This window comes from Molothrus aeneus, chromosome 1, assembly GCF_037042795.1.
Source record: "Molothrus aeneus isolate 106 chromosome 1, BPBGC_Maene_1.0, whole genome shotgun sequence".
Classification (NCBI taxonomy): Eukaryota; Metazoa; Chordata; class Aves; order Passeriformes; family Icteridae; genus Molothrus; species Molothrus aeneus.
The window spans coordinates 24,815,288-24,937,183 of NC_089646.1; the positions used below are offsets into that span (position 1 = coordinate 24,815,288).

The 121,896-nt window shown below is 39.0% G+C and overlaps 3 protein-coding genes and 1 non-coding gene across 4 annotated transcripts; 2 read left to right on the forward strand and 2 right to left on the reverse strand.

The window, feature by feature from the left end:
* The first annotated feature begins 8,422 nt into the window (after positions 1 to 8,422).
* COL1A2 (collagen type I alpha 2 chain) lies at positions 8,423 to 45,709 on the forward strand. The gene is made up of 52 exons (XM_066553441.1): positions 8,423 to 8,642; positions 10,922 to 10,932; positions 11,561 to 11,578; positions 12,248 to 12,283; positions 13,908 to 13,991; positions 15,255 to 15,311; positions 17,403 to 17,447; positions 17,544 to 17,597; positions 17,891 to 17,944; positions 18,319 to 18,372; positions 18,905 to 18,958; positions 19,235 to 19,288; positions 21,151 to 21,195; positions 21,395 to 21,448; positions 21,554 to 21,598; positions 23,639 to 23,692; positions 24,094 to 24,192; positions 24,275 to 24,319; positions 24,427 to 24,525; positions 25,075 to 25,128; positions 25,228 to 25,335; positions 26,151 to 26,204; positions 26,308 to 26,406; positions 27,256 to 27,309; positions 27,686 to 27,784; positions 28,534 to 28,587; positions 29,228 to 29,281; positions 29,401 to 29,454; positions 29,554 to 29,607; positions 30,354 to 30,398; positions 32,113 to 32,211; positions 32,862 to 32,969; positions 33,421 to 33,474; positions 34,043 to 34,096; positions 34,654 to 34,707; positions 34,816 to 34,869; positions 34,971 to 35,078; positions 36,047 to 36,100; positions 36,194 to 36,247; positions 37,163 to 37,324; positions 38,020 to 38,127; positions 38,596 to 38,703; positions 39,631 to 39,684; positions 39,792 to 39,899; positions 40,102 to 40,155; positions 40,490 to 40,597; positions 41,261 to 41,314; positions 41,446 to 41,553; positions 41,950 to 42,196; positions 42,613 to 42,806; positions 44,464 to 44,706; positions 45,293 to 45,709. The coding sequence occupies exons 1-52, from the start codon at positions 8,573 to 8,575 to the stop codon at positions 45,437 to 45,439; spliced, it is 4,095 nt and encodes a 1,364-aa protein (XP_066409538.1). The 5' UTR covers positions 8,423 to 8,572; the 3' UTR covers positions 45,440 to 45,709.
* An 8,002-nt stretch (positions 45,710 to 53,711) lies between these two features.
* TRNAN-GUU (transfer RNA asparagine (anticodon GUU)) lies at positions 53,712 to 53,785 on the reverse strand. The gene has a single exon. It is a non-coding gene; the product is annotated as a tRNA-Asn (tRNA).
* A 5,380-nt stretch (positions 53,786 to 59,165) lies between these two features.
* CASD1 (CAS1 domain containing 1) lies at positions 59,166 to 87,643 on the forward strand. The gene is made up of 18 exons (XM_066553455.1): positions 59,166 to 59,401; positions 64,403 to 64,499; positions 65,169 to 65,289; positions 66,857 to 66,901; positions 69,025 to 69,087; positions 70,277 to 70,321; positions 72,891 to 73,014; positions 74,695 to 74,909; positions 75,876 to 76,301; positions 76,810 to 76,899; positions 77,445 to 77,564; positions 78,475 to 78,631; positions 80,146 to 80,225; positions 81,088 to 81,189; positions 82,452 to 82,592; positions 83,123 to 83,200; positions 84,199 to 84,291; positions 85,304 to 87,643. The coding sequence occupies exons 1-18, from the start codon at positions 59,269 to 59,271 to the stop codon at positions 85,568 to 85,570; spliced, it is 2,397 nt and encodes a 798-aa protein (XP_066409552.1). The 5' UTR covers positions 59,166 to 59,268; the 3' UTR covers positions 85,571 to 87,643.
* Positions 87,644 to 88,597: 954 nt separating this feature from the next.
* SGCE (sarcoglycan epsilon) lies at positions 88,598 to 121,553 on the reverse strand. The gene is given in 14 exon segments (XM_066553468.1): positions 88,598 to 91,446; positions 93,114 to 93,148; positions 93,978 to 94,021; positions 95,612 to 95,800; positions 96,510 to 96,536; positions 97,289 to 97,500; positions 100,664 to 100,826; positions 102,472 to 102,670; positions 103,494 to 103,566; positions 106,340 to 106,497; positions 109,104 to 109,226; positions 113,105 to 113,209; positions 121,375 to 121,486; positions 121,488 to 121,553. Coding segments are annotated over 14 exon segments (1,557 nt in total). The 3' UTR covers positions 88,598 to 91,395.
* Positions 121,554 to 121,896: the final 343 nt, after the last annotated feature.

Sequence of the window (121,896 nt, forward strand, 5' to 3'; positions counted from 1 at the left end):
AAGATTCTGCAATTTTCATGAACTGGCAGGTTAGCTAGAGTGAAAAGACTAAAATCAGCAACTCCAAGAAGAAAGGGCTTCAGTGTGACTTCAAAACTGTCTGGTTTGGTTTACCAGCTGGCTAATCAGTACAAATACACTGGCCTGCTCAGGGTCAGCACTGGCATGGGCTGCTTTTTGCCCAGCTGATAGCTGCAGAACAGGAAGCTGATCCTAGTGAGAGGAGCAGGTATAGATGTGAGAGGGTAATCTAGGCGAAGGGAGAATTTGAGGTTTTTAGGATGTTTGCCGCATCTATTCTTCTGAAGGTGTGTGAGACAGTACCACACAGAATATTCTGAGCTGGAAGGGACCACAAGGACCATTGATTCCAGCTCTTAAGTGAACAACCCATGACCTTGGCTTGGTTATGAGCACCATGCTCTGACCAATCTGTTGCAAGGTCTGTGGGTTCCACCCCTCATGCAATCACCCTGGGCTTTTTTACAAAACCACATGCTGTTACAACAAACAACAGCCCATTCAACTGCACTAAATGCTTTTAACAAAGTACAATCAACTTTAAAAATGTTTGTAGGGAGAAACAACACTGTGCTGCATGTCATTCATTGATTCTACCACTTAAAAATGGGAAAGTTGTGGTGTACAATTCTGAGGAACAGCAACATGATACACTCAGCTAAGCCTTATATGTGATCTCAGCTGCGGGGATTTCACATTTTCTTCTGTGTGACATAAAAATTTACCTTCAGTCCTTGTATTCAGATGCTATACCATTTTTTCCTAGTCTGTAGGAGATTTATTTATTTTTTCAGTGAATAGGAAACAGAAAGTTGTGAGAAGGACATTCAAAACTAATCAACACATAAGATTTCCTGTGCATTGTCCTTCTAGAATGAGGGGTTCTAACTCCACATGAAGAGTAGAGATCTGTCCACAGTTGCTGTAGGAGATGAAAGCATTTCAGGATGACAATTGGTGAAAAGTTTTAGTCATGGAAAAGCCTGGACTGACTGGGCAATGTTGTTGCTGAATACAACGTAAATCTGTATGCTGCCTCATTTTTCAAAGTAGGATTTAAATGCACTTGAAAATTACCCCCACTGCCTGTGGGAATTTAGTTTCTTCAAAAGCTAATTTCAGTGATCAGCACTGTCTGAAACAAGCCTTTGCTTGCACTGCTGCTTATTTCTGACTGTCAGTGTGCATACCAAGTGGTATCCATATAATGAAGAATCAGGTTAAAGGTGCTTCCTTTACTGATACAGATTTCTTTCCATTAAATTATAGGTTATATGTTCTTTGTTGCAGCTGAAAATTACCACTTGATATGGAAAACCACAATTTATTATTGTGCTAATTGAAACTCAGGACATGCAGATAATGAAAAGACTGATTCTTTTCCTACCTGCTGTAAACTGTTACAGTTGAGGGTTCTTTTGATGGTTTTGGTTTGTTTTTTTTAATTCTAATTGTGCAGCAAACTTTTTCAGTGGTTAATTTCAAGGCAAGGTACCAATAATTTGGCAGTTTCCTCTAATATTGTCTGTCTGATTTTGATTGCAATAGTAATTATATCAAGCAATAATTGGAGCTTTATATGATGCTGCCCACAACATTCTGTACAAAGAAATCTTCACACAGACTGAATGCAACCCATGATCATGTTTGCTTGCTTTCAATTACTCCACTTCTCTACCTTTTACATTTTGAAGTACATTCTTGATTCATGCACTTCTGAGTTCTTATCATTCCCAATCCTGTTGAGAATACAAAGGAATGGATCTGTAGTGATTCTCTACAAGTGATATTCATTGCATTTTTGTTTTATCTCCTACAGAAAATTCTGGAATTTCCCAGGAGCTGAGGCTCTGTAGATGTCAGTTCCATAAAGATGCAATGCAACCTTTTAATACTGTGATTTGATCCCCATTTCAGCAATACTCTGAATAACAGTGGTACATGCATGGTATAACAGTCCTTATGCTCACATCACAAACTTATTTACAGTCTGTCTACAAACATCCATTAATGTGTGTTCATACAGAGAAATTATTCTCACCAGTGCTACGTTAATTTGCTTTACTAGTATTTGCTCAGATTGATGAGCATCTCAAAGGACTACCTGCCTTTATTTCACCTTGCCTCCTGTTTTTATTGAGAATTTTGATTTCCTTGAGCCAAATTGTGAGGCTGGGAAATAAAACAGGGAAAAAACCCCAAAAACTAGATGTTTAAATTTTGTGATATGGGTTAAATGCTTGTGAGATATACAACTGTAGTGAATATTGGCCTGGCTCTGCTATTACTGAAGTCAGTGTGAGTTTCTGTTGTATTATCAGAGTGAGAACAGAGTCAGAGGCAGTGTGGAAGGATGTTTATAACAGACATGCAGGCTTATGGCTTTATTAAATGAATTAGAGGCGAAGTCCAAATGATCTTAAAAAATTAAGTTTTCAAATTAGCTTATAGATGTAAAGTATGTTAGAATATCAATAATTTCATTATTTTTTGGAGGACTTTCAGTGTCACAGAGCAATAGATTGAGTTGATAATGACATGAAAAGAGGTCAACATGTCCTGAATTTATTTAAACATGATAAATTGGTTTGGCTTCAGTAACAACCAACTGAGCCTTCTATCAATAGGTGAACTAGGCCTTTGTTTTGACCTCCTCAATCCCTAATTGTGTAACCTTTGAGAAAAGAAAAGAAAAAAAGAGAAAAGAAGAAAAGAAAAGAAAAGAAAAGAAAAGAAAAGAAAAGAAAAGAAAAGAAAAGAAAAGAAAAGAAAAGAAAAGAAAAGAAAAGAAAAGAAAAGAAAAGATAAAAAAGAAAAAAATTATTTATACTTTGAATAACTTAAACGCCACCCAGAAAGCTCACTGACTGCTGCTGTGGAGGATTTTGAGAAGAATAAATAGACATCTCAGTTTTAATAAAGCAGCCTTGAGTCATTCTCCTGTTTGCTTCTACTGAAGTATAATTGAGGAAAATTTCATTAAATTTGTCTACCAATCCCTCTAACAGCACCCCCGCAAGGGCTGCCTATCTGTTGCTCCTTTTTGAAAATCCATGACCATTAATCCTGCTGAGGATAATGGATGATGATTTATTTCAGACGCAAGACAGCCACTGGGGAACAGGTACTGAATGAAGCAGCAGCCACAGCTTTTCACATAGAACCTGTTTATTTCCCATTAAAAGTCAGTTTGCTGGACTACTTCTCAAAAACCACTTTGAATTATTCTAAAAGAACTGTCTTAAAATATCAAAGTATTAGAGGTCAATGGCTATGAGCTGTTTGGACAATGTTCCTGCTTCCTTAATATTTACTGGCACCCCATGGTCTCCCTCTAAATTATGATCCCCGGAGCAGCCAAGTCATGACTCTGTGTACCTGTGCCATGCTCTTACACCTTTGTGTACCTTTAGTGCTATATAGGAACAGGAGCACAGGCCATAGGAGCCTTAGCACACCCAGCCCTTCAACACTGGGTACAGAGGACTGCAGAAAGTTCCTTGTAGAATCTTGTCTCTCTGTAGGATTTTTTTGTAAGAGCATAGCACAACATTTTTTATCTTTTCTATTTTTTTTTTCTTCTTTTTTACTTATTCTGTTTGTTTTTTCTTTTTTTTTTTTTTTTTTGTGGTAGTTTTTTTTTTTTTAAATTAAGCAGTCAAGAAAAAAAAGCAAGCATGACACAATGACTTGCAGTGAGGAAGATACATGGTATCACTTCCATATTTTCTCCACTGACAATGTACTAGTCTCCTTATTCATGCAAAATACTGACTAACTAAGCTAAGGTGTGAAGTCCAGAATCACAAACAATTCCATTAAAGATAGCTCTAGGGAAGATGATATGGCTACACAACAGACATCAGGCAAAAACTACCCAAGGTTCAGCTTAGTGCTGCATGAAATCATGGAGACCCTCATATATCCATACAAAGGATATATAATCTACAAAAGAAAGGTTGAAGCTACACCATGTCACTGAACCAGCCCTGTACTCATCCCACTGGGAAACTGCTTCCCTCAGGCACCTTTGTTGCTCACCCACTGCTGCTGTGTGCTGGGGAACGCACCCATCATCTCAACAAATGTGTGAAAGTTTGTGTTGGAACAGATGAAAAGAAATGAATAACTTATTTGTGCCAACCACAAACACTGCTGCTCTCCCATTCACATCAACTGGAGGAGAACTTGGATCTGGGAGCACACCAAATGCAGTTATCCACCCCAGGGTATGAGGTTTGGGGACAGTCTAAAAGGACACAGATCTTTCTCCAAATTCTCGCATTATTCTGTGTTTTCTTGTTGTACAGTGCTGGCCAGACAGTATTAAATAGTTTGGTTGGGTAATTGTTTGGTGCTTCTACTCCACTCTGGTGAGATCCTACCCTGACTACTGTATCCAGCTGTGGGGTGCCCAGCACAGGAAGGACATCAACCTGCTGGAGTGAGTCCAGAGCAGGGATGCCAAGTTTATTAGAGGAATGGAGCACCTTTCCTACAGGGAAGATGAAGCAATTTGGGTTTGCTCAGCCTGTGAAAGAGAGGACTTTGGGGTGACCTAATTGTTGCCATCCACTATCTGAAGGGAGCCTACAAGAAACATGGTGAGTATTTACAAGGGCATGTAGTGACAGAACATGGGGAAATAGTTTCAAACTGAAAGAGAGTAGGTTTATATTACATGCTCAGAAAAGATTCTTCACCATGAGATTGGTGGGGCACTGGAACAGGTCCAGAGAAGTTGTGGATGCCCCATCTTTGGAAGTGTCCAAGACCAGGTTGGCCATGGTCTAATGAAAGATATTCCACAGCAAGTGGATTGGAACAAGATGGTCTTTAAGGTCCCTTCCAACCCAAACCATTCTATGATTCTATGACAAGGGCCCAGTGGTTGGCTAGTAAGTTTTGAAATAGCATGCAGGGAAAATGTTTCCCAGTGTACATACTAAAAAGTTACCATTTTCATAATTTTTTATCTGTATTTTAACGATTTTTTAAAATAATGAGAAATAAATCCAGGTTGACATCACCTGGAAACTCCTCTCTTTTAAAGTCTGCCCTAACAGCAAATCTTGCAGAGGATATTTTTTTGTTATCGTGAGAGTTTCAATTTTAATCGTGCCATAGGCATTACTGGCTTTAATGTGAAATAGTTCCTTTAAACACGTATGATCCAAAGGGAAAAAGAATTCTTAGATCCTTACTTGTTGAAGCTGGTTGATCAAATCAATTCTGGTATGCTAATGGCTCCAAAAGCTTTCATGTTACTTCTGTTACTTCAGAAATAGTTGTACTAGTAATGATATTGCACACAAGCAACCATTTGCCATAATTGTATTTTATGGAAAAAGTATTACTGAATTCACACAATAGAATCAAAGTTACTAGGCACTACTTGTTTAAAGAAATACTTTTTTTCTTTCCCCCAAGTTTCTAAGATTATTTTTGCATGCTTAGGTAGAGGAGATAAGCACTGTAGTCTGTCATCACAACAGAAACTGACAGTGCCTGTATGACACAGGTACCTTGCAGGAAGATCAGCCTAATAGGCTTTTGTCACTTACCCTAAAATCATTTGGTGTGGCTTGAATAACTGCTGATGCGAGAGGGAGAAAAGATTCCCTCTTTCCTTCCTCATCTTTCCTTGAAATATGAAGACAATGGATGGCTGAAAGTGAAAAAAAATGGCGAAGGACTCCATCGGTTCCAAAGGTCAGGTATGAATCTGAGACTGTTGTGGCAAATCTGTCGGTCCTTGAGAACTTCAGCCATCTTTTCAGCCATCCACCATGCTGAAAAATCCATAACTGTATGGCTGAATGGATGGCTGAAAAGAGACTGACATGGGAAAAGAGTCATATCAATGAATTATTCTTCTGCATCTCTTCTTTTCTATCCATATGCAGCAATCCTGAAATGGCTGGAGCATACCAAGAATTCATCTCTTTGGAAGCCTGAGGAGTTTCATACCATCTCAACTGATTTTTTCTGTTGCTGAGCTTCTGGCTCCACATCTCCCTCAGCCACTTGTGTTATGGAAGACATGGTGATTGAAAATCCACATCTTTGCAGGGTTTTCTCTTCTTTGGGTGGGAGCTTGTCCTCCCTGTGTGAAACTTCATGGGTAGGATACATGGGAATAGTGGCTTATTTTGATTTGGTCAGGATACACGTGCCTGCATCCTTGCACCTTCCACGTATTTCTTTAATAGAAAAGGGCTATTATTTATTGAAAATGTGCATAAAATAGGTTTCTACATATGCAATTAGAACAGGTGTGTCTCAGAAGCCTCTAATTACTATTATAATCAATCAATAACTATTCTGCTGATGCATCAGAGTCAAAACAAAGAAAACTGGCTACAGAGTAACAGTTCACTGAAAGTGATATCAGCAAATACTTGGACTTGAGCCACAGTGCTTTGGGTCTATAATAATATTGATAATGTATTTATTATTTTAACTTGTTTGAAGCTCACAGAGCTACTTTAGGTTTATGCTGGTATAAACTTTCAAGTAGTTACCTCCACTAAAATCCTTCTTGGTCTGAATTGATACCACTCACGTGAAAGATAACCTGAAAGAATACTCATGTACCTTTTACACCATATACTTTCATTACAATGTGTCAATCACATCATTCGTTGTGCGACCATTTTGTGGTCAGACATACTTCGTTGGATCACCTTTTCCGAATGCTGTGGATTTTCCTTTCCAAACTGCAGGCTTTTCCATTTCGTCGGCACTCTTGATAGCGAGGAACTGTCCTGTCCGGGGAGGCAGCTCCAGGCAGGCTGTCCAGCCTGGCTCAGGAATGCCGCTTTCGGTGCTGGCAGTGCCCCTGAGACACAGCGCCTGTGGGGTCCCCGTTCAGGTGCACATCCATGACCCATCCTTCCCATTCTTTCTGTACCCGTGCCCCCGACGGCAGCTGATAAACAGGGGCTGGATACGCCCCGGCACCTCCCCCAAGACAGGCTGAGGGCGAGGGTACCCTCTCGGCGGCGGGGCGGTCAGGAGGCGGTGCCGAGCCGCTGCTGGAGCCCTCCCGGAGGCTGTCGCGGCTCGTCCCGGCGGCTGTGGCCGCTCGCCGCTGTGCCTGGGCAGGATCCGCCTGTTCCGCGACCCGCGGCTGGGGGAGGGAAGGGGGCCGAGGACGGGCGCCCGCCTCGCCTTTTCCGCCCCGGAGAGGAGCCCCCCCAGCCTGAGGCGGGGCTCCTGTTTGCCTTCGCCGTCCCCTCTGCCCGGGACTCCCTTCGGCGAGCGGAGGGGGCCTGGGGCCTGGGAGGGGGCGGCTGCCCGCCCTGGAGGAGCCCTGGGCGGGGAGGGGCTGGCCGCGGCTGCCGCTTGGCCTGGCCGGGGGCACCACGTCAGCTGCCGGCAGCCGCGGGGGCCGCGATGCGCGACCCCAAATGACTGCAGGCCCCAGTGCGGTGCCGGGGCAGAGGAACGATGGGGCGGCCGGCCCTCGGGGGCGCAGCGCGGGCAGCTCCTCTCACGCCCACCTCGGCCCCCTCCCCCGCGAAAGGAGAAGCGGTCTGCCGAGCAGACGTGGCAAACAAGCCCGCCAGCTTTCCCTCAGCTGGGTGGGCGGGTGGCCGTCGCGAAGGAGAGCTGTCGGGAGTGCCCATCCTCCTCCCTGCGCCCGGAGAGTCCCTCTCAGCCGGCCGGGAGGGTGCGGGCTCCCCTCGCACACACACACTGCCCGAGCGGCCGCGCAGCCGGGAGGGGAGACGGGTAGGGCTCTGCCCGCGCCCGGGACGGAGATGCTTCCCCGGGGGGAACAAAAAGCCGGGACGCGAACGGGCTCCCCCGCGGCTGCGGGCGGGCTGAGGGGCTGCTGGTGTCCCCGGCACCCGCTGTCCGCGGGGAAACGCCAGGGGCGCGGGACCGGAGTGACCGTGCTAGAGGGGTCGTGCTAGAGGGTCTGGTGATGGGGACAGCGTCGCCTTTTGCCTTTGGTTGAAGTGGGACTGCGGAGAGGGGTTGGTTGAGCTGGGATCCAGCCTCCTCCCGGCTCCCCGGCCGCTTCCCTGCGGGGCGGGAGGCGCCGCAGGCCCTGGACAGCTCCCGCTTTGAACGCCGTCGGGGCGCTGCCAGCCGGCTGCCCGGCGAGGCTCCGGCCGCACTCCCAGAAAAGCGGGGCGAGAGGGGCGTGGGACGGCTGAGGGGAATTAAAAAAAAAAAAAAAAAAAAAAAAAAAGAAAGAAAAGGGGGAAAAAAAAAAGAGACGACGAGTCAGATTTTCCTTCCGAAAGCCTCAGTGTCCACGTCCTCAAAGCATGGAACCAATTTAGCGTCGCCGCCCCCCCGGCGCTGCCAAGGCTGCTGTGGAGGGCTGGAGACACGGGGCACGTGATGGCCTGGGCGGCGCCGGGACCCTCCTGCGGTATAAGTAGGGCGGACCGGGGCTGGGTTAATTTAGCGTCCCTGGCAGCAGGTTTCTGCTAAGGTTGGAGTTACTCCTCGAGACTGTATGCCTGCGTCCCACAGGCGATAGCTAACCAACCGACTCGGCACCACAAGGAGTCTGCATGTCTTGCAACTAGACATGCTCAGCTTTGTGGATACACGGATTTGGTTGCTGCTCGCAGTAACTTCATACCTAGCAACAGGCCAACGTAAGTGCTTTCCGCTTGTTTGTGGCAGGGGTGGTGGCAGGGGTGGCTGTCCGGCTCTGCGCTCTGTGCTTTGTCCCGACGCCCACCCCACGCACGGCAGTCTGCGGGGAGTTGCTGCTTCCCAAACGATAGAGACCATCTCAAAACTGCCACCTCCGTCCCAGATCAGACTCTAGATTCTTTCTTTCCCCCAGAAAAAGATGGCAAATGGCCAACGAGATCCCCCTCTACGGGGGAAAAAAAGGGAAAAAAAAAAAAGACAATAAAAGGGACCACCTCCTCCCCAGACGGGCTTGTACCTAGAGGAGGACACAAAGCCTCACCTCCGGCGCAGATGCTGTGAGGAGATACAGATGCAGGCTGGGAGGAGAGTGCTTGCGGCGAGCGGAAGCACCCAGGCTGCACTTTAGTGAGACTTGAGGCGCGCTTTCCGAAGCGGGGAGCGGGGGAGCGGCTGCTCATACCTCCGTCCCTCCGTCCCTCCATCCATCCGTCGCTCCCCTCCCTCCGCGCGCGGGGCGCCCCCTGCGGGCCGCTCGGGGCAGCTGCCGCGGCCCCGGGGGCTCCGGGGAGGGAGCGCCGTGAGGGGCAGCGGGAGGGCGGCAGGGAAGGAACAGGGCTCCGCTCCAGAAGGGAGCGCGGCTCCCCGGGGGCGCAGGGCAGCTCTCCACCTCTGGGTGGAGGAGGATGTGGTGCCCCCTCACACACACACACACACACACACACAAACGCGCACGCACACATTCCCCGCACACTGAGATGGGAGGGAAACGCACGCACCCCACCACTCACGCGGGAGCGAAGCGGAGCCTTCCGGCAGGGCAGCGCCCTGTGAAGGGCCCCCCGAGCCCCTGGCCCCCTGGCTTTGACCCGGGGTTTGGCCGCATTCCAGGGCGGAGGAGGGAGAGAGCAGCCGTGCGCTGCCCGCTCCTGGCGCTGGGAGCCCCCGGGATGGTGCCCCCCGGGATGGTGTTCCCCGGGATGATGCCTCCCCGGGATGATGTGTCCCCCCGGGATGATGTGTCCCCCGGGATGATGCCTCCCCGGGATGATGCCTCCCCGGGATGGTGTCCCCCGGAATGGTGTGTCCCCCGGATGATGTCCCCGGGATGATGCCCCCCGGCTCGCCCTCGCCGGGGCAAGGGGCAGCGGCGGGGCCGTTCTGGACGGGCATTCTGAGGACATTCCCCCAACCCCGGTGACGGGAGGCAGCTGCGCCTTCGCAAAGGAGACGGAGCGCTTCTTGTGGGGGGTTCTTGTGGGGGTCCCCGAACCGATCACCCCCCGCTTCTCGCAGGGAGTTTGGGCAGGCACCGTTGTCGCCGTCACCTGCGGGCAGTACTGGCTTTAGTTCTGTGTTGAGTTAGCACAGGCTGGCTGTGTGTACTGCCGCGGAATTCCAGTGCTTTCAGCATTTCAGCACTGTTACCTTTTTCTGGAGTGCACGAATCATCTGAATTTGGTGTGGTCACGCACTGCCAAAGTGACACGTTGTGGAAAAACATCCAACAACCTGTTAGTTAGTGGTGATGTTAAATTGCAGGCATTCAAGTGTGATGTGAGACTCTTTTAGTATGGTGAGTTTAGGTCAAAATAGATTTTTAATTCCTTGAAATTAAGAAACTCAGAAAATTTGTTTCTCCAACTAATGAAAAAAGTGCATATTCACACTTAGCAGTGCATAACATACAGAGATAGTTATTTGCAATTTGGAGTTTAATAGCTTCAAACTGTTCCCTGTTACACAGTTTTACAGGAAAATGTGGAAATGGATGTTTGGCTAGAACCTTTCCCCATAAAAAGTGGGATTGAGCCATTTATCTGAAAATTTCAGATTACTCCTACAATTTAGTATCTTCACATGTTCCAGTCTGCCTGGGTTTATTAATCTCTTGCATGAACACATATGTGGAAATACACAGGTGTGGGGGGCTTCCAATGGAGGTATGTTGAAACATATTTAGAGCAGGTTTATTGTTGATAAATGCCTTTTTTCTGTATCAGCCATATTAGTTGTTTTGATTTAATTAGCAAGTCCATTTTGAATTTGAAATACATGGCAATTTCACCCTTGAGTTATTCCAGTATAAGATAATCATCTTAATAGGAAGAAATTACATTAGGAAAATGTTTATTGCATTAAGGAAATCAATAAAATTGCATTTCAAAATAAAAGCAGCAAATTTAATTTTGAATTGAAAGCAAGTTTAAAATTTAAAACTTGTAAAATATTTGAATCCCTGCTCTAATTATTTTTTTTCTTTCCCTTCTCTTTGCAGATGTGAATCAGGTCAGTATAATTTTTTTATCTAATATATAACACTCCAATTAACAGGCTAGGCGGCTAGGCTTCTCTTCTTGTGGCAGTATTATTTTCTTACATTCATTCCCAAGATGGTAATGGAAAAGTGGTGATTAAATCCTGAAGGCGCTGCCTGGAAAGGTACCCACCCCAATTTCACAAGTGGGACGGGCTTTTTAAGAGACTGCCTTCATAGGTGTGGAGACCATGAGGAGAAAGTAACGGAGCAGTGCTCTTTGGACACTGTACCTGGCAGTTTGGATTGGAGATTACTCTACTTTAAAGCCAGTTTTACAGTCTAAATTTCATTGCACAGTAGGATTATGAAAGAACTCAGGTGTGACTCTTTTTTTTAAATTCTAATAATTTAGGCTGTAATAGCTATAAGATTGTCAGTCTTCAACACAACAATTTAATATAGTTACATGCATCTTTGCTGTACATAACCTCCTAGCCTTCAAAGTAATTTTAAATTACAGGGCATAGTTAAATATACTGGATTGAGAAAAAGTATAATTATGTAAGAAAATGAGTCTAAGTTTATGCATTATTTTTGTTCAAATACTGGCAGAAATTGTAACTTCTTTTTTTAATTCTCTTCCTTATTTTTTTCCAGGCACCTGCAGGGCGCAAGGTAAGCATTTTTCTTTTTCTTGTGTGGAAATAAAGATGATATCAGGTAGTCTTCAGCAATATTTTGTTGAATATTGGATGAAAGGAAAATTGGCTACTCTGCTTATTTGCAGTGTTCTCTGAAAATAGCAGTAGTGCTGAGATGAATAGGTAGGAAAAAAGGGGGAAATTATCAATGCAGCATTTTAACACCAGGGTAAATTCAAGTATTGAATCAAAGGTGCTTCACTTGTGAGCAGAACTAAGCCTACCATGACCTAAATGACATCAAAGTGTCATTAGAGTTCCTTTGTAAAGATTTACGTGGATTGAATGGTATAGCAATATCCATATTGGTATAAAAAGCTAAATTGATTTGATATTATTTCTAAAAGTCACTACTGTTCAATTAGAACTAGTTATTCAGTAGAAACAAACCCCAATTTTGCAAGCACTTCTGCGGTCTGTGCAGTGACACTTCTAATTCACACAGCAGTGGCAGTGGCTAATCTATTTCCAGTAGATTATTGTGGACAAAAATACACTGTCTGTGGAAAATAGCTGTTGGACCTGAATTTACAGCCCTCTTTTCCTTTTTAATGTACAATAATTTTTCTTAATGTATCTGTTTCCCTGTATTGTCCTGGAAAATTTCCACAGTAACTCATTGAGTGTTATTTTCTTCCGGCAGGGCCCTAGAGGAGACAAAGGGCCACAGGGAGAAAGGGTAAGGAATTAGATTGACATTTACTTGTGATCTTTGAATGCTAGTTGTTGGAAGACCAGTAGAAAAAAGCTAAATTTAAGCATTCTGTGAGATCAAATCATTGTACCTGTAGAAGCTTGCACGTGCAATTTAATTTAAAAAAGAAACCAAGTTACATATGTACCAAATCCAGCCTAATTATGGTCATTGTGCCTGAGCAGATATGGTTGAGATCATAGGGCAGCCTAGCTCTTCAAGTGATGATTTGAAAAATGTTTTTCCAGCTGTTCACAGTGGAAATAGCACATAGAAATGCAGAGGGAAAAGTTGACATGTAATCTTTGAATAATATGGCATATGGGTAAGCTCTCTACATAAAACCTGAATAGATTAAGCCAGTTTTGAAGATAATCCATTATCTGTGCCTCCAATGATGTTTTGGAAAAGCTCTTTTCTTGGCAGCTAGGCATTTGTTATCTACCTTCTGCTAGTAAAAGAGGACGTTAGACCGTAAAAGTAGCCATTAATAAGGACACTTGAATAATTAAATTGTAATGTTCATTCATACTGCTCATATCTGCTTTTCTGGTTTGCTTCTGCATCATTGCTGCTTTTTGTAAAGTGGTGTTCTGAACTTCACATACTTATCTGGTTTGTGTGTAGTTATATGTATTTTTTTTCTATCATCTGAAAATGAAAATGCCATAGTACTGATGAGGGAGCTCTTGAAGATTTCTGAGATCATAGTGTGTTGACAAATGTAATGGAAACTATTAGGAAGACTATATCAGTGTGATCAGCTGGATATTTGCTTTAGGCTGCCACTAACTAAATTTGTTTAATGAAAGGAGATGTTTTCTTTGTTCTGAAGGCAACAAGCCTTATTCTGCTCCTTTAGAAATCTATTTATTATTGATTTTATTAAGTACTGAACTGGGTTCAAAAAACTCAGCAAATTAAATACCTCACATCAATTGCCATGATGCCAAAACTTCACCAGCTTTATGTACTGAGGATGAAAGAATGTAAGGACAAATGTTACTGGACTGAACACTGGTAATTTTAACCTGTTGTAAAAGAAGTTCTGACAATGGTAGCAGATGGATGGTATAAAAAATCTGTAGAAGAGTACTGCTAAACTTTAATTTGATTTGCAATCATACCAGTAAATTGTCTATACTGATTAAAAAAATGGCTTCGGACGTACTCTGGATCCGTGTTAACTCATATCAGTAGAGCTGACCTTTCTAATCCTCAGCTGGTCAAACTTTAGGCTCTCACTGACAGTGTCTGCCAGGCTGTGTGGGTCCACATGGGTCACTTGGGGTTCTAGGTCCAAAGTTTGTCACCTAAGATGAAACTTCCCAATTTGGATGTTATGCTTTGGTAGTGTAAATCCAATATTGCCACTGTAAATCTTTCAAATACAAAGCTCTGGTACGTATCTGATACAAGGTGTAGCAAGGTAACACAAAATCAGACTATATATATTTTCTCAAGTTAAGCATTTATTTAAACTATTTATTGAAATGTATAGCACTGTTGTAGGTGTGTTGTGAGTGCCTGGTTGTTAGGGAAGTTACCACATCAGAGATTTCTTCAGCCACTTCCAATTTTCACCGTATAATTCTCTTTTTAACTCTAGGGTCCACCAGGTCCACCAGGCAGGGATGGTGAAGATGGTCTGCCAGGTCCTCCAGGGCCCCCTGGTCCTCCAGGTCTTGGCGGAGTAAGGCATCCAGACTTTCTATTACCAGAACTCCTAAGCTGTGCTTTGTAACCAAGATGGAATTTATATCTGCTGGAAAGCACTGTTGTTGAATTAAAGAGTGGAAGAAACATTCTCTTGTGAGCCATAAGAAATTGATGGCCCAGTTCCAATGAAACCCTCCTTGGAGTGTATATATTCTATGGAAAATTTGGATTCTGTATTCAACAGGGACTTAGGAAGAAGAGCAAATCAACCCTGTTATTTAGCATTAAACTTACACAGCAATAATGTCTATAGGTTAAGCATCAACTAAATGACACCAGTGCTGTTAAGTAGAGGGGGAAAAGAAGCCTTTGGGGTTGGATTCAAGAGACAGCAAAGACGACTCCTTAAGCTAAAAATCAATTAAAAGTGCTATAGAATTTTAGAGTATTTCCCTTTAGAAAGTTTTCTTTTTATCTGTATTCATACTGCAGACCTGTAAATGGGCTGTGCATACACACTTTGTGCCCTGGTGTCCATCATGTACTCTCTGCAGAATGCTGAATTTGACTCTTTGCTTGACATTAGCTACATAGGGAGCATGAAGACATAGGCAGTGTTGTACTGATCAAGTTTAGTAAGTCCTTTTGCATGGAAGAATACTCTTTTTTATTTCAATACTTTATTTTGCTAGTTGCAAATATCAAACTGCTTTCATTGTTTTTTGGTTTTTTTTTTTTTAAATTTAATATGTTTAAGAAACAAGCAAGAAAAGGAGATTTGATTGTGTTGTGGAGAATCTTTTTCTATTTTGATAAAATACCAGAAATCCATTGCAGTGTTTCTGAGGCTTCATGCTCCTCAGATATTTCTGAAACTCAAGGGCCCACCTCATGCAATAGCTACTCAGGGGTGGTACATTAATTTTACTTATGCATATTTTTTCACTGCTTTGCTTAACTTCCCTCATTGGAAATTAGGCAAAATAATTTGAGAGTTTCAAGAAAGTTTTCAATTTTAAATGAACACTGAATTTATATTCCTAATTTGCAGTTCACACTGTTGAATGCCTCTCTATCACTGCTGCAGAGATAATTAGTTTTGAAAGGGCCTTCCCAGTAAAATTGAGTCTTTTTGGAAACAAGTGAATGGAAATGTATTTATAATAAGGCTATATTTACTGAGTTATATGTATGCTGCTTTAACAAACCTCATCACAAATACAACAAATCAGATCATATTTAGATAGAGAATGTTGATTATAAATAGTTTTTAAAGTAAAATTTTTATTATCTACAGAACTTCGCTGCCCAGTATGATCCATCTAAAGCAGCAGATTTTGGCCCAGGACCTATGGTAGGTATATGACATAGCACTTGATAACTCACATGAATAATGTGTTTGGGACTTCCCTTTAATTCAGCTGCATTAATGAAAAACATAGTGTTAAAATTAGTGGTTTTATCATAGATTGACTCAGACTGGAAACTGATCCTTTAATATAGGATGATGATAAGTGTTTTAAATACTCTGAGGACTTGAAATATGGTCTTATATCTGTATATTTAGCTTGAATATAGAACTTCTGGGTCTTGTGCTTTAACTCTGTTGACTACACTTTTATGAGTCAATGAATCTCATAATCTGATGTTAGATAACACATGTCCTTTGAGGTAGTACTACTTTACCCATACTGAGACAGAAGATTGTGTTTTAACTGTAAAGCTGCTCTCTAAAGCAGGCACAGGCCTAAAAAGTAACTCAGCATCTTGGCTCCAGTTGGTGATGATTTTTCCTCCATGGCTGTAAACTCTTTTGATACCCTTGGATTGCACAGGTTTTTTAGGAAATTGGTCACCATATTTGGTTCTCAACATCTGAATGTTAGTACTTTGTACTGTAAGGCTGCTCTGAGGAGGATTCTTTATAGCTCACTGTATACTATATACAAATGGAATTTAAGGGGTCTATTGCCACTCCATATGAATTTCTAACCCTTCCTTCTGTTAGCAAATATTTTCAGTATACATAGGTAGCAGAATATGGGTTAAATTCACCACACACTCAGATGTCACAGACAGTGTATCTGATGGATGAGCAGCAGGATGAAGGATGACCAGGATTATTCTGGGTCAAGTGCTTGCTTCTACTTCCAAAAACACTCTAATAATAAATGGACTTTGGAAAATATTTTGACATCCATTTAGTTAAGAAATAAAGAAAATAGGAGTACCTTTAATCAAGTTCTGCCCTCAGTGTCTCACGATTAATCAGAAAACATAGATGAGGATTTATCTGAGGTGTCACCATTTCTATATTCCAATTTTTGAGTCAGTTAAGTTCATTTGATAGAAATAGCAGTAGAGTCTACCTATTGTGAGGAAGTTCTAAGTTTCACATATTTATTTCATAAACAATATGTAAAATTCAGGAAGGAAAAGTAGTTACAGAATCTAATTTGAGAAGAAATTCACAGGGTTTATGCAGTACATATGATTCAGACTGTCTAAGAACCATTATTTTTCCTAGAATTACTGCATATTTTTGTATCCACAACATTGCTTTAACTTCCATGAGTAAATGCCTGTAATTAATGTGCATTTATTCCTCTTAATAAAAGGTTTTCAGTCTTATGGAAAAACTATATAAACCACTGAAAAGTTGGCATATAATTTTAATGTTGTAATGAGAAAATCTAAAATATTTTCCGAGAAAGATTTAAAACCAATTTAAAACATAATTATTTCTGTTGCAATGTCTCCAAAATAATTTGTTTGGACTATAGAAGTCCAAGTTAAAATTTCAATTTGCAAATTGTTTTCTTGCTTAATAAATCTTAAGATAACTGTTAAGAGAGTGCACCAATCTATGGAAATTTCCTTTTTAGAAGTGATTTGTCTCACCCTGTGTTTTCAAGATGTATGTAGATTGTAAATAATGTCAAGGAGAGTGTATTAGTGACTTCTTTTGCAAGTGATATGAAAAGAATTTAATCAACACCAGAAAACAATGAAATACTTAAATAGATAATTATTGGAAATAAATGTATACACAATATGTATAAAGGCCTTTCATGATGTGTTATGACTCTCATCTTTAAACGTTTCTGCATAGGAAGGGTAGAGGGAAGAATTCAAAAAAGAACGAACCAGTTCACTTTCTAACAAGTCAGAATAGATTAAAAAGAAGAATCATGACATTCACAGCCATAATGGTACATTTCTAATCATCCCACTGGATTCTGTGCTGGTTTGTTGCCATTAGATGTTTGCACTTGGACTGCCTGTGCGAATTCATGCAGACCTCTTAACTTCCTCTAATTTCATCTGAACATTGCACAATGGAAACTATGATGCTAACCACGTTTTAGGAATGCTGGGAATTTGTATTACAGATGAGTTTATATAATTGATGTTTTTAAGAAGATCTTGTGTTTTTCCTCCCTAGGGTTTAATGGGACCCAGAGGCCCACCTGGAGCATCTGGACCCCCTGTGAGTACAGTCTTCTCTCTCCTACTGACATTGACATACCTGTAAAATTAAAAATTATCTTGTTTGGAAACCAATAATATCTCCCTCATTTTCTAGGGCCCTCCTGGTTTCCAAGGTCTTCCTGGTGAGCCTGGTGAACCTGGTCAAACAGTAAGTACAGATCACACACAGACACTCCTAGCATTAGGAATTGCACCCCAAAGTAGGCTTGTAATCCTTAGGCCCATTTCCCCTACCCATATGCACTTCTCTGGATGTTTGGATACTCCTACTTGATCCTGTTATAGAAACAGAGCTGAACTCAGATTCAGGTTCTCTCCACTTTAAGTCATAAAGTGCAAAGTCAATTAGGCTCCAACTATGGCCCAAAAGAAGTCAGAAAACAATGGGAAGATGTATATGAAGACTTATGCTTCAAGTAATTCTCAATCTGTTTTTGACAGGGTCCCCAGGGTCCTCGTGGTCCCCCTGGTCCTCCAGGAAAGGCTGGTGAAGACGTAAGTGGTTATTAAATGTTTCTCATCTCTTTTGTGGTGGTGATTCAACCCTAACAACCAGATAATTGTTAAGCTAAGCATTCTATTGGCCATATTTTTTACATTGTTACATAAATAAACCCCTGAAATAATTATTTTATGGTACAAGAGATGCAGTATGCTGGAAATGTACAGAAAATTGGATAACTTCCAAACCACTCCAAATACATTATTTAACTTCCTGAATACAGGGAGAAGAAAACTTAAAAGTTAATAATCTCATTGTATTTATGGAAAAAGAGAAGCCTTGCCAATGTACTTTCTTTTTCCTTAGTGGTTTGTGTTGCTGTTTTATAAGAGCTTTCCTTCTTAGTGCATCTTTATTGCATTTTTAGGGTCACCCTGGCAAACCTGGAAGACCTGGTGAGAGGGGTGTTGCTGGCCCTCAGGTGTGTAATGATCCACTGGATAAAATACAAACCAGTTTACTAATCCCTGAAACCTAACAACCTCTCTGAATTTAACCACATTAACAGTCTAGTAATATTCCTTCTATGGATTAATCCAATTTCAGCTCTTACCTGCAGGGGTATCATACAGTTATGTTTTCATTTTGTTCCCCTACCCCATTCCCACTAAAGCTAGTAATGAGTAACAGAAGTGGCATAACAGTAACAGAAGTGTGAGGAATTACACAGGAACAGGTAAACAGGCACCTTGGCATAGAAAGTTAAAAAAGCTGTGTTGCCACATGGTAATGCATGAAATTTCTGAGATTGAGAATGGGAAAAATCAGGTTGATTATTGTTAGTCTTGAAACAAGTCTGGTCCTGAGAGGTTAGGATCTGGATTCTATTCCTTACCTGAATGATAATGACCAAATCTACTTGTTAATTTTATTGGAAGACTTAGTCATCATCTTTCCTTTTAACTGCACTGTATAATATGAGAGACAATCATTCATGCACTGTGTGTTTTTAGGGTGCTCGTGGATTCCCTGGAACTCCTGGTCTGCCTGGCTTTAAGGGAATTAGGGTAAGTACATATATAATTTTCCTGAATATTTAGGACTAACATCACTGCAGCATACTGAAAACCCCTGGAAATCCTCTGAAAGTGAAGAGTACATGAACCTCTTCAAAGCTGTTATTATCACCTGATATAAAAGACTAATTATTTCTGAAAAATCAGAAGATCATATTAGGAAATAATTTTGTGTGGGAGGAAGGTTTTGTGTTATAAGACTAAGAATTTGCATAAAGCCATTTGAGAGAAAACATGTATCAATATTTATTTTTCTATTCAATATAGGGACACAATGGTCTGGATGGTCAAAAGGGACAACCTGGTACTCCTGGCACTAAGGTAAAGACAAAATCTAAAAATATAGGATGCATTTGTAGCTCTTCCTAGCATCCATCCAGTCAGTCTTCCATGTTGCTATTAAACATTGCCCAGCTAAAGTAATCTAGTAGTCAGTGGATCCATGTAGAACAAATACATGCACCTTGTCATGAGAAAACATTCCTGGGGCCTTAGCCTTGAACCCTCAATCAAGTTCTAAGCAAGTTAGTGCTTTCAGTGAATAAAGGCTGTAGAATTGGGCTCTTAATGATTGGCTATTCAGCAGCACTTCAGACTGATTTTGCTATCTCTGCCCTTCTCTGGATTGTATTCTACATTTGGGTAGGTTTTTTTAAAGCATGCTAAAATGAACATCTAATTTTTCAAAAAAACTCTACTCTGTGAGACACGTGATCAGTGTAAGCCTTCCTGCTAAAAATTTGGATATATGCAATGCTTTTCTGAATTAAGGCTATTTGATCCTCAGTCTTTTTTCTTTTTATCATCCTCATATTAGAGCACATTTGAACACTAGCCTTAAAAAAACTTAATAATATATTCTGAAATAAAGTCTAGAAACATCTATGGTAAACTTTTTGTCTTTGAGTTTTTTCTTCTCCCATTCCACTTCAGTGCCTAATATCAGTGTTCTTGAAAAATTCTCTGTTGCATCATTGTGTTATAGGAAATTCTGACTGATTCACAGGGAATTTGTATTCACAGACTTCTAATATAACAGTGAAAAACTCAAATACTAATTCTCCATCTTGCTTGTTTCTAAGAGCTTAGCACTACTTGGTTAAAGGGTTTTTAGTTGTAACATAACAATCTTCAATATCACTGCAAGTTGTTAACCTTCAGAAAAAGTTTAGGTGACAAAGTCTGTCCAGTCATTGGAGATTTAAAGCAGATAAAGCACATAAGTAAAGGATAGAGCAGTTACTAGTAAGAGTGCTAGAAAACACCAGCATGTTAAATCAAGGTTGTTCATTATATAACCATGCTGAAAGCAGCAATGAAGGTAAAAACTTGCTCTCTTGGCAGCATTTAAGACTACGTGCATTAAGGTATATTCAGGATACAAGCACATGTATCCTGAATATACCTTAATGCACATAATCTTAAATGCTGAATTAAGGCTATTTGATCCTCAGTCTTTTTTCTTTTTATCATCTTCATATTAGATGATATAGCAGGATAGCTATATATATAGCTATATATATATATATATATAAACATATAGCAGGATACAAGCACATGTATCCTGAATATACCTCAGTGACAAATCTTGTCACTGTAGACCAGCCTGGACCTGTTGAGAAGGCTGTTGAGAATACAGTACTGAAGGGAGAGAAGCCAGGTATTAATGTCTATTACTCAAATACTCAGTATTATTGGTCTTCAGTTAAAAATACCTGAGAAAGATCCTTATTTTAAGCCATTTGCGAGGATTTTGTCAACTTACACTAAGGCAAGAGAAAGTATAATTCTGCTTCTGCTCTAGCTAAAAAACAGCTGCTGATTTATCTGGATTTGTAGTTGACTATCCAGATCCAATCTCTTAAATGTGTACTACAGAGTAAATGTCAGCATAAAAAAAGGGGCTGAAGAAAGCTGAGCAAGTGGCACAGTTTTCTCTGGCCCTTCTCTTCTAAAAGGATTCCATCTGGCTGTGTTCCAGTATATGCAGGGACAATTGCAGTCTCTGCACCCTCAGGACTTGATGTGCTATTATTGTATAGTGTGATGCAGAATGTGTTATAAAATGCTATAGAAGACACAGAAAGTGGGATCCAGTAGATGGAAGTCTCTCTGATATTGTTAGACTCTCTGTCCAAAGCATCCTTTAAGTAACTCATGTCTCCAAACTTTCTTTTTCATAGGGAGAGCCTGGTGCCCCTGGTGAAAATGGTACCCCAGGACAACCTGTAAGTATTCACTGCTTCTGTGGGAAAGTATAATCTGATATATTCAGTTCAACCAGCATTTTCTTCAATATTTGTCATTACTGACACTCCAGATACCCAGATACTCTAATGTAATAGTAATATGACTTAGCAGAGGGAAAAATCTCTATATATCTATGTTCAGTGAAAAGATATGAGTTAATTTAATTTTTCTTTCAAGGGTGCTCGTGGTCTCCCTGGTGAGAGAGGAAGAGTAGGTGCCCCTGGACCAGCTGTAAGTGGCTTCCCATCTGTCTGTCATCATGAACGAGCCACTTACTGTGGCTTCTTCTGATATTCAATTCTCTTTTTAAACTGTTTATCATGTTCTTCCTCACAGGGTGCTCGTGGAAGTGATGGCAGTGCTGGCCCCACTGGACCTGCTGTAAGTTTCAGTCTTGCTTTTTGACAGCCTGGTTCCATCAGGCTTTGTGCTTCTTTTCCTGTTTCTAGAGCATTTCTTGGGCTTTTGAGAATTTGATTGTGTTGATGTTTTTAAGATAGTTCTTTGTTGCTTATCAGAACATCACAAAGAGAATTAGTGATAAACCCTTTGCAGACAAAATCATGAGAGCCTCAGGATTTATATTAAACACATCCTTACCAAAGGAACCAAATATTCTCTTGTTTGCACTGGTGATTTTATGAGAAGGTTTTCCAGCACATCTCACTGGGAAATACTCAGTGCACAGAATTGTCATTTCCAAGAGTCTAACAGAATAATTCTCATCCAAAAGCTAAAGAGACTTTCTACTTTTTAAGAGATACATACCATGCATGTGTTACAGATGGCTATAATTATATACATCTGTAACATATAAATGCACAACAGGACATAGCTTTACACCTGCAAGCGCTAACCTTTTTCGTTCACCACTAATACCTGAGTTGTGAGCTATTGTGAAAGGCCAGCAAGATCCAACTCTCCTAATCTGACTGTAACTATTCTAGTAAGAGCTAATCCAATGCAGGTTTGTCTATTTAAAAGGAGCTAGTGTTTCCATAATTTACCCCTGACTTCAGTAAACCTCATTTATCTCAGCCACATAAATATGAGTACAAGGATATAGTTTTGAAACTGTAAAATAAATCTGGAATACATCAGAACAATAGTAATAACAGTTGATAATTTTTTTCTTCCTACCTTCAAAAATTGAGTCTATGATGAAGCTGTTCTTGGTTCTGTTTTGCCAAAGTTTATTTTAATACCCTTTGTCACTTCAAACACCTGCTGTGCTTTAACAGAGTGGAATGTGAGCATGGCTGTGAATATCTCTTATGTTCTCCCATGTGGAGTATTTAAAAAATATGTTATTGGGCAGTTAAATTGCAGGCAAATAAAAATATTACAGATGAGATCTGATGTAGTAGTACCAAAACATTTCAGCTGAAGACATTTTGAATTAAGGCAGTTGAGTTGCTATAGGAAAAGTGTTCTGAAGCTGTCGATTGCATAGATTGTTATTCACAATGGGCACAGCGTTGCATTATGTCCCAGTGTCTGTCCCAGGCTGAAGTTATTTGTCACATACTTAGGTTATGATACCTTAAATATTCTGCACAGCAGTTGCTAACACTCATTTTTTAAAACTAAAACAGAAATAATGTTCTATCCTTCTGTCCACTTGAAATTTAAAAGGCAAAGAAGTCATTGCAATGTAAATTCTGGAAGTTTATGCTTTCAAACATATCCTAAAGAGAATTTGGTCTTTTTTTTTTTTGCTTATGCAAAACTAGTGACAATTCCAGGTACCCCCTTTATAACAGAGTAGATTATAGAATGTCTGAAGCCAATTCCTCTTTGTCATAGCAGCTGACATGTTTTATTACCTTAGATTTGTGAGGCAGTGTTATTATAAATATTTCTAATTGAAAGATATTAACTCGCAAAAGATAGATATCAATTCTCAATATGAGTTGGATATTTTAATTAATAATTGAAGAGAAACTATCCCTTTTTATTTGTATGAATTTAGAAATTAAGGCTATGAATCCATCAGTGTATCTTCTCTTGTAATGTCTGGTATGTTGGAAATTTGTCCCAATGAAATTATAAATTATAAATTATTATATTATAAATCTCACAGCAGTAGGTAAACATGGTAGAATCAGTCATCTTGCCTTGCAGATGCCTGCCTCTGCTCATCTTCTGTTTGTTCTTTCTCAGGTGTTTGGCCTCAAGGCAAGGTTTTACCAATTCTTGCTTAATTTGCATTTTGAATGTTGTTTAAGCATTCACCTGGCTCTTAACTGTTTAGTGAACCAAATCTGTCAGTTTGGAACTGCAAAAGGCAACCAGTGTGCTGAGGGGGTAATGTGTGGAAAAAGTAAATGTGCATTTTTTTTAATGTGGTTACTTCAACAAGCAAGGTGTTTCTGTTGTCACTGAATACCTTTACACAACTGCTTCCCTTTCACTTCCCAGGGCCCTATTGGTGCTGCTGGTCCTCCAGGCTTCCCAGGTGCTCCTGGTGCTAAGGTATGAACATCTGCTTCTACTGGTACTTTTGATAGTGAAGATGAAATGTGCTAACCAGAGTTCCTAGGCAGCAGAAAAACCCCATCCTCTATGAACTAAGAGTTCTTTCTCATTAGTTACTCTAGGGATTCATTCTCATCCTGATCTGTCTTTGGAGAACATCAGATATGAATGCTAATTTAAAGTCAGCACTTACTTCGCATCTGAAGATTGAAGCTGGACAGGTTCAGGAAAACAGAACCCTTTTACTGCATCCTAATTGGTGCACTTATATACACTTTCCAAGGGAGACATGAATCATAATAAATAAGTGAGGCAGCAGTTAAATCACTTTACAGAAATAGCAGAGGACTCATAAGACTGTGTACACTCATAGAGGGTTCTGTCCTTCTCTCCAACAGGGTGAAATCGGACCTGCTGGTAATGTTGGTCCTACTGGTCCTGCTGGCCCAAGAGGAGAGATTGGACTTCCTGGTTCTAGTGGTCCTGTTGGCCCTCCAGTGAGTAACTTGCCAGGCTCTATCTGTTAGATGTGTGCACTTTTGATTCTGAGTTAACCAGTATTGTTACCTTTCTTAACAGGGCAACCCCGGTGCTAATGGTCTTCCAGGGGCTAAGGGTGCAGCTGTAAGTACAACTACACTCATGCATGTTTTCTCTAAAAAACCCCAATTCAGTTAATGCAGCAGAATAGACAATGGGTTCACAATACTTTTTTCCCCTCTGTTGGACAGGGTCTTCCTGGTGTTGCTGGTGCTCCTGGTCTGCCTGGTCCCCGTGGTATTCTTGGTCCTCCTGGCCCTGCTGGTCCTAGTGGTGCTAGAGGACTTGTTGTAAGTGACCTCCTCCATGTATTTGAAAACCAGACACAGTGTCCACAGTTGTAAAAGATCTCTGGATACATTTTTGTTATAGTGCAGACATCTTTTCTTGATGCACTATAATTAACATTGTAGTTAATTTCTGTGTCTCATTACTTGCTTTAGATGCTGAGACTGAAAAGGTTCACTTTGCACTCCCTATGAGTGCAAGGAGTAGTTGGACTCAGTGATCCTTATGGGTCCCTTCCAATGCAGAATATTGTGTGAGAGAGATGTGGCAGCAATCTGCCAACTAGGCCCTCAGTGGGTATCCTCAGTAGAGGAACCAGCCCTAAATGTGTCATTGTTCAATAATGTCATTTCTAAGCACCTTTAATATGTTTGGTTTTGTGCCTTTTAAGTCAAAAATACAGTCGTGCTCATTGGCCATTTTCACAATAGAAGGAGGCATGCCATTAGGTGATAAAAGAATTTTTTGATTCATGAGTAAGCTCTCCAGGTAGAAGAGAGATTTTTGGAATGATGCTTAATTCTGTCATCTCTTTTTGTTTTGGACTCTAGGGTGAACCAGGCCCTGCTGGTGCCAAGGGAGAAAGTGGTATGAAGGGTGAGCCTGTAAGTATGGCAAAATGTGAAGGCTTTTTCAATCAAAAGCCTAATAATATCTGCAACATGGTGTCTGATATCTTCTTTTTCCCTGTTTGTTCAAAATAGGGTGCTGCTGGACCTGCTGGCCCTCCTGGCCCCAGTGGTGAGGAAGGCAAGAGAGGTAGCCCTGGTGAACCTGGCTCTGCTGGTCCCCCAGGCCCTGCTGGTCTGAGAGTAGGTTTTCTTTTCATGTTCCAGACTTAGAAGCAAAAAGGAAAGTGGAAATCAATCTAGAGTCCCACAGGCAAATTAAATAATGAGTAATTAAATTGACATTAATGTTGCTAAGCAGCAATAATTTTCAATTCTGAACCTTTTGATTAGTTGGAACCAAACCCATTTTTGCTTTGCATTAATGCTTGTTTACTCTCTTATCCCTGAAGTATTTAGAGATGGCTTTGATTTATCCACTGTGTAATATTTAGTGAATTATCTTTTGATTATTCTTAAAAGTTTGTGATAGGATTTAACTGCTTAAAACTGGTAATGGGCTCACACGTACTGGGGGGCAAAAGCTTTCAATTCAGTGTCTTCAAGGATGCCTAGTAAACTTTTCACGGGGTGAGGAAGCCACTCCACCTCAGGAAGCATGTAGCTTTGTGAAGGAAGAGAATTCACAGGAAAATAATAAGAAAAATGGCAGCTCTTCCCCCTCTTTTTTTTTTTCAGAGATAAATAATTCGGAGTCAGTAACTCTCTACAGGGAATGTGGAACTTTGTGGGGCAGGTTGTGGGATCCTAGCTGCTGGCTAGAGCCACTATAAGTTACAACAAACACTGAAAATTATACAGATTAGAATTTAAAGAAATCTACAGAAGCGAGAGGGATTTCTTTCACCATACCTATTTACACTGAGGTGTGTGTGCTTAAAGCTGCACTTACCTCAAATTCAGCAGACCTGCTTGGAAGGCTGAAATCTAGTAATCTGAAATCACAGGAACAGATTTATTTCTTTCCCTTTCTTGATTTATTTTGTGCTGACTTGCAGGGTGTACCTGGATCTCGTGGGCTCCCTGGAGCTGATGGCAGAGCTGGTGTCATGGTAAGACTTTTGTCTGGGTCACTATTTTTGAACCACCTTTTATATACAGATCTGCAATGCTTTTTTGCTACCTCTGCCTAATTTTATTTCTTTCTTTTGGTAGGGACCTGCTGGTAACCGTGGTGCTAGTGGTCCTGTTGGTGCTAAAGGTCCTAATGGTGATGCTGGCCGTCCTGGTGAGCCTGGTCTTATGGGTCCAAGAGTAAGTTTGAACTCTGTGGATTAAGTTTGAACTACATAGGAAGAAAATTGCTTACAATTAATGGACAAAACTATTCAGAAATCCTACTGCAAAAATTCAGCATGTGTTAACCACAGTTAGGGCACTTCCACCACTCAAAAAACCCTATTAGGAATGATTAAGAAGCATCAAAATATTTATTGAAATTAGTTAGTTTTGCTAACATAGCATTTGATGACCTTGGGATGGAGCAGTTTTCTTGTACTGCATTGACTTGTGTAAGGGGCTTCCACTTGTGATTATTTACAGAATGTGATCATTATGATCACAATTAAGATGTGTGTTCTCTTTAATGAACTCAAAGGAAGGCAGACCTTACTAAAATAATGTGAAATGGCTGATCTCAATTATCTCTTTTTTATTTTTTAAATTATTTCACTGAAAACAGCTATTTAATTTTGGTGGTGTGGGCTACAGCCAGATTATGATCATCTCATTACATTTATACTCCTTATTCTTTCTCTTCCTACCCTACCCTGTGAAGGGAAAGTTTGCAATGTGCATATGAGTATTAGGCGTCTGCAAACATTGAAACACACTATCCTCCAAAGCAGAGCCTAAATCAGTTCCTCTGAGTAAAACAGGTACTTCCCTGTACTGATATTCAACTGGCATGGGAGCACACACCACCAAGTTAACAGTCAGTGTGCTTCAGGTGAAAATGTGATAGCACCTACAGTCCTGTTTAAACGGTGTACATTGATATCTTGGCACCTCTGTGTGTGTGCATGCATGTGTGTAGAAAAGATGGTGGCTATGTGTTGAGTGAGTAGGTTTCCTTCTAAAATCATGAAACTTTTCCTTTCTCAGGGTCTCCCAGGTCAGCCTGGAAGCCCAGGCCCTGCTGGCAAGGAAGGTCCTGTTGTAAGTACCTTGCTTTTTATTCTGTTACACCGTTGCATGGGAAAGAATGAAGTACAATAGTATAAAGCAGACATCTCAGCGCTGAGCTCTAACACAATTGTGTAAAACCAGCAAGATTTTCTATTGTATTACTCAGAAGATCAGTGTGAGGATTTCCATTCATTTCTGTGGGTCTCAGATTAGGCCTGTGTCCTGGAAGGGCAAGAAGAAATACAGAGTTCTGCAAAAAGGAGGAAAAGGGAGGGATGCATGAGCATGCGATGTAACAATGGTGAAAAGTTAAATGACATTTGCTTCCTGTCAGTACATATTTCTCCTAAAGCTGAACTCTAATTAAATTACCTCAGCTATTTAATAGTATGATTTCTTTTTCTAGGGTTTCCCTGGAGCAGATGGTAGAGTTGGGCCAATTGGTCCGGCTGGTAATAGAGGTGAGCCTGGCAACATTGGATTCCCTGGACCAAAAGGTCCCACTGTAAGTACAGGACAGAAACTTTCTATTACTATGAAAGTATTTCCAGACTAATTTGTAGGGTCCCAACTCTATCATTAACACATCTCCCTGTATCCTCCTCATCAGATGGCATCCTCTTACACTCAAGAGTTCTGTTTCAAATTATTTTTAATTTATCTAAAATATTGTTAAAGAAATGAAAAATCAGTTTAATTAGCTTAGGGATATTTTGAAATTGAAGTGATTAGAATAATATATGTCTATTTTATTATTTCATCATGTCCATTTTATAATTTCTGTATATTCACTTCTATAAAAGTTCTGTCAAGTTTGGCCATTAAACCAGTTCCAGAGTACTGTTATTTATGGAACACTATCCAAAGCTCACTGAATTTAGAAGACCAGCTACCAGTGACTTCAGTGGAGTTCTTTACATGTCCCACAGAGGCCACAGATAACAATCATGTCCTGGACTGGGTGTTGCTGTACATACACACAGAGGCAAATATATAGTGTATTGCATAGGATACTACATGGACTGCCATGAATTACAATCTCAAAACACAAAGGCATCAAGTTTTGAAAAGACATATATTTTTGAGCTAATCTAAGTGATCCAAAAAAACAGATGGAGCTTGTGTGTCTTTTAATTGGGGTTAAAGAAATATTACAGTAAATCTCTGGCAGTGAGAGTGTGTCTGCTTAGTAGTTTAAACTGAATCTAATATGAAGTGTTGGTTAACTTTTCTATCTTTTTCTTTCAACTTCAGGGTGAACCTGGCAAACCTGGTGAAAAAGGCAATGTTGGTCTTGCTGGCCCACGGGTACGTGGTTATATTTTCTTTATCACCTTCCAGAGAGAAAAAAAGTAGATTTTCCAAACCTCTGTAATAAGATAGCATTGGCTTATGCAAGTATGACTAGATGGTAAAATTAGAAAAGCCCTTAGGAATGCATTATTTTTTGCCTCATGTCAGTGGGGGCTATTACTTAATGGATAAATGAAAACTCCCCTTCTTGGGTATTAGTGGGGTAATTATTATGGGGTATTATCCTATGAAGAAGAAAAAATAGCACTCCCTGTCCTTAAATCTTATAGCACAGTGTATGGTTTCTAATTCATCCTGTAAATTTCCAACTTTTTACTCATAGTTGAAACTTAGTAATTCTTCATTTAAGGGACCCAAAACAGTCTTGTCTGGGAAAAATGCTATCAGCAAGATTTCTATATGCCATAATTCCAAAAGAAGTTTTCTTAAGTATGAATGTGCTGCAATAACTAAAATGATGAGAATTTAAAATTTTAAGTGTCTTTAGTACCTCTGGCTGTAAAGTTCTTGCAAGTAAATGGTTAAGTTCAAAATACACAGTCAGAGATGTTTGTTTTCAGCACATAATAATTTAGAGATATTACTCATATCAAATTCAAACTTTGATGATAGCTTTCTACCTGAACATATACAGGGTGCTCCTGGTCCAGAGGGAAACAATGGTGCTCAAGGTCCTCCTGGAGTCACTGTAAGTAACAGCCTCCACACAAATCCAATTTGTGATTTACTTTTCATTAATGGGACTTCCCATTTTAAAATCCATTTCCCTGTTTTTCAAGTTAATCACTCATTTTTCATTCCACCTAGGGCAACCAAGGTGGAAAGGGTGAAACAGGTCCTGCTGGCCCTCCTGGCTTCCAGGCAAGTAACTATGTGCTCTGTCCAATCTTATCCATGGTTCTCAAAGCATGAAGAGCTTCTGCCTTAACTGTATTTGTATTCTTCTTTCTTTACACTCAGGGTCTGCCAGGTCCCTCGGGTCCTGCTGGAGAGGCTGGTAAACCAGGCGAGAGGGTGAGTGACAGACACAGCATTCCATGCATGGGGCAGGCATTGCATGAGGGCTGGGTTTGCAATGGCACACGTGCTGGAGCAAGAGCCTGTTGGATCTGTTTGCCAAAACAAAGCAATCAGGGTAACTTTAGTAGTCCCTTTTAGTTCCCTCATTGGAACTTGCATCATAGTTTTTAAAGGTTTTGTGTGCAACAGAGCAAAGATAGCCCTTTGCTTTTGGGGCCTTAAGTAGCAATAAACTATTTTTCTTCCCGCAGAAGAGACAGTACATGAAAAATATTTTACTCCACATTTCTTTCAAAATCTTCAAGGTTCAGTCTAACCTGCACTACTCCATTTATGTTTTTGCACTTCAGCTGATTTCAGGGAATGTACAATGGCATCCAGCTGAGATGGTTCAGTTCTAATTCATGCTCTAGCTGCTGCAGTTATGTACCCTGCAAATTCTGCATCCTTTGTGTCATAATCACCTTTAACATTTATAGTTATATATGTGTCCCTGTAAAATAGTTTACATTGCATATACCTAAAGAAGAGCTTGGAATTTAATAACTAACTCTTCAGATGAAAAAATGTTATCTTGAGGTACTGTGCAGCTGGAGGAAAAGGGCTTATTTCCATGTATGTAATAGATTGAAACTTTCCAATATGCTGCTGCAATTTGAGAATTTCCATTTGTTGCTAAGAAACAAAGTACAATGTAAGCAAGTAAAATAAACTTTACCTCTATATCTACTCTCTTCTAGGGTCTTCATGGTGAATTTGGTGTCCCTGGTCCTGCTGGCCCAAGAGTGAGTAACTCATTTGAAATCTGGTACAGACTGTCTTATTAATGTGATCAGTAATAATAGTAACTATGTACATTTCTGAATTCAGAAACCAGAATAGTCATTAGAAGGTATTGCCTCCCACTTCCCTTTAATTCTGAACTGTCAATTAACATCCTCAAAGAGCTTTGTGTGGATGCCTTCCTGCATGGCAGAAGGATCCCATTTATATAGAGCAAGGAGTAGTTTATAAAGGGCTCAATTAAGTATTTGCTTTCCAAATCTGCCTCTAAAGAGATTGATATTTAACCTACTTCTGTTGCTTCTTCTTTTCTTCTGACTTGTAGATTAAATGTATCCAGTGACAAATATTCCCATTCACTCTTAAAAGTTACTCCAATCAGTTTAAACAGCACTTTTGCTCCCTATGTTTTAGTGCCCTGAGTCTGTATCAAAAACCACATGTGCTCTAAACTCTAATTTTTCCATTTCATCCAAGCCAGGTTCCCTTTGTCATAGCAGTAGTAGTTACTTTCCTCTGCTCTAGCTTGCCCTAAGCATCTCATATCGAGCCCTCAGTGTATTTCATCCAGTATTCCAAATTAGGCCTTACTGATGCTTTATACATGAAACTAACACTTCCTAAAAGTACCCCACTGCTTGTTCCATATCACATTTTCCTTTTACATGTGTGTGTCATATTGCTGGCTATTACCTTTCCCTTTCAGTCATTTTCACCAATGAAACCTCCACTTACAGCAGAATTTGCAGTTTTGGTGCCTAAATAAATGGCCTGATACTTGCACTCTTGAATTTCATCTCTTTTCTGTGACAGCCATCTAGCAGGTTATTCACTTCTTCCAGTGTAGTCTGCCAATCCTTCTTCCTGTTGACAGATGCTTTTACCTATGTGTTATCTGCATATTTCTTCTTTTTCTACTTCTCTGTAATTAACAAAATGTATGAAAAAAATTAATTTAGGAACATCTCTACAATATAAATTAATCTGTTGCATCATTGGTGCTTTCTACTGGTGAGCTAACTCCCCTTAAGTCAGTTCTTTGACAACCTTATAGTTCTTATACAAATTCCAAATTCTCCAGCATAACTAAAAACTCCATAATACCTTATCAGATTATTCACTGATGTCCAGCTTGATCACACTGAAATAATTGGAGATATCTTTAGTAAAACTAGTGTTTCTATCTGTGATAGATCTATTGTACACTTAAATTGAGTTTCTGGCTACTTCTGTGTCTCCAGATCTATGATTCAAATTTATCCTTATACCTGTTATAATGTACAGGTCACATTAGTAGGCTTTAGGTGTTACCTTTATTATTCTCCTGTCACCAGACACTTGCCACTGTAAAAATAATTGTTTGCCAATTACTATTCCTTTAATTTCACTAGAATCCATTATTTCTCCTAAAACAGAATCTCCATTTGCTAGTAGGATGTCTGTTAACACAACAAGCACAGTAGCCAAAATCCATGTTCAAGAAGTATTGATACTTTTGTTGTCAGCTGTTGTCATGATGCAAGAATTCATTGCTTCATTTTAATACTTCTGTGTCAAAAGCTAGAGCCAGTTCTTATGACCAATTTATTTAATAGCTGCACAATTCTAATTAAAGGTTTGTTCAGATAAAAATGTGCAATGCTGTCATTGCTCCCAGCCAGTGCTTTCAGCTAGAGAACAATTCAAGGAAGCCCTCAGATCAGACTGTCTCCTTAGGGTGAGCGTGGTCCTCCTGGCGAGAGCGGTGCTGTTGGTCCTGCTGGTCCCATTGGCAGCCGTGGTCCCTCTGGCCCACCAGGCCCTGACGGTAACAAGGTATGACTTTTCCAGCTACTATTGCCTTACTGTTGAATTCCTGATGAATGCAGTCCAAAACCTCTCTCCAAGTGGTGAAGTTCCATCCCAGCTAGTCCACACTAATATTAAATGGGTTTACGTTTAGTAATATGGATGATGGAGGGGGAAGTCAGTTTGAGTACAGGTTGTCAGCTGGGGATGCTATTATTATGTTATTCTGAGATTCTGACCAAAATTCATGCTGACTTCTGTTTATACCCACACCTACTTGTACACAGGAAGCTCTTGTCTCTAGTTAAAAATATTGTCCCCCCAAATATTAGGGCAATAATACGTGATCATCTAGCAAATGATGATGTTGGCTTGATGCTAAGTGAATCTGGGTCTTAGTTTTCCAGATTTCTGTGGTTAGTCTTTCTACAGAAATTAAGTTTGGAAAATGGACCTAAAACCTCAGGAGCCCACAGAATCAGAAAGTGTTCACTGCTAGCATCTTCACTAGCTGGAAAAGTAAAACATAAAACGTAAAACAATAGCTCAAGACAAAAATGTTACTACTCACACTGTTTACAGCCAAGTAGCATGGTGGGCAGAATAGTAATGATGATTTTGTTCCACATTGTGTGAGTGACTTGACCCTCACTTACATGATATGCTGTTGCTGCTAGGGTGAGCCTGGCAATGTTGGTGCTGCTGGTGCTCCTGGTCCTGCTGGCCCTGGTGGAATCCCAGGAGAGAGAGGTGTTGCTGGTGTTCCAGGAGGCAAGGGTGAAAAGGTAAGATGGACAACTGGCTTGTTATTGCATGGTTTGAGATGCCTAAATTTCATTAACTTGGAAAAACCTGAAGGTTACTCCAATGTGACTTTTTATTTGCTCTGAAACTGTATTACTCAACAGTCAGCAAGTAGAGGTTTTGTTGGTCTAACGGACTGACTGTCTTTTCCAAGGTGCTATCCTAAAACTTTTTAAAAAACACTATGTATTGACATGCAGATTAATGGAGAACACTAGGCTGTATTAAGAAAAAAAAGAGAGAGAACAGACTGCTGATCTGGTTTCAGCAATAAGAACAAAATAATCATTGCTCATTTCTCCAGAAAACCTAGCATGAGGTTTTTGTATGATGTTTAAGTAATGCACAGATACTCAGCAAACAGCTCAAGACTTCTTTCATACAAACTGTTGTGTTCACTACCAATACAATTTTTGCCACTGTGTGTTCCAGGGTGCCCCAGGTCTGAGAGGTGATACGGGTGCAACAGGAAGAGATGGTGCTCGTGTAAGTGTCTTCTAGTTCTACTTGACTTTACCTTGCTACACCTCAGAAATTAAATAACAGAAGAATGCTCTGAATTTGCATTTCCCACTGTATTGCATTACTGCTTCTATCTGCTCATTTTTGATACAAACAAATGTAATTTTGTTGCCTCTTGTCCAAGTGTGATTGAATTTAGGAGCAGAGAGAGAGAAAAGTGATCACTTCTTATGCATACAAGCAGAGAAATTACACGAGCAGAGTATTTCACAGACATTGCACAGCTGTTCAAGTAACAGTGAACTTTAATTTCGTGGGCTCAGCCCAGGCAGCTAATTTTAAAGGCAGCCTGCAAAGTTACACAAAACGATCCTTAATCTGAGATTTCAGGTGTCTTTCTGAGGATTCATACTTTGGGAAGGAAAATAACAGAAGAGGTTTTGTTTTATAAAATCATGTATCCTTTATATTGAGAACATCTGAAAGAAAGTTAGTTACACGCCTTTCTCCAGGGGGAAGGAGAAAGTGTATTTAAAGTAGTTGGTCCTACTTACATTTTGCTTGAATCAATATCCTGTCTCTTGGCTTTTAGGGCCTGCCTGGTGCTATTGGTGCTCCTGGCCCTGCTGGTGGTGCTGGTGATCGGGTAAGTCTACTCTTTGAATGAAAACATGCCTTGTTGCTACAGTTTACTCACATATTAATATTAAAGATGAGTTCCACAAAAACCAATTCCATCTTTCTAGTTTGCACCAGTTTAAGTTTTTCAGATTCAGGAAGCAAGGGCTTTTGGGACTATTCAATAAAGCTTGCAATAGGACCCCAAACATTTTTCTAAAAGGGCAGGGAAGGGGATGCACATCTACATGGCAGTGAGTTATATCTGGAGAGGATTCTGATTCAGCCTTGGGCTGAATTTTTCCCAGCTGACATTAAACTCCACAATCCTACTCGCACTGTGAGAGGAGATTTTGATACAATGATAAATAACCACACATTAGCTCAGAATGGTACTTCATGCTCTCTGAGAATCATTAGATATTATTAATATAGGGTGGATCAAAACCAGAAGCATTTTCAGTAACATCCTCTGTACTGGAGATCCAAGGAAACTCACTATATGTATCCATACCACAGGAGTATTCCTGTTCTGGCTGCAGTTAGGCCATTTCCCAGTGTCAAAGTGTTTTGTCTATCTTTTAGGGAGAAGGAGGTCCTGCTGGTCCTGCTGGTCCTGCTGGTGCCCGTGGTATCCCTGTAAGTTGTAATTTCTATAATTATTCCTGTGTCAAAGACATGATGTTCAGAAAACTGCTCTTTTAAAGATCATTCTAACCAGTTGTCTCTTCTTTGTCCTCTCCCTAGGGTGAACGTGGTGAGCCTGGTCCTGTAGGTCCCAGTGGATTTGCTGGACCTCCTGTAAGTTTTGGTTGCACTTTCCTCATATTTATACCATAACCTTCCTCTATTTCCTCTGCAAGGTTTTCAGTTCCTCATTTTGTCTGTTTTTCTGCCCACAGGGTGCAGCTGGTCAGCCTGGTGCTAAAGGCGAGCGTGGGCCCAAAGGACCTAAGGGTGAAACTGGACCAACTGGTGCCATTGGCCCAATCGGTGCTTCTGGACCACCAGTAAGTGAATTGTGTCTTTGTGAAATGCATCGTTCTCAACTGTGCCATGCAAGCAATACATTAGCCTGAAAGCCTTGAATTCTGAAAAGGTAATGAAAGAAAGAAACAAAACTTCAAGCTAGGCTGTGAGAAAAGTTATCCTGCTGATTTTCACACGTTATGTAAATTTTATCAATCTATTTATGTGGGCTCAGATCGTGAGTCTGGAACTGAAATGAAGAGAAAGTAATAACTAATTTTCAACTTGCTCTGAAGATCAGCAAAATCACTCTATCTTGGACCATTCAGGGGGTGATTGTGGGTAAGTTCTGAGCTGAGGACGTTGACACTTTTCTCTCAAAGATGGGATGAGCTGTCACAGTCTGATTTTCAGACTCAGTCATCCAGAAGCATGTGTGCAAATTTGTCTGTGCACCCATTTGCACACAGGCTTTTTATGTGCTGGCACCTTTATAGCCCAAAGTTGTATACTGCCTCACATGCATTTTACTGGGGAGCTGGTTGAAATGATGCAGAAAGTCAGACCCACATACTTCAAATACCACAAAGTATTGCAGGATAGTGTGGCTTGGGTTACTTATTGTATGATTTTAATACCAATACCAGGGTCTTGCACTAAGTGACTGTATCACTCACACAGTGCAAACAGAGGATTTTGATGGATTTGCCCTGCTGTCACATTTTGACTTCCAGATTTGTTTAGATGCATGTAACATTTGAAAGGAAATTAATCTAAATCATAAATGCCTTATGCAACTTTTCTCAGGCCTTATGATACCAATTTAAAATGTGTGTGAGAATTTAATACCCTGTTGTCAGGATAGGCAGCATGGTTTTGGGCCCAGTCCTCCTGCTGGTGTAAAAATCACCCTTAGCTTTCACAATAGTGAGACTGAGCCCTTATTCTAAACAGGGAGCATTAATTGTCTTTGCTTGATCCATCTCTCTTTTTAATCCTTCCTACTTAGGGTCCCGCTGGTGCTGCTGGTCCTGCCGGCCCTCGTGGTGATGCTGGTCCTCCTGTAAGTCTTCAGGCTTTTAGAACTGACATTGTTGCTTTTCATGAAGTTATTGTTTCCTTTAAACCAAATCTTCATTTTCAAATTTGTTTTTAGGGCATGACTGGTTTCCCTGGTGCTGCTGGAAGAGTTGGTCCTCCTGGCCCTGCTGTAAGTAACTAATGAAGAAATGTAATGGGAGATAAGTCAGAAGCTGCTTTGCTTAGGGATAATCCTATCTTTTGTTACATTGATGTGAATCATAATTGCACTGGAATGACCTCAGATCCATATAGAACTGGATGAGAAAAAAATCTAATTGTTCAAACTCCCAGAGTACATTGCATGTACTATGCATTTAATTTGTGAGTTTTTATAAGACATCAAGCATCCCTATGCCTCTTGAAGTACCCAACCATTTCCAAGAAGCAGTGTTTATTTTCTTTTGTTCAAATCAATGGCTATGCAATTAGTCATGATGGAGTGGAATAAGAAGGTCATGTTCAATCTACAGAAGAATGTTAAGCTTATTGTATGTCAACATTTTCTAAAGTACCTACAGTTGTAGTCTCATTCTTGAGCAGAGCAAACTTACTCTGTTTTGGAATGTGAATCTTTTTTATTTTTCAGCAAGAAATTCTCATTCCAGATTGAAATTTGTAGTCTTTTCTTTTTAAAGGTGTTTCCAACCTTTACCAAAAGGCACTTCTTTTCTTAGATACTCTAGATTTAAATAAATTTTAAATCCCGTTATCCAAAGGAAATCATCCTCTTGAATTGGGAGATACTGTTTTGTTTTTTTTTTTCTCATTGCAATTAATGTAAAAAGAGACAGATCTATATTTTCCCACCAAATTTTTGCCACTTTCACCTGCCCAGAGTTTTAAAAAAAAAACAAAACAAAAAAACAGTCAAATAATTCTACTGCTTCCAGCTCTCCACTGTTAACCAAGCAATAGAAGTTTCTGCTTTGGAGCAGCTGATGACCTGTTTATTGCAAGAGACTATTTTTTTCACCTGGGCTTAAAATGAAATTTTATCCCCAGGTCTATATTGTAATGGTATCATATTCATACTCAATCCTAGGGCATCACTGGTCCCCCTGGTCCTCCTGGCCCAGCTGGCAAAGATGGTCCTCGAGGTCTGCGTGGTGATGTTGGACCAGTTGGCCGCACTGGTGAACAAGGTATTGCTGGCCCACCCGGTTTTGCTGGTGAGAAAGGTCCATCTGGAGAGGCTGGTGCTGCTGTAAGTTACTGAGTATCACATCTCATTAAAAATGTTTCTCTTCATGTGAATGTTATGGATTCTGAGATACTTTTGGTGCTTGTGAAGGGCTTTTCTACTTTGTCCACAAATTTAGCAAAGCCTTTAGGTAGAAGTTCCATTGAGACACAAGAAATTGTTCATAGGCATGCTTGACAAATATGCCATAAAAAGTGAGCCTGATCCCTGGGTCAGGGTTTTCTTTCTCTTTTTCTCTTGTGCTCTTCTTCTCTTCTGCTAACTACAGAAGAAATAGATATTTAGTCTGAGAAAAGGAAGTACATCTTCTGCTCTGAAATTGATCCTCATGGATAGAAAAAAAGAACCTGTGAACATCCATTTAGAATAATCTCAATTCATAGCTGCACCATAAACTCTGATTTGTGAGGATCAAAGGTTAAAGTTGTCTGCCCATGCAAATAAATTAATTACTTTTGAGTATCTTTAAGATTTCACATCCAGAATTACTGTCTTTTTTAAAAAGTCATACATTTCTGTCTTATTGAATTAATCACTTGTGTGAAATACCACAATTTACTCCACAAAACATTATAGAAATTTCTTCTGTGATCTGCAAAAATTTTAACCAAGAATGCAATTTTCAGTATCATTTTCTGATCTGTATGTTACATTTATTTTTGTCTATTAATATAAATATTATTCTCTTCTTGTCATAGGGTCCTCCTGGTACCCCAGGTCCTCAGGGTATTCTTGGTGCTCCTGGTATCCTTGGTCTGCCTGGCTCTCGGGGAGAACGTGGTCTTCCAGGCATCTCTGGAGCAACAGTGAGTATATGATTAATTAACTGCTTTAAACAGATAACATGTAAAAAAAATTAAAAATCCACACACACTTGAGGTCCTGTCTCATGGGAAGTCAGGGAAATGCAGATTATGCTGTTTCCTTTGCTGTTGGAAACAGAGGATATGGACCTACCAGACCTAGATCAGTGGAAGAAATTATGGCTTGTTGCCATAATTTCTTCCACTGATCTAGGTCTGGTAGGTCAAAACAGAATTATCTGCAATGTGCAAATTTCTGAATGTTAGAAATGTTAAGAGGTTTCTAGTAATAACATTTAGAATGAAGATAAAATTTTACATAGATAGGTATGTTTCTTGTGTCCTGATTCTTTTTTCCTTCCCAAACTCATTGCAGAAAAATGTTGCTCTTAGACAAAGTCTAAAAGTTCTGTAAGACTGGTTTGTGTTGTATTATAATGTCACATTTTGTTACAACTGTTCCTGTATTAGGGTGAACCTGGTCCCCTGGGTGTTTCTGGTCCTCCTGGTGCCCGTGGTCCCTCTGGTCCTGTGGGTTCTCCTGGTCCAAATGGTGCTCCTGGTGAAGCTGGACGTGATGTAAGCTGTCTTTTATCCTCTTCAGGTTTATTTTTCTTTATTCTGTTCCAAATACAAATACTCAGAAAAAGTGGATGGAACTGGAGGCTGTTCTGCTAGCAAACTTGTACAATGTCTTTAGAGAAAATTATATCAGGATCTTTATAGACATGGATTCCTATGCCCAACTAGGTGACAGAATTTTTAAAGCAAAAGTTGTGTCTGAAGTACGTCCTGAAGTCACTCAGAATATTTTCACTTTTTACTTCAATACCAAGAAAGATGGAATGGGGAACATATGTATCTTTCATGAAAGTATGAAAACTGCAGCCTTATCAGGGAAGCTTATTTGATAACCTGAAACATAGTTAATACATTATAAATAAAAATCTTGCAGAGACTTTGCAGAATTTCACAGAGAACAGAGAATAGTAATTTAAAAATCCCAAACTTTGTTTCGTTAGAATTTTCTGAATGAAAATGGGTTTTTTTGGACACAGCCTAAGTGCTGAAGTGAAATTAATATTCACAAAGGAAACCATTTAACCTTGTGAAATACCACAGCAAAGTGATTTAGTTGTGGCTATTGTTTAGGTCCTTTTCCCTCCACTGGCATTTTTCATCTAAAAAGAAAGTCTCAGTTTTAAAAGAATGCAAGCTAGTGAAGACCACTATTGTCTTAGCCTTTTCATTTAGAGAAATGTCGCAAAGCCCAGTAATTTTTTCCTTTACTGAACCTAAAATATTTGAAGATCATTTTAGTTTTCTGAGAACATTTAAGGCATTTGAGAATGACATGTAAAAGGAAGAGGTTTTTTCTCTTTAAGATTTATAGAATCCTATCTCAGTATCTTCTTAGTCTCACTGTAAGCAATTAGACTGAGAGAGAGCTCTGTGTGAGATGAAAGGTGATGGAATTTAGTAATTTTTTTCATGGTATTTTAATAGGGTAATCCTGGTAATGATGGTCCTCCAGGCCGTGATGGTGCTCCTGGCTTCAAGGTAACTTGTTTCTTCTTCTTTTATTTCATTGTCATGGAAGAAATATTCCAATATATGTAAGTCAGTAATAACACAGTGTGTGTCCTGTTGCATTCCTTTGTTCCCAGGGTGAGCGTGGTGCTCCTGGTAATCCTGGTCCCAGTGGTGCTCTGGGTGCCCCTGGTCCTCATGGCCAAGTTGGTCCTTCTGGAAAGCCTGGAAACCGTGGTGAACCTGTAAGTCAATGAGATTATGCTATATTTTAACCTTCTATATTAAGGTCTAAGAGGACTAAGACTTGTCTATCATATATACAAAGTACAACCCACCTCTACTATGCATAGATAAATACTTCACTTTCTCCAGAGATGTGTTGACCATGGAATCTTCATTAGAACAATATACAGCAGTGACATTTATTCTCTATTCTTGTTTCAGGGTCCTGCTGGTGCTGTCGGTCCTGCTGGTGCTTTTGGTCCAAGAGGTCTTGCTGTAAGTCTGATTTTTAAATACATTACTACATTGATGCAAGAAGAGAAACATGCTTTATCAATAAGGATTCATAATTTTGATCAAGGGGCCCAAACATAATGCTTAAGGACCTGAAAATATTTAGGAACTTAGAATCTTAGTTAGCATTCTCTTTTGTGGGATCAATCCTGAAGCTTTTAGGATTTGCACTCTTCCTGGGTGTGTTAAGGGGATGTCCATTATATACCCTAGGATATGACTCAATGTAAAATATTTACACTTAATTCTGGCTTTGACAGAGGATGTTGTTTGAAGCCTTCTAATTTTTTTCTTTGACACTTATATCCCTTCCTAGGGCCCACAAGGTCCACGTGGTGAGAAAGGTCTACCTGGTGATAAGGGGCCTAGAGGTCTGCCTGGCTTGAAAGGACACAATGGATTGCAGGGTCTTCCTGGTCTTGCTGTAAGTAAATGATTTTCAGGGTTTTGAATATAATGAACAAAAAAAACCAAAAAAAGGTCACACTAGCAAGGAATTACATACGCACAATACAGTATATTAATACCACTTACTCTACTCTGCAGCAACTTTCAAATGAAGAGTCATAAATAGTCTCTTTAACATTCAATGGTTTTTGTACAAAATTGAAGATTCTGGTATTGGCATAAGACTGTGACTACCATTAGTTCCTTTGAAGCTCAGTTGAATTTGGCTAACGAAGAATTAAAAAATCTTCTGCCTTCATTTTAGTATTATTTCTTATTTTGGCCAGAAATTGTAAAACTTTTCTCTCAGAAAAGCTGAGGTAATTTGTGGATTTTCTTCCCTCTAAATTAGGCTATCAACTTTAGGAATTCTGACTTTTCTTTTAAAACCCTCTCTGAATATCAGAAGAAACACTATAAAGAATTTTGTAGGTTATCCTCTTAAATATATCTTGACTGCCTCTCTCCTCTCTTCCCAAAACAAGCATTTTATACCCTAACTCCACTAATAAATGTCATAAGCCCTAGATTCCCATTCTCTGAGCCCAAATACACATTACATACATTTCCCTCTTGAATCAAGCAAACACAAACATGTTCCACTGCTCATTTTTTCATGACTGTGTATCTTTCCCAATAGGGCCAACATGGTGATCAAGGTCCTCCTGGTAACATTGGCCCTGCTGGCCCAAGGGTAAGTGAATTACAGAATATATTCAAATAGTTTTCATTCTCTTTGTGCAATATATATCTATGCTCCCATCCATATGAATCCCTATTTGTAGCATTTTTACTGTCATTTAAAGTGTTCAAATTTCCTTTTAGGGTCCACCTGGTCCTTCTGGTCCTCCTGGTAAAGATGGTCGCAATGGTCTCCCTGGACCTATTGGCCCTGCTGGTGTGCGTGGCTCTCATGGTAGCCAAGGTCCTGCTGTGAGTATAAACTTTTTGTTGTTGTTGATTGAAGGCATTTATGTTACACTATAAGCCTAGTAATTACATCACTTCAGAAGCCTAGCAGTTTAATAATGCACATGGTTTTATTTCTTAAAAAAGATATTTAAAATTAGGAAAATGTTTAATAGACCTGAACTAAAAGGTTTTCTTTGCTCCTTATGGCCAGAGTGCAAATGCACAAAGGAGATGTGGTAGTCCTGCACTGTGCATCTTCCACTGCTTCAACCCATAGCAACCACCATGTGTGCTGCCTCCAGTTAGAGCTGAGAGTGCCAGGAGTTAACTAGGAGTATGCATGTGTGGAAGCATTTCATTAAAAGCACCATATCTCTAACAGAATGCTTTTTGTCTTCTGCTTTTGAAAAACTTCAGGGTCCTCCTGGCCCTCCTGGTCCCCCTGGCCCCCCTGGTCCCAATGGTGGTGGATATGAAGTTGGCTTTGATGCAGAATACTACCGGGCTGATCAGCCTTCTCTCAGACCCAAGGATTATGAAGTTGATGCCACTCTGAAAACACTGAACAACCAAATTGAGACCCTGCTGACCCCAGAAGGCTCCAAGAAGAACCCCGCTCGCACCTGCCGTGACCTCAGACTTAGCCACCCAGAATGGAGCAGCGGTATGTTAGTGCCAGATGTTTGCCCTTTCTGGCTCAGGGAGCACTTCCAGGGCATTAGCCTTCTTCAGTGAAAGGTATCCTTGGCCACATGGCAAAAATACTAAATGATCAGTGAAGAAGTTCTTTTCTGCCTCCAGTGAAAATAGATACAGTTACATCCTGAAAAGCTCTTTGTAGATATTGTTGCACATTATTGCAATAATTTTCCAAAATAATACAAAAATATTTAACTCTTGCTTTTAAATAGTTTCTTATACATTAACAATCCAAAATACCTGTATCCCACTTATCACCTTAATATTTCCCCTAGCTGTGATATTTATTGCCTGAATTCCTATATCAGACAAGTGAATATGAACTGCATGTAGAGTTTATGCTGAGTGAACCATGATTTACATTTCTTCCCTCAACGGCAGGCTTCTACTGGATTGACCCCAACCAAGGCTGCACCGCAGATGCCATTAGAGCATACTGTGATTTTTCCACTGGTGAGACTTGCATCTATGCCAATCCCGACAATATTCCTGCTAAGAACTGGTATATCAACAAGAATCCCAAGGACAAGAAGCAGCACATATGGTTTGGTGAAACTATCAATGGTGGCAGCCAGGTAAGTGATGTATGGCAGGGTGATTGTTTCCTAGAGCACTATCTGAAGAGTTCTCAATTCACTGACTCCCAGAAGCAAGCAGATAAATTAAGTTCTTAGGGGAGAAATATGAAAAAGCCAGCTACCTTTTATCTGAAGGGCATAGAGCTCTGATTCTGATTTAGATCAGTTTTTTAAAAGTACTTCTCAGTATTGTTCTAACTTTTCTTGATGTCTGCAAATGATCAATTCAGCTTGACTAATGGTTATTGTTAAGGGAAGCCTGGACTGTAATATGGTGCATATAAAGACAGTCCAGAAAATGTCTGAACAATTAAGAAAAACATCAATCTTTTTAATCTATATTTTTTGTACAACACTATTCCTGGAAAGATATCTATATTACACATCACAGATTCAGAGTGCATGCCATCATAGCATTCAGAATTTTTGGTGTAAGTGAAAACAAGAGCTACTACTTGCATGTTAGACACTTTCCCAGCAAATTGCAAATACATCACTTTTGTACAGCTAAGGAGATTTAATTACCTAATTCTTAAATGAAATGGAGTTATATTGTGGTGAAGTGTCTAAGATGAGATTTAATCACATTGGATGAGAACAGTCTAGGGTCCTGTTTCTTAGAGTGGGTAAAAGTAGATGCTGTAGAAATAATAGAAGAGTGAAAAAAACATTGGTACTATCCACACACAATAGTGTATTAAAAAAAGTTTCAAAACTCTATCAAAAAGGTTTCACGCTTTTATTGAGACAGACATTGTTTGTGGGTAGCTTTGGGAACAGTAGATTTTCTTCCTTGAACTTACCTGATCTTGTCTCTGAATCCATATAAACTGTTAACACCATACCTTGGAACAGAACTCTACAGTTCAACTACATCCACTCGTGTCTGGTTGTCAGTCTAGCTCCTACTACTTTTATTTTGTGCTCTTTAGCTCTGGAGAGGCAACAGAAAAGTGAATCCAGACTTGTGATTAGTTTGTTTTTTTTTTTAAAGCTCCTAGCTGTCATGTTTTAAGCTCAGATAGAAATTAGGTACCATTGCCACTTGCTCAACTCCCTCTCTCTTCCCCCCAATACACCCTAGTAGAAGGGGGAGGAGAATCAAAGTAAAACTGGCATCTTTAGATAAAAACAGTTTAATATTTGGAAATAAAATATAGTAACAATGGTAAATAATAATGATAATAAAAAGGAAAACAATAGGTGATGCAAAATGTCATTGCTAACCACCTGCTGACTGGTGCCAGACTGCCCTGCTTCCTGAACCGAGACTGGCTGCCTTTTTGGGTTTCTTCATCCCAGTTTATATACTGAGCATTATTTTTTATGGTGTTGAATATCCCTTTGGTCAGCCCAGGTCACTTGTCCCAGCTATGCTCCCTGCGAGTTTCTTTTGCACACTTCCTTGCTGGCAGAGCATGAGACACAAAAAAAAAGATAAGTATCCTTGACTTAGCAAAAATCTGAAACATCAGTGAGTTTTCAATACCATTCTCATTCCAAATCCAGAACACAGCACTGTATCAGCAACTGAGAAGAAATTAACTCTACCCTAGCTAAAATCAGGACACTAGAGCAGCTATCACACATTTTCATTACGAGCATCCTCCTTTCCCCCACAGTACAACTGACTGGGTTCCTCTCTGTTTTTCAGTTTGAATACAATAGTGAAGGAGTGACCTCCAAGGATATGGCCACCCAACTCGCCTTCATGCGCCTGCTGGCCAACCATGCCTCCCAGAACATCACCTACCACTGCAAGAACAGCATTGCCTACATGGATGCAGAAACTGGCAACCTTAAGAAGGCTGTTGTGCTGCAGGGATCCAACGACGTTGAGCTACGAGCTGAAGGCAACAGCAGATTCACTTTCAGTGTTCTTGAGGATGGCTGCTCTGTAAGTAACACAGAAACCATGGGCGTGGTGTCTGCCCAGGCCTAAGCATGTGATTAGGCATAGTTGTGCTTTAATTCAGAATTAGATTATTGGTCAAACCAGCAAAATTTAGCCTGGTGAAGATATATAGTCTACAAACGCAACCATGGCAGATCCATAACAAGTGGGAAGGAAGAGGTAGCAAAAAAAATCCTACCTTGTACTGTACATGTGGCCAAAAAAAGAGTTTTCAGAGGGACCAGATCCAAATTCTGTGTAAACAGAAGATTGATAAGAAAACAATGTACATGCTATAGAAGGGGGAGGATCTTTAAGTCCTGAAACAATCAGGCAGAGTTCTCTTAGGATCTAACACCATTTTGAATAATATGTTAGCTTGCATACAGCATCACATCGGACTACAGAAGATTCAAGTAAATATTTTCTCTGTATTGGAGATCTAAAAATAGCTGGCTGTGGGTATCTAATTTGCAAACAATACAAGCAAAATTAATATTAAATTACTTCGGGAATTATCCATTCAGGTGAAACAATTCTTAATACTGTGAACAGTGCAATAACAACTGCAATGAATCTTCTCTTACAGAGAAAGAACAACGAATGGGGCAAAACAATCATTGAATACAGAACAAATAAGCCATCCCGCTTGCCCATCCTTGACATTGCACCTTTGGATATTGGCGGCGCTGACCAAGAATTCGGTTTGGACATTGGCCCAGTCTGTTTTAAATGAATGAACTAAAATTAACTTAAAGCCTCTCCCAAATTATTCTCTTGTCATTTCTTTTATAATGAAAGCTGACTCCTTCCATTTCTTCTGTTCATCTACTTGCTTAAACTCTGGGCGAAAGAGAAGGAGAAGAATTGATTGGAGCATTGTGCAATGAAATTTAATACAGCCCCAAATGGACTTGGAAGTCTTTCAAGATTTAACACCTTGTTTTGGGAAATGTCAACCTTTGTAAAGAAAAAAAAACAAAATAAAAAGTCATGAAAGTTTGCACCATTTGTGGCCTTTGAATATCTTCCACAGAGGAAGTTTAAATCCATGACTTCCAAAGGTTTAAACTACCTCATACACTAAATCAAGAGTGATCCACATCTTTTGTAGGAACTTCTCCATATGATCTGAGGTACTTTCAATTCCACTCAAAATACAGTGGTGCTAATTGCATAATTACAGAGTATCTTTCCAATACTTGAACTTTGATGGTGCTAGTAGCATTTAAAGTATTGCTTCTCTGTTTCTTTGAAGTCTGTCTTAAAACCTAGAAGGTCCTGTCTCACCCACAGCTTAAGCATGTGGATAGTTTTTCTTCCTCTTTGTCTTCTTCCTCCAAAATCAGGTGTTCCCGCTTTCAAATTTCATTTCAATCTTCTACTATGGGTAAAAAAAAAGTCATCATTTCTCAAAAAAAGAAAGAAAATGTATTTTGTATATGTGAGATGTTTAAATAAATTGTGAAAAAAATTAAATAAAGCATGTCCAGTGTTCCAAAAGAAACTATTTAATGAATTACTTGCTTAGATGCATTGGAGGTTCTCAGACCAAGATTTTAGCACATTGCTATAAAATATTTTGTTAAATCCTCAAAAGGTTGCCTACAGCTCTCTTAAGGGTGTGATTTTCTACTTGACTCTTCATTTCAACACTAACTTTTGAGAAGTTCTCAAGAAACTCAGTAACTCTGTGCCTTATAGTATGAGAAGTTCAGGAGCAGAAATAATTCCATCCTTTTTTCCAACTACTAAGTAGGATTAATGGGTGCAGAAGGATCACCATCTCACTTAAAGGTAGAAGGAAAATGAAGCTTCTCTCTTTCACTTGAGGACAGAAAGCTCCTGGCTGTTGATAGAGCTGCGCTGGCTGATGCTGGGCTGTAACAGCAGAATGATGTTGGTTACAGCAGAACCGTGCCTGTGCACATTAGAAAGGATGTGCAGACATCTTGCCAAGAATTTCAAATTGAGTTGTTTTGTCAGGACGGTCAGTGTTAGGCCCTTACAGTTTGTTCAGTTGTGTATGGGACGTAGAACCATATGCTTTTGCTAACCTTAATAATTTACTGTCACAAAAACCACCACGAGAAGCAAAGACTTCTTCTCTCAGACCATTTAGAAGACTGCTGAAATCCTTAAATGAACTGCAATTCCAACAGCCATGTTTTTGCATTTGGGAAGGTGCTTGAGAGAACCCACAGAGAACCATGAAGACAACAGCAAAACCATGTAAGGCAAGAGGTGAGATGGCCAGACAGAACCCCCAAAGAGTGGCATGAAGAAAATATCCAGAATAAAGTCCCTGTAACCTGCAGAAAGCAACACTCCAAAGATTAGCAGCTGAGACTCTGAAGGCAGCTCCAAATGGTGCAAGGGGGAATAAGCACTAAAACCTGTTTCTAAAGATTCTTTTTTTGTTCCTGCTTGCAATGAACTGATTAAGGAAAATAGGGCAAATAGCAAAACATGATCTTGGGTGCAGCTGCTATGTGCCTGCAGCTATGTGCTGAATTAGTAAAAATGGGAATTTCCATTATGAAATATAACCTATTTTTTCTTCACTGAGTAAAACATACTGTAGGTAAATACCTGCATTTACTCACTGGACCATGATGATTCTTAAAATATTATTATTATAAGCAATTTTTTTTACCATTTCAAAATAAGTTTGTTGTTGTAAAACCAGTAATTCAATATTTGAAAACAGTAAGGACTTTCTTTCTTTGTATAGATTAACTACAAGACAGGAAGTTCCTACAAGGACTGAAAAGCTAAAATTTCATCCCTCAGGTTATGCAATTCACTAGAAGGTATGAAAAGGTTATTGCTAGGATAGGGAGACAGGCAACAAAGGATTCTCTCCTTTGTTGCCTGGAGAGAAAAATAACCGCAAAGCACAGCTAAAGGAACACTTGAGCTTAGAAAGGAAACTACACCTAGCAAACACTGTCTCCTTTTGTTGTCTTCTGATTCTTCCTTTGCTCTCTGTGATCTATTCCATGGCATGTCCTTCTAGGAAGAGCACACCTTCTTTCTATCAGCTCACTGATTACATCCAAATTACTTGTTTTCAGATCTTTGCTCCCAAAACAGCCTCATTTGGAAATTAAACCTGAAAAAATACATAGTGTTTACCTCACAAATTCCAGCCTCATTAGCACCGGACAGATACTCAGTCTGCTTTGCAGGTTTTCAGCTTATCAGAACTTATTGCATGATCAACTATTTTGCTTATGCTACGTACAATATTAAAGAAACTATCTTTCAAAGATCATAGCTGTAAATAAGAGATAAAGGTCAGACAGGGCAGAGAGCCTTATTATTGTCTAGTTTTGGGAATATAAGATGTTGAATAAACTTCTGGTAAAGTGATCTTAATTATTTTTCTGAATAATCTGCCTTCCTATAAGCATTATCTTTTGAGAATTTAATTATCAGCAGCAATACTTCTAGAGCATTAGCATAAATTAGCTGAAATAATAGATTAATGTTTACATTTGTAACAAGAAAGAATCTTGGAAGGAAAGGAAAACAGCTGAAGTAAGTGAAAGGCAAAGTTTGCAGCAAGCCCTGGCTGTACTGTGCCACAACAGAATTGCTGGGGAAGCTCTGTAAAGCGTGGTGGAGAAACCGCTGATCTGTGGTGCTCAGTTGTGACCCAACTGTGCAAACCAAAGTACTGCAGCATTCAGACCATTTTCCTCCCTGGAATCTGCAGGACTGATGACCCTCACCTGTGTCATCAATAAATATGTTCTGTCTATCAGCTTCTCTTACACCATCCCCCCAGGAGATGGACAGAGATTAAAAGGCTCCTGTTAGTATGTGTTTCAAATTGTATCTAAGCTGACTTCTGATGTCTCCAGTGCAAATATTCCTTTTTGTATCCATGCAGTTTCCTGTTACAGCAGGCTCAGCTGGAAGCACATTGGGGTCTCTGTAGCGTGTCCTTTGCATTAATATGGCCTAAGTAAAAACTAGAGGAAAGGGGAACACCATCAAAGGGACCAACACTGAGCAAAAAGAAACTCAAAGCCTGTAGCATGGTTCTAGAAGGGGCAGTTGTAACAGCACAGCCCCGTAGGGAGAAAGACAAGCCACTGCGAATTATCTTCAGTATCTGAGTTTATGTGAGATGCTCTAAGCAACTGAGCTAATCTCAGGGCTGTTGCTGTCAAAATCTTCTGTGCCAAGACTATCCTACAGGCTATTTCTTCAAAACATCAGCATCAGAACTCACCCTAAATATGCACTAACATATGAGAAGAACACTCATCCAAACAGTCTAAAATATGAATACTGTGCTACAGACAAATATCCTTTAATACAGGTGAGTGACAAAACAACATTAACAGACAACTTATCTACACTTCCACCACTCAGGTTTAAGTTGAAGCTTTTGATGTGACTTTTGATTCATTTTCTTGTAGTGGTTTCAGAGAGGATCTCCTAGAATCTGCCTTCCTACCACCCTCTTGATGCAATGCTTTACAGTAATCATGTATCCAATTCCAATGAGATATTAGCAAGCTTAAATAAACCTCAGGTTATGCAATTCACTAGAAGGCATGCAAAGGTTATTGCATAAAAATAGCAAAGCAAGCTTAAATAAAGCTATTAGACGTGTAAACAGAAGTAACCCCTACTTCATAGCTTTACTCGTGCCTCATTCTGAGCTCATTGGAAATCCACCATTTTACTATAGGGCTCCCCCATGAATCTCAGATGTGCAATGAATGCCATCTACAATGCATAAACAAAGAAATTACTGCATGTCTATATTCTAAGGCTGGAATACATTTGTCCTTTCCTGGAAAACGTGGTTGGATATTACATGAGCAAAATTTCCTACACACGAATCCATGCTTATGTATACACTCCAACTACTCAGGAAATGATGATTCTCATTAAGGCAAATATAACTATCAAAACAAACAGATCATTTGAATATTATTTTGAACACAAGCCTTTGAAATATGTAAAATAAATTCCAATAATTATTATCAATATCTTACTACGTTCAAGCTACAGAAATTGGACCTTCAGGTGAAATTAAACTTTTCGCAAATGCCAATTCTGAAGACACAGTCAAACAGCACAGCAGTTCTCCAGTATTTTCCCCGGCGTTGTGCACCACCTACTGCCTCACATACTAATTACCAGCCCCTGAAGACTGTTTCTCTAGGGCTTTTATTCCCAAATTCACTTTCATTCACAGGATCACAAAATATTCTGAGTCAGAAGGGATCTACAAAGATCACCTAGTCCAACTCTTACATAAATGGCCCATAGAGGTATCAAACCCACAACCATGGTGTTGTTGGTGCCATGCTCTAAGTAACTGAGCTAATCTCAGGGCTGTTGCTGTCAAAATCTTCTGTGCCAAGACTATCCTACAGGCTATTTCTTCAAAACATCAGCATCAGAACTCACCCTAAATATGTACTAATATATGAGAAGAACATTCATCCAAACAGGAAAGTTCTTGGAGCAAACTGCAGGCTCACTCAGGGCACAAAAAAAGACAATAATTAAATATACTCTTTTAGTTGTTAGTTTCTGTCAATCTGAAATTATCTTCTCTATATAGCAGTATGAAGGACAAGGTTTTTTCTTCATGAAATCTTTCCTCCATAATGACTGTCAGTTTTTCTGTTTTTCAATTTTATCCAAAGGGATTTACCACTACTTTTTGGTTAAGGTATTTAACATCTCAAGGTGTAAGTCTCTGCTCCCAATATATCCCACTCTACAACAGTGTGACAAGAGGAGTTACCCAAACATAGTCTGAGTTAATTTGGAGAAAATGCTTTTCATTACTCTTTCTAGTTAATAATGAGCGACCATCTCATTTATTTTCATTTTCCAGCATTTAACAGGGAATAATATTAATTCCTCAATTTGAAAGAACATCCATTGCTATTATGGCTTTCTGTACCTGCCTCTATACCACATTTGCTTTACCACAGTCACCTAAAATCTCAATTCCTACAGAAGCTGCCCATAGCCAAAATTATTTGTTTGCCAGATTCTGTAATGAGATCCAAAGGACCTCTGCTTATTCTTCTCAGGAACAGCAGAGAGCAAACCACACCCATGAAGAGCACCTGCCTCACAGTAGACAAGAAGTAGAATTACAGTTTTACTGCATTTCTCTAATCTACTTTAATTCTCAAATGGATACAAGAGATGCATTAGGTACAATAGATACAAACAGATACAAGAGGTCCTCTGAACTTTTTTCAGTTCCATATGTGATTCTGGAGTACAGTTTCAAATACTTTATTTCACATAGTTCCTGTAACTCCAAGACTTAGTAGTCTCCAATTTTCTGGAGAGATTAAGAGCTAAGGTTAAGAATTAACCCTGTGCAGGACGAGCTGGTGGTTTGTGCCTACAGATGACAGTGTCCTTGTCTGGGTCCAGGTGAGAGGAACAAGCATTTCATCCCCTCCTCCAGTGCTGGGATGCCCTCAGCTGCTTTGGAGGTATGAGCACTTTGATTCTCCTGGAGATTCAGGAACTACATTCCTACCCCCGACTCACCTCCCTCATACAAGTTAACTATTAATATATATTTTGACAAGCACATCCAAGAGTAAACAATACTGATTCTAACACCTTGCTCATGTTTAAGGCAGTGTTTCTCTGGCCCTATATACAATGATATTACCATCTGCATAGCTTTTACTGTTGTCTGTACATCAGGATCTTATAGATCTCTTTGTTGTAATAAGACTTGGGTATCCATTCCAGGTGTGATACCCTGCTAATAAAATTACGGGCCAAGGACTGACCTATGGATTAACTGAGTTTCTCTCACACCTTCTTTCTTGGTCCATAGCAATGTTCTTACATTCTACTTATTCTCTGCTGCAGAAGCTTAGTCTAAAAATCCATTCTCTATGTTAACTCTACATAAATACTGTGGAAATTTCATATGCAGCAACTCAGTAGCTGTTTTCTGTGGGCTTTGTGTGAAAACTCCTTTACCTCTTTTTCTATCACATGAAGATGCACTGCCCAGACACACTATGGAGACTACTTGAATTGATTTCTACTGACTCCTTCATCTGTTTCTTAGCATGCTTACAAAGTTTAATAGATTTTTTTTTTGTTAAACTCACAGCCTTTTACAACCTGAAACTCTGAAATATAGGACAGCATGGCTCCTAAAAAAATATAAATTTTAAATTCAGTATTTGATATGATCTGGATCTAGTGTGTTAAAAGCCAACTGGGATTTGTATTCCATTTCCAAATTGCTTTGCATGTACCAGGAAAACAGGTCTGTGGAAAGAGAGCTCTGTGAGAGAAGGGTAGGCTCATAAAATAGAATAATAGAATTTTAAAGGGTGGGAGTGGACCTGAAAGTTCCTCTAGTGTGGAGACCCAGGGCACCAGGAATATTTCTCTGTCTGCTCTGGGGTGCCCTGACTCCCAGGGGAGCACTGACTTTGACCCTCATTCATGGAGAAAGTTTCCTAAACTTCAAGATAGACTAGAATCCACTAAAGTGTGAAACAGATTATAGAGAGTAGTGTAGGTGTATCACTGAGGTGAGAAATTTAGGTTTTGGGATTTTTAGTATGTTGTGAATGGAAGAAAGATGGAGGGCACAGGGTGTCATCCTGGGTATCTTCTTCATTCTTCTTCTTCCTTCTTCTTCATGGGTTTGGTGGCATTTTGTATTTGGGCATAAAAATCTGCATTGCAGGCTCTGTGGGATCAGTTATTGGGTTAAAAGGGAAATAGTCTAGGTGTCAGTTCTTAATTGGATAGTTTAGCTTTAAAAGACCTTGTAACAAGAGATTGTTGGCCATTTTTGCAGTGCTTTTCCAGTGCACTGAGCCTTGTGTGGACAGCATGCAAAACTCTAGAGAAGATAATAATAAACAAGAACCTGAAGACCGAAAAAATCCAGAATGTCTCTCTTTCCTGACACAAGACTGCTCCAGGAGGGTCTCCCCTGACAGGGGAGCCCCCCAGGGAGGGCCCAGCCAGAGTCCCAGAAGTCAGGGAATCCGCAACAGGTACCCCGGCAATCTAGTCATGACCACACCTGGCAGGGGCACCTCCCACTACACCAGATTGCTCAAGGCCTTATCCAACTTGGCTTTGAACATGGCCAGAGATGGGATACCCACAATCTTCCTAAGCAATGTGTTCCAGTGTCTAACTACACTCACAGTAGAAAATTTCTTCCTAATTTGTAAACTAAATTATCCCTCTTTCAATTTATACCCATTATTCCTTGTCCTATCACTACAGCTCCTGAAAAAGAGTCCACAAGAAAGCTGCTGAAGGAAAATGGGCTCCAGTGCAGTCACTGCATATGGATTTGTTCTGGTTTTGGGCTTTAGAGAAAACCATACACTGTTAGTTAAACCTTTCAGTTCAAATATTTTTAAAGCATAAGAAAAAACAACACAACAAAGAATTAGATCTACCCGCCAGTCATCTAGCAATTATTAAAGTGTGCTATGTACAGGAGGTTTACAGCTAGGGGAAAAAAACAATAGCTCTCCTGTAGATTCCAACTCACCAGTTACACAAAATTGCTGGAAATAGCACAACTATTCAGTTACCTGTTAATTCCTAAATGACAAATCTTTGCTAAGCCTGAGGTGCACAGTAGTCCATGTTGATATTTTGTATATGTGTGTTTATATTTCAACATCATAAAATAACACAGATCCTTTACAGCTCACAGACAACAAAAGAGAGCTCCATATAGACAAACAAATTTGACAGAATAGGCAACGTTGCAATGTTCGACTAAAATGAAACTATTTCTATGCAATTTCATTTTTAAATAATGATGCATGGAAATATTTTAGTCTGTTAATCCATTGCCTCATACTCAACAAACAAGGGTTTCAGTGAACCTGAGGCTTAAGAGAGAATTCCAAATTTCCAGAGTTTCACTGAATGGCTAGGGTTGGAAGGGACCTTGAGGTCATCTGGTTCCAACCCCCTGCCATGGCAGAAGAAAAGCAGAAACACGTCCCTGGGTGGGCTCGAACCACCAGCCTTTCGGTTAACAGCCGAACGCGCTTACCGATTGCGCCACAGAGACTCCCTGGGTGCTCAAATCTTCATAAGAAAAAATAATTTTCCTACCAAAAATAAATTTATGTTCCTAAAAACATCAATTTCAAGTAGCAGGGATTTAGTGCAGAGATGCTAAAAGAGAACATGGTCATCACATGGCATCTATATTGCTGGCAGCCTGAAGGAAAGGCTTATAATGCTGCACAAACACAGCAGAGCTTGCACTGTGCCTGTGTAGGCTTCCAAAGGCTGCCCTATAAATATAAAGAATTCTGAATTTTAAGAAGGCACAGCTGGGAGTACAAGGGAGAACCATGAAAAAGGAAACAATATGAAACAAAGCCTTCATGAAAAGAGAATAACTCAATTTGAAAGCAACTAACAGTGACTGCCATTTTTCCTCAACCAGGAGTCAAGAAAAGAGAGGGGAGGAATAGAAAAAACTTACACCTGCATACCAAAAAACTCATCAAAACCAAACATTCTTAACACATTGTTTTGATGGATACAAAGCTTTAAAGATAAAAATGCAAGCAGCTGAAAGAAAATTAATTTGTATTAGTGAGCTGAGCTGGGTCCCAGCCCTTTTCTCAGGACTGTGTAGCTGCACAGCAATGACACACCCCATGAGGCAGAAAGGTGTGGCCCCCTGACTGTCCTTAATTAAAGGGGACAGATGACTAAAATATTTGCTTTCTGCCTATTTCCCTTCCCTGTCTTCATCTGATCCATCGTTGTTTCAGACCCACAGAAGCCTGAAAGGAAAACACTATTAAGCCTCATGTTATAGAACAGCAGATGCATTTATCTCTTAGTGATAAAGCTAAATATGGCCTTTGTACATGTGATTTCATAATTATTTCACTTAATATCAGTCTGATTTTTGTACAGACTATTGAGAAACCATTTTTATAACTGTTACAAAATTAGAAATCTGTAAAAGCAGTAATTGCTGATAGAATTTCCAGGAACCACAGGTTTGAAGGCACACTTGTTTCAGTGTTTGGCTACAAATTCCGTACTCAGACTACACTCATTGATTGAACAAGTTCACTGAGAAAAAGACTTCTTACACTTTGTACTCCCTCTTCATTCATGCAATCAAATATTTGCAATAGGTGGCTACCATGCATACACATGACACATGGAAACTTGATTCTTAGGGAAAAATTGATTATCATAATGAGGCTGAAAACCCAGAAATTAAAATGTCTGATGCCATCATCTGGCAGGTACCCAAAAGCTGTCCTAGCAAAAGCTGTATAACTGAAAACACTACACCGCCCAGGAATCCATTGGAAACACAGCTTTGTTTCTGGAATTACAATTTGACCAGATCAATCTGGCAATGCTGCACCATTTAAATTCAGAAGTTATATGGTTTGGGGTATGGCAGATCCTATTAATTAATTAGTCAAGACTTAACATGTAAGTTAATGTAGGGAATATTCTACTTATTAAATAACAAACAGAATGTTCCATATGAAGATGTGATCATTTCCCTTATGAAACTTGAAGATTAGAAGTAAGTGATAATTTTTTTTCTAGCTCTGGTGCTTATATTCCTTGCTACATAGACTTGTGAAAAAATTATTATGCTCCTATACACAAACTCAGAGGGAAAAATGTCACATGAAAATGGCCTACTATTCCTCTGAGAATGCTTAAATGTCAGCTCTCTGTTACATCTGACTTTATACTACCATAGCCACTTCATCATCTTACATGCTCCCAGTCCTTGTGATTACATTGTGCCTTTGCCTGAGGACAGTAGCTGCAACTCAAGAAGCTACACATGGCTGTAATACTGAAAACAGGAAAAAAGGACATCTCCTGCGAGCTCAGTTTATCAGCAAACACATATGTGCATGCCAGGTTTGACCCATGACACAAGTTCTCCTTCCATTTATGCTGAGCCTGCCAAGAAGGGTCAGGAAGCATTAAAAGAAGAATTACCTCATCTAAATTATATCTGTGTAAATGACATCTGTCCAATTTAAATTTTTTTTCTAAATTGAACAGAAAGTCACCATTCTTCATGGTAAGTCATTCACCTTATTCTAACTTACAAGTAAATTACCACCTTACTTGCTCTCTCAATTCTGCAGAGGGAGGGGATTAGTTTAAAATAGATTGGTTCTCTGTGAGTGAGTGGAATTAGGTGGGATGAACCCCTTCATTCCTGACTGTTATTAGATCGATTCATAGAGGAAATAGAGCAGCCAAAAACCTCAGTAATGACAGCATCAGTCATTACTGACCATAGGAAACACCACAGCCTCTTATGGAAATAATTAAAACAGTTAACCCAAGGCTATCCCTGTAGAAAAAACATATTTGAAATTCTTCCAGAGGCATTTCACTTTTAATATTTATACACATTATCCCACGTGCACAGCAGTGTCATATCTCCTCTGCCTCTCAAAGGAAACACTTTTCTCTTCTCTGGGTCCTCTCTCTGTGGCTGCTCTAAGTGTTCCCCTCCCACTGATGGCCGTTGATGCTTCCAGCAGAGCAAGCAGAAAGCCAATAGGAAGCTGTAGCATTTGCAAATCAAAAGCTGAGGTTTGACTGATCAGAAGGGCTAGCAGCTTTCTGGGTTACTTTCAGCCCACTAAGTTGATCAGCAGACAGGAAAATAAAGAAGGTACACAATTTACAAAGCTGTTTCTAACTAATAATAGTTCATGTCTGGAGTTGGGTTTATAGGGTACTTTACAATCCCTAATTAGCCTTTTCTATCAGGCCTTTTATATATAGTGGTTTTGGTGTGAATTACTTAGGTATATGTCATGAGGCCAAATTCAATTGGCTTATGAAAAACAAGGAGGAACGTGTTAGAAGAGACCACATGCATGCAAACCACTTCCTAACTCACAGCACTTCAGCCAAAAGCTTCTGAATGAATGAAGGGGATCTCAATTATCAAACTCCTAAGCAATGTCTCCAAAGAAGTAAAAGCAGATGTCTTGCTCACACCTATATAAATATTTAATATACATAGGGGGATTATCGTAATTAAGATACTCAACCTGCAACAGTATCAGCATGTATTGGTACAGTCCTAAAATAATACAGTTGAAATCCACACATGGAGTTTTCAGGAATTGCTAAAGATCAGTGTTAGGTCTTCATGGCAAGTGAGGAATGCCCAGGGACTCCCAGCAGCAGGCAGCAGATCTGAAAGAGCCCTCCAAAGGCTGCAGGACAGAATTACTATTTCTAAGGGCTGTAATTTCCTGAGATGTATATAAACAGAACTATGGTTGTTTTGATAGCATTTTAGTTCCTGCTGCTCTTTTAGAGAAAGATGATTTAGTTGAAAACCCAGAAATTCTCTGGAGACAACCTTGTTGTGGAGACTTGAATTAATTTTTTGCTTCTGAGAATAAAATAATAAATTCAATTTCCCTGCTTAAGAATTGTACCCATTCTAACTGAGAAGCTGAGTCAACATCCCAGGAGCTGTGGCAGAACCCCAGATGCTTTCTGCATCTACACTGCTTATAGTAACAGCAGCAATTTGGGTAAGTTTTGAGGAGCTGCACTCATGGTCATAAATGGACCTTGTCCCATAGCCCTCAAACTTAACATATTGACATTGCAGAATGAGACAGGCTGAAGTAAATATGTTTTGGTTGGATGAAGTCTCATTTGTTTGTGAACAAATATTATAAAAACAGATGAAGAAGAAGAGTATCTGTGGTCCTCAATGACTGCAGGAAAGATATATTTCATAAGACTGTAAAGAATCATTAATGAGCAACAATGCAAAAAGCTACAAAATGTTCTAGCTAGAGAATACGTTTAAAAGTGTTTAAGTTGTTTTCTAAAGTGTAAAATGCATATGAAATTAAGACAAAGAAACTGAAGCACTAACAGGAATATTTTAACAATTTAAACAAACAATAAAGTTTGTTCACAGTAAGAAGGCTTTGAAAATTCCTGGCTTTTTGAATGAGGTATGAGAAAAAAATAATGCATCAATGAGATTTTTTCATTTATGGAGTAAAAGAATCCCTATGACAACCAGAACTGGGGAGTTGGTTTGTCTGGATTTTTGTTGTTGTCATTGTTTTAGTTTGGTTTTGTTGGGGTTTTTCTGGAAAAACATAACCAAGTAACTACCCATCTGTATGCTTGGCACCATTTTTCTCTCTCTTTCCCTAAAAGAATAAACCTGAGAGATTTAAAAGAGTGAAGTGCTTTTATTATTTAAAAAAGGTACTGAAAAGGTGAATGACTCAACAGACGGACTTGAATAGGAAAGAAGTATAGACTATATGTTGGCAGATAGTAAAGACATTGGTTGGATAGAAATGGGACATATATTGAATATATAGTAACAGCACACATCAGAATAATACTTAGAACTCAAATTTTGTACGTACACAACATTATGTGACTAGATACTGCACACATTTTCTAAGTTTTAAATTTGTTTATATGGTTTATATATGGTTACTTTGTTTTGTGGAAATATCTTTCCTGTGACAGCCTGCCCTGCTCTGGGCCTGCAGGGTTTGGTGGCAGCTCCATCACTGATGAGGGACTGGATTTGGAGCCCAGATTTCCTGCCCAACTCAGGTAGCTGCTTGTGGAGGAGCAGAATTTCCCTTTTGTAAATCTTAGCAAGGTTTGATTTCAGCAGTCATTTCATGCGTCCCCCAAACCCAGGTAAATGTGTGGGGGTCGGCCTCTTCTCCCAAGCAAATAGCCATAGGATGAGAGGACACAGTCTTAAGATCCACCACAGTAGATTTATGTTGAACATTGGGAAGAATTTCTTCAGAGAAAAGGTGATTATGGGCTGCCCGGGAGGTGGTGGAGTCACCATCCCTGGAGGTGTTTAAGGAAAAACTGCGTGTCTTTCCTTAAACTCAGTGACATGGTCCAGTTTGCAAGGTGGTGTTCGGTCACAGATTGGACTCGATGATCCCAGAGGTCTTTTCCAACTTAACTGATTCTGGGATTCTGTGTGTCAGCTTGCTTGTACAGTTACCCGCGTTCAGAGGGAGTGAGCGTCTCCCAGCCTGGAACGGCCATTTCGTTGTCAACAGAAGAGTGACAAGTGTTTAAAAAGCGCATTATTTGGAACGAAGCCCTCACTGTCCAGGAACCGTGTGGGGCACAAACCCTCGCCCAGCTCCTCGTTCACGGAGCACAGTCGCCAGGGGGTCTCCGCCTCGCCGCCGCCCCCTCAGCTGCGGGGCTCGGGCCGAGCGCGGTGCGATCCCGTGGAATCCACCGGGAGGCACCGCATCCTCACGGCGCCGCGGGGCGGGGAGGCGAACGCTGGGGCCGCCCGCTGGCGGCCGAGGGGAAGCGGCGGCGCCTCGAGCGGGGCGCCGGCTCCGCCCCGTGGGCCGGGGGGCGTGGGGCTGCTCTCGGCCGCGGCGGCGGGGACGGCGGCAGCGGCAGGGTCCGCGTTGGCCGCCGGCGGGGACCCAGTGCTGCCCCGCCGCGCCCGCCCGCCCCATCGCACGCTGTTGTCATGGAGGAGCCAAGATGGCGGCGCTGGCCTACACCGGGGGCAAGCGGGAGATCAACTACTACTTCAGCGTGAGGAGCGCCAAGGCGCTGGCGCTGGGCGCCGTCCTGCTCCTCACCGCCTGCCACGCCGCCTCCCGCCGCTACCGAGGTGAGGGGGCGGCCGCGGGCGCTCCGCGGGGGGCCGCGGCTGCCGGGCAGGGGAGGCGGAGCCCCGGCGGAGCTCGGGAACCGCGGCCGTGTAGGGAGGGCGGAGGGTCCCTCCGCCCGGGGCAGCCGCGGCGGGCTGGGGCGGTCGGGCAGCGTGGCGCGGCGGGTCGCTGGCTGCCGAGGGACGCGACCCTGGGGGACAGCGGGGACCAGGCCCACGGGGCCCTGCGGGCCCGGCCCGGGGGTCGCCGCAGGCCCCGCGGAGTGAGGCGGGCGAGCGGGGCTGTGGCTATGCGGTGTTTGCACTGAGAGCTCGCCGCAGCTCCGGGGGCCCGGCCTGCGGCAGGTGAAGCTGCAGGGGTAGAGAGTGACTTCTTCCCTGTCACTTGTTTCCGTACGGCATGATTAAAGAGCCAATTACTTGGCAATTAGTGGTTAAAGTCTTAATTGGTACGAGATCTGGTATATATTGTTTCACTCTTTGAAGCATCGCCTCAAACATAACGAAAGCGGCCGCTTTGGTGGATGGAGCGCAGTAAAGAGCTGTTGGCTTCACGTGTTGTCGGTGGCCGTGGCCAAGCCCTGGGCACGGAGCGAGCTTGTGTCACTGCGGCCGTGACCGGCCGCGCACCTCGGGTACGGGGCGCCGGGAGCTCGGCGCGCTCCTCCTCGCTAGGGTTGTTTCGGCCCTGAAGCAGAGAAACTTGGCATGATCCATAAATGCAAATGCAGCCGCTGAAGGATATATTTACTTGTTTCTGTGTCACGCTGAAAAATGCGGTGTGTTTTTGTGGGTAAATGAAAAAGTTGATCTGTAAGGAGATGACCGCGGCTCTGTTGTAGCACAGCTGGTGTCGTGTTAACACTTGGCTGCCAGCATTCATGGGAGACAAGGCTGAGCAAGGCAGTTCATTGTGGAAATGGAAAAAGGGGTAGGGATCTCTGTGTTTACAATTCCCTAGATTCACCCTCTAGCTGGCATGTCGGTAAGCCTGATAAACTGACTAGTATTAAATTGGAAGCATTTACTGAATTCTAGAGTAGATCAAGCATGAGGTAATTGAACTTGCCTGTCGTGCAGTGTTCCTTAAGGCACAAAAGAGTCACAAAACTGGACAGAAGGAGGGTGGCAAATTTTTAAAAAGGGATTGCAAGACTAAGCAAATGGGGGGTGACATATCAAGCAGGTTACAAGGAAAATGAAATATGCATAATTTCAGTATATTCTGTGAGAGTTAACGAGGGGGGTGAGTCTTAGATTGCAAAATGGTGATACTTTTCTGGCCTTTATGTAAATTGATAGAGTCAGTATGAATTGTTACAAACCTTTCAAGTTTTTTCACCTAAGGCTTTCAGTTTCTTGAAGCAATTAAAGGGAAAGGGAAAGGTTTTCCCATAAGTGTTTAAAAGGTCGGAGGACATGGAGTCCTAATAGTGAAAACAGATTTACCAATTTGGGCTTCTATGAACATAAAATGTTCAAAAGAGAAGTTTAGAAAAGGAAGGTGGAAAAATTACAGCAGATGAATTTCTAGGATAGATAAAATCAGAGGTGCTTTAATCGAAGAGATCATTCTGCAAACCTGCAGTGATATCAAACAGTTGAAATTCAGCAAATGCCACAATACTTTTGACAAGTAATGAAAAAAGCAGAGGTTTTCACTGATAGTGCACAGCTAAAGCTCACTGGCACCTCACTCATTCTCAGCTGGTCACCCACTCTTAGTAGTGGTATGATAGAACTTGGAAAGTGTGTACAAAAGAGCAACATAAATGTCAGAAGAATAAAACAGCTTCTCTATGACAAATAATAAACTAAAATTCTGTAGCTTGGGCAGAAACCAAGTAACTTCTGAATGTTCTCCAATGTCAGGAATTATTGGGGGAAGGTAAATTGATTTTTATTGTGCCATAACTTACAAAGTATCAACTGACAAATGAAATTGGGTAATACATTTTAAATGATTGCAAGAAGGCACTTTCTTTTACACATAAGACATTTTACATCAAGATTTTCATATCAAAATATCCCAAAAAGGGTCATTTATGATTTCCAGAGGGTGTTTGAGGTAGGGCTGCAAAGAGGTTCAAAGTAGCAAGGCTGTGAAAGCCAGGCCGTGTCACATAAATGATTGCTGTGTTTGTTGTGCTTTTATACTTCCCCTTTTGTCTGATTGTCATTACAAGGAAAGGTTTTAGCTAATTTTGACCACAGCCAGGCAAGTACATATTATAGATAGGAGCCCAGTGTACTTCCAGTCAAAGTTGCCTGTATAAAATTTACTTGTATGGACAAATGCTGACCCGGGGTTGTGGAAGGTCAGATTTATCTTCAGGAAGACTCTTGTATTTAGGAGTCACCTACATTTTTTTACAAAAGAATGTGAATAAAGAGAAGGTACAGGCTGTCTTAATTTGTGGAGAGTTAAGTGGGTTCAATGTTTACATACTACCCAGTGAAGGTAATGCTTTGTGGTTTTCAGTTGCTATATTTCAAAGGTACAGTCCTAAACTGTTTTGGAAATAAGAATTTATTTAAAATTTCACATTCTTGGAATCAACAGTAGTACACTCTGTTTAAAACTACATTTTTTACTTTGAATAATAGAAAACAATTGAATTTCCAGGTCTTTGAGAGTATGTATTTTAGAGAAAGCTTTGTGAAACAGTCTGCTCTGGTGCTGAATGAAGACTTTGAGATTTCACAATTTCAATTGAATTCCATGATTTTGAGGAATGATAAATTAAAATAATGAACATTGAAAAAATTCAGAAAAATTATAAACTTTATATAAATATAATGTTGTGTATCTAAGTGAGCATAAAACTTTATGTGTTGGAAGGATAATTTACACAAAGAGTTTAAAAAGAATGGTCTGTGTTTTGTGTATACAATGGCACTTGAAATTCTTTTTCTTGAGTTTTGGGTTGGTTTTTTCGTTGGGTTTTTTGTTGTTTGTTTGGTTTTTTCTTTTAAGATCTCATTGATGGTTAAGAGGAAGTTGTGGTGTATTAAAATGAGCATAGTTCTTTGGCTGCTATTTCACCTGCTAAATCCAGAGCTGAGCTTTTCTGGAGGCACTGTCTGGTTGGTAACCTCCTCTGTACTTTCTTAGCTGCTGTTTCAGTTTTGTTTTATTCCTCTGCCTCATCTTCTCCCTTTATTTTCTACTATTACGTTTAAAGGAAGATACCAAACTTCAGTAATAGCCTGAATGAGTTTCAGGAGCTTTCTAATATTGCTCAGGGCAATAGTAAGATAATCAATACCTGGAGTTGGGAAAGAATGCATAACCCCTTGACATGCAATATTGTCTCTATGTTTGAAATGTATACCAGTGTTTGGAATGTTACTTCAGTGAATGTACTGTAGGATGAAGGATTGATCTCTGTTGGACAATTATTGTGGTGGAAGACATGGAGGACAGAGGTACTGAGCTTGGGTCATGACCTCTATGTAGGGACATCTTCCAGTCTTGAAAACTTGATTGAGAAAGAAGTGACAGTGATCTACAAATCATGGCATCCAGACTGCCTTGTTCCATTGAACAACCAGGGAGTGCCCCAAGGAAATATAGTAAAAACCATATTTCAGATAAAGGCAGATGATTCTGTGGGTGCTAAGAACTTGAAGACTGCATATCCATTTCACTAAATCCTTGGAATGAACATAGTTGGGAGAATATTAGGCAAGAATGTATTGTTTATTTGCCCTCTTCTTACTCATCTCTGAGCTTTTTGCCCCTATTGAAGATGGAACACTAGGCTAGACTGACCACTGGTCTGACAGAATAACTGTCCTGATTTTCTTACATATCTTTCTCAGCAAGTTAATGGATGTCAGAGCGAGTCTGATTAGTGGTAGATATTCTTTTACAAAGTTCACTCTTACATCACTTCCATACATATCCTAGCTGTCATCATCTGCAAAGTGGAGGGCTTCCTATCAGTAATAGCTGTAAACCACCTCATTATCAAACTCATGTTCCTTTTGATTAGATAGTTTTTTTATTATTCCTGACAGTTTCATTTTTTATGCAACTTACTTGAAATTATAGTTTTCAAGTTTGAGAATTAGGGAAATTGTGTTGCTTGAAAACCAAAGTATGAGTTGAGCTTAATGAAGTGAAGGTTTCAGAGAAAGTGTTAGGTATGGGCAGTGGTGGATTGTTCTTGCCCAAGCTAGAACAAGTCCCTACCACTTCATTCACAACCATTTCCCTGTTTGTCAGTGCTTGGAAATGCCAACTATGACAAAAATGTTGGAGAGCAACTTCTCTTGCAGTGAATGGGTTCAGTTGTGTTCAGTTATAAAGCAGCAAAATCTGACATGGAGCTGGGAAGATAACAGTCACTGATTTCATAACTGAGATATTTGAAATTTAACATGACCTAAAACATCAGCACCTGTAAAATGATTAATCTTAATTAGCATAAAGTTTATTGACTGGAAGAGGTAAGTGCAGTTCAGAATCATCAGCAAATTGATGTGTAAATGTTTTGGGGTTTTTTTTGCGTATTAACCCATATCACCTCTTATAAGATGACCACATGACCATATGTCTTGCAAACCTTGTAATGAGTTTTATGTTCTATACAAGATGCTGTGCATGATGATTCTGTGTAGAAGGTTACTTTATTCAACAGTTGTATTCTTTAATTTCATATTAGTGTATTTGGGATAGTAGATAGCGAAGGGGATTGGTGTCTCTTAAAGGAAATGCCATTCTAAGTCACAACATCTTTCTGACAGCAGAAGTGGGATCACTAACATGTTGTGGCTAGGGGTGGGATTTACAGAACAAGTGTTGCATGATGAGTGAGAAGGCAACTTGCAGAAGCTTGTGCAAGATGTATTTACAATGAATTGAATTTGTTTACTGCTGTTGATTATGTCAATTTCTGTTTTTCAGATGTTGCCAAATTATTTTTTATAATGGCAACAGGGCTGTGTTTTATATTTAATGTGTCTGAATTCTAATCTTAATATAACATTTCAAAGGTGGTGATACATGTGAGTATCTTCTGTCCAGTGGGAGATTTCTTGGAGAAAAAGTATGGCAACCTCACAGTTGTATGATGCATAAGTATAAAAATAGGTAAGGAAACTCATGTCTTCTGTTCATCTGTAAATAAGCATCATTGTTGTTTGATTGCAGCTATAGTAATTGCTGTCATTGTAGCAATAGTGTAATCTATTGTTCTCTTTATATCTGATTCTCTAGGCTTTCAAAAATGTACATTTATGAGAAAGAAGTCTTTTCCAAGTACTTTATCTGTGTCTACAGTTTTTACCATAGTTGTATTTCTGTATAAAAATACAAATAAATGTTGGTGATGGAGGTACTGGCACAAATTATGGAGAGCCACATGAGGCTGCATATGTCACTTTCAGATTGCTGACCTTATGTTTCAAATTGCAAGTAAAAATAAATATCCCAAATAAAATCACCTGTGACTTTTTTCACTTCCTAGTAAGAGAGCTTTTTTTTTTTTTAGAGTTATGCTGTATATTACCATTTTGAAACAACTGTATTTGTAGCATACATAATAGGAAGATCTGCTTAGTTTTTTGCCTAATCACATTAGCAGGAGAGTTCATTTTCAATTCAATGCAAATTGCAATAAATTGTTTATTAATTCAGCATGTTAAAAAAATTTATCCTGCCTTAGAGCTGGATATAATGTTTAGAATTATCTATATAGCTCTGTAGATTTTGAGAATACTTCTTTCTAAGTATGTTGTAATGTTGTGTTTTGTTTTACAGTGAAGCAAAAAATTGCCTCATAGACAAACATGTTGTATTTATAGGAGATTCTAGAATTCGACAACTGTTCTATTCATTCATAAAACTGATAAATCCTCAAGTCAAAGAAGAGGGAATTAAGGTGAGATAGTTTGTTTTGGTGATTGATTTTTTTGTTTCTTTCTTCCCAATTTACCTCATAACACTTGTCTGAACTTCAAAAAATCAAATGATACTCTTTGCTGGCCTTGCCATATGAAAGGAGAAGCACAGAAAGGTCTTTTGAAGAAGAACAAGATTAGACCAAAATAACTGTTTAGGTACACATGAGATAATTGCAAATCTGAGAAGAGAACTGGAAGCTCAAGAGAAAGCTTGCAGCAGCCTGGGAATAAATTAATGAAGCTGACTTGTCCCATAGCAATTTATGCTTCGTATTTGGTTTCTTGATGAGAAAATGATTGCTCCTTTGTGTGTGTTTAAATAGTAGTAATTCATGCCTTCTAATTTGTCATTTAAAATGTCAGTTAAATTGCTGATCTAATCTGTTCATAAAGATCCTTGGGGCAATGACAGATTTCCAGGTCTAACTTGAAGCTGAAACTAAAAATAGCTTCAGATCTTACCTTCTTTTTGATCACTGATGAAGAGCTGTCTGAATTTTATAACATTAAGTATGTCAACTGCAGCCAGGTGGAAGGAGGAAGAAAGGATTTAGGTGTATCACTTGTTGAACAAAAAGCTGATTTCTTTTGCTCTGTGATACTTTTTGGGCACATGTCTTCATAGATGTATGTACATACATGAAAAGACACCTTTCAACAGTACATCAGATTTGTCAATTATTTAGTAATTCTGTCATTTAGAAGTGCAAGGTGGCAGCTTGTCCAGTATGCAGCATGCAATCACTTCCACCTGTCAAAACAAGATATTTGATTGATCCAAGAACTCTGTTTTTCCTAGTCAATTGGTTAGGATGCTCATGCTGCCCAAAAGTAATGGTGAGATGATAGAGTGCTGTAATGGATCTTGAGTTGAGAGTATTTTTTGTCAAGTGTTACTGAAATCAAGATCTCAGTTTGAAGAAGAGAAATGCACTTGTTCTTATGGATCAGTACCAAAATGAATTTATATTTTATAAATATTTTTATAATTTAAAGGAGTATTTTATATTTTTAAAGGAGTATTGTGAATGCATATCTGACTCCTTCCTTTCTGATTTATAGTTTTCACTCTGAAAATTTAATAATGCATTATAGATTTTATTTCTGCCTCAGACTATTTTCTTTTATTCTTTAATTAAAACTGTGTTGGTTGTTTTGTGTAAAGGAGATGGTCAGATGAAAAAGAAGGCTGGAAAAAGGCAGTGTAAGAAAAAAAAGAGGAAAAGTCATAAGTTTTTCTTATGTTGGGAGGCTAAATTTAAGAAAACATTTGATACCTTTGTAACAGAGTGAGCAGGAAGCATTTCAGATTTTGTTGGCTAGTTTGCTTCCAGGAAAAATAACTGTTTATTTTAGTAGCTTGTTTTATCAAGAAAGCAACATAAATATTTTGTGTGAATACACTGACAAGTTTATACAAGAAAAATCCTCTCCACTGAAGATAAATACTGGGTGAGAGCAAGTTAACATAGGTATGTAAATATTTTGTTTTCATTCTGAAAGTTTCTCTTACTTTGTTTTTATTGTTTTGGGGTTTTTTGACAGCATGGAAATATCCCGTTTGAAGATAAATCTGCTTCAATTAAAGTGGTAAGTTTTTATCTAGTGTTAAATTGCAAACCATAATCATGTTATTATTTCATACAGTATAATTGAAAATGCCATCAGAGCTGTAAAGTTAAAAGAAGGTTAAGACCATCAACATTCTTTATAAATATTTCACAGATGTCTCACAGTGCATCTTAACATAGTATGTTTTAAGAGAATTTGGCATGGAGTGCTTGCATTGTGGCTTAGTTTTGGGCATAAGCTCTGGGACTGTGTGTAATTTTTGTCAGATCTTACAGTTTGGCCTTTCCAAGCATACCTGTTGCCAGGAAGTTTACTCTTTTCATGCTGTAAAAATATATATCTGAGTTTCCCTGGACTGGTAATTGTAATTGCCACTGAGTTTTCTATGCTATCCCAACAAGTATTCCTTCCACTGTTTTTACATGGAGAAATAAGCACAATGTTGATTACCATGTGGATATTTAAAAAAAGTAAACAAAGTACTTGAGGCTAGTTTTTCTGAAGGGCTCTGTTCTCCTCTGCCCTGGCACTGGAGATGCTGTCGTCAATAGCTTTCTTTGCTTCCCATGACAGCTGTCAGCAGTGCTGGCATTGTGCTAGTCATGTATTTATTTATGCCCTGAAGAAAGCTCATTCTCTATTCACCAAAACCAAAGAAGCAGTGTGTTTGCTGAGTTCTCTGAATATGGGTTTTCAGTACTTGTTTGTGTACATGGTTAAGATTTAGGGTACAGAAAAACATTTTAGGGTAGTAAGCCCATGGCAATTGAAGCATGTGCTGACCTACTCTGTTGGCCTTCACAGTATGTTCCTGTGTTTGTGCTGTAGCTAGCACTGGTAAGCTGTGGAGTGGGTTGTTTCAGGAGTTAATTCAGCCAAAAAGTTACTTTGTAGGATTCCGTTTCAGTCAGGTCTGATGTGGTTCATCATGTGGTTTTCTGAATGCTGGAAAAGATGGGACAGAGCACAAGGCAGGAGGAAGAGGCTGATGCAACATGATTTACATTGGGCTAGCCTGACAGGGTCTCATCTTCAAAACTCCTTAACCACAAAGATTTGAGATGGCAGGTCTGGGCTTTTGGGAGATGTCTCATAGTTAATATATTCCCAGTCTGCTGCTCCCTTGTTTTGATGCAGTGTTGCCCTTCAACATTATTGGCATGGTAGCTGAATTTCCATATTCGGACTGGCTGTGACCCAAATGTAGAAAATTCTTGACCATCAAAAGAGAAAATTGCTGGGAACAAGTAGAGAGTTTAATTTTGCCCTTTCTAGTCATCTCAGTAACTCTTCTGTCCTTCAGCCACTGTAGAGGACTGCATGATTGTTCACAGGTTCCACAGCCAAATAATGAATTGACAGTACTCAAGCGAACTACCAATATGTAACAATCCAGAGGAGTGGATGATAGAGCTTTCCTCTCTGCTGATAGTGTTTCAGCATTCTATGACAAAGTTTCCTCACAATAGTTTCTGCATGTGCTGTCCCTGCTATTTCCCTTCAATGTGTATTTTTAGACTATTCAATAGTGCTGTCCTGAGGAGTAACTAAATGCTAGAAGTCATGGCTTTCCCTGGGAGACATAAAAGCACTAGTCTACACTGTCCTTCGAGGTGAAAGCTGAGCACTGCTTCTGGTATCTAAAAGAATTGTTAGGTTTTGATTTTGTTTGAAAATCATGATTTCATGCTATCAATTATTTTAAGCTTTGAAACAAAGAAAATCTGCTGGTAAAGATGTGGAAAACTGAGCAAAAAGCAAGTTCTAATAAATTATAGATGTGACCTTTTGTGGTCCCTGATTGCAGTAGAAACCCAAGGACATCTCATTTGGCAGACATAAAAAATAAACCCTCTTGGTGAAATTCTGACTCCTGAACTACAAATAAAAATTTGTTTTTTATGACGGAAAAGTTTTGTGGATTTGTTGGCTTCTTCTCTTTTTTTATTCTTTGCTTTATGTTTTCCATGCTGAAGTAAGATACCGGGATTTTCATGCTAATTATAAGGAAATCACACTCTGAGACAAATGTTTTTCCTTTAGAATTGAACTGATGGCAATTAGTTTGATTTTTTGCATTTTTTGGTTTTAGTCTACTGATTGTCTTTTAAGCCTGCAGAGTAACTGCCTTTTTTTTACAGGATTTTCTGTGGTATCCAGAAGTTAATGGCTCTATGAGGCAACGTATCAAATCTTGGGCTGAGGTTTGTTTTAAGAGATCTATAATTTGACTTCAGAGTGGTAAAAGGGGGATGTTTACTGGTGTATATGTTTCGGGGTATCTCCTGGTTTTCCAAGGATGGTATTGCTTGGACCTTAAAAACCCCTAAGCAAACTAGAAAAACCCTAGGAACAGGTTCATAGGAGCAGGTTAATTAGTCCTTTTAAGAGCTAAAAGAATTTCAGTCTGGTTTGGCATTTTACTTCCTCTCTGGCGGCAGTGACTCCAATTTAATGTGACCAAATATTTTGAGCCTTATGAGTCCATTTCAACTTGAGATATTCTGTGATTCTATGATTTTGTATATATGTTAATTTGAACATTTCAGAGTGAAGGGCAAAGGTAATTTGCAAAGTCAAGAATTCTTTGATTTGATTTGTTTTCAGTATCTCCCTCAATTAGCATGCTAATTATTTTATGTGTTTCAGTTATGATGCAGGCTGTCATGTTATTCTGTATGTAACTCTGATGACAAGTAATACATTTACAGATTGGCAGCTAATTTTTTCTTGTTTCTTCCTTTGTTGACCTTTCAATGGCCTGGAGTTATTTAGTAGTAGCTCACAGTGATTATTTTGCTATCCTGTTGATCGTTCTTGCACAACACTTTCCATCAGGATAGCTGAAGTTATCATTTGGTTTTCTTTTTCTGTGTTTCTACAAAAACTGAGAGCTGCTGGTTTTCATTGTGGTGCTGGGATAAAACTGCTTCTGAGGTGGTTAGGGCTGTTTGTTTCCTTGTGCTCTTTTGTTTGAGTACACTGGCCCTTGTCCTTGTCTTACACAGAACTGTCACATGCCTCTGGGATGACAATGGTCAATGCAGCAGCTCTAACAGATGTTTGACAATGCTGAGACTGAGATAAAAAGTTCAGTAGTGTGATCTACAATTTACTTGACCTTAGGAGAAGATATTTTAAAGAGAGCTTATGCTGCTCAGTTGATCAGGATTATAGGTGCTTATTGATACTTCATGCTTTTGTAGATTTTATTATGTGAATTCTGTTATGTATCTTGCAAATATCAAGTGTATGTTCTCTGCAATATATCTGCAATCTACTCTTTTGTAGCCATTAGCTGATGGGCAAGTGAGTCATAGTTAATGTAGATATGAGTCTTAAAATAATTTAAGAATATTTTAAAACTCATTGCTTTTTTTGTTTGTTTCTTAGGGTTCTGTGGCAAAACCCCATATAATTGTAGTAGGAGCTGCCACGGTAAGTTATACATATATAGGGGATTTTAGTGAAGAAGGAAGTTCTTGTAGGATAACTTTTAATGTTCTCAAGTTGGTTACATGAGCAAGTGGTTAAACACAGTTTGGAGTAAAATATCTATTCTCAGTGAATTTGTTGTTACTAAAAGTAGTTTTAAAATACCAGGTATGCTTTATTATACCTGTGTGATGTACAGTACTTGGTTTTTGTCAGCAATACTGGTTAATAAGCATTAATTTGCTTTAACCTAGCTAATAAAGTGGATTTAGTTAAAAGCAGATTATTAATTTTAAAAGTTAAAGTATTTGCATACTAACTGAAGTGTATTTTTAATACACCTTTTTCAGTCACAAAATTCTACTTTTGAGTATGGCCCAATCTGGGGTTGGAGTTCTGGAATCTTGTTGCACTGGAAGATTCCACCACTGATATGCATTGCAGCATTACAGGAAACAGGGCTGACAAGTACCAGAAGAGGTGTCCTGACCCATCAGTTTGCCACCAGGCAGGATATTTCTACCTATGTTGCACTTGGCAAGAGTCCACCAGTTCTTTAAAACTTCCAGAGATGGAATTCAGCAGGCCCCCTTAATTAGTCTGTTCTAGTAACAAAGTCAAATCAAACAAACACTCATCCCATTATTTCCACATTTAATGTCCCTTGCTTCCAAATATTTGGGAATTGGAATTTGGAAAGAATTAGCTAATTTATTTTCATAGGAGGTGAAATGTAAAGGGGGGGAAATGTGTTGCATTTAGAACAAAATCCTTCAAAAGCAGTTTGTTTTAGAGACAATTGAGGCACTCTACCAATCTGGAAACTTGTGGGCATGCCCATCTAAGGACGAACTCCCTCACTTTTAAGAGGAGGTCATGTGTGTATGTAGCCCTCCACACACTTCCTGACGCATCAAAAATTCTCCTTTTCCTTTAGGTGAACCCCTAAGTTCCCTTCCTCTGTCGGATCTACATAAATATTTGAGCTTTAGGAATTGTAGTAAGCCTAGAATATAATTTCTCAGTCTGAGACTGTAGCATTTATTACTAGGATGAGTCATTGTCTTCCATATAGAAAATGCCATTATATATGGATAATGGCATGGAGAAGGTCAGGTTGCAAAGCTGCAGGACCCTTAGCTAAATAATTCCCTTTACTTGTATGTATCTATTAGCCCTAGCTTGTTGCCTTTTGTGGACAGCAGAAGATAGAAACTAACAATATGCAGGGGAGGCTCTGCTCTTTTTAACACTACTATATTTATACAAAACATTTAATATGATATCTAGAGTTGAACAAAAATAAACATCCTCTATTTTAAGGGGCTTCCAAAAAAATAAAAGCTTCAAAAATCAGACATATCAGCAACCTCACCATAGCTGACAGTGGTGTGGTAACCTGCCACTAGATTAAACTGGTGTGTGCTCTTGGACTTTGTTGCATTTTGAAATTTACCTATATCTTTAACTTAGTTCTTGGGTTGGTCATGCTAGTTCAGCCTGGACATGTCTGTCTTAAGATGGCAACTGCATAACAGTTTATAAATAGAAGTCCCATAAGCTGGAGGAGCTCCAGCTCATGCAAAAGTCAGTTGCCCTCTTATTTTGGGAAAAGGAGCTTCTCTGAGAATGTCATTACCATGCTCTGCTTCTTAATTCCTCACTTCCTGTTGCATGGAACATGCTGCTTTAACTGTCTGTTAAATACTGTTGGTGTTTGAAATTAAGTATTTAGCTGCTGGGAGAAACCGCTTCTTTTTTTCCAGTGGGAGTTCTCAGAGCAGCTGTATGTTATTTGGCTTCACAAAGTATTAATTTATATTGAATAATATTTTCAGGAAGTGCATTAATCAGTGTACTTGTCTTCTGATGAAATTTTTATGTGGCTATTTAGAGATAAATAGGTTTTGCTACATTTAGGTTAATTGTTATGGTTTTGCTTTTTTTAGTTTTTACTAGGTCAGTAGAGATACAGTAACACTTTAAAAAAAAGCTGCCTCCATTTTTCATACAATTTTCAAAAGTTAGGAGGAATTAATGGGTGGGTATAGCATTCTCCCAGGGATTTCCTAGAGAAGATTAAACCAGAAATTAAAATGGCTCTTGTTTGGTTTTTGAGGTTTTTTTCCCCTTTGTGGATATCTGCAAAGCAGATGGAAATATTGGAACTTGATAACACCATCAAGTTTTGCTTGCATGCATCTCTTGCTCTAGTCAGTCTAGAGGGGAATTGATTGAACTGGCCAAGATTTTTCAACAACAAGAGTGGCTTTGCTACTTCATTGTTGGATAAAACCAGGAGACTTTGAATTAAAATTAAATTTATGAAAAGTCAAATATACACATAAGTTGAATGTTAAATACTCTGTATTTGGATGATGTGATTGAATGTAATTACCTGTCTGGATACCTGCTTGGTCTAAAAGATTTTTTTTAGCACTTTTGAATAGAAAACTGAAGAAATTTAGCTGTATTGAAATAATGAAAAATAGCTACAAATGGAGCAAGGGAATCAATTAATTAGGGGTCCTCAGACATACATGTTCTGAATTTATTTCTTTTTTTTCTCCAGTGGTCTATCAAGATTCACAATGGCAGCAACGAAGCTCTTGCACAATATAAAATCAATATCACTTCAATTGCACCTCTTTTGGAAAAATTAGCAATAAGTAGTGATGTTTACTGGGTCTTACAAGGTAATGAACAGTAGCTAACAATTTTTAACTTCACTGTCTGTTGAATTATTATGTTGTAGGCTATGGAAAACTTAATCCATACTGCTTACTTGCAGATTGAAAAAGGTGTTAGTTGAGCTTCAGTCTCTCCTTTCTTGCAATCATAACTAAGCTGATACCTAAATAGCTGCTACTACTGATAGAGATTTCAAAGCTCTAGCAGGAAAAGCTTTTGCCTTATGAACTCTTAATTCTTTGTTAGCTTACTCTCAGACTCAACATACCAGGTCTGTTCTCCCTGTGCTGTGCTCCATACATACCTGCTGGGAGTCAAGAGTACAGGTGCATGCAACAGCAGTATTCCTGTGGTTTTTGTTCAATTGAATTTTCAGGTTATATTAATAATAGAAGTTTAACAAGTGCATCCTCTGTGTGTGTCTAGAATGACTAGACACACTCTTGAGAATATAGAGAATTTAAGTCCCTAGAATGAAATTCATTTCTCTGCACTGGGATGAGAAATCATGGCTTGCAATAAGTTAGTGAGATTTTTATTATGGCACCAAGCTTACATTGTTTTGCTTTTCTTCAATAAAACTAAAATATTTCCCTGAAAGTGAGCAATGCACTCATAGGTAGAATGTTCTCCTGGTTTCTCTACCACAGGACACACCATTTTAGATTGTCATCACCTTAGTTACAAACACAGGCAGATTTTGAGCCCTGTTAGCAGTATACCCAGCTGTACCCTTACAGTCACATCCAAGTTCCTATCAAAGATGGTTCTAGAGGTAAATCTGAATCAACAAATCAGTCTCCCATTCCTTTCAAAGCCATGGTTATTTATAGCAGAAGCAGTTAGCTGTCAGACTTGTCCCACCATGGTACTGCTAAGGACCTTGTCCATTTACATAATCTCTGAGCTCTTTAGTAGCCCAAGTGGGAGGAGAAGCAATCTGTACAGAGTTGTCAAGACATCGGTTATCCGAATACAGGCACGAGGTACCTAAAGTAAATCAATCTGCATCTCACAGAGTGTGTCACAGCAGGAACTTTGCACAGGAGCTTAAAGACCTCTGGCTGACCTTTTGATCTAGAACCCCATATCACTTTCTTTTAAGCTTTACATAATTTCTGAAGCCTGTAGGCAATTAGGTCAACCTTTTTCTCTGTAAAACTGAGATTCTGCCATAAGTTAAACTGGAATCAAGAGGAGCAAGTGGAATATGTTTATGACTTATGAGAAGTGAGGAGCTGGGGTTTTTTCCACAGAAGAAAAGAGGGTTTGAGAAGGTTTGGTTTACTTTTTTTTCATAAGTCTGTTCCACTGCCTGTCTTCTGCCCTTTTTCCTTTTGGAGTCTTCTCTTGGGTGATTCCATTTCTGAGAGAAAGCATAAGCAGCTCTGCACTTTAGCATTATCTGCTTTTCCTGGATTCAGAGAAATTAAACAAGCATTCATGTCTGGCCAGAGCTTTCTAACCTACAGCTACATATGCATTAATAGGGAATGGTGATAAGAACATTCAGTGATAAACAGCTCTGGTAACTGTAGCAGTCATTTATTCCTTGCTGTACATTTTTTCTGTACAATTAAACAATTGTGACCTCTTAAATGAAAGCAACCTGTGCAACTTGAGTTAAGGAAACTCGTTGATAAGTCTAAGATTAATGTCTTCATTCTTTGTCCTTTGAAATTCAGATCCTGTTTACGAAGATATGCTGAGTGAAAGTCGGAAAATGATCACTAATGAGAAAATAGATGCTTATAATGAAGCAGCTGTTCGTATTCTGAACAGCAGCTCCCGAAATTCCAAAGCTAAAGTGAAAGTGTTCAGTGTATCAAAATTGATAGCACAAGAAACTATCATGAAGTCTGCAGATGGCCTGCATCTCCCTGAATCAAGCAGAGATACAGTAAGTGTTTTTATCACTGGTCAACATTGAAAGTATTAATAGTAAAACAAGATATGAAGTGAATGTTCTGAAAACACAAACAGTATGGATGTAATGAGGACTGCATTCGTCAGGGAATTTTGTTCAGAAAATTCCAGTGGGTGGGAGTGCAGTCGGTTTTATAGGCATTTTAAAAAACATAATAGCAAAAACATTAGTACATAACTATTTTAAAAGAGCTGTTAATCCACTAGATCTTTAAGATCATGAGTGCAAACTTCATGCTTTCATGTGTATGAGTGAGTTAAGGTGGTAATGACATGTAAAGCAGTGCTAAGGAGTAAGTCTTAAATTTCCCCCTATGTGTCCAGAAAATTTGGTTTGGTAAGGAGCATGAAGAAGCTAACAAACACACAGTGTAGATCTCTCTGGTTGCATGGAGTGCCTCTGACTTTATTTCTTCTCTTTTACTAATCAGTATGTATATGCATGCAATGAGCCCCTCTGAGCTTTTCAGCCTGCCCTTTTTGTGAAGGAGCTCTCCCATTATGTCACTTTTGGTTCCATTCCTTTGCAGGTTTAAGTTGCTTTAAAGTAGCGGATGAGCTAAATGTCATCTTACCACACGTTTCAGTCTCACTCTCGTGTTATAGAGACTTGCATTACTGTGCCTCTTTAGAACACAAGTTTGTGAGCTGTTTTCATTTACAGAAATAATGCACCCAGTAGAGAGAACCCTCCTGTTCTAAGATTAGCCATTTTTGCTTACCTCTAGAAGTTAAAGTATTTTTTGTTTGGAAGAAGTGTTTTGACTGGACTGTTAGATGCAACTGGGTATATGGTGGGACTGGAAGATTTTATTTTTGTAATGATAAGGGAGAATTGCATGTCTGATGTCAGTGCATGATGCAGAAGAAAATTTCTTTTGATGAAAATGTTAACTTTCTTATTAAAAATCAATTAACAAAACTGCTTATTTTTTTACAGAATGCAATGATTCTTATGAATGTCTACTGCAATAAAATAATGAAGCCCATTGATGGCTCCTGCTGCCAGCCTCAGCCTCCTCTCACTCTGATACAGAAGATAGCTTTCTGTTTCTTTACTTTGTCCATTTTTGGATATTTAATTATCAGCTTAATTCATCGGAATAATTATCGGAAGAACAAATCATGCACTGATTTGGAAAGCGGAGAGGAGAAGAAACCTGCCATCAGCACACCTAACGTTTCTACTTTAGAGATGCTCTTACACTGCTTTTGCAAACTTGGTCTAATCATGACCTATTTTTATCTCTGTGACAGAGCAAATCTTTTCATGAAGGAAAATAAATTTTACACACATTCATCTTTCTTCATACCAATCGTCTATATCTTGGTTTTGGGGGTATTTTATACTGAAAATACCAAAGAGGTAATGATCACTTTGGCATCCTGCTTAAAATGTTGTTTCCCAATCTGTGTGTAAAATAATCCATTTCTAAGTATTCAAGGTTTAATTTTTCAAAGTCAGTATAACTCACCTGCAAAAAATGCCATCTCAAGCAATTTTTCAAAGTCAGTATAACTCACCTGCAAAAAATGCCAATTCAAGGTTAATTTTTCAAAGTTGGTATAACTCACCTCAAAAAATGCCATAATGTCTGCATAGAATTAGACAGAGGCTAAGGCTTTTTGAAGCCATATGGATGTCACCACTTTAGTAATTTTCACTCTTTCAAACTGAAATTGATCAGAACTCAGCTAAAAGAGAATTTAAATCATGTTAAATCTGTGCCCACTAGACAAGACTTTTACTTGTCTAGTTGAGAGAGACCCATTTACCCATAAAGTGGTTTATTGTTTGAACTTTTTTTTCCTCATTTTATAGATGTTCCTTGTTCTTTTTGGAATAGCAACACTCTTGTTTTGTTTTGCATTAGACTAAAGTGTTAAATAGAGAACAGACTGATGAATGGAAGGGCTGGATGCAACTTGTTATTTTGATTTATCATATCTCTGGAGCAAGCACTGTAAGTGATTTGAATTTCTTTTGCTTTTAGGGGGAGTGCAATTTGGGTATGTTATTTCAAAAGAAAAAGAGTGTAAATGGACATTAGAACTGTTTTTTAGCTATTGTTTCTGTAGTTTTAAACATGGTATTAGCAGAGTTAGTTTTTCTCTCTAAGTGTAGATTTCACTGATAAAAACATTATATATGTTACTTGACCAGTAAAAAAAGTGTTTCCTCTGTGTAGAATATTGTATTAATTTTATTTTTAATTGCAACTTGAAACTATTGAAGGTGAGCTTTCAAAGAGCCCTTCTTATGTCTCTCATAACTAGTAATAGAATATGGCAAGTGTAGGGCAATAAGTTAGAAAAAATTGATTTTAACATTAGAGGTTAGGACACCAAAAGAGCTTAGTAAGAAACAGGGCAATGTACCACAGTGTTTCTTCTCTTAGTTAAATCTGATTTACTGTGATGCAGAAATAGCATAAAAGAGAGGGAGCAAAAGGAAAGCAAAAAATATTTACCTGGACATTTATAAAAGGTACTTTATTTTTCTCGACAGTTTTTGCCTGTGTACATGCACATTCGCGTTCTGGTTGCTGCGTATCTGTTTCAAACAGGTTATGGGCACTTCTCATATTTTTGGATTAAAGGGGACTTTGGTGTATACAGAGTGTGTCAGGTAAGAATATCTCCCTACTATTTTTATAAATAAATTTTTCAGATGGCAAAATATCCATAATATATCCATACTGTCTAAATAATGTGATATCAGATCACTTAACCAAGGTTTAAACAATAAAAATGGCTGTTGTGTCTATGTAATATGAGCTGTTTAATTGGTAGTGTTTATCTAATACAAACTTAAACCATATAAATGATACTTAAAATGTAAAAAATGCAATTACGTACACTCTGAAATTACAGTAGTAAATAGCAATGGAGATTCCACTGCAGTAGCAATTTACAGTATATAGCAATATGTAAGTAATGAGCCAGGTAGGCTTCCAAAGACAGTGTATTGGAGCCTACATTCATTAATAAAGAAAAATAATTTTCACACCATAACAACACTGGACAACATAACTGGTTTTGTGGCTTTCCTCCTAGGTTTTGCAGCATATGCTGTAGTACTTTAATTTTTTTCTAATGCATATCTTTTATTGCTATTAGGTCTTAAATTGTCCTGTAACTCAGATCATTGTGCTTATTAAATGTACATTTACAGCCTGATGATGGCATTACCCTGGCTCCAAATGAACTAGCCGAGATAGCTTCTGGGGGGGAAAAAAGAGAGACATTAACAGCATCCAGCAACTGGAGTACTTGGTCCCCAGCCTGGGAAATAGTCAGATAGGGTTAACCTTATTTTCATCACAATCTCTACCCAAGCAGGTCAAGGTAGGACAGGTCCAGAACCACATAATCAGTCTCACATTGCCCTGCTGATGTTCCCTGTGCTACTTTATCCATGTTTCAATGTAAAGTACATAGATATTTTTGTACAGTGCTAAAGGAACATGTCCTCATCTTTCTCAGCTTTGCCTCCCAGTTTACATATCCTCTGTCTTCTCTCCTCTGACACCCCCCAGGTTTTATTTCGTCTCAATTTCTTGGTTGTGGTACTGTGCATAGTGATGGACCGACCTTACCAATTCTACTATTTTGTGCCATTAGTCACTGTCTGGTTTATGATCATTTATGCCACCTTAGCTGTATGGCCTCAGATTGTCCAGAAGAAAGCAAATGGTAAGATTTCTTTTTTTCTTTCTGCTATAAAACATGTATGCTATTATAATAATAATCATACAGAAATGACATTGTTAGTAGATCTCAGTCTCTTTGTTAGTCAAAATATGCTAAACAGCTGCTCACAGAAATACAGTTTGTCATAGGTGAATTAGGTCAGTTGAAAAATATAACAGCTGATGACTAAACTCTGCCTCTGGTTACAGTCAGATTAGAATACTTTTTAGTAGGTTTTGATCATCAGGAATGTGTTTTACAAGAATTGTAATTTTACTGGATGGAAATGAAAACCATAGGTTGCACTGTCTGTGCTGGCTGGGGCGGTGGCTGTCGTGTGCTGGGTGCAGTGTGAACAGGGAGTGTTTAGACTTTCTCGTTCTGTGTTGACAAGGTGTCTGTCCATCTTGAGCACCAGTTCTGCCTTAGCTGGCCAAATAAGAGCATAGGGGCTTGCTATCCTCGTATCTTAGATTAAATGAGCTATCAGAAGTATGTCTTGTGGTACAAATATTTTAAATAAAAATGGAAGCGAAATCCCAGTTTATGTGTTGCAATTCATTAAAAAGCTGTAAAGCATATCATAAATGCATGTTATTTAATTTGCTTAAATTAGAACTAAAACCTTAAGAGCCTTAAATCCTCATTCCCTATTGATGGAGGAATATCCCCATTTTATAGCCTGAAGATATGACCATGAAATATACCAAATATATACCAGGAACAGATGCTGCAAAAATACACTTCAGTAGTTTTACAAGCTATCTCAAAGGCAAATATCTTCCTTTTTTTTTTTTTCCTACAATGGCACTTCTCTTCCAGAAACAGAAATTACTCTTGTGTACTTTGGAGCAATAGTGTGCTGTGAAACTGGAAAATCTTTCAATGATAGCTTTCAGTTGTTTATGATCCTCTTTACAGCTGCCAATTTATATGGTTGGAGGGGGAGATGATCTCTGTTGCAATGCTGAGGTTTGGCTAGAGCTTAGTTGACAGCTTTGAGGAGTAGTTTCTCAGGCTTGTTTCAACAAGATGTTTATCCTTAATGATCTGCAGTTGAACTTTGGAGTAAAACTGATATCTCAAAGTTTAATATTCACTTGTTTCACGTGACAAAAGGAAGGCATTTTTATGTATGTGTTTATTTACACTCACCTGGAATAAGGACTGCCTGTGCAGAGTGTTTGGGAAAGCAGAGGTTTTAAAACGGTGCTTCTGTTTGAACACCTAAATTCTCTTCTTTATGTATTTTGTTACTGTCTTAAAAATGAGGCTTAGTTTAGGCTCAAAACTTTTTAGATTTTAGTTGCTGTGAATGTTTATTTTAATGGCCTAAAGTAAAATTTAAATGTAGATAGTGATAAAATATTGCTGGCAGTATTTGAACATTTATTTATGAATAGATCTATTACAAAGCATAGCTACACTAAATAATTGGCAATTATTACTTAATGTGTCCTGGGGCTTGCTGTTGAAAAATTAATGACAGTGTAATGATTAATTTATTTCTTCCTCAGGGAGCTGCCTGTGGCACTTTGGTTTACTGCTGAAACTGATTTGCTTACTGACATGTATATATTTTCTGTCATATTCTCAGGTTTGTAAATCCTGGCTATATTTATCCTTAATGACCTAAGAGTATATTATTACCTGTCTTTACTTTTTGATGTGCTCATAACTTGTATATTTGCTCCAGTATCATAAATACAGAAGAAAAAAAAATGAACCTTTTGATTTCTTCTCATATTTGAATAGCTTTGCGTGCTGGAAAAACCCACAACTGTGTGTCTTACTCATTGGTTTGTTATGCTTGAAGTATTTTCAATGTACTACTGTGAATGCAGTAAATACAAGGGCCTATGCTTGGGTTTGGGGTGGGGTTTTTTCATGTTAGAGTTACTGGGTTTTGCCAGCATATGGGGATGCATATGGTGATACGGTGATAATGAAGTTCTGTGTTGAGAACCAAAAGATTGGTTCTCAGGCTAAATTAGCAACTCCCTGCATGCTATAAGTACAGCTGACAAAAAGAAGTCAGGGTAGAGTTTGTCTCTCCAGGATCTTACAGGGGAGTTGTGTGGTTTTAATCCCTCACTGGTTTTCAGCCTGTTTAACTGTAGTCTTGGAGTGCATATTCCTTATCACAACCTGTTAGTGGATCTCTCCCTTTGAGGGGCAGTACAAAATGGAAGGCATGCAAATACCTTAAGGGGAAGCAAAACTCAAGCTCTCTCTCATGTGAAGAAGTTTTTTCCTTTTTCCCTTTCCCTTTTCCCTTTCCCTTTTCCCTTTCACTTTTCCTTTTGTGGGGGAAAGACTTCTAAGGAACCCTGTTGTTTTTCTAGTGCCATGTAGCTAGTGAAATAAGGGTAGAATAATATTAAATGTGTTACTGATTTAAATTTAGTAAATACAGTTGACGTCAGTGTTAATGCTTTTTCCATGTTTGTCTTTCACAGGGTGCATTTGAGAAGATATTTTCATTTTGGCCATTGTCCAAGTGTTTTGAACTGAATGGGAACGTCTATGAATGGTGGTTTAGGTGGAAGCTGGATCGCTATGTATGTAACATTTGCATAAATTTTTACTTGTCTTTTAAATGTATGTTTTGATTTGTGGGTAGAGGGAGGGTTGTTTTTCTGCTCTCCAGAGAAAACAGGAGTTTGCCCCAGTGTTTAATAAAAGACAAAGCTGTACCCACTTTAGTACTGCAAATGTCTATCTAAGCCTTGCTTAAAAGATGGAGGTTTATTTATTTTCTTCTGGATTAAAAAAAAATTAAGTATCAAGTATCCTAGATCTGTCTTTTCTCAAAAATTTTACTGTGAAAATTTAACACCTGTAGCACTTCAGGCTGTTGAAAGACAAGGAAAATTATTGTGATAGCTTTTTTAATAATACTTTTTGGAAGCTGTATCAATTAAGGATATATTTCTTTTAAGGTAACACATGAAACATTAAAATCAGGGTTTGGTGCCCAAACCAGACTACTCTTGTACCTATTTTTAAATTGTTTTCCATTGGGAAAGTGCTTTCGTTCCAGTTATTGACTCTGCAATGGGGGGGAATAGAACAGGGAGATAGATATTGGTCTTTTTTCCTTTCCTTCTTGGCAAAGGTGAGTGGAGTTTCTAAGATGGAAGCCTTTAAGTGCTGAATTTACCCTTAATGGGATTGGTCCCACCTGTGTCCCCCTGGGGCAGTCTGAGTGCCAGAGCATTGTCACACCCTGCCTGGGAGCCCGATCACTGCTGCCTTCTGTGAGCACTGTGAGCTGGGTGGTGCTGCTGAAGAGCAGAGCTCAAAATAAGTACAGAGGACAAGCACTGTGTGGGCCTGAAATGGCCTCATGTTGCCAGCTGATGAGAACTTGGCATAAGATCCTAAAACACTCAGTTGAAGAATTGTGTCTGTGAGAGAGGGAAGCACTTGTCCTGCTTCTTGAATGTTTTTACCTGACAGTTTGGGAGAAAGCCAGAGACTTGTGGATTTTCCCAGAAAAAGCCTTTTCAGTGATGACATAGATTGCAGAGGGGATAGTAGATACTTGAAAGCTTCTTGAAATTTAATTGTCTTGTCTGTAATGCTCTCTGAAGCATTAGTAAACGTTCTTTATTTGTAGGTTTTGAGTTGAGTTAAAAATTAAATTTATGACTATCTTGTGTCATAAAACCAGAAAGTCTGGTTTCATTTGCTTCAGTAAATCTGGGCAAGGACCTTTTGAAACATAGCTTTAAAACTACTTTTATCTGGTAGCATTTCTAGTAAGAGTTTATACCTAAAAGTCATGAAATATAAATTGCATTCTATTTGTCTTTTACAGGTGGTTTTTCATGGGATGCTGTTTGCTTTTATATATCTGGCATTGCAGAAACATCAGATGATATCAGAAGGAAAAGGAGATCCTCTTTTCTCCAACAGAGTTTCAAATGTTTTATTATTTATTTCAATTGTGTCCTTTTTGGTAAGTATCTATTATAGTATAATCAGGTTTGTAAATATCTGAAAAATAACTTTTCTGAAGTTGTTGTTTAGTCAGTATTATCTAACAAACCTTGAAAAATCAAATCTTTATCTGGAGATATTTTAGCTGGATTTTTCTGTACAGCCCTACCTATCTACTCACTAAAATATTTTCTGTTCAGTCAGATGTAGATGAAAACATCATTACTCTTTCAAAGGTTATTTCAAAGCTTAAAAGAAAATTGGATCATAAAAATAACATGGTAGATAACACAGCTCTTCACACTTGATTGCTTGTCTATTTTTGATGAAAAAAACTTGTATTAAGAATTACTCATCAGATAAGTATTCATTAGTTGCAAAGAAGAATTTGAAAGAAACACAAAGGTTAAGTCATGTAGGTTTTTTCTGTTAGTGTCCCACGTCTTAGTGAACCTACTAATGCTAAAACAATTCAAAATATCATACTCTTGTTTCATTTTTATATGTCCATATAATTGCTACACAGACTAATTTTTTAATATCTTTTAGACCTATTCTATTTGGGCTAGTAGCTGTAAAAACAAGACAGAGTGCAATGAGCTACATCCTTCTGTTTCTGTGGTGCAGGTAATTATTAGTCCTTTTTGGGTACTGTGATAGAATCTAGTCTGTTCTTATTTGAGGTTTTTTAAAAATTGTTTTAAATATATTTGTGCATTAGCATGGAATGTCAGATATTGAGCTTCATTCCCATGTCTGAAAGTGAAAAAGAGTTTAACAACATTAGTCAGTTTTTCATTGCCTTTAAGCCCTGAAATTGCACACTGTGATTGTGGTTTTGATTTATCTGGATGTCCTTAGTGTAGGTTTCATATGCACGATTTAAATCCAGACCCAACTTTTGACCATTTGCATAGCAGTGGAAAAGAATAAAGCTGTGGAAGAGAAGAAAGGTGTAGAAAAGCAGGAGTGTTTGTGAGGTATTAGTGTAGGAAGCAAACTATGGGACACTGTAGTCACTTCCAGACAGAGAAGATGTGGGCCACAGAGCCATGAATGTGGTTTTCTTCAATTTAGATGTTCCTCTTGCTGTGTGTCCTGCCCCACTACACCCCAGCTGTCTCATCCTGTGCCCTGTTTCTTTTCTCATTGTTTTGTCCTGCTCTCTTGAGGAGCAGCAAGAGGGATAATATTAATTTTTAATATTATTTTGTCCATCTTGACACCCACTCTTTAAAAATTGAGGGTTAACTCAAATTTGTGGCCACCTTTATTTTAGGCTGGCATGGTGTTACATGTTTTGTGACCATGCCTAGGAGGCATGTAGTAACACCTGTCAGCATCAAGGCCATGATTCTACTGGAGATGCAAATATGACCTGCTATGCTGTAAGCATTTGTGTATAATATTTTTAGTTTCAATACCTACTTTGTTAAGTATAAACTACATGGATTTTTGTTTGGTTTATATTTTTATTGGCTTTTAAAGAAATTTTAATGCATGATGCACTTCACTTAGTGCAGTGAAAATGGATACACCTTTTATGTGTTTGTTTGGCTTGTCATCCTCAGTCACTTTCTTCACTTTCTTTGTTGTACCTTTTCTTTTTCTTTTTGAAACCAAAGATTTTAGCTTTCATCCTCATCAGGAACATTCCCGGATATGTCCGATCTGTGTATAGCTCATTCTTCGCCTGGTTCGGCAAAATTTCTTTAGAGGTAAGTAGAATGACCAGAAGTACAGTCAATTAAAACTTAGAATTGTAAGGTGGTGTTAGGTGGTTATTATCTAGATTGGACTGTAACCTTAGAGAAAACATTTATTGGCCTACTAAATACCATGCTGTCATGATTGACCTCTTTTAGCATTATAGCTTTTGTTGCACTTAAGAATCGTGGCTTAATAGCAGTCTCACAGTAGCAAGCTTAATTCTTGTGCTGTTTTAGGGGATGGGGTGATTTAAGGTGGTGGGAGTGGGGATTAAATGCTAGAGCATGCTGTGAGGTTTGTGCAGTTGGAAGATAAAAATTTAGGCCAGTTGAAGAATTTGCATGAATTTTACTTACTAGTGTAAGAACACTTATAAACGTGTTTGCCCTAGAAAGCTTTTTGTGACTAATAAAGAAATGTACCATTACAAATAAACCCCTTCTTAATGCAAGTGTTACTTTGTTCCATTGAGTGTATATTTTGAAACAGTAGGAATTTTCTTGCTTCCTATTTTATTTGCTATTTAGTGATATTAAATGTGACATTTTTTACTAAAATATATTTCTAGGAGAAACTCTTTGCAATACAGTGTATATGGGGTACAGGATTTTGTGGGTTTTTTAAAGGATCACATTTCACTCTTCTACTTCCTGGTGGGTTTTAGGTGCTGATCAGCTCCAGGGAGCTGTTCATTCATCAGCAGGTGAAGCATTCTCTATTATTTGCAGGCATGACAGTTCAGAGCCTCATGAGAGAGACAGTAACTGGGGGAGGCAGATTCTTCCCTGCTGTGATGGAATGTATCCAATGCTCCCCTGAGCTGAAATTGGTTTTGGGCCAAGCAAACCCGTGTGATTTAACAAGCTCATGGTTTTGTTCTGTAGCAAAGTCATGTGGAAAAGAGCTTTCAACTTAAGCAGTAGCGTGTCAGTTGATGCAATAGTAATAATTCTATGGGTTTTGGTAAGTAAAAATATTTACATATATAAGTACTGGTAAACACTTTTTTTTTTCTTTTAGCTCTTCATTTGCCAATACCATATTTGGCTGGCAGCAGACACAAAGGGGATCTTGGTGCTCATTCCTGGATATCCAATGTTTAACGTTCTTGTCAGCACTTTCATATTTGTGTGCGTGGCACATGAGATTTCTCAGATCACTAATGATCTAGCACAGATTGTGGTTCCTAAAGATAACTCAACTCTGCTGAAAAGGTTGCTATGCATAGCTGGATTTTTTTCTGGACTACACTTCTTCTCAGCAATGCAAGATCAGCCAAGGCATTAACTTGGAAACTTTCTTTGGGTTTACTTTGTGTCTGCCTGAACAAAACTTCTCAACTGGAGGTACAAGAAGACATTTAAATTAAACGTGTGGAAAATGTATATAGTGGAAATGTACATATTTTGTGTGGAAATAGCCTTCTCAAATAATCTGAGAAACAAGAGTGCACTGTACAGAATTGCATGTGAAAATGAGTCTTTTCTACTGGATGTTTGTTTCTGTTTACATATCTGTTGAAACGAGGCACGAGGCAGTGCAGTGGTTGAGCAGTATCACGGGCACGTCACGGAGTTCAGCCGGCACTGGGTGAGCCCAGGGCCAGGGGCTGCGCTGGCGCTGCTGTTCCAGCGCCCGCCACGCGGAGCAGGCGCTGCCTCCTCGGCAAGGAGCGCGCCCAGCACGGCCGGGAGCCGCTGGAACCGCGCTGGAACCGCCGCCGAGGCAGCCCGACCAGGGCAGTGCTTGAGCAAAGTGGTAACTTGCTGGTTAGAAAATAGTGTTTGGGGTGGAAATAGTAATACATGTTATATGAAACCCTTGGTATGTGGAAGTAAAAAGTAATCATCAATTCAGTGGTTGAAGATTATATACAAGTTTACATAATACTTTATGAGGGTTTTTTTAGAAATTTGAGTTCAGCAAATATGGTGAATTCAGAGACAATTTTTTTTTTATAAAGAGAATTTGGGTTTCCTTCCTAGAATTGTTTGCTTTTTCATAAATTTTTTCGCTAATTCATTTAACTGTGTGTAGTTCTGTGTACAATCCCAGTGAACAAACAAATGAAAATTCAGAGACTCAGTTCAAGATGGGAAATTTGTGGAAGACCCTCCAACCTTTTTCAGTCAGATGAAATCCCATCATATCCACTCGATCAGATCTTAGGGGAACGGTGATCTTTGACCCTCTCCCTGTGTTTGTAGGTGACCTTGAATTAGGTCTCACTAGGGACCTCAGCACTAGAGTGCCATATTCTATGCTGTAATATCATTTTAATTTAAGAGGATGCAAGTCAGTCGGTTGGCATCATGAGGAGCAGGGATTGAGTGGTCGACTTTGTTGCGTGAAGATGGTTGAGTCTCAGAATTACAAGTGAAATGAGATTGGAGCTGTCTGGAGATAACTTTTTTCCCATCCTTTTTGGGAGTGCCCAATCTTTCTAATCAATTTTTTCCTTTAGCAAAAAACTTAAAATTGAAAGAAACAGTTCTTCAGTGTGGTAGTGGCAAGCTGTTGTTTACATTCTACTAATCAGTGAAGTTATGGACATTTCTTGGTTAGTTGTGGGTTTTGTTCAAGTAATAGTTTGACTTCTGGTTGCTTTTTCATTTCATTCTTCTTCTGATTATTTGTTAGCAGTCAAAAACATGAAAGCAATATTATTTTCCAAGCATATGTGCAATTATGTATGATAATGAACAACATGAATCCTAATTTGTACCATATATACTGTCACATGCATGTTCTTGTTCTTATCCCAGGTAAAACATTGAATTCAATCTTGCAGCCATGAATGAATGCAAAACGAATTTATGAAAATAATTACTTCAATTTTTATTTTTTTGTGTGTGGTGGAGAACAGTTTATTTTAAAGAACGAGCAGTCATTCATCACAAAAAACAAAAAAGAAATCATTCATATCCCCCAAATTCAGCAGTTTTACTAAGCCTGCCAGCTGTTTTCAAGATACTGAAAAGATATTCAGCTGTGTGCATATTACTTCCAGTTCTTGGGAATTTAACCTCATCGATCAATACATTTGAGTGACTGAAGGAAAGAGTGTACATGGACACCAAATGGGGAATAGCAAGCATAACCTTCATCTATGCCAGTATTATGAGCAACAGGGAACTGTGAGCTTGAGGGGTAATTTTTGTTTTGTTCTTCACAACATAACTATTGTAGATATAACTCTATTTATCTGTTGTACAGACTTGGTTAAAAGATTTATTTTTAATGTTTGAAATAATGCACTTGTTTACTATTACTGTATGTGGGATAAATATATTTTCTTTTCAGGTTATGTAAAAATATGAAGTAATTTAAACATTAAATAAAATTGCTGTGGATGCTTTATTTTTGTAATGGGACCAGCATCATTTAAGTAACAACTCTCTATTGCTTGTCTCTAGCTGCACTGCAGTTCACTGTATCACAAACTAAGGCAGATGCAGTGCAGGAATTGCTCTGCGCTAAATGGCACTGACCCTGCTCTGATGAAATTCCAGCTCCAGCAGCCAAAGCCAGCCTGGAGCTCAGGGGCTCTCAGCAGAACTCCACAGTGGAGGCATCAGACACTTTTCCTTGCCAGGAACTCTGCAGCAGAGCTTTAAAGGAAAGCAGAGGAACTGACTCGGCTTTTCTTTGGTGGCAACATCAAGAAACCAAGCCCATCTTGAAGACTTGATTGAGTTACGGAATTTAGATTTTCCTTGAGCTACTTAAATCCCACTCTCAGTAGAAGGGGCTCCTTAAGCAAAGGAAGTACCAATCTCCTTTATCTTGTAACCAATGACAAGACACAAGGAGATGGCCTGAAGTTGTGTCAGGAGGTTCAGGCTGGTATCAGAAACGGTTCTTCACCCAGAGGGTGGTTGAACAGTCTCCCCAGGGAAGTAGTCACAGCACCAAAGCTGCCAGAGTCCAGGAAGTGTTTGGATGATGCTCTCAGACACTTGGTGTGACCCTTGGGGATGGTCCTGTGCAGGGCTGGGAGCTGGACTCAATGATCTTGATGAGTCCCTTTCCCAACTCAGCATATTCTATGATTCTGTTCTCAAAAACTCCTGATTTTATCATCAGGGAGATACACAGTTCAGTGTCCACTTTAGATATTAAGTGCAGCAAATCCTCTCCCTCCTATCCAGTTGGGATATCTATTTAGGCATTGTCCCCAGTTAAACAAACCCTGAACCATTAGCTCTGCCCCAGGTCTCAGATCCAACCATGCAGTATTGTGGCTGGAACATTAAAAGCTGTAACAATGTTGTTCAGGCACCCTTTTGTAAAATAATCAGGCAACAACTTCACTACTTTGTGTTTTCCATTTTATTAGATCATACATTTCATGTATGTACAAAGAGATGTGTTGGGCTTTCTGTTTAATTTGGTTGCAACTTAATACAATATCCATTCATATTGCCATCATATAATGTTAAAAGAGGCTGTGAATTTACCGTCTTAATTATTACTAATTCTTTAGCCATTAAGTGTCTTTAACCAGCTTTATAAATCTATGTTTCATAGTAACTGTTTTAATAATTAAAAATAAATAATTTCTTATTAAACTTACCTCAGATAAATGAAGATTTCGATCATAAAATAGTTCAGGTATTCTTAATACCCAAGTGGCCTACATCATTAGATTCTTTCCAAAATAGGTGGAGCCTGCACTGCTACAAACGAATTCTTTATGCACATATGTAACAATTTATTTCCTTAAATATATTGACACTGTTACATTAATACAAATAAGGTGGGAGCAGCTCAACTGGTAGATCCATTGATTGTCATGTCATCCTGGAGTTATCAGAAATTACTATAATCCACACCCAGAATTATTTACAAACTTTAATCTTACGTTGCATTAAAAATCATTATTTAAAATCCATTCCATTCATTTTGGTTTCAAAACACTGACAGCTGATACATCTGAAAATACTAGTATAAACTAATAGAAGCCAAATGCTGATTGAATTTTTTTTACAGCTTGGGTAAGAGATGAAAATGTTTAATTTACTGTAAACCTCAGTGTGCAGTTTTGTGATTTGCTTTTCATTGATAACCATCCAAGCTGCTGGAAAGAAGGGGGTGTCTCTGAGGAGGTTGATTTACTGGTGAAGTTTCTTTCCTGGTATCTTTTGGATGAGGTAGGAAGGCATGATGGATGCCACTCGAAAAGTGAGTAGGAATGGCTCTTTATTCCAACTGTTTCAGGAACTGCCTTGAATTTCTCAGCTTGAATGCCTGTAGCTTGAGCTACCTCTCCTGGTCTAACAGCCACCAGCAGGATTTGCTGCCACGTGCTGTGGGCTGTGCTGAGCATGCAGAACAGCTTTGTAAACTGATACTGAAGGTTTGACAATATACAAGTAGGTACCACATACTGAGCACTGCTTATCTCTACTTTGCTGCCACAGTGATCATAGTTGGTGCTCAAAATTAGTCTAAAAAGCAGCTCAGGATTTGTTCTCTGCTGAAATCCTGCATTCAGGTCTGAGCCCACAAACACATCATTGATGCTTAAAAATTAATGTAAATTAAGGTTCTGTGTTTTGACAGAACTGGGTCATAACTGTAAAAAGAGAAAAACAAAGACAAACAAACCAAAAACCACAAAACCAAGAGCAACTACTTTGGTCTTTTTACAAAATGACCTCATTGTACAGATTCCTTTTATCCTCAGTCTTAAATTCCAAAATTACTCAAATTTCTCTTAGCAGAGACTTCAGGAACCTCAGCTAAGAAAATGTAGCCAGCACTTGGCAATTTTAAAGCAGACGCAGTTTTCTGCTTACAATGCAATGTCCTGATGAGCATACAGCTTCTGAAAGAGAAAATATTACAGAAAAAAGACAAAGCATAAGTGTCAGCTTAAAACAATGCCATGCTTTGAGGTAAAACCCCAAAAACTGTTGGAGTCAGCTGTTACAGCTGCAGACCCTGAAGTCCTCTATGATGTCCTTAAATTGAAGATTTAAAGAAGCATCAGAAATTCATTTAAAAGCTGGTGAAAAGTGTCAGTAGATGAATTATAGTTGTCTATTGAAAAACATGGAAACCCCAGTTCAAATCCTTTTAGCAAAGTCCATATATTATTAAGCTTCAGCTGCATAGACACATGCCTCTCAAAGAAACCACTTCCCAGCAAAGTATGCCTTTAATTAAGTCCTTTTTAAGATGTGAAAATGTTATCCCTGGTTTACTGGATAAGTAATTCTCCCACAACAGTTTGTGCTCCAAAAAGAAAAAAAATGTGGAGGATATAAAAAATAAACAGCACTGGGGCTCTTTATTGTGAATACCACAAAAAATTTAAAGAGTGTTTTTAAAGAGTTAGTCCAGGTTTACTGTACCAAATTAAACCCTTGCTTATTTGCAGACATTAATTTTTGCCTACAATAGCTTGTAACAGTTTCTTCTAATATAACCAGGTGAATGAATGGACAGATTTTAAATGCTTTATTGCTTACAAGTTTTGAAATAGCATAAATATCTGTTAAAAGAACAGAAACCCAATTTTTATCATGAAAAGTTTTAGTTACTTTCTCTGGGGGGCTATTTCTTTATTTACTTTCCAAAAATAACTTTGCTCATTATATTTGGTAATCTCTAAAAAATTAATACCTAATATATGTGCAATACTATTTCAGAGCCTTATCATGTTGCACAAGTTTTCATGCTTGTACACTACTTCTTTTCCTGTGCAAATGTTAGGCAATTATATCATCCCAATAACAGTCTGAAATCCTTTGAAGTTTTGATTTCCCTGTTAAAACTTTCAGGAGAGATCACAAGACAGAATAAAGCTTGATATTTATTAATACATATATATATATATATATACATACATACATATATATATATATGTATGTATATATATACATTAAAGATTACTTCCTGAATGTAACAAATATAAAAAGTTATCAGTGTTTACAAATTGTCAAAAATGTCCAAAGTACAAAAGGATACAGTACATCAGTTATATGGAAGTGATTGTACTCCTGGCACTGAAAGCATCATAATACTGTGGGCATGCACAATATACACCAGAAAAACTCATGCATCAACCAGAACAAATAAGAAAGACAATTTGCTGCCTTCTTTGATTACAAATTCATTGCTTCTGTTAGTTTTCTTTCCTCAGGAATACCATTTACCTGCAAAGAGATGAGAATTTATATTATCCATCAGTGGCACATGATGCTTCAACAGTACTGAATTGTCAACTATGAGGACAGCACATAAATAGTATTTATTATTCCTTTATCAACAACCACATTGGAGAAACACTGCAAGTACAACCTGGATCAAAAGACAACATATACATGACAAAGAATTCTTCTGGGAAGGGAGAGGGCTGGGAAAAGATTGTTAAACTGAAACTTATCTTTCTACTTGGGATCTAACAGACTTCATAGGGAAGCTGAGGCACAAAACAGAAAAGGTGGTACATGATGTACATGCAATATTTAGTCTTTTATACTGTAGGAACACCCTATAAGCTTTTTCATCCAAGCACCTTAAACAGTCCTTGTGAATTCTGCCTATTGACAGAGAGACAATTATAAAACCTAATGCATCTGTTCATCCTGGAGACCAGCAGCAATTTTCATCACTGTAATAAACATTAGATGTGAGTGGTCACATCTCACACAATTCTTTCTCAATTAACGTTTAACTTTGTGAAATAGTCAAGTATTATGTCAGCTATTAAAGTCTGCCTTTTTATATAAGACTAAAATAAAACTATTCCTTACTGGGGATTCAGATAGTTCCTGAAGTGGACAACGGTTATTATCCATGGTCTGCTCTTCGAATTACTAACTATGGTCTACTGAAGATTTAAAATAGAAATTTCTTATTCACAACTGTGACTGTCAGTATGTTAAATTCCCCGAGTACATTACTGTGAGTTTTCTATAGGAAAAGAACAAAATTTAACTATTAATGTCTCATTCTATAGGTTTTTTGGTCTTAGGTGTTCTATTTCTCTAAATGTCTTACTTGAGCAGATCAATAAAATCAGTTGCTGAGTTTGTACTCATGCTACTAAAAAACTCTTGGTAGTGGCTGAATTTTGTTTTAAATCATAACTTTCTAAAATTCTAACATTGTGGCAACAGGAATTATGGATATCCTTTCAGAAAAGCTGCAAAAGGCACATGCTAGCATGTCATGGAAGTGCTTGCAGGATCACCTGCACATCTGAGCTACAAAGCAAGGTGTCAATAAACCAAGGGAAGAGGAGGAAACGCCCTCTGTCCCAAATTCATTCCACCATCCGCCCACCCTGGATTTCTGAGAGCTTGTCACAGGCAGCATCTGTGATGAATATGAAAGAACAGTTGTATTCTACAGAAATAATGTACTGCAGAAAATACAGACATAGGAGAATTTTTAAGATCTAATTTTAGGGCAGTTTTTCAGTGCTACTCAAAAGTGACAGACCTGGGCTAGCTTGTATTTCATACCTTTGCAAAAATGCCTCACTGCTGTCACTGTACAGTATTATACAGCTTGCAAGACAGACTGGAATTCTTGAAATGAAACAGTCATAGCAGAAGAGCAGCACTTGTGTAACACTTTGATTCTGCCTTATAAACAGTGTGAGTGAGAAGAGCTGTACTAAATGTCAACCCCAACCGGTACTGGAGGCTCTGGATCAAGGGTTTGACTGCCGGGGTTATTCACCATTTCCAGCATATGTACAATGAAGAACACAAATGGCAAAGCTACCAGAACTGCTATCAGACTTTTTATACCTGTGTTTTTAATTTCCACATAACAAAACTCACATGGAGAGAAACATCTATTATATACTTGCCTCAAATCTTTGAAATGTTGTCATACGAAATTCTCCTTTAATCCCCGAAAGCAGTAATGAAGAAGAAGGATTTTCAATGAAAAGAAAGAGTAGCTTATGGAACTCCTAAGTTAAAACAAATCTTCTGCTTGGAGCTGTAATTCCCATATTATGTTCAAAACATATGAATCTCTCTAGAGTTTTGATTTTGATGCCTCTTTGAATATTTAAAAATTACACTTGGCTTCTAATTTTTCCCTGTGTGGTCTTTACCCCCTCTCACATGGCTATCTATGGCTGTAGGTTTTTCTCAAACCTGAGATGCTAAGTAGAGAGGACAGTCAGCCTCAGTCTGATGGGTCATTCCTGACCTCAGTCAGTACACCAGCATTTGTGAGAATGATACAAAAGTGATGACTACAACACAGGAAACCTGAAGCATGGATGTGCCTCACCCCAGACTCCCCAGTATCAACACTTTGTCTAGTAACTGCAGAAAAGAGCTCCTTCTTCAAAGCTTAACTAATATTGGTGGGAATTAGAAAATTACATTTACTATCAAGTGTCAAAATCTGAAACATGTAACTGCATTTGGGAATCTGGCTGCAGCTTCATGTAACAAAAAATTATTTCTATGAGGTTTCTAAGTTAGCTGAACCAAATTCCAGCCTCACATGCAGAATCCTAACATAGCATTTCTTCCTTGTTTAATCAATCCCATGCCAAAATTTTCACTGATGTATCAAAGAAATTCTGGAATGACAATTTCTGTAATACTTTACTCTATTTGAAAATGATTTCCACTGTCCACAGACTGTATACATTTTGACTAGTGTTTTCTCCACACTGGTCACTTAATAATTACAGTATTTTATGAGTACTGACCTGCACTCTGCTGCTGTGGAATCTGAGTCTGATGTGGCAGGTTCCTATAAAAAACCATTTAATATCTTTAATGCTTCCATACAAAGTCTGAAGTGTATTATGATGAACACTCAGTATTTACACTTCATTTTTTTTTGCTTATGAAGCAATAATCTATTTTCACTATGCAAATACAGATGTCCAAAGTTTAGCCACGACCATGAAAGAAAGACAATTAGTGCTAAAGTCGTTATTATTTCACTTGTCAGCCACGTTCAAAGGCTCAGACTTGGTGAAATGCCAGAGGCAACAAGAGTCACCATGGGTTTCTGAAGTTCCGCAAAGTTTGGTTTCTATAAGTGAATATTCCATATGCCATGAATACAGCAAAGGTGACAGCATTTGCAACGTAGTTATTGCTGTGGAATGAATGGTCAGCCACTTCTATGTGTCAGACCAGTTCACTTATCAAGGCAAAGTTTCATTTCTGTGCCTTGCTTAAGTGTCTATTTTAACAGCTATCAGATAGAGGTGTTTTTACAGAAAGGAATTAAGGGGTACAATCTAGGTGAAACAGATAAATACCCTATGTACAACTCAAGAAAGCTTTTGGTACAGGATTTGGCACCCCAGTCATAAAAACTGCCATTCTGAATAGAGAAGAAGCTGTAAAAGATGGGGCAGAGCACTTTGCAGCACTTGTACAAGGAATAATTTATACAGCTGTCCTTTCTGGAGAATTTAGCTTCTGGGACAGGGAGAAGAAAACACTCCTGCAGCATGGATCTATTGTGAAGGGAATTTAGGACAAGCATGTGTAAATTACGGCTGAGTTAGAGCTGGCACAGGACCGGTGCCACTGGGGCCATGCAGGCCTGCCAGCAGAGGAGGCACCAGCTGGAGCTGGTGTTACAGCACAGCACTGGAAAACACCAGCCACTCCTGACCACTGCCTCAGATCTGCTAAGCCCCAGGCACCTCAACCCAACCTTTCCAGAAATGCCTCTTTGCTACAGCTCTGTGGAGTTATCTGAATTAGAACATGTGCAAGCATTGGTCTGGTCACTAGTTTCACTAAGTTACTGATAAATGAACTCTAAGGAACAGGAATTAATTATTTTTCTGGTTTCTGTCGTGCAAAGTGAATGACAACAATGGAAACGGGAGAGAGCTATGAGCATTTTTCTTGGCAAGCCTGAATTATCTGTGTAATGGAGTATGTTCTTCTGTTCAATGTCAACGTTTCAAACACAAACCATGTGTGACAGGTACATGACTAACCACTTACAATGTCTGGATTTTCTGGTTAAAACTACCACAGATTTGGTGGTTAGTTTTACACCAGAACCCCAAAGGGTGTCTAAAATAGAACAGTTTTAATTGAATCCTCTGTCAAAAGTAGTTTTTCTCCAAAACATGCAGAAATATAACTGTTCCATGCCAAGCCTCTTGCAAGCCTGCAGCCTCTTGCCAGCCATTTAATCTTATAACAGAAGGCCTTTCTTCCTGCTGGAAATGCAAACATCAGAGCAATCTTGAACTGGAGAGTCATTACTGAATCCTCCCACAATGAACACATTTCGGAGGACAAGCACAGGGATCTACAGTGAGGTCATGCAGCACACTAAGAGCCAGAGCTGAGCCTGCACACTTACTGCTGTGTCTGCATCAGGGGCATGCTGGTGTTGTCGTAGCTGTCCGTGTGCAGGGGCGGGACGATCTCGCCCGTCACGGGGTGGAACACGGGCAGCGTGGAGAGCGGCCACGCGATCTCCCTGTTCTTGGACATGTCACGGAGCTCTTTGGTGGATTTCTGTATAGCACTGTGGTGCACCAACTGGATGCTGTGTCACAAGGAAATAAAATAGTGAATACATACTTTAAGTGCTTTATCAAAACAGAGAATTTTGCAATTATTATTTTTTTTTTAAAGTACAAGGACTTTGATGCATGCTACAGACTACAGTGCAACAATTACAACCTTCACATAGTTAAATTAATAAATATTTGATTTATTTAATTTTTTAAGGCAGTAATTATTCCATTAGATTTTTCTGTCTGAATAGATGTTTTTCATAGGATTCAAGACTGCGCAGTTTGTGGCTGATGTTCCATTTATTTGCTGCAATTTGGTTTCATTTTAATTTTGGTTAACTCCTGATTCTTGTGGTAGATTCATAAAAGCTTGTAAATTAATTTTAAAACACTCCATATTATAGGCACTGGATACCTTCCAGGATATTTCTTCTCCTGCTCACTGCCTTTAAGAGACAGGCTGGGAAATCCAATAACCAGGAGTACTAATTGCATATTAACATATTTATTCTAACAGCACTATTTTATTTTGGATTACAGTCTTTAATTTCAAACCCTTTTTATTGTGGTCTTCTATCCTTGCCAAGACTGATTTAAAAGCAGCTTTCACATTTATGAATTAAACCATGAATTAGAGAGAATGAGAGAAGATTATGACACATATGTATGAAGTATGACAAGCTATTGAGAATGAAAATTAAATGGTAAAAGAAAAATAACAGGAAAGAAGACACTTACTCTGGTGTTTGCATGTTTCTCTTTTCCCTAAAAACAAAACAAAATTTATGAATTAAATAATAGCATTGATAGTTGGAACATTAATCTATCTGATGATGAAAACAGTACATGATGTAGAAATGCTGACAAGGTTATTGCTAAACGCAACTTGGCAGCATTTGCAACGGGGTTTATGATGAGGCCTTGATGGACGCACGTAGAGAGATGTGATAGTGGTGACAGACACACACAGACACACGCACAGGGAAATGAAAAATGCAGGTTAAAGAACAAGCTTCTGGCTAAAAGAAATTCTGTGACAAAATGAAGTTGTAGTTTGTGTAAGAAATGGCAGAAATCACGTTACTTGCTGCTTTCCTTTTATGTGTTTTTCTTTGATAATATGTCTAAATTCAGTTAATCCCCTTAACCACGTTTATATTATGAAAGTTAGCATTTTAGAAATTACTTAATATTCTCCTGAACCAATGATCCCTTATTACTATTTTATTTGCTGGAGGCATTTTGGAGAGCTATGCACATGTGGAGATTTTGGGGAGTTTTGTGCATATGTTGAGTATTTTAACCCTTTCTAGAACAACTGAAGGCCCTACATCCACTTGCTTGGAAATCAGTGCATGTGCTTAAGTGTCAAATAGTTCAGTATTACAAGCAGATACCTTTAGGCCTGTATTAAATGTTTATAATGAACTGAGTGGAGATATTCTAACAAATAACCTTCTATGCATTATAATCTTAGAAAAATCAAGAGTTACTTATTAGCATGTTCAAGTACTCACACTCCTTCCCGTCGGCAGCACATGATGTAGGCAAGTATTAGAAAAAGCACCAGTGCTATTGCCGAGGGCACTGCCAGTGTAATAAGGAAATCCGAGTAATAGTCTCTGCTTTTCAGTGTATCCGAAGGTGGCTTGTATTCTCCACCATCAGGCAATATTCCCTCTCCACGAACCACTTCCTGAAAGGTGGAAACTTGTTTTGTATTGTCAACCTAATACCCAGGAAAAAAAGAAGAAAAAAAGACTATTAAATAACAAAGTAACATAATGTAAAAAAAACAGGCAGGTATTTAACAAACCATAACCTAAAAAGATCCATATTACTTATTTTACAAATTCTAGACAATTTAATCCAAACACTTTTCAGTAATAGAAGCTTACATTTAAGGAAGCTTCTGATCAGTGTGATAAGTAATGTTATAATATTACTTCTCTCTTTTGTGACTAGGAGAGATACCATGTCTTTTACAGATTAATTTTAGGCATATCTCACACAAACAGTATTTGAGTACAGATTTGGTAAACATCTTTAGTGCAAACTAATTAACTAATTCTGATTTCTTTTTTATTAATTAATCCATTTATTCCATTTCTTACTAAATGTCTTGTTCTAAATGATAATATTGTCCTCTCTTGTATAAAGGTGGCAAAAATGAAGAGTCACATAGCTACAGTGTTCTTCCTCCTCCTTCTCCTTCATATCACACTACATTCAGTGCTCAAAAAAACAAGAGCCATCAACTGAGTTGCCAAGGACAGCTCATTTTCTCTCTCACACAAATTCAATTAGCCTCCAAAAGCTGCATTCCTGGTCACAATTTTTGTGTGTGTTTGTCTGTACCCAATGATCCTAGAAATACAAACCTGTCTTGCTGCTAAATTTCCTATTGCTTTTGATTGCCATTCCCAGCTGACTTAATTTTCTGCATCCATTTTTTTGTTATCTTCAATTACATGTTACTGTCAAAATTTATCACTGCTAGCTTTAAGATCCAGATCATTAATACAAATAAAATATATTTGCTTACATGCTTGACCTTTTGTCTGACTTTTCATTGAGAAATCTTGCAAATGATGGTCACTTCTTTATCATTTACACTTCAAGTCATAAAATGCTGTATTACAGCTTAGGCAATGGGTGAAGAGATTTTTATGAAATTCCAGAAATCCTGCTGAGCTTCAAATATGTGCATGAACACACACACAAACATATGTAAGTGTTTGTTTAACAAAAATTGATGCATTCGCTGCTCATTAATTCCAGAGTATCTTCTATGTTAGGTGCACTGAGTTCCACCTGGCTGCTTAGCTTAATCTCAAACCCTAACAATGCACAAAAAATATGTATTTATTGATGTGACTGACAGAGGTCCATACACAGTGTCAGAACAAGCTTTCAGAGAGCAGCTTCAAGTGGAGCATTTATTACATTACATTGCCCATCCTTGCAGAATGTGGGACCCCCAAACTTACATCCACTCTTTGACTGGGTGCTAACTGCCAACAGCACCTCATAAACAGTGGGATGATGGCTCTGTTTTCTATCACTTGTTTACATTGTGCATATGGGAAACAGAGCTCAACTTCCTCCCAGCCCATACATCTGGGGAGAATTCCTGTCTCTCAGCTTGCCTTGTGAAAAGCCGACTGTGATTCGACAGAGGGAAGCTTGGCTCCCTTTTCCCTCTGATGCAGCAGGTTACAGCAGAAATGCTGCTGGCAACAGTAAACACCCCTAAGACAGTTTAAATTCAGTTACTGTGGCACACAGCCAAAACAAGTGCTGAATTCCAGAAGGTTGTGTTAGAGCTGCTGCAGAAAATAACACTTCTCTGAAAGCCTGTTCCTGTTACACATCCCAGGGTGATCTCTGCTTTTCTCAAACCAGCGTGACAATGCTGCTTCATGATTAGTTTATGAACCACTGCCACTATCAGGCATTTTTTTTCTGAAGAAGTATTCCTAACCAGCTTCTTTTCCTTCTCCATGGGCACAGCTGACTGTTCTTGCATTAGTGCATTATCCCTCTGCTGCTTATTTTAAAATTCATCCTTTTTTCCAAGACTGTTTCTCCAATTTCTCAAGACCTTTCTGTCCTTCAATGCACCTGCAGATCCTTTCACTTTCATGGGGAGCTACAAATTTAACTTAATAAGCACATTCCATCATCCAGTTATTAATGAGGAATAGGCAGGAATTATTATTAATTCTGCTATGATTATGGCTACCGACCAGCTCTTCCTAGCTTCTCCTAGGCCATGTTCCTCAGCTTGCTTGTGAGACAGTATCAAAAAACCTTACCAAGAAAGAATAACATCAGCTGCTCTGCCTTGGCTCTACTTCTTCCTTGTAGAAGGAAATGGAAGACTTGACATAGTTTGTTCTTGCCAAAGACCAGCTGCCTTCTGCTATTTTTCAGGCGCTGGTATTACTGTGTACACATGGGCCTTATAAAATTTCTCAACACAAAGCCAATAAAAAGCAAATAATCTGGGTATTCTTTTGAAACAAGTATTTTCCAACCTTAACCTTTCCTAATTTACAGTGTACAGGTAGAAAAGACTGGAGGCTATCCAATCAGTTTTGTGTATGAATGCCTTTCATTGTACTCAGTAAGTTTTTTCCATCCAGTGTTTAATATCTCCCTTTCAGCTTCCTCCTGGGTAATGTCTGAAGCAGCTCAACAAGATCTAAGTTTATTTTATATACCTTCACCATCATTGTTCAGATTTATCTGAAATATTCTCTTCCAATACTGTATTATTTCTTGATTTTCCTTACAGGAAATAAAAAAAACCAAAACAACCTTAAAAAGCTTCTCTGGGAATTATTCTCCTTTCATGGCGAATAGTCTAGTGCTTGGTTATCTTTTCTCTTGCATTTGACTGAGAAGAATGTTCCTATTTATTATTTAAGGAGTCAGCATTACTTTCATTCCTTTTTCTATTTCATTTTTAGCATAAAATATGTTTTAGACATTTTTCAGAAACAGCATAGTATTAATTGGTCAGTGTAGAATCAGAACCTGAGAAAACATGTATGTATGCACACACTTTTTAGAAAAGTGTAACTAGCAGCATTCTGAATTAATGAACTACACCTCTCATTACTTTTACTTTTTTAAGCCCTGGAGCTCTCTGGCAATTTATAGAATTCACTGCTAGTGAAAACAAATACAGTGGTTTCACTGGGGCTCAGCTCTAACCGAGTTTAGCCTACATATCAAAATCCTTTCACAATCTTAAGAGTGTCTGCTAGGTGGAAAAAATATCAGTCACAATGAAGTGGAATTGGCAACATTGTCTGACCAGACTGGCAAAACTCTTACCTGTACTTCTACAAACATCACTTTTATGCAATAATAAAATAACTCACCAGAGAGATTTTACACCAGTCAATATGGAATTGAGTACGAAATTTTTTATCACAGGTTATTACAGGCTCCATTTCTTGACTGCACCTCAGCTGATTTTGTGGGTTTTCCACTTCTCGTAAACACGAAGAGAAAGGAACATCTGCCCCAACCATCACGTACACACTGCAGAAAGAGATGAGTGACAGACCAGCAGGATGTCTCACAAATCCCCAAAGCACAATGATGTACTCTTCCAAATATTATTGCTGTACATAGTAACATTCAGCTATTATTTAAAGATTGAAATTACTTTTTAAAATCATTTTCCTTTATAGTACACTTTTATCTCTTTAAGCATACAAGTAACAGACTGAAATCAAAACAACTTTCCAACATATTCTGGTTTGCTTGTTAATGTAAATGTTTCAATACCATCAGTTGTGCCAACTTCTATGAAGTAAAAGAGCTCCAAATGTGGCTTCCTCATGTAAGTAAATCAGTACTATTTTTGAAAATTGTATTAAAATAGCATCATTTTGTTTTAAAGAAATGTTTAATCATACTCATCATTGACTCTTTTAGAGCTTCTTCCCATGCTTTCAAAATAAACTCACAATGACTAGTTATTGCTAAACCTAATACAGATATGAACATGCTAACCCCCAGCTGCTTCTGAAACATTCCATACTGTATCTATGCGTGGCCAAGAAAATTTGCTTCAGAATACTGAAAGCTGAAGGCAAACCTAATACTTGATTTAGCATCACCATACATAAAATAAGAGCTACTGCATCGATTGTATTATTCATTGTCATATTTAGGTATATGGAACACTGCTGTAAAATACAGTCTGCTGCACCAGGTTATAACATGCCAATGGATTCTGAAACAGAAATTAGGTCCCAGTTGCCACTTGTTACAGTAGGCATTATCTAACTAAATATTTGAAGTGTAGCCATTTGTATTAAGTGACTCTGCTATTACTCTGGCTAGTACAGAAGTCACTTTACTTCTTTAAATATGCTCGAAAACTTCAGAGACACAAAAGGGCTCTGAAAAAGCCAGTATTTTCTGCACACATCTTGTATTTTGAACCTTCGTCCCTTTCTTAGATACTATTTGACTCCAAAATATCAAAAATTATCTAAAAATAACTAGGCCTCTTCACTTTCACCAGGGAAAAGCACTGTCAGAATAATATTTGAAAAAACTGAATCCTTACTAGTTTCCTGTTAAATACTGTTCAGAACAGTATTTATGGTTACAAATCACAACTGGAACCAGCCCATTCCAGCAGTTTGCACTCAGCAACCTGAGCTCCCCAGACACCTTACGACTTTCAGAAGAAAGTCAACAGTGCTCTTGAATCACTAACTCACTTAGTGAGAACAGCTGAAAATTACACTATTACATGCAAACTGCTCTCAGAAATTGAAGTGTCTCTGCTCTATCATAACTTGCTCCAAAATTTTGAGTTTAATGAATTGGGAAAGGTTAAAAGCTTGAAAAGCATACCAAGTGACTTTTCAGAAGTAAAACTGGGATTTCAAAAAAAAACATATTTACTACCAACTCGTTTATAATTAATGGAATTTATTAGTATTCCTTGGATTATAACATCCATATATAGGAACTCTGCCCTGTTGTAGTGGTATCTAACACAATAAATACATAACTGGGGCTCAGAACATGAGTAAACTTTTCATATCTAATTCCAAAACATAAAAAGCAATTGCAAAGTATCTAGAAAACTTGAAAAAATGTTAGGCTTCTGAGTAACAAAAGAAAAAAAAAGTGAAGGAAAACCATCACACTGACACATGCTTACCCCTCTTTCATGTCATTAATGGGAAGTGGAACTCTCCCTCCCCTGTCAAGGGCTGAAGTAATGTTTATGGCATTCAAGCGTTCTGGCTGCCATACATTTTTCACTGCTCCAAGGAAGTCCCCCAGAACTTCACTTGCCAGCATTTCTTCTACATTCATATTCCTTATGAAGAATTCCGCTTGATATGGTAAAGGAAAATCTACTCGTGATGAAAAAGAGTGTTGCATTAAACAAAGGCTCTATAAATCCAAAAATAAATCTTCAAAATATCTGGAGTAATGATTATTGTAATACTACTTTAAGACTGATTCACCTTTCCAAAAATCTTGTGTTTGAATTAGCCAATTTTGAACCTACTGTGATTATGTTAAATTTTCAATAGAAAGTACCATTAGCTGCTACTTGAGCTGAAAAACTTTCGTTATTTATAAAACAACAGGGAAGAAGCAGACTAGAGGAAAAGAGTCTCAGATGCTAAAACATCATTAAACAGCTATAATTACATTCCTGCTAATTTGGGGGTCAAAACCAATCTGCAGCAACAATGGATTCCAGCTCATGACACTCCAGAGTGGAAATGTGATAAAGAGAACTAATTTTAAGGTCCAAATGTCCATATATGCCATAACCTGCTGTTTTCTGACTCTGCCTACACAAGTGTTCATTGCATAAGGTAGACATAGAACTAAGAAAACTAAACAACATGCAGAAAGAGAGTGAAATCTTTCATGTAAGGTCCCTTTGAAAAGACAAGGGAAATTTCGAATTTGAAGTTTAATGAAAAACAAAGATGCAAACATTTTACTGTGAGTGAAAAAAACCAGTCCTGAATGACAGAAATAATCTGGATTAAAAAATCAAAATGAATTAAATCAGGAAAAATTCTCTTACTTGTCTCCTGTGCCTCTGTTTAGTGTGAACACCACACAACTATTTTACGGTATTTATCTTCAAAAGCAGGAGCCCATAAGAGGGTTTTGCTGATTCAGTTAAAAATACAACCAGCTATATTCTGTACATACCTTCTGCTGACATTATATTAATGATCAAATTGTGTCTTGCTGTTTCGAAGGTACGCCTGTTATACGCAGTGATCTAGAGTGAAAAAGATTACAAAACAAGGCAAAAATGAAAAGTATATAAATGAAACATCAGTGAAAGTTAAAGTGATAACTTAGAAATACTTATCAGTTTTTAGGTACTTTGCCTCCTTATTTTGAATTATATGAATATGCATTCACTAATATAAAATTTGAAAGGTAAGATCAATTTATTTAATGCAGCACTACCTTCAAGTCAGGATATTGGAATTTTCTTGGCCAGTCTATAGCCAAATAAAATTAATGAATATGTGAAATAATATATATTGGTCCTGATAGAAGTGTTCTGCCATATATCTGTAATCTTTCTCTTCTGTTATCTTTAAGAACCACCATAAGGACAGATTGGTTTCTCCATTTCCCCACACAGCCTCCAATCCTCACCTCCATCAATACTGTAAGATCTAAATTCATCAATAGCTCCTACATGGAGATGTTTTTTGAAGGAAAAGGTGTTGTGATGGAATTCCCATATTTGGGACTGCTATTTAGTTTTAGCTCTGGTCCCAGTGAAGTCTCACTCCATGAATGGATTCAAAATAATGCTCCAATACAAGTAGTTTGAAAAAAAATCCTGCAATCTGTAAATGTAGGGGAAGTGAAAACTAGAAGGTAGATGCAACATTTGTGACTCTAATCTTTTGAAACATACACCTTCATGAATAAAATAAGCAAGGATACCAACCTAAAAGTTAAAATGTACCAATCTAAAAGTTAAAATGTTTAGGATACCTGAAATGCATGCAAGTGGTTACTTCTCAGTGGTGACTCTACTCCAAGGTTGCACTACGATTAAGTGATTATTCATAAGAAATACAGAACAAGGCGGGCTATCAGTATGATTATGTATTATCTTCTCTACCTTTTTTATCCCTGCAAGGTGATAAATCTTTCATGAAATAAACTGAAAAAAACTAATTTTCTTTCTAATTTTAGACTTCACTCATTTTAAGAGCAAAGGAGAGGCAGAAGAGTGACAATAGTAACAGAACTATGTTGCTTCTCAGCAAACAGAACCACAAACCACTGTGACACAGGCTAATAAATAAAAAAAAAGTAACAGATGTTGCACTTCTTTTAAAGGATTTGAATGAAAAGGGAAAATGCTGTGGAGTATCTACTGCAGGTTTGTTTAAGTGGAGAGGGAAAAGCCTACCCAACACAATCAGATCTCATTTAATGTTACAATTTCATTATAAAATTAACAGAAAATAAATATGAGATTTCTCTAGCCCTAATTCCACTAATTTTTCAAAGGGTTCCTTCAACACCAGTTGAACCAATAGTACCCAGAAAATCAACCCCCTGGTCATCCAAGCTCTGTACAGGAGCAGGGCAGTACCCACTGTGAGCCTGCACTCCAGCAGTGGGAGCTGCCAGCATAGCCCACACACCCCAGGCAGGCGTGGCAGAGGTTGCCTCTGTCCTGAATATTCATTCAGACACAAACTGTCCTTGCACAGCTTTCAAAGGAGCTTGAGCTCAGAATGTTACCTGCTCTACTGCAGTGCTGTGCATAATGCTAGGCTCTCCTCATCATGAGGTCTCCTCCAGTTAAGTGAGCTCCCCATGACATCCCCTCAGGAATTATAACATGATGGAAGTTCTATTCAGGCCAGGAATATGCAATCACTCTTCTCAGAGGGCACTAGGAAGAGGATCAAATGCCATCTGCCCTCCTCACACATCACAAAATTAATTCAAAAGCCACATCTAAGACTGAACTGCAAGGACTTAATTTGTATGCTAGGCAAGATTTACTTCAAATATAGCTTGAGGTCATGCTTAGAATGGAGGTCTTGATAAAGATCCTAGAATCTAAAAGCACATGCCATTTAAAAAAACATTTAAATTTCAAATAATAGTTTCCTCTAAATAAAACTAAGTAAAGCCTGCAAGAACTTCTGCATGTGATCAATTCTCAGATGGTATTAGTCCTACTGAAATCAAAACAGAATCATGGGTGCAAAATTAAACATGGGTGAAACTATCTGAAGTATAATTTAACATTCAGAGCTATCATTCTTGAGGAAGAAAAACTATATCAAATGCAATTTAGAAAAAAAAATACTCATCAAGCGTTTAAGACAAATATACTGCTAAAGCAGCAAAATTGCTGGAGCAAGTTATTGTGCAGATTTCTTAACACTGTGAACCATACAGTGCCTGATTCAGTCTGCTGTCTATGAAATACATGGTAGAAAATATTGTCCCCTTTCACTTTTGAATTGCTGCTCAATGAATAATTAGTGCTTTAAAATATTTGAATAGCTAACTCTCAAGTGTTAGAGAGTTAGCTATTCAAATAGCTAAATATTTGAATACAGTTTTGTCATTGTTATACTCATAAGAATGAAATTCATAAAAGTACTAAATAAAATAAAATAAATATCAATAAATATGAATAATGAGCAGGGGGACAATTGATGAATAATAGTTGAAAGAACCCCAAACCAATCAAACCAAAAACCCCAATCAAGCAAACAAAAACTAACAAGCAAAAAACCCCCACAACTGCTTATTGACTGAACACTTTCATCTAGTGGGGAAAAGTCAGACCCATATTTAGGCTGAATGTTACAAAGTTATGATTAAGTTATTTTTTAAGTACAGTTGCTTATAAAGTGTTGGTTTTGATCTGTATTTTGAATAAAACTTGAATATGAAATAGCAATTAACTCTTAAAAAACAAGGGGGAACTTGTAGACAGTACTGAACCTTACACTCTAAATCAAAATATGTATTTTTGAACTTCTGAAAGCAAATACCTCAATGATGGTTGGCTTGCCCACATTTTCCACAGTTGGTGAGCCATACAGCACTCCATCACTGTATGGCGTCCTTTGGATATAGCGCAGCCATCCAGGTCTGTCAGGGTAACCCATTAAATTGGTATTGAACGTTATAGGATCATTACTTATTTCACCTAGATAAGAGAAATTATATTAGAATATCTATAAGAAAAAGTTAAATGCTTTAATTTTTCAACTAGGAAGTCACATTCTGCTTTCACTTGTTTTCTGAACCTTTCTAAGAGGAAAAAAAAAAATAATTGCTAACCTTTACCATATCAGAAATAAGTGAACTATTACTTAGCACTTCTAGGTACTAACAAATTCATACCTGGAAAGCATAACTAACTGTAGACATAATGTGCAGGTACTTCCTAGAGTTTTGGCTAAATGAATGCTGATGTTCAGTAACTAGTGGGTCTGGTTTTTAGAGCACAGTTCCACCTCAAATTGAAGCATCTAACCTCCTTACAGACAAGAGGACAAAAGTTTCAGTCCTTTAATTTCCTCTCCCAACTTACTTTATTGATGTTTTCATGATGGATCCAGGTACTCAATGTACTGTAAAGAGTGGCTCCATAATCAATAATGCCTGAAAGCTTCTGTTAGCATTAGGATACGCATACAGGTCTTTGGCACCAGCAGCCTGGCAATCATTTTAATTTAGAGAACAAATTAATTAAAAAAAGGATCAGACATTCCTGTGAACTGGAGCCACTGATGGCTACTAAATACAGTGGTCCAGCTGTAAAAGCCCCTCAAGTCAAACCAGTACCTTGGTTCTTATTGATACTCTTATAAATGTCTGGATTTTACTTCAGCTTATTTTAGCTTTTGTAAATGAGATCAGGCCTGAATACTACCAAATCCTCACCACCAAGACAGTGTCCAGCTGAGGCACAGAACTCAAATCAAATCCATTCTGAGCCTGCACAGACACCTCTGCCCTGCACTCCAACTCACCTCTGAGAGGGCAACAGCATTATAGGACAGGTGATGAAAGGAGATACCAGCCAGGCTGGCCCAGAAAGCAGAAACTGAGCCCAGTCAAGAATGAACAGCTCTCATCTCCCCCAGAGAGGGACACAGAGACTGAGATGTGTTGCCCAAGGGTCACTAGTCTTTAGGTATACATTTCCACATCTGGTTGAGCAAAATGAACCAGAACAGACTAAACCAGTATTGGGTGTAACACAACTACCCTCACAATCCTCTCAGGACATCCCAGTAATCTAATCTATTGCAGTCAGAATCACAGAATTCAGAATTACAGAATATTCTGAGTTGGAAGGGACCCACAAGGATCATGGAGTCCAACTCTTAAGTGAATGGCACGTACAGCTTGAACCCACAACCTGGCATTACTAGCACCCTGCTCTAAACAAATTCCCAGCACCAAAAATGATTTGAGGAAAATTCTGAAAGCGACCTGTGACACATTCTGGTTTGCCCTTCCTTTATCAAAGTAGGCCATGACAATGATCCAGCTCAGCAGACAAAAATAAGAGTACCATGACAACACCTGACCTCACAGTGAATTTCTGACATAATCACAATTGTCTGTCGGAACAGCAATTTCAAAGGATCTGAAACCAGATTCCTATTGCCTTGGAATCACATGAATGTCAAGAGGCTGCAGCTGTAAGACAATCCATCATTAGTAAAATTTCCAAGCTCCTTCCACCTATGTGCCAAAACTGAGAGAAAACTGGAACAGAGGCAAACTTCACTCTGCCAGTCACCATGGCATAAATGAAGACTCAGGTATCCATGTCAGGAAAAACACCCAATTTACAAAGAGATGAAATCTTAAGAACATTTGGGTTTATTCAAGTTTACTCAAAATTTAACTAATGCTAACAGAAGCTTATTTTTCTTTAAAGTGAGTCGTAGTAACAGCACTCTCAAATCAACTCAAAAGTTTATTAGTGAAACAGGCTTTGATTATGTATGCATAGGTTTTTCCTATTTTCCTGTTATGGGAAAATAGTCATATTTACATAAACTGGATACATTTATTCCTTTTCACTGTTGATAAGCATGTGTGGCTGAATGCTCTCTCTCTTCCCACCCCTATCAGACTGCTTACACATATTCTAACCTGTGGCGATCAGCCTTTTAGCTTTAGTGTATGGCAAAACCATACTTAAAAATCACGGCTCCTTCTCTAAAACCAATCTGCTTATTAACATTAAACTGTTCCTAAACATAGGAAGAAGGCTGAAGTCAAAAGACTATTTTTAAAAATGAAAGAAAACAGTATTATGAAGTCTCATATTTGATTTAATCTTCTATTTTGTCTTACATTTACTATATGCCTTCAAATTTCTCCTTCATATAGGAGATATGTATAATAGATACATACTGTCTCAAACAGTAACCAGATAAATAGCATTTTTAACAGACATAAATTTCCACAATTTCATATTTAATGCAAAAGTGATGAAACATTTCTTAGTATCAGATATATATAATGGGTTACTACACCTTCCCAAATTAAGTACATTTTTTCACAATATACAATTATATGCATTTTTTCCCAAACAATCACAAACTAGAATATTTTAGAAGTGTAGGACTACACATTTTATTTCATTTGAAGATATTTCAATAGAAACTAAAACCTGTCTTGTTTATCTTATATGTTGAACCACAAGGTTGGCTAAATAAGACTTCAACTTTTTATAACAATATTTTTTCTGTATCTGCATATAATATGGAAGATCTTAGCGTCTCATACCAGGCTTTGGGTAAGGAGGAAATTCCCCTTTAAAGTACTCTCTCTCCAAAACATGAACAAACAGAACTCCAGCAGAAGGGTATACATTCCGATCAGAGTGCACCTTAGACAGAATTGTGTACACTGAAAAGCAGAAGGAGAGATAAGAGACAGAAAAAAGGCAAAAATGAGACATGCTCTAGGTAACTTCATGCATTTCAACAGCAATGCAGGCATCTGGGAGAAGGACAGCAACAAATATTAGCCACCTGTTAATAAGATTTTTAAAAGGTTACATAGATTTAAGGGTAGAACACAGAGCAAACCCTCTCTTTGCCCAACAGGATCCTTTCCAAGACTGCAAGAAACAAAACTGCCTATGTCAAGATTTCAAAATTTGTATAAACTCTTTATTTTTATAGTAATTTAAAAAATGAGGAAGGCTATTGTAATTTTATAGTTGGTTTATTTTTAATATTACATTAATAAAAGTACATTAAATGAATTACACAATCATGTTTTCCTGATATTTTACATAGAGAAAGCAACAGAGGAACACACAGGAACCTTACCAATCGCCAGTCGTCATTCCCCAATGAACAGAAATGGCAGATTTTTCACTTCTTGTGCAGAAAAGGACATAGCAATTCACTTCAACTGATTTCTATGACTTCTTATGGCAAGAAAGTACTTTCTCAGACCACCAGGGTAAAATACAACTCAAACTTTTGGTTAGAGAGCTCTTTACTGAAGATGTTGGGCTTGTATTGAAGGATAAAATGAAAGGACAAGGTGATTTATAGGCCAGTCAGGTGAAACTGATTCCAAACAAAAAAGTGAAGCCATGTTTTACAGGACTGAGGATCAAAAACTTAAAGAAAATTTAGAACAATCAGCATATGTAAAAGCAATAAGGTGGTTTTTATTTAGTACAAAATTTGCTGACAAGGGCATACCTTTTTAGGTATAACACAGTTGATGCAGAACTACATACGCATTTTAATGAATTAGAAGAATGAAGAAATCATTACAATAAATTAGGTGGATAAGAAGCCACTTTATCAACAAGTTTCAAAATTTAAGTATAAACAGAGAATACTGATTTAATAGGCGTTTCTCAAGGTGTCTTAATAAGATTGATTGTAGCTCGTATTACTAATTTTATTACTACTGAATTTTAATTTAATGCCCTAAAAGAATTGATCACTGCTAATAGATTTTGTCAGTGAGATGAAGATTACAAAAGTAGTAGATAAAGATGGTAAGCCACAGACAACCACACACAGCTACCAGCCTTGTTTCTTCCTTGCCAAGCTGGAAGAAACTTCATGAGGAATCACATCTCCAAAAGCAAATTATATGCCATACAGCCTGGAGGTGCTGTCACTGGCAAGACAGACTCCAAAAGACACTTCAGAGACATTGTAACAAACTGACAGGAACAAACTTGTAGCCCCCAGAGGTGCTAATTTCAACCTTGGATCAATAAGCATTTGAAATGTGGATAAAGCTCATGTAATTCTTCAATGCTGGTGTCATTTTTTAATCCTGGTATAATTTCTCCAGCCTTATAATTATACCAACTTTCTTACTTGAGATCTGCTTAAAAAAGCGCCATTAATTAGGCATTAATCACAGGCATTCCAGCCCTTGCACCACGTACTCTGAGTGGAATCTCTCTCACCTAATTTTAGATGCCTACAGAAACAACATCCACCACTAAGTTAGTTAGGCTCCTTTTATAGTCAGTGGAGAAGAAACAGATGCTTCTAGGGGTTGATTTATTTGATTTCTCCTGTAAAGTGAGATGAATCATGTCCTAGATTCCACACTACACCGACTAGTTCTCCATGGACTGCAGAGGGATCTTTGAGGAGATGCAGACATCTGTAATGTAGACCTCCACATTTACATACTCCCCCCTCTTCAAGCTTAATGTTGCAGAATGTATAACTCTGGATATACTACTGATCACATTCCACAGCATCTGCTTTTCTGAAAACCACTTTTAACACAATACTGAACAGAGCTAATAATAAACCTTTAAATAAAGCTAAAACTTTCTAATAATTTTATCTTAGTGAAAAAATTAAAATAATCCTGAAATTTGAATTGTTACAATTCTGTGTGGTTAATAAAACAGTGTCATTTTCATCATGTAGACTTACATACAGTAAGATCATTGATTTACCTACTTAAAATTAGTAAATTATTATCCAAAAAAATTCTGCACTCAATTCTGTGAATGAGCCATAAACAGCACAAGGAAGTTAACTAATTTCCTTTAAAATATTTCCAAGAAAAGCTGAAAAAGTAACATTAATAGAACAGAAGAGCTGACAAAAATATGGTGGCTTGCTGAAGGTGCATCAAATACCTAGAAAAGATCATTTTTCCATTTCTGATGCTTTTCCTCTACAATGAAAATCCATTTCTTTTTTACTGTTCTTCCTGTTTGAAATGTGCATTTCTTTCTCAGTAAGCAATTCTTTCAGGAAAAAACAAGCATAATAGAATCAGCAGTTACTGAAAAAAAACATATAACACTTATTTTGTCTGCTATAAGAAACCTATTACCACCACTAAATGCCTGCCCATTCCTAGCAATGAGACATTCCCTGCTGCTGAAATAAGTATACCAGCAAGTATTTGATGCAGCTATAAAACACTGATCTTGGTGGAAGTCTAGAAACATCTCTCAGAAGAAAAAAATCTAGAAACTTGTTCTATCTTGTAATGACAAACACAACATAATGACACAAGTATGGTGATCAAAAACTCAGAAGTTCTTGCCCTCATTGTCAGAGATGCCCTCCTTGTTTTCCCCACAAGAAGTTTCTTCAAAACCTTCAAAAAGAAGGAAAATGATGAGCCTTCAGTCTGCTACAGCTATCACTAGCTTTACAACAATGAAACAAGTGAAAGGCTACTTTCTTCACGAGCTTTTAAAACCCATCATTATTTTCAGGAGATAGACTGGAGATGAATGTGTAATCATCATCTTGGGTGATCTAGGGACAAAACTGAATATACTTAACAAATAGATACTAATCTAATACAGCAGACTGCCAGATGTGAATTGTCTGGGCAAATTCCCTGTGGTAGATAAAAGTCTCAGGGACTGTGAAAAGCTTCTGTAAAACTAATCATGGGAAATTAAAAATCTTCATTAGGATCACATCAGATCCCTGCTAGAATTGGCTACCATGACAGCACTGCTTTCCTCTTTCTTGTTTCTAGATCGCTTGGAGGACTTTCTGTAGATCCCTAGATCTCCTTAGAGGTCTAAAACACAGGAACAGCCAGCAATCCAGACAGGACTTTATCAGCCTGCAGCCCAGGGCCTGTTACCAGAAGCAGAAAACCTCCATCTCCAGAAATTTCAGCAGTTTCACCATGTTGGTTGCAGCCTGTATGTTGATGATCCTTAGGAAATAATTCGCCTGGAAGTTTTTTGTGTTTTTTTCCTAGAAATTTCAATTGGTTCTCTCCCCACTGGTATTTAGCAGATGAAGAACAATCCCAGAAATAACTTGATCTGGAGGCCAATCCAGATTGCCTGCCTAGATGAGCAATCAGTGCAAAGCTTCTTCTCAGCCAGTGTGCACAAGCTACAGTATTTGATGTGTACTTGCATAAAGGACATAAAATAGTCTTTTTACATCTTTCTACATTCATGTGTGAGAAGACTTTCTAAATTGTTACAGAGAAGTTATTGTATTAAGCAAACTGCAGAGGTATCTTCAAGCAACCAGCCATGATAAGAAAATGTGCAGTATTAGGTATAAACACAGCCATTATTTCAAGCAAAGCTACAGGAACACGAAAAGTCAGGGAAGACTAACAAGAACACACAGGTCTGTCAATATTTGAAGATTGAAGAAATGTAAAGCTTTCCAAATAACTTACCTTAAAATAGTACCCTACTCCTAAAACAAGGACATGACTGGAAAAGCAAGAGTAATATTAAAAGCAGGTTTGCTTGAACCAACAGGGTATTTAAATATACAACCTAAACTCACCATTCTTCTGAACAGCCTTTATTCTGCTGATAACATAACTGTGGGCTCGCTTAGTCGTCCAGTTAACAGTTCCATTATTGCCATCAGCAGAGCTTAGCAAAATAGCTTTTCACAATAAAACAAATGCAAAAAAAAAAAATTAGTCAGATCAACAGACTGCCACAAACAATTTGATCAGATGGGATCAGACACCTTCTACACCATGTTTTGGTTTTAGTCAAAGCTTAGGAACCACAGGTCAAAAAAGAGGTGTTTGGTTTGAGTATATAAATATGTAATAATCTTTCTGACCATAATCTTTTTGACACCCATTTTTCCAAATAAGCTAAGTCTACACTAAATACTTAAACCTCTGCAGACACTTCTGCTGACATAATTGTACTGATAACAAAGATGAAGAAGAGCATTGTCTAATAAATCTATTCACACAGACAAAACCTCACATACAGACAAAAATATATAAAGTAGCTTTCACTGGAGTGGTATATTTTGGTCAAAGTAGGAAAATTAAAGTAAGCAAGCTTTGCTTTTATAATGATGCTTATATAAAGACACATGGGGCTGATTGCCTTGCAGGCATAACCAATAATCAATTTTGAAAAGAGAACCCATTAAAAATGGCTGCCTACATCCCACACAACTAGAACACAGCCTGAAATCAGCCAGATACATGAAGCTGAAGGTGGAAGTTTTAAATGCAGTGAGGAGCAAATGATTACTGGAGACAGAAAGCAGCTGTAGAGCTGACAGAAAGATTCCATCTCACCAGCAGCAGAGGTGCCTGAGAAAGCTCCCTCCTCACTTCCCACTTTTTGTTCCTGCTCTTCTGGGATGAATAATAGGTATACCAGCTGTACAGTTACATGCCAGCTGAAAGTGCAGAGGGAAGGAACTGCAGTCAGATGCTAGGAAAGTGGCCACAATGAGTAGGTATTTTTGTTTTGAAATACTTTGGGAGTAAGAACTCATGGCAAACCCTGGATTAAAGATGTTTATGGACTAGTATCTTAATATACTTGTAAAAAAACAATACCAGAAACATCAAGGAGCAGTACCTGTGTACAGATACACCAGTCTGCAGGAAGAAATGAACACTTATTGGAAAACATGCACAGTACATGAAAGAAGCCTAAACATCTGTGGAAACTTCTGACCTGCTACACCAGGCAGCTACAGGCAGGTATTAAATTAGTGATAAGACATTCTTCAAACAGAATTCAGGAGGCCAAACAGATCTGGCTTAAGCAGTAATAAAGATACACTACACTCAATCTACACATGTAAGACAGATATCTATTACTGATAATTCACACAAAACATCTAAAATTGAATTGAGGATGGAGTGTAATTAAAAATTGAATTTTAATGCACTTTTAATTTTACTTATTTATTAAATTTAATAATTTGATTAATGCAATAATTGCCATACCAACACAATAACATTTCGAACAACTTTTGCCCTGCTGAACTGATCTGCATATATTGCAAGTCAATATAATAACACCCTAGGGACTATGAAATTTAGTACTGCATAGGACTTTGCATAAATTTTAGTAATTCTTGAAAAACTCAAGAAATTGCTAAAAAGATCAAATAAAGTTGCTCCATTATTCCAACAGGATGAGCTGGGCAATCAGAGGCTTGTCAGCTACAAACCAGCACCAGTACCAGACAATACAATTAATACAAGATTAGATAACTGAATTATTAAATGGAGAATAGTATTAGAGTTGTCAAAATTATTATACTCATCACAGTCCTTATTTAATCCTCATTAAGGATTTCATGTATCTTTTTTGACACTTTTGGTGAGCCCACAAGTTTTTCCTGATAAAGACAGCACTAATAACATTACCCTTAGCTATACAGCTTGTCAGTTAACACTTCAATTGAAAAGTAAATACTAAATCATTTTAGCACATTTAAATGCAATTTAAAAAATAGAAAAAAGAAAGACAAGTTCCACAATGTGTTTTTCAATATAAATGGTCAGTAAGTGTCTTTCATTTGGGTTCCAAGTTGTGCTAGGTTTGGCTGTGTGGATTGAAGAAGTCACCTTTCTACCTCTCCATGCTATGCTGCATTTCACAGGGGAACTGAAAAAGCAACCAATATGCCTGTTTTCAGATCCTAGAGTTTATAGTGTGATGTTTTCATATATATCACCACTGAATTGATTTCAAATGACAGATGTGAAAAGCTAGAGAATAGGGCTGCTAAAAAGTTAATCTGTTATATGAGTTTTCTGGCAGGTCTCACAAAGTTTTGGCATTAGCCTTATGTAACTGGGGTGGAAGAAAGAGAGGCAGGAGAGAGATGGAGATGGGGAGACAAAGAATTACTTGTATGTATCAAATATACTGATAGAATTTGCAGGTAAAAACAAAGGCCAGGAGACTGACAAATAATAGAGATGACAGAACAGTCTGCATTGTCTGTGAAAAGGTGATCAGTGATGTGCAGTTCAATAGACTAGAATGTAACTGCACAGTAGGAACAAAGGCATCAGCATGCCAAACACATACTGTGAGCACACAATTCAGGGATGCTCAGCTTGGGTAACAACCTAGAGATGTAAGTCAGGTTGAACAGAGCTTTCACCAGAACACTGGCAGAACAGCTGACATGTAAACAGCAACATCAAGGAGGAACAGGCAGACTTTATTTTTGTACTTGACACAGATATGATCACTGTTCAAATGCTCTGTCTAGCAGAGCCTTCAAGAAGCAACTGACAACACCAGGAAGGCTCTGGGAAGATCTGAATACGATTAAAAGATGACAAAAGAGACCTTATACTACAGAATGCAAGGATTCAAACTATGCATTTTATCAAAGAGACAGTTTAGAATTAATTTAATCAGCCTTGTACTCCCGATGAAAAGAATGTTAATAGTGTCAGGCTCTTCAGTCTGTTACACATGTTGCCACAGCTGCTGGAGAAGCCACCACTGCCTTCAACAGCAGGAGTATTTCATAGCCCTGTGCCTGGGACTTGAATATGCCCAGGTGAAGCATATCACAGCTGTTTCTTCTTTCTCCAATTATGTTTTCTTTAAATTATACCTTAATTATAATTGTGTTGGTTATAAATAAAAATCACTTTTTTATTAATTTATGCTCTTTTTTTCCCCTTTTAAAGTATATTTGCATAATATTTAACAACCGAATATTTAACAGAGTGGATACCCACAACAATTTCTGACCACACAACAATCAGAAAAGGACATGAGTATGGTGGACCAATTTCACCTTCCCCATTCCTTTACTGCACTCTGACCTCCAAGCAGTATCCTGCACCTCTACCTATCCTCTTATTCCTTCTTTGAAGTAGGATCTCAAGCCCATCTCTCCTACTATTAAAGCAGCACACAGCTCAAACTATCAAACCCGGCCTCTTCCCCTCTCTCCTACACCTCCACCTTGCCCTGGGACCTGACATAAACACATGCTTGCTGCTTTGATGCCACAGACCAGGGCCTCTGGCCATGCTTACACTGCCCCTTACTCTCTTACAGCACAACCCCACTGCAAAAAGCTACCCTTGCACTCCTCTACTGCATATCCCATGTGGCTCAGTCCTCCTTTCTCTGAATTCTGAGCTGGAAGTGCAGATTCATACACAGCACATTTTTCTGAAGGACTGCTGAGAACCACACAGCAGAACAATTAGAAAATGACACCATAAGTTGAAGTGAAACATCTGTGAAGAGAGAACCACCTGCAAGGTGCATAGCCCACAGCTGAAATCAGAGGTTGTAGCCAGGCAGTTACTGAGGATCCACTGGTGTCTGCACTGGATACTTGCCCAGCTGGTCACATCATCCACTAAAGGAGGCAGAAGTTGCAGCACCCACCTACTCTCCCTTCTCTTCCAACTTCCACACACTGTCCTCTTGCCTACTAGCTAGTACGTGGCAGAAATTTACTATTAATTAGAAGGGATTCTCTCAGTGGAAATTCACATTGAAACTGGATATGTTCTAACCCTTTTCAACAACAGCTACTACGTAAGAAACAGGAATTAATTTGTATTAGTTCTCCATTGCAGATTGCTCAGGTCCCTCTACATTCAAGCTGTTTAAAAGTCCAAATCAACCCCAGGAATGTTTCTTGGCTCTATTCTTATTAATCTTTGTTCAGTAGGTTTTCCATCTGTTTCTGTGCTATCCACTGATTACTGTAACATCTGAACATTTCTCCTAAATCATTTAAGTAATGTAACCAAATAAAGCATTTATCAGTCCCACTGTTAAACTTCAGCATTAGCATTCATGGGAATGCTACAAATTAACTACTTGGAGAACAAAACCCTCATGATTTATTAACGGTAGTATCTACCTACCACCATTCTCCCTCCTACTGCAGGCCTAACAAGAGAAAACTTTCCACGAAGGTGAGGAAAACATTGTCAGTTCCTGTGGTTCCAGCCCAAGTGTAACCAAGGCGGTATGACCAGGCCACCCTGGTGGCCTGCTATTCCAGGATGTCTCACACATTTCTATCATCTTTTGATATGAACTATCAGGGTATCCCTGCAATTGCATTCCAAATTTCAGAGGTGGCAATTGCTCTGAAAGACTAAGGAATTCAGAAAAGTCATTGGTTTCAATACACTAAGATTTCTGTTTGCTCAGTAGGTTGTTCTTTCTAACTTCTCATTTTCATAGTTTGGACTGTCACTAAAATAACCTACATTTAAAAGACATTTTGGCTGTTTGTGTTGCAATTGTAACAACATTTAGATACAGGTTCAAATTCCTATGGAAGTAATCAAAACCAGCAACTCTCTTCTTTCATCTAGAAGTCTGCCAAGGGAGATACTCTACACTCAGTGACTACTGTAAATTTATCACCCTCTATCCAGGAAGAATTCAAAAGCTCTTCAGATACTGAAAAAAAAAATGATACTCTTGTCTAAGCTTTAAATAACTTTTTTCTTTGATTGGAAATAATGTTTCTTCTAAAGAAAGGGTTTTACTTCAGTGACTGCAATTCCTGAAGTACTTTAATGAACTTCCAACCAAATCTAAAAACATTAAGGAGCAAAAATAAGCCTCTTTACACACTGAACAGTTACATATTCTGCCATAAAGCTGACTTCTTATTGTCTGGCTTTAGGACCTCCAAGATGTCTCCATGTACTGCCTATAAATAATATGTTTCTGTAATGAAAAGCATATTAATGGAACAGCTACCTTTCCCCTCCTGTAATTACTTATTCAAGTAAGTACCTATTGACAGTAGATTGTATTGACCTGGCTCAGATTAGTAGTACAGGCAGCATCTTCACAGGCAGGCAGGCAGGCAGGCAGACATCCAGAGACTCTCTGAAGGAAACCTGCTTCTCTGCCCTTATGCTTGCACCCACAGCAGGAACAAGGGCAGGTGTGCTGTGGTGTTAGCTTGAAAACACCAGACCATCTGTGAAATGTTCCGCCTCCTTGCACAGGGCGCGGCTCAGCAGAGGAGTGCTGCCAACAGCACTTCTGCTGTCAACAGCAGGGCAAGGGCAGGGATCTGGTTCAGCCTCCTGTATCCCGCCCCAGGCAGTGATTTCACAGCTGTTCTAAATGGGCATGTCTGCAGCCCTGCTCAAAAGGGGCATTCCCGGCACATTCTTCATCACCCGGCACACACCAGTGGAAACAATCCCAAACCAGTCCTGGGCAGCCCTTACACTTCAGTGAACTATTTTTGTGGGTTGACTAGTTTTGAGCAAGGTGACCCAATCCACAGTATCACTGTACTAGTTTATTTGTCACCAGGGAAAGCAGCAAATAATCCCTAGCTGTGCAAGGGATGGAGAATGCTTTCTGGCAGCAGTGCAGCCTTATGACAAATTAATGTGACCACATAACCACAGCTTGCAAAGTGAGAACTAATGAGCTTCTTCCGTACTTTGACCCTTTTATAGGAAAAGAAGAATGCAATTCCATTTCTCTACAACAAATGAAACAGGGGTTCCAGGGACAACATGGGCACTGACAACTAATTCTAAGTGCAGAAATACAGGGCAAAACCACTGGCCACAGTCACTCAAAAGAAGTGTTGATACCCACTCTCTCTGCAGATACACAATATGGGGGCAACTCATTGCTCTGCCAAACTAATATGACAGAGAGCTCTACTAGTGTAACTGAGCAAACTTCTAGGAAGTCTGTTACTACAAAGCTAGAATCAAAGAACACCTAACTAGTTTCTAGTAGAAATGCTTAATCCTATATATCACTTCTCACAATGAAGTCCCATGTTTTCCTAGCAGTGGAGCATCATCAGCTTGCATTTGGGAGTCAATACCTTCAATTTTAGTACTATACCAGACCCCTAGGAGCAACTGAAATCACTCTTACAACCTTTAAATTCGTAATTCTTGTGAAATTCCCAGATGATGAAATAATGTTTTGCCTCAAGGAGGATAGGGAGAAGTGAGAGGCAGACAACCCTTCTGACTTCTGACAGCAGTTATCCTCCTCCAGAAAGCCTTTTGTCATGCATTTTTAAGAAATGCAAAAATCATAAGTCAACTTTCTTTGGTAGATCAAGCACTACAACACAAATGGGAAAAACTAATCCATATTAGTTGAGGAAAACTGAAAGAAATCTATTTACAAGTCCTGTGCTACTTCTCACATGCCATTTTGTCTGTCAGATATCTCTTGCCTTGTTAAGTAATGCTGCAGTACTGTAAAGTTTACAGGATTCAAAAGAATGGATTTTCATGCTGGGCAATGCATCTTGGAGCAGCAGACGAGGCTGGAACTTCTTTACTTAAGGAGAATGGAGGGGAGCTCAGGTGAGCTCCTGGGACAGCTTCGTTCAGATCAGGAGTATACTACAAATCTCCACAAATTTTATCTAGATATCTCTTAAAAGAATGTAACTGAACTAAAAGAAACATGAACTAAAGTTCATGCCTCCTTTTTTACATCAGTTTCAGACCACATATTCTTCTGGTTTAACTAATGGCATCTCATTGAACCAACCTTAGAAAGGTCTAAGTGGAAAAGTTATCACCATGAAAAAACCTTAAGACCTCTTCCCTTACCATGTAGCCTGGGAAGGACTTGTGGATTAAGCTCACAACTCAGTTTCTTGTAGGTCATTTAGTTGACCTTTGTAAAATACATTATTTCAGTTGATACTGAAACCTTATTCTCAATTGTCCTAGTTCTTCCTTGGTTGCTATCCCACAATCAGTCATGGAGGGGAAGGCGGAAGAGGTAGGAAAAATTTCCTCATAAGGGAAAAGCAGTCTTGTCTTGCATCTAACAAATGAAGTTTTATCCTCACATTGAACAACTTTACACTTAAGTTCTCACCACATCTTTAATATATCCAGTGCCTCATGTCAATTCTGTGGCTAATAACCTATGACAAGTATAGTCGTAAGTAAAAGAAGTACTAGGAGATTCAAGAGGATTCAGAGCAGACTGCTTGCCGATAACACATCACTGACCTCTCTGAACTCAAAATAACTCAAAATAACAGATTTCTTGCTGTTATCTTACTCTTGGTGTAACAAGTTTCACAAAGGCAGTCCTGTGGCTGGGCTGCTATTAAGTATTGGCTGTTTGGTGTATTTCACTGTGAAGAACCTGCAGGGGAAAAACCTGCATGAAAGCTATTATTTAGCTTTTAGGGACCAGGATCAAGACTTTTTCTGAATTTCTAATTCTGGCTTGGCTGGACTAAGTGGTCAAGATGGGAAATAACGGAGAAGAAGGGCAAACAAAAGACACCCCCGTACACACAACAGCCCGTCTCTCGCGTCAGGCACCAGGTCGAGGGACCGGAGGAGCGCAGCGGGCCCGGCCCAGTCCCCGAGAACGGAGGCTCCCGCGCCATCCAGCGGCTCTGAGCCAGGCCTGGCTCCCGCGCCCTCCGGCACTCCCGCTCCGGCCTCACTCACCGCCCCCGGGCTCCCTCAGCCCGGGCCCCTACCGCGCCCGCCGTGCCGGGAGGGGCTGTGGCGGTCCCGGGGCGGGGGCGCGCAGGCCGCCATCCCCGCGCCGCCTGTGGAGCGTCCCCCGGGAGCCGCCGGAGCCGCGGCACGGGGAGATGCTGGGACAGCCCGGCCCCCGCACTGACAGGGGGCACGGAGCAGCAGGAGTGGGGCGCGCAGCCAGCCGCAGCCGGAGGGCGAGGCGGGGAGGCGGTTCCGCCGGGAGGGGACGCGAAGCCCAAGCAGAGGCAGAGCCGCGGCGCAGGCCGGCCGCTGCCGGCGGGGCCCGCCACCGCTCGCCACGGGGAGACGCGCCGTGACCGACCTGTCAGCAGGAGCGTGGTGAGGGCGCTGTGCGGCCACGGTCCCGCCGCGCAGCACCGCATCGCTCCCCGCTCCTCCGCCTGCTGCTGCCGACACCACCGCCGCCGCATCCTCTACGCCGCCAAGTACCGCTACTCCTGCCGCCGCTGCCGCCGCCTCGCCCCGCGGCGGCCGCAGCATCCTCCCCTTCCCGCCCCGCTCCTCCCCGCCCCGCCCCGGCCGCCGTCTCCAGGCAGCGCGGCCGGGAAATGCCGGGCATGCCGGGAGGAGCCGCTCGCCGCCATGGCGGGGTGGGCACGGGGAGCGGAGCTGCTCGGTGCTGGCTCCGCAGGGAGCTGGCTCCGCGGGACAAGGCTCCCCTCAGGGCGGGGGCAGAGCGGCTGTGGCCCCGGCGGAGGCTGGGGCTGCCCCGCCTGCCCCGCGGTGCAGATGTGGCGGGACGAAGCCGTGGTGCCCCGGGTGGAGGGGCGAGGCGTAGGCTGAGGTGTCCTGCCCAGCCCAGCCTTGTCCCGCGCCCTCCCTT

Coding starts and splice junctions, on each gene's coding strand:
- COL1A2 (XM_066553441.1), top strand. CDS start 8,573: ATGCTCAGCTTTGTGGATACACGGATTTGGTTGCTGCTCGCAGTAACT. Junction 17,598..17,890: donor CTGGTGAACCTGGTCAAACA/GTAAGTACAGAT, acceptor TGTTTTTGACAG/GGTCCCCAGGGTCCTCGTGG. Junction 29,282..29,400: donor AAGGTCCTCCTGGAGTCACT/GTAAGTAACAGC, acceptor CATTCCACCTAG/GGCAACCAAGGTGGAAAGGG.
- CASD1 (XM_066553455.1), top strand. CDS start 59,269: ATGGCGGCGCTGGCCTACACCGGGGGCAAGCGGGAGATCAACTACTAC. Junction 83,201..84,198: donor CTTCTGTTTCTGTGGTGCAG/GTAATTATTAGT, acceptor TTGAAACCAAAG/ATTTTAGCTTTCATCCTCAT. Junction 84,292..85,303: donor TCGGCAAAATTTCTTTAGAG/GTAAGTAGAATG, acceptor TTTTTCTTTTAG/CTCTTCATTTGCCAATACCA.